This window comes from Bubalus kerabau, chromosome 15 (genome assembly GCF_029407905.1).
Source record: "Bubalus kerabau isolate K-KA32 ecotype Philippines breed swamp buffalo chromosome 15, PCC_UOA_SB_1v2, whole genome shotgun sequence".
In the NCBI taxonomy this organism is placed as follows: Eukaryota; Metazoa; Chordata; class Mammalia; order Artiodactyla; family Bovidae; genus Bubalus; species Bubalus kerabau.
This window is the reverse complement of record NC_073638.1, coordinates 80,329,884-80,474,062: the sequence shown is the minus strand read 5'-3', so window position 1 is coordinate 80,474,062 and position 144,179 is coordinate 80,329,884. Positions and strand designations below refer to the sequence as shown.

The 144,179-nt window shown below is 37.5% G+C and overlaps 5 protein-coding genes and 8 pseudogenes across 5 annotated transcripts; 2 read left to right on the top strand and 11 right to left on the bottom strand.

Moving 5' to 3' along the window:
* Window positions 1-3,027: 3,027 nt before the first annotated feature.
* LOC129629028 (olfactory receptor 5I1-like) lies at window positions 3,028-3,974 on the bottom strand (annotated as a pseudogene).
* Window positions 3,975-18,864: 14,890 nt separating this feature from the next.
* On the bottom strand, window positions 18,865-19,807 carry LOC129628491 (olfactory receptor 10AG1-like; annotated as a pseudogene).
* Window positions 19,808-32,698: 12,891 nt separating this feature from the next.
* Window positions 32,699-33,648, bottom strand: LOC129628493 (olfactory receptor 10AG1-like; annotated as a pseudogene).
* A 7,612-nt stretch (window positions 33,649-41,260) lies between these two features.
* On the bottom strand, window positions 41,261-42,172 carry LOC129628492 (olfactory receptor 10AG1-like; annotated as a pseudogene).
* Window positions 42,173-54,169: 11,997 nt separating this feature from the next.
* Window positions 54,170-55,137, bottom strand: LOC129627920 (olfactory receptor 10AG1-like). Its single transcript, XM_055547362.1, is given in 2 exon segments — window positions 54,170-54,408; window positions 54,411-55,137. Coding segments are annotated over 2 exon segments (948 nt in total). The 5' UTR covers window positions 55,120-55,137.
* Window positions 55,138-66,806: 11,669 nt separating this feature from the next.
* On the bottom strand, window positions 66,807-75,518 carry LOC129628490 (olfactory receptor 10AG1-like). The gene is made up of 2 exons (XM_055547924.1): window positions 75,509-75,518; window positions 66,807-67,723 (listed from the first exon to the last, which is right to left on the bottom strand). The coding sequence occupies exon 2, from the start codon at window positions 67,698-67,700 to the stop codon at window positions 66,807-66,809; it is 894 nt and encodes a 297-aa protein (XP_055403899.1). The 5' UTR covers window positions 67,701-67,723; window positions 75,509-75,518.
* Window positions 75,519-80,561: 5,043 nt separating this feature from the next.
* On the top strand, window positions 80,562-81,602 carry LOC129627919 (olfactory receptor 5T1-like). Its single transcript, XM_055547360.1, has one exon. It carries the CDS (start codon window positions 80,598-80,600, stop codon window positions 81,600-81,602), a length of 1,005 nt encoding a protein of 334 aa, XP_055403335.1. The 5' UTR covers window positions 80,562-80,597.
* Window positions 81,603-91,044: 9,442 nt separating this feature from the next.
* LOC129627918 (olfactory receptor 5T2-like) lies at window positions 91,045-92,357 on the top strand (annotated as a pseudogene).
* Window positions 92,358-100,970: 8,613 nt separating this feature from the next.
* LOC129628489 (olfactory receptor 10AG1-like) lies at window positions 100,971-101,936 on the bottom strand. Its single transcript, XM_055547923.1, has one exon. It carries the CDS (start codon window positions 101,934-101,936, stop codon window positions 100,971-100,973), a length of 966 nt encoding a protein of 321 aa, XP_055403898.1.
* Window positions 101,937-114,436: 12,500 nt separating this feature from the next.
* On the bottom strand, window positions 114,437-115,416 carry LOC129627917 (olfactory receptor 5F1-like; annotated as a pseudogene).
* A 1,408-nt stretch (window positions 115,417-116,824) lies between these two features.
* LOC129627916 (olfactory receptor 5F1-like) lies at window positions 116,825-117,578 on the bottom strand (annotated as a pseudogene).
* Window positions 117,579-121,020: 3,442 nt separating this feature from the next.
* On the bottom strand, window positions 121,021-121,965 carry LOC129628488 (olfactory receptor 5F1-like). The gene has a single exon (XM_055547922.1). It carries the CDS (start codon window positions 121,963-121,965, stop codon window positions 121,021-121,023), a length of 945 nt encoding a protein of 314 aa, XP_055403897.1.
* Window positions 121,966-129,215: 7,250 nt separating this feature from the next.
* LOC129627915 (olfactory receptor 10AG1-like) lies at window positions 129,216-130,116 on the bottom strand (annotated as a pseudogene).
* Window positions 130,117-144,179: the final 14,063 nt, after the last annotated feature.

Sequence of the window (144,179 nt, the reverse complement as noted above, 5' to 3'; positions counted from 1 at the left end):
GTGCCAAAGAAATAATCTCTTTGCTCATTGAAGGAAACATTTCTACAAACTTATGTAACACATATATTTTTATCTCTTGAGCTACCCTGTAGCTCAGCTGGTAAAGAATAAACCTGCAATACAGGAGACCCCAGTTCAATTCCTGTGCCAGGAAGATTCCCTGGAGAATGGGTAGGCTACCCACTCCAATATTCTTGTGCTTCCCTGGTGGCTCAGATGTTAAAGAATCTGCCTGCAATGTGGGAGACCTGGGTTTGATCCCTGGGTTGGGAATAAGCTCTTGGAGAAGAAAATAGCTACCCACTCCAGTATTCTAGTCTGGAGAATTCCATGGATTGTATAGTTCATGGGGTCACAAAGAGTCAGACATGACTGAGTGACTTTCACTTTCAATTGTTTCTGAAATATATAGACTCATCTCCATTGTGTTTGCATGCATTTATATGTGTGTCACATGTTTGCATGTGTGTGTCTTGGATAATATGTGAAAATTGGAATGTGAGTGATGTGTATATTTTTTAGACCTAAAGAATATGACATATTGTTCACATGAAGTTCAATTTTTCACAGGTTGTTATTTGTAAGATGGAACCTCAACTACTTCTGAAATAAAGCAACAAGAACCTTCAAACTAATGTTTATACTTGGTTGTTGTTGTTTAGTCACTAAGTCATGTTTGGGACTTTAGCGACCCCCTGGACTGTAGACCACCAGGCTCCTCTGTCCATGGGATGCTGTATGGTTCAATATCATCTGACCATGGTCAACATGAAGAGTAACAGAATACAGCCCAGTTATTTAACCTGTGCCATTTTGAGATAGTGTTTATATAGCAAACAAAAGCTGAAGCAGTATGAATAGAATATAAGCAGGGGGGGAAGTATTTTGTTGATTATTAATTATTCCTGTTACATAATTTTATGAAGTGATGTGTACATGTTTTGTATTATTATGTAATGCTATGCATTATTATGTAATATAGATGTTAGATTTATAGATGAAGTGAAGAAAATATTTGCAAAACATTTTTGCAACAAAGAATTTGTAGCTAGAGTATACAAAAATGTTTATAAATAATAAAAACACAACCCAATTAAAAATAGGGACATGATTTGAACAGATACCTCACCAATAGATATATAAATGGCAATTAAATAATGATATAATAAATAATGATGATGAAAATAATAATAAACAGCAAAAACATAAGTTATAGAAATATATTTTGCAATTATATGTGTCCTTTTATGTCCAGGCTTCAAGTGAATGTTCTCTGTGGTGCTTCCCAATGTCACGTCAGTTGACCGGCCATTGAAGACACAGGTTATACACTCAGTAGCTCATTGTGTTTCTGAGATATCAGAGAAGGATGTTCCATACTTTCAGTAATACTTACACACATAAACATAAAAGATATGGAGGAAAACAAATACTTGGCTTGTAATTAACCTTTAGTGTGCAAGATGCCACTTAGAAAAAGTTTTCAAATTAATTTGAATTAGATTGGGTAGAGAAGGTTCTTGACTTGTTATTGGACAACACTTGAGAAAAGGTATTTGATTTTGTATTATTGCTTTCCTAGCATCCCTGCCTCACACCATCTTGTTGCACTATATGTATTTTAATCGATTAAAGAAATATGTGTATTTAAGATCTATCAAGTGGTTAAAATGATTCAAGCATGATTCTCAGCATTTAGTCCAACATGCAACAGTCACTGATGTAGGTACTATACTCTCCTCATTTTACAGGAGAGACAATTGAGACAGAAAAATTAAGTAACTTGATCAAAGTGCAATTAACTAGTTGGGTACAAGAGCTAGCACAGAAACCAAAGGAATCTGGCTTCCTCCCTAATCCAGTAATTTCATAAATGAAATCTTAATGAGATATTCTACACATGAAAATAAACACAGACACAATGTCTGAGGTTCTTTCTATATCTTTTAAGACAACCTAATACAATCTGTTCTAGAATTAACTCCCAGCTCCTTATGGTTGGGAGTGACAGACTTTATTTTCTTGAGCTCCAAAATCACTGAAGATGGTGACTGCAGCCATGAAATTAAAAGACGCTTGCTCCTTGGAAGAAAAGGTATGACAAACATAGCATATTAAAAAGCAGAGACATCACTTTGTCAACAAAGTTCTGTCTAGTCAAAGCTGTGGTTTTTCCAGCAGTCATGTGTGGATGTGAGAGTTGGGCTATAAAGAAAGCTGAGTGCCAAAGAATTGATGCTTGAACTGTCGTGTTGGAGAAGACTCTTGAGAGTCCTTTGGCCTGCAAGAATATCAAACCAGTCAATAAAAAAGGAATATTCATTGGAAGGACTGATGCTGAAGCTGAAGCTCCAATACTTTGGTCACCTGACATGGAGAACTGACTCATTGGAAAAGACCCTGCAGCTGGGAAAGATTGAAGGCGAGAGGAGAAGGAGATGACAGAGGATGACATGGTTGGATGGCATCACCAACTTGATGGACATGGGTTTGAAGAAGCTCCGGGAGTGGTGATGGACAGGGAAGCCTGGCGTGCTGCAGTCCATGGGGTTGCAAAGAGTCAGACATGAGTGAGTGACTGAACTGAACTGAATAGTTGGAAAACTATTCAACTATTACTTTGCAGCAATTTTGAAACTTTTAAATGTTTCCTTTATCTTGGGGCTATGAAATGTGTTTGGCTCTTTGAAAACAAGTGTTTGATAAAATGTTTGTGTGAGAAATTGTGTATACGCTGGCAAGGTTGTTGCAGGCTCTTAGCTACAGTTTGTCCCAGGCATTGAAAGGGTAAAGAACCTGCTTGTCAATGCAGGATAAGCAAGAGATACAGGTTCCATCCCTGCATGGGAAAGATTCCCTGGAGGAGGAAATGGCAACCCACTCCAGTATTCTTTTCGGGATAATTCCAAGGACAGAAGAGCCTGGCGGGCTATAGTCCATGGGGTCGCAAAGAGCTGGACACGACTGAGCATACATCCAAATAGAGTTTGTAATCAGGGATTTAGATGAATCCTGGAGCCTTATATCTCAGGAGGAATTTATCTTTGGTTTTAAGACTTTTTTAGCAGTGTATTTTACGTCTTTGTTTCTCAAACTATAAATCAAGGGATTCAGCACTGGAATGATGATGGTGTAGAACACTGAGATGATTTGATCAGTGTTGGGAGAATACAGGTAGCTGGGTCGTGAGTAAATGAAGAGCAGAGTTCCCTGGTAGATGGCCACGGATGTCAGGTGAGAAGCACACATAGAGAAGGTCTTATTCCTCCCGCTGGAAGAATGGATCTTTAAGACTGAGAGGAGAATGTAAAAGTAGGAGATGATGATGACAATGAAGCAGATAATTTCCACTGAGCTGCCATATGTGGAGAGAAGCCACTCATTAAGTGATGTGTCTGTGCAAGATAACTTAAGCAAGGGAGGGAGGTCACAGAAAAAATGATTAATGACATTTTTATCACAGTATTTCAGAATAAATGCAAAGGATGTGTGTGCACCAGGGAACTCATATTGCCTCCAAAGTATGACAAGACGATCAACCATATGCAGATGCCCCGAGACATCACAGCCGTGTACAGTAAAGGGTTACAGATGGCGACATAGCGGTCATACGCCATGGCAGCCAAGATAATGGATTTGGTATCTGCGAAAGTACAGAAGAAATAGAACTGCAGGGCACAGCCATGATAGGAAATGGACTTGTTCTGAGAGAGGAAGTTGACAAGCATTTTGGGAATGATGACTGAAGAATAGCAAAGGTCTACAAAGGATAGGTTACTAAGGAAAAAGTACATGGGGGTTTGAAGGTGCAGATCAACCCTGATTAACATCATCAACCTGATGTTCCCCATTAAAATCATAGAGTACAAAGTCAGAAACAGGAGAAATAGGACAATCTGCAGTTCAGGGCGAGTTGGAAATGCTAACAGAATAAACTCAGTCACCAAGGTATAGTTTCCATCTAAAAAGTCCATATTCTGTGTTGTTTTCTTCTTACGAGAATTCTAACATCCTAAGATCCTATGTTGATGGAAAGAGAAAAAAAATAGATATAATTATAAGGTTATTTTATTGCTTCAACAAACAAGCAATCAAGTCAAGAGTCCCAGACCAAATCTCCTTCCAAATATAAATTCTGAGAAACATGTTTCAGAATTTAGTAGCTTTATATCATGGTTGATAATTTTATTTGTTTGATTAATAGGTAGTTCTTCCACTGGACAGACATGTGCAGAAAAATCTCATATTTCTTACTTTTTTTAATTCTCAAGTATAGTACTATAGCTAGTACAGAGGATTAAATGAATAATGAAGTAATAAATGAAATGATGATAAGAGGAAAAATACATCTGTTATTAAAAAAATGTTAACTTGAGTACATGTTGTAACGATAACTCTAGAACAATGTAGTCCTTCTGCCCAGTATTTGATAGTAGTGTGTTGTACTCTTGACTGTAAATAGAATGGTGCAATGAGCTATACTTCATCTATTTAAAGAATAATAATGAAAGCAAAAGTGATTTTAGTGAAATGAAAGCAAATGTCAGTAAACATCAGCTAACAGTGTGTTTTAGACAGGGATGAGTTTAAGGCAATTCCTTAAATCCTGTCAAGATACTAAGTCAAGGAAATTAAAATAATTAACTGCTTTTTTCTTTGTCATTCTTTATCATTCTTGGCTTCTAGTAAGTACAGCATAAATATTAGATGACTGAGTGAAGTGGGCAAAAAATTAGTAAGTTAACTTTTCATCTTTAAAAATCACTCTATGTAGCCTCCTCACTAATTATATTTGTGAGCAAACACAAATAGCTGCCTTTAATTTTTATCCTAGTATAATTCAGGATGTTGAGTCTAAGAATTTTGTCAGTTTCTGTTTCTGTAATCTCAGAATTTTTCTGGAAGTAAGGAGAATTTGAACCTGACTTTGAAATATAAGATGTTTTATTGTAACCTTGAGGGATGACTTGGAAATCTATAAAACAAGCAAGTGAAACCTCCAGTGGGCTTTGTTACTACTGCCACAGCCTGCTAGAACAAATGGTTGGGGTCATTCTCTCACTTATATAAAATTATTGAGACCACTACAGGGCTAAGAACTACATTGTTGTAATATCATCTACTCACTAAAAGTGTGCTATAAGATAGGCACAGAAAAATCTAAGAGAATTAGAAGGGTTAGGATGCTGTCTTATGTTATTACCTCAAAGAGTGAGAATGAGATGCAGTACCTTGTTAGGACAGTAGTTAATTTATTCTTATTTTGCCTGTTTTCAAAGTAATCAGAGTGTTCAGAAATGATAAGACCTACATTTAGAGTTAATAAGCATTTGGTTAGTATCTCATATTAGCCACATGGACTGTATGACCTTGCACGATTATGTGTGTGTGTGTGTGTGTGTGTATATATATATATATATATATATATATATATATATATATATCGAGAGAGAATCTGCTATACTTAATACATATATTATATGTATATTATTGTATATAACATTATATATATGTAAAATATTACTATAATAATGACAATAATATTTCACATGGTTTCTCTGCCAGGTTAAATTAGGAAAACTATCTATCTATACTTTCTTGCTGTCTCACTTTAGATAAACCGGCACATAATAGGTAAAGAGTGAAGATTAGTTTCAATTATTCCACTGCTCTCAGCTCAGCAGTAAATAATCCATTTGCCAATGCAGGAGATGTAGGTTCAATCCCTGATCTGGGAAGATCTTCTAGAGAAGGAAATGGGAACCCACTCCAGTATCCTTGCCTGGAGAATCTCATGGACAGAGAGGCCTGAAGGGCTACAGTCCATGGGGTCACAAAGAGTTGGACATGGCTTAACGACTAAACAACAACAGAAATAACCTCACTGCTCTTGCTTACCCCTAGCTAATAATTAGAACTATGTCACTAGATTTTTTAAATAATAGTTATCATTTATATAATGATTGTGATGTGAAATACAATATTCTAAAAACTTTACATATAATTTATTTAATTGTCACACAGAAATATACTAACAAAATTTCAGTTAGTTGCTATCATTGTTATCTTTCTCTTATAGTTGAGGGAGCTAAAGCACAGAGAGCTGGAGAGCTAAGACATGATGAAAATAGGATTGGCGCCCAGGCTCCCACCTCCAAAACTTCAGGACAGATTGGGTGTAAGATTCAAGACAGATTGGTAAGCTAGATTCTCATTATTGATTCCGTATGTTGCATGGGAATATTGAAGCTTAATGTTCCAAGTCACTCCGCAAGTAGTTGACAGGTATAATTCAAATTCAGGTATGTGTGAAGTCAAATCTCATGAGGATAACCATGAAGGTGGTTAGAGAATTAATACTGTGGCCTCCATGAGACAGGCTGTGGTGTGGACTTGCTGAAGGCAGGGCAGAATGACTCAATTATTTACTAAAAACAGACAATTACTCTTGGGGACTCACAGCAAGCATCCTTCGAATAGACTAAGAAGAGTTTCCCTGTGCCTCAAGCCTTAAAGAATCTGCTTTCAATGCAGGAGATTGCCTACAATTCAGGAGACCTGGGCTTGATCCCTGGTCGAGAAGATTCCTTGGTGAAAGAAATGGCAACCCATTCTAGTATTCTTACCTGGGAAATCCGATGGACAGAGGAGCCTGGAGGGGCTAAAGTCCATGAAGTTGCAAAGAGTCGACAGGACTTAGTAACTAAATCACCTCTACCACCACCACCACCATCCATGTAGAGAAACGTGAATGTAGAGAAGCATGAGGGGAAAAGTTGGAGATGAGAGTGAATCTTGGATTCTTGCTTTCAATGGGAATGACGAAAAAGATTCAATCAAACTGAAGTGATTCACTAAATTTTTCATAAGTATATAGCAAAACAATGTTAGGACAGAAAATAAATTAATTGAAACTATCAGGTAGCCAATCATGTTCCAGCTTATTTCTGTTAACAACAAAGTTTATTTAAACAAGGTGAGTGTCTCAGATCCCTGTAGAAACTATAGAAGAATGACACAGGGAGATCTATTTGTGGGTAATATGCTAATACATATGACTTTGTAACTATTTTGACACATGTCAGTGGTCTCAGATCCATAAAAGTCTATTTTTGCATCACTAAAGCCAGTCTGGTAAACACAGAAGCTACTTACCAAAGAAGGAGACATTTTCCTATTACCCAGATGAATAATTTCACCAATAGGACCAAGGACTTTTATATACACTCTAAAGTCATTAAGGACCTAATAACTGAAGACTCCAAACATGTTCATTTCCAAGAGATTCCTAGGGAATAATTAGTAGGTTATTGTGAATTATTATTTTGAAACAACTGCATAATTAGAATAGCAATTCTGTTAGTGTTAGTTTGAAGAGGCAATTTTTACTCTCAGTAATATTGTGGGTTTTCTTTTCTGACACTTGAAATCCCACTAGAGTCCTGCACTCTAATATTGTAGTGGAAAGTGAAGTTGCTCAGTCATGTCCGACTCTTTGCGACCCTGTGGACTGTAGCCTACCAAGCTTCTCCGTCCATGGGATTCTCCAGGCAAGAATACTGGAGTAGGTTACCATTTCCTTCTCCAGGAGATCTTCCAGACCCAGGGATCGAACCCAGGTATCCCACACTGGAGGCAGACGCTTTAACCTCTGAGGCACCAGGGAAGCCCTAGAGGTTCTTTAAATAGTTCATATATTTTAAAATGTAGCTCTCATTTAAATTATTTCAAAAACCACATGGAAGTTCCTAAAAATGTTACTTGATATCCTCAGCACTGAAATGTAATATTTTTTGTTTCACTGAAGGGTGAGTCCAGTGGAGGCTACTATAGAACCTCTTATCAGTAGGTGCTTTCTGAAAAGATGAAAGGACTTTATTTTTAAAAATTATCTATCGACCTATCTATTTACTTTTGGCTGTGCAGGGTCTTCCTTGCTGTGGATGGCCTTTCTGCAGTTGCAGAGTGTGGGGGTACTTTCTGTTGCAGACCATGGGCTCTAGAACTTGGGCTCTAATATCACAGGCTCAACAGTTGCAGTGCATGGCTTAGATGGCCTGTGGCTTGTGTTTATCTTTCTAGACCAGGGATTGACCCCATGTCCTCTGCAGGGGCAGGTGGACTCTTAACCACTGGACCACCAGGAAAGTCCCAGAGGATTTTTAAATGAGAGTCTTATGCCTGAGAGCATCAAAAGGAGGCAAAACCATCCCAGTTAGTAAATACAGTTTTCCATCATCAACTTGATTGTTCTTATGTGCATTTTGTATGACACTTTCACTAAAACAATGATATTTCAGCTGCTTTCAGAAAAACTTGCAGAACTTTTGGTAATTACACTCTACTAGAGCACCCAAACTGGAAATTTGCGTGGCTACAAACACAGAGCTATCTTCCCTTCATAGCATTTGCCAAATATTAAATTGCTTGGAGTGGGGGGTTAAAGATATATCAAAAACCTCTGAAATACAAGAGTAGACAATTCTATATTACTTTGCACTGAAGAGACTAAGAAAGCTCAAGTACTTATGTGAAAGTCCTAGATCGCCACACCCTAGTAAGAGGGGTGAACTGGAGATACAGTGCATGTTGTCAAAACCAAAAGAATCAATTTTCTATTGAATGGAGCTTATCACTCTTAATTGCATCAGAAAAATAATTGAAGCTTCCTTGATTTGAGAAATCCTGTAGAACATCTTTGTAGTCTGTATGGCATGCAATAAACAAATTACTAAGCATGATAACAGGAAAGATTTTATGCCCATACAAGAGGGAAAATGCCAAAAGCAGATACATATTGAATCAAAATTGGAGTTGGCAAGCAAGAATTTTAAAATAATTCTAAAAACATCCTAAAGAAAATTGTCAAAAAAAAAATTGAAAATGCCAAAGTTGGGAGACATTCCTCAAATGATTGGAAACCTTAGAAAACAAAATAGAATTTAAAAATACATCTAAATTGGCAACTTGTTGTATGGATTTATTGATATATTGAATTTTTAAAAGCAAAGAATTGGATGAAAAGTGACAAGGTCAAAAGGGTTTGTATTAAGGATCTTTGATTTGAACTTGCAACTAATGTGGTAAAGGAGGTCATCAGGAAAATCTATGCTACTTCCACTCAAATACTTAAATGCTCACCATGAACCAGCCTTAAGAAAGCAGACTTTCCTAGCAAATGCTCTTTCACATTGGTACTGCTTGAGAGGAATGAACTTAAAAAGTGTTTTCCATTTACCATAGAGCCTAGAGTTCTTACATCTTTCAGACAATAGATGGCACCAGAGACAACTATCTAATCTAATTAGTATGCCTCTGAGTCAGTTCTGAAAAAGAAACTTTCAGTGTTCTTAAAGATTTTTGTGTAATTGAGATTTCCAATTATGTTAGTACTCTGTTTCTCACTGTGTATTTTTTTTTTTTTAGAAATTTAAATTTTCTTTTAAGAAATTCTCCCATTACTCAGTAAATTGATCACACTCCTCTCTGTGCAGGAAAGAGTGACTCTCAAGTTCCGGTAAACCATGATCAAAAAAAATGTCCTGATTCTTCTCATCCTTGGTATCAACATCCAGATATTCTTGTTGTTGTTTAGTCTCTAAGTCATGTCCAATTCTTTGCAACCCATGGACTCTAACCCACCAGACTCCTCTTTCCATAGAATACTCCAGGCAAGAATACCAGAGTGGGTTGCCATTTCCTCCTCCAGGGGATCTTGCTGACCCAGTGATCAAACCTGGGTCTCCTGCACTGTAGGTGAAGTCTTTATCACTGGACCACTGGGGAAGCCCGGATATCCCAATCAGATCAGATCAGATCAGTCACTCAGTCATGTCCAGCTCTTTGCGACCCCATGAATCGCAGCACGCCAGGCCTCCTTCTCCATCACCAACTCCCAGAGTTCACTGAGACTCATGTCCATCGAGTCAGCGATGCCATCCAGCCATCTCATCCTCTGTTGTCCCCTTCTCCTCCTGCCCCCAATCCCTCCCAGCATCAGAGTCTTTTCCAATGAGTCAACTCTTAGCATGAGGTGGCCAAAGTACTGGAGTTTCAGCTTTAGCATCATTCTTTTCAAAGAAATCCCAGGGCTGATCTCCTTCAGAATGGACTGGTTGGATCTCCTTGCAGTCCAAGGGACTCTCAAGAGTCTTCTCCAACACCACAGTTCAAAAGCATCAACTCTTCAGCACTCAGCGTTCTTCACAGTCCAACTCTCACATCCATACATGACCACAGGAAAAACCATAGCCTTGACTAGACGAACCTTTGTTGGCAAAGTAATGTCTCTGCTTTTGAATATGCTATCTAGGTTGGTCATAACATTCCTTCCAAGGAGTAAGCATCTTTTAATTTCATGGCTGCAGTCACCATCTGTAGTGATTTTGGAGCCCAGAAAAATAAAGTCTGACACGGTTTCCACTGTTTCCCCATCTATTTCCCATGAAGTGGTGGGACCGGATGCCATGATCTTCATTTTCCGAATGTTGAGCTTTAAGCCAACTTTTCACTCTCCACTTTCACTTTCATCAAGAGGCTTTGAGTTCCTCTTCACTTTCTGCCATAAGTGTGGTGTCATCTGCATATCTGAGGTGATTGATATTTCTCCCAGCAATCTTGATTCCAGCTTGTGTTTCTTCCAGTCCAGCGTTTCTCATGATGTACTCTGCATATAAGTTAAATAAACACGGTGACAATATACAGCCTTGACGAACTTCTTCTCCTATTTGGAACCAGTCTGTTGTTCCATGTCCAGTATGGTAGGTCAGTAAAATACAATTGAATTAAAGTTGAACTCATGTTCTAGAATAAGCATCAAATTATTGCTTATAGTCTCACATATAGGGCTTTTCATGGGAAGCTGTGAGGCAAGTAGATCTCAATAGCCATCAGTCAGAATTTCAAATATTTATGTAGAGGTGTGTCAGACCGTAAAGCATCTGCTCGCGATGCGGAAGACCTGGGTTTGATTCCTGGGTTGGGAAGATCCCCTGGAGAAGGAAATGGCAACCTGCTCCAGTACTCTTGCCTAGAAAATTCCATGGATGGAGAAGCCTGGTGGGCTACAGTTCATGGGGTCGCAAAGAGTCAGACACGACTGAGTGACTTCACTCACTTAATCAGGTTCAAGAATGTATACTGTCCAGATGGTCTCAACATCAAGTTTCTCTCTCAAGACTGCTTGTATGGTCTTTGTTTTTTTTTTTTTTTTTTTTTTTTTTTAATTTTATTTTATTTTTAAACTTTACATAACTGTATTAGTTTTGCCAAATATCAAAATGAATCCACCACAGGTATACATGTGTTCCCCATCCTGAACCCTCTTCCCTCCTCCCTCCCCATTCCATCCCTCTGGGTCGTCCCAGTTGTGTGGTCTTTGAAAATATCTCTCACTGAAGGGATGACAGACAGAATGTACATTCTATAGACAAGGGAGAGGGTGAGGAGTACCCAGTTCCAGTTTGCCAATCAACCAGATGTTGCCTTCTCCAGAGGACCTCCTCCCATGGTCCTAAATGAATCTGTCAAATGAATCCCTTTATGTGCATGAGTCCTAAATTGCTTCAGTTGTGTCTGACTCTTTATGACCCTCTGGACTGCAGCTCACCAGACTGCTCTCTCTATGGGATTCTCTAGGCAAGAACACTGGGGTGGATTGCCATACACTCCCCCAGGGTATCTTCCTGACCCAGGGACTGGACTTGCATCTCCTGCAGCTCAGCAGGCAGACTCTTTACTGCTGAGCCACTGGGGAAGCCTGACTTTGTTTATACACCATGTCATATCCACATTTCCAGAAAGAGTTGAATGCAGTTAATATCTTGAAAAAATTGTATGAGATGGCCGAGCTACTGAGATACCCTATGAGTAGTCAAGTAAAGGTGGCTTGTGTCCCTTTAGAGGTGAAAGCAAACTTCCTCTGAGAGGCAGTTGAAATAGGCACTGAACAGAGCATATTAGCTAAATCTACGGCTGTAAAATACTTAATACTTGCTGGTGGAATGAAGTCAGTAATGTCATTGTTATTGCCTGTGGAGCCTTCACAGCTGGGGCTATGGCATTAAGGATGTGATCATATGGTGTCATTCATTATTTCCATTTTATGGACTGGCCAAACTGGGTTGTAAAATGGAGGACTATTGGGGGTTAATCACCCCTCTTCCTGAATCAACTTGAACTGGAGAAAGGGGATGGATGAAGGTCAAAGACAAAGCAAGGCCACAAACCAAGGGCCCCAGGGCATTGCGCGGCTCCTTGGTGCTGGTGGGGGGATGGGTGGCTGGGGGTTGGAGTCCTTCATCCCTGTTCCCTGCAGCTTGTACCCCAGGACTGGGAACACGCTGCCTCTGGACCAGCCTGTACTCTCTGAGCCCAGACAGCCTGACCAGAGGCAAAGCAAAGGTCCTCCTGCCTTTCTAGGGAGGCCAGGGCTGCTGGGGGCTCCATCATCTCTGACTGCAGGAGGGTCCAACTTACGGCCATTCTCTCCCAGGTGAACCCCAGCCTGAAGCTGGGGCTGTGCAAGGCCAGCCCTCAGGAAGGGGCTTACACTGCAAGCTGCCAGGGTCATCCTGGAGAGTCTGTTCCCCAGGGATGGGCTGCAGCGGCCTGTGTGGCTACAGAAGGATGGGGAAGACCAGAAGGTGCTTTCTGCCCCTAATTACTAAAAAAAAAAAAAAAAAATTCCCTTCTCCTTCAAATAGATTTTGTTTAATGAGTTTAAGTCTTAGATGACTTCATTTTATTTTACACTGGGCCATTTCAACTTTTCTAAGTGTGTGCTTTAAAAGCTGTCCATAGTCAGATATCAAATATGGAGTTAGACTCCTTGTTACATGTCTCTTTTCATGAATCGTAGCATACATCTGCAGCTGACCAGCCCTATCAGATTAATTCCTGCCAGTAAAATTTTTGGATAATGGCCTTCTTTCATTTTGCGATCTGTCAATGAATATTGTTGTTGTTTAATCCCTAAGTCGTGTCCGACTCTTCTGCAACTTCATGGAGTATAGCCCGCCAGGCTCCTCTCTCCATGGGATTCATCAGGCAAGAATACTGGAGAGGATGGCCATTTCCTTCTCCAGGGGAGCTTCCCCACCCAAGGATTGAACCCTTATATCCTGCTTGGCAGGTGGATTCTTTACCACTGAGCCTCCAAGGAAGCCTGTCAGTGAATATAAATATATACAGATACATATGCATTGCATATATACTTTATGTATTTACATATAAATATATAAAACTCTTATAACTCAGTAGTAAATCAACAGCACAAGTACAATGTTAGAAAACAATTTGAGCAGATAATTCATCAAAGAAGATATAGAGATGACAAGTTACACCATGAAAAACTCAGTGTGAAATTACTGAGTTTGATTAGGGAAATCAAAATTAAAAAATGAAATATCAGTAGACATGTTCAAATTGAAAGAAAAATCTAATGAAAACAAATTAACAACAACAACAAAAAACAATGCACAGATAATGCTGGTGAGGATTTAGAACATGTAAACATCTGTGCATTTGTCGTAGGAATGCAAAATTGAGACAGCTTCTCTGAAGGTTTGTGGTTCATTATAAAATTAATTACACACTTACAATTATTATAAAATTATAATAATACAAAATAATACAAAATATAAAATAATATAAAATATAAAATTATACATTATAAAATTAATTACACACTTACATTTATCCGGAAGTCTCACTTTATATAGAAATGAAAACTTGTATTTACACAGAAATCAGTTGCCAAACATTCAGGGCAACTATAACAGTGACATTCTGGAAACAGCCCATGTGTTCTTCATCCAACAAATGGGCGAACAAACTCTGGTACATTACATAGTGTGAGACACTGCTAAGAAATATAAATAAACAAACCATATTGATGCAGTCAGCAATATGCTAAATGCTTTATGCAAAGTGAAAATTCAGACTTAAAAGGCTTTATGATTCCATTTGTATGACATTCTGAAGAAGGCAGATGTACAGAGGACTGGTCAGCTGGTGGTAAATTGGTAGGGTATTAACTGCTGCTGCTGCTGCTAAGTCGTTTCAGTAGTGTCCGACTCTGTGTGACCCCAGAGACAGCAGCCCACCATGCTCCACTGTCCCTGGGGTTCTCCAGACAAGAATACTGGAGTAGCTTGCCATTTCCTTCTCCAATGCATGAAAGTGAAAAGTGAGAGTGAAGTCGCTCAGGTTGTCTACTTGAAAGTTACAGAGTCATGTCTGACTCCTAGCAACCCCATGGACTGCAGTCTACCAGGCTCCTCCGTCCATGGGATTTTCCAGGCAAGAGTACTGGAGTGGGGTGCCATTGCCTTCCCCAGGATATTAACTAGAGAGACAAAGAATGAGAACTTTGGAAAGTTATTAAGCTGCTCTGTATTTTGATCATGTTTTTGGTTACATAACTTTGTGGATTTGTCAGACTTCTCAAAAAGTTTACAACAAAAAAATACATTTTCATTTGCATGCAAATTTAAAATGTTATAGAATATATTTTAAAATGCTATCAATTAATGAAAACATCACTACGGTATTATACATGTCCATTCCCCTGATCCAGTCTAAAGAGGACCTTTTATCCTCATTTACCAATCAATCAACTTTGACAACTACACTGCCAGGGTCAGCCTGTGGGTTGAGAAATAATCTCAGTTAGATGCTGGCAGGAGGTCTTTGTCATTCCTGAGTCACTTGTTTGTCACAGACAATCTCATACATCTAGTCGACACAGTTTGCAAACAGAAACACACAGATCATTATTTACAGACAGTAAATAATGTGAGAACAAAACACGTTTGTTATGTCACAGTTGTTCCAATGATACATGCACAATATTGTTAAAATTGTGCTATATTTCAAATACAAAAAAGTGATCCTTTCTAGACTAGAGGACAACCCATCTTCCTTATAGGCTATTTATAAATATTTAATTAATTTAATTTTAATGATAAAATTTTATTCATAGGAACTTATTCTCATGATCGTGTGAACATTCAAAGGAAAGGTAGATTGAAACATAACTATAGGTCAGTACCAATATAGGTATTATTAATCAGAAGCAGAATATATTAAGAAAAGGTGGCAAGAATACACAGAAGAACTGAATACAAAAGATCTTCATGACCTAGATAACTACGATAGTGTGATCACTCACTCAGAGCCAGACATCCTGGAATGCGAAGTCAAATGGGCTTTAGAAAACATCACTACAAACAAAGCTAGTGGAGGTCATGGAATTCTGGTTGAGCTATTTCAAATTCTAAAAGATGATGCTGTGAAAGCACAGCACTCAATATGCCAGCAAATTTGGAAAACTCAGCAGTGGCCACAGGACTGGAAAAGGTCAGTTTTCATTCCAATCCCAAAGAAAGATAATGGCAAAGAATGTTTAAGCTACCAGATAATTGCATTCATCTCACATGCTAGCAAAGTAATGCTCAAAATTCTCCAAGCCAGGATTCAGCAGTATATGAGCTATAAGCTTCCAGATGTTCAAGCTGGATTTAGAAAAGGCAAAGGACAGTCTTATGGACTCTGTGGGAGAGGGAGAGGGTGGGAAGATTTGGGAGAATGGCATTGAAACATGTAAAATATCATGTATGAAATGAGTTGCCAGTCCAGGTTCGATGCACGATACTGGATGCTTGGGGCTGGTGCACTGGGACGACCCAGAGGGATGGAATGGGGAGGGAGGAGGGAGGAGGGTTCAGGATGGGGAACACATGTAAACCTGTGGCGGATTCATTTTGATATTTGGCAAATCTAATACAGTTATGTAAAGTTTAAAAATAAAATAAAATTAAAAAAAAAATAAAAAAAAAAAAGAAAAGGCAAAGGAACCAGAGATCAAATTGCCAATGTCCATTGGATCATGGAAAAAACCAAGAGGGTTCCAGAAAGAATCTACTTCTGCTTTATTGACTATGCCAAAGCCTTTGACTGTGGGGATCACAACAAACTGGAAAATTCTTAAAGAGATGGGAACACCAGACAACCTTATCTGCCTCCTGAGAAATCTGTATGCAGGACAAGAAGCCACAGTTAGAACTGGACATGGAACAACAGACTGGTTCCAAATCAGGAAAGGAGTGTGTCAAGGCTGTATATTATTCCCCTCCTTGTTTAACTTATATGCAGAGTGAAATGAAGTGAAGTGAGAGTCGCTCAGTCCTGTTTGACTCTTTGTGAAACCATGGAAAGTTATAGTCTATGGAATTCTCCAGGCCAGGATACTGGAGTAGGTAGCTTTTCCCTTCTCCTGGGGATCGTCTCAACCCAGGGATGGAAGCCAGGTCTCCTTCATGGCAGGTGGATTGTTTACCAGCTGAGCCACAAGGGAAGCCCGAGTACATCAGGTGGAATGCCAGGCTGGATGAAGCACAAGCTGGAATCAAGATTGCTGGGAGAAATATCAATAACCTCAGATATGCAGATGACACCACTCTTATGGCAGAAAGTGAAGAAGAACTAAAGAGCCTCTTGAAGAAAGTGAAAGAGGAGAGTGGAAAAGTTGGCTTAAAACTCAACATTTAGAAAACTAAGATCATGGCATCTGGTCCCAACACTTCATGGCAAATAGATGGGGAAACAATGGAAACAGTTATAGACTTTATTTTTTGGGGTTCCAAAATCGCCGCAGATGGTGACTGTAGCCATGAAATTAAAAGGCACTTGCTCCTTGGAAAAAAAAGTTATGACCAACCTAGCCAGCATATTAAAAAGCAGAGACATTACTTTGCTGACAAAGCTCTGTCTAGTCAAAGCTACGGTTTTTCCAGTAGTCATGTATGGATGTCAGAATTAGACCATAAAGAAAGCTGAGCACCAAAGAATTGATGCTATTGACTGGTGTTGGAGAAGACTCTTGAGAGTCCCTTGAACTGCAAGGAGATCCAACCAGTCCATCCTAAAGGAGATCAGTCCTGCGTGAACATTGGAAGGACTGATGCTGAAGCTGAAACTCCAATATTTTGGGCACCTCATGAGAAGAGTTGACTTATTGGAAAAGACCCTGATGCTGGGAAAGACTGAAAACAGGAGAAGGGAATGACAGAGGATGAGATGGTTGGATGGCATCACAGACTCGATGGACATGAGCTTGGGTAAACTCCGGGAGTTGGTGATGGACAGGGAGGCCTGGCGTGCTGCGATTCATGGGGTCTCAAAGAGTCAGACACGACTGAGCGACTGAACTGAACTGAAGTGAATCATAAGCTGTGGAAATAGTTTTCCACACTCTGATTTTACCATTATTTCAAATAATGATGACAGAGTCATATTCTTTGTAAGCCAAATTCCAAATAAAATCTGCAAAGTCTGCATGTTCAACAATGCTTTTTAATGTTAAAATCATATAAAAGTAGCAACAAACTGGATGACAAAATAAAACTTTTTAACATAGTAGATATTTGTGCAAAAAATGCTCTAAAATATCTAGCTATAGGATATTTTGATTATGAAATCCACACCTACAGAAGCATGCAATTATTTTCTTTAAAATAAGACCTCTTTTACTACTCTCCCTTTGACACCATGAGTATATTAAATTCTTGCAAAGTATTAATGAGATGTGTCTGTAGTCACAGCTGATTATATTCACAGAAGTTCATACATCAGATGAAGGTGTGTTGAATACATACATAGCAGAGGAAAGCACTCCTTAAACATCGAAGTGCTCAATCATAACACATACATTAAAATATCAAAACTTGCACTTCAGGGAAACATTTTCTACCACAAAAGAGCTTCTGCACCAGCTAAAAAGTCACTAAAGATGTACTATCTATCACCACCAAACACTGTGAAACATGAATGTGTATTTTCTCCTTTAAATCATATTTAAGCCTGTGCAATAAAACACTTTTTTTTTTTTAATTTAACACAGCAATACTTCTGGTGGGATGGTATAGCTAGCCATGTGCTTTTAAATAAGCTTCATACTTATTTTAATTTTGTTCTTTAAAAGAATGAAAGGAAAAAATAATAGCTAAATGACTTGCTCTATGTCTGGTAGAGAAGATTAAAAACCAGTGATCGAACTTCTGGGACAGCAGTGTTCCATGATTTTGTAAAACGTTCTTTACTAAGTAACACATGTATATGCAATTACAAAAAAATGATACTGATGAAACTTTGCAGGAAAGGAATGGAGACACAGACGTAGGGAATGGACTTACACAGTGTGGGTGGGAGAGAGTGAGATGAATGGAAAAAAAGAATCAACATATTTACACAGTCAGATGGATAGCTGGTGGGAAGTTGCTGTGTAGCACAGGGAGCCCAGCCGCAGGTGATGACCTGGAGGAATGGGGTGAGGGAGGGGAGGGAGGCTGGGATGGGAGAGGATATAGGGATAATCATGGCTGCTCTGTGTGGTGTTGAAAAAGACTCCTGAGAGTCCCTTGGACTGCAAGAAGATCCAACCAGCCATCCTAAAGGAAATCAGTCCTGAATATTCATTGGAAGGATAGATGCTGAAGCTGAAACTCCAAACTTTGGCCACCTGATGTGAAGAACTGACTCATTTGAAAAGACCCTGTTGCTGGGAAAGATTGAAGGCAGGAGGAGAAGGGGATGACAGAGGATGAGATGGTTGGATAGCATCACCGACTCAATGGGCATGAGTTTGAGTAAACTCTGGGAGTTGGTGATGGACAGGAAGGCCTGTCATGCTGCAGTCCATGGGGTCGCAAAGAGTTGGACACAACTGCAAGACTGAACTGAACTGAATTGAAAAATACAGTATAAAAAGAAGAGGTTAACTTCTAAACTGGGAAATGTAGAGATCTTTAAAAATTTCTCTGATCATCCTGTGGCCAGTATTTAAAGCATTTTTAAATAAACTCATCACACTACTTTTTTCTGTAATGATTTTCTCGGTGCTGCAATCACATTCTTGTTCTGAAGGCTGTATATCATGGGATTGAACATAAGAGTCACTATGATATAGAAGAGAGAGAGCAGTCTGTCAGTTCCTGCAGAATGTCTGGATTTGGGCCTTAGGTATGCAATGGCAGCAGATCCAAAGAATAAAAGCACAACTAACAGGTGAGACAAATACGTGGAGAAGGCTTTGGCTCGCCCTCTGGCTGTTGGCAACCTCAGAATAGTGGAAATGATTTTGTTGTTAGAGGCAAGGATCAACATAAAATGTACAGCAACAAACAACAGAGCTACTGCATAGACTGACAGTTCCTGCACAGAAGTGTGTCCACAGGCCAGTTTCAGAATGGGGGGTATGTCACAGAAGAAGTGGTTAATCTGGTTCCAACAACAGAAATGCAGAGTGAAGATCCAACACGTTTGCCCTATCTGCACTGGGATTCCACTGACCCAGGAGCCCACAGTCAGCTGAAGGCACGTCTTTAGGATTATGACAAGGGGATAGTGCAGAGGGTCACAGATGGCCACACAGCAGTCATAAGCCATCACTGCCAGGAGGAAGCACTCAGTGGCCTCCAGCATAAGGAAGAAGCACATTTGGGTGGCACAGTCCAGCACAGAAATGCTTCTGTCCTGAGTCCAAAGGTTGACCAGAATCCAAGGGAGAATGACGGGCACATAACAGATTTCCAGGAAGGAAAAATTTGCCAGGAAAAAATACATGGGTTTTTGCAGTCAAGCCAAGTTATTATTATTAAGAGACTATTTCCAATTAAAATAATAAAGTAAGTGATGGTGAACACCCCAAATAATATCCCTTGGAGGTTTGGAAGATCAGAAAACCCGGTAGTGCAAATTGTATCACTGTGGACACATTGTCCTCTGCTTCCATCTCTTCATATTTCATCTGTGTGAGTGATTCAACCAGAGGTACTGTCATTTCATTTTTAGACTCTTTTTTTGAGTGTGTATAAACTAGATTATATGTCTTCTTACTTTTCATTTCCCTATAAAAACCAAACTTATAATTCCAGGTGCTCTAAAAGTACAGAGAAGTATACTTTTATTTATCATTAAACCTATATGAAAGAAAAAAACTTCAGTCTATGTTTTCTCTACCATATATTATTTTATTGCTTTGATTCTGAAGACATGTGATTGCAATTTTTCTATTCATCTGAACACTTAAAAATTCAAATTGAAAATTATGTTCAATTGTAACAATGATTTCATGTTTTCAACGGACATGCTATTTTCACCTCTCTATTCTGTTTTCCTATTATCAATTCAAAATTAATTTAATTGTTCCTGTACATATTTTGTAAACCACTTAAAATTATTTTGGGGATAAAGATAGTTAATTTTTAAAATGATGATCATCCAGTGGTATTTCCAAATTTTGTTTGTCTTTGACATTATGCATATTTAGCTCTTTTACTATAAAACCAAATTAATGAGCTGACCATTGAGTATTATGGGATACTATTTATTTTTTAAAAGGGTGTATTTCAATGTAATGTCTATGAAAGCAACAGTCATAGTTTTTTTTTTTTTTTTGTATATATAATTTCTGTTTTTATTCATGTTTTTATTTTAGTTTGGCCACATGGCATGTAGGATCCTAGTTCCAAGACTTGGGATCAAATTTGGACCCTTGCAGTGGATTCAGGGAGGCTCAACCACTGGACTAAAAGGGAAGTTCCAGTAGTCATAATTTTTAATTCAGATTTTCCAACTTGGAGAAAAGAATTATTAAGCTGATCTTTCTGTCCAGAAACACCCAAGAGATAAGAAGTAGGTATCTCTGGCACTTATGTTCCAGCTAGGAGTTCTAACTAGAATGCTCACCCCTCACACACTTACTGCATGAAAGAAACATCAGCCACAATTCATCTCTGATCTTCCTAAATTACTCACATCCTTGATAATTGCTGTTGTTCTGCTGGCCCCATTTAATCCATTCATTCTTTTTTTTTTTTTTTTTCATTTTTGTATATTCTTTTTATGTGAATGAGAATATGTTGAATTAAGGTTGCCCATCTTTGTTAAGTACTTGTCCTTTACTATAGCTAGATTTTAAGATTCTTATGATATTCCAGATGTTCAAGCTGGTTTTAGAAAAGGCAGAGGAACCAGAGATCCATATGCAAACATCCGCTGGATCATCGAAAAAGCAAGGGAGTTCCAGAAAAACATCTATTTCTGCTTTATTGACTATGCCAAAGCCTTTGACTGTGAGGATCACAATAAACTGTGGAAAATTCTGAAGGAGATGGGAATATCAGACCACCGGACCTGCCTCTTGAGAAACCTATATGCAGGTCAGGAAGCAACAGTTACAACAGACTGGAACAACAGACTGGTTCCAAATAGGAAAAAGAGTATGTCAAGGCTGCATATTGTCACCCTGCTTATTTAACTTTTATGCAGAGTACATCATGAGAACTCTGGGCTGGAAGAAGCACAAGCTGGAATCAAGATTGCTGGGAGAAATATCAATAACCTCAGATATACAGGTGACACCACCCTTATGGCAGAAAGTGAAGAGGAACTAAAAAGCCTCTTGATAAAAGTGAAAAAGGAGTGAAAAAGTTGGCTTAAAGCTCAACATTCAGAAAACGAAGATCATGGCATCCGGTCCCATCACTTCATGGGAAATAGATGGGGAAATATTGGAAACAGTGTCAGACTTTATTTTTCTGGGCTCCAAAATCACTGCAGATGGTGACTGCAGCCCTGAAATTAAAAGATGCTTACTCCTTGGAAGGAAAGTTATGACCAACCTAGATAGCATATTCAAAATCAGAGACATTACTTTGCCAACGAAGGTTTGTTTAGTCAAGGCTATGGTTTTTCCAGTAGTCATGTATGAATGTCAGAGTTGGACTGTGAAGAAAGCTGAGCGCTGAAGAATTGATGTTTTTGAACTGTGGTGTTGAAGAAGACTGTTGAGAGCCCTTGGACTGCAAGGAGATCCAACCAGTCCATTCTAAAGGAGATCAGCCCTGGGTATTCTTTGGAAGGAATGATGCTAAAGCTGAAACTCCAGTACTTTGGCCACCTCATGTGAAGAGTTGACTCATTGGAAAAGACTGTGATGCTGGGAGGGACTGGGGGCAGGAGGAGAAGGGGACAACAGAGGATGAGATGGCTGGATGGCATCACTGACTCGATGGACGTGAGTCTGAGTGAACTCTGGGTGTTGGTGATGGACAGGGAGGCCTGGCGTGCTGCAATTCATGGGGTCGCAAAGAGTCGGACACGACTGAGCGACTGAACTGAACTGAGCTGAACTGATGATATTCTGTACATCTTTTTATGGAAGATATAGGTATATTTTCTCACAAAAGTAATTTCTTAATTGAATAAATTAAAATGAATCAACTTGATTGTTTCTTTATAATAGTCCCCAAGATGTAAGTGAGGATTTCTACCCAAAATTCAGAACAAGCTCCTGTACCCTCCTGTTTTATTTACTTATTTAATTCAGTGTAGACTGTAGTACTTGTATACTGATTAAAATTGCTTGTTGAAAGAATCATCTATCTTTTTAGACCAGTACAGTTCAAGTGTACCTTCTGTAGAGTGTGTGTGTGTCTAGAAATTATATCATTTTCACCCACTCTTGTAGAAGTTACAAATTATATCATTGTTTTCAGTATTACATACATAACTTCCATGGTATGTGTTAACTAATTTGAAAGTTCACAGAGATTAAGCCACTGCAAAGAAGAGACACACCTATATCCACATTCTAACAGTTTTAAGTGAGGACGAGGGTCAACATTTCAGCTACAGAAGTGTAGACACACACCTGGGGTAGCAGGAACAGTCCATCCAACACTTGAGCACCCTGGGGAATTCCTTTCCCCAGGAAAAGGAAAGCTGAACAGAATCTATTTTATCAGCTACAGTATTTCAGACTACTTATATATATTTTTATTTTACATATAATATATATTAAGGATCAGAAGGTATTTATACTTAACTCATTATTATAGAATTTTCCCAATGAAAATGTGATTTTAAGAAATATAAAAATGCTTTAACTGTGTCTTTAGAATGATCAGAAATGGGGGTCTGATAGGTGACATTATTAAGATACGATTTTATGTGTATAAGACTATGAAACAGTGCCTATTTTTTTCACTACCTTATCCTGACACCTTTATCCATGTTTATTCACCTATTTAATTCAATGTAGAGTGTAATACTTGGATACTGATTAAAATTGCTTGTTGAATGAGCTATCAACCTTTTCAGTCCTGTATGTATCATGCCCTACATTTGATGAGTTAACCTCTGCCTTCAGAAACTACCATCAGTTTTTTGTTTTTTTTTTTTAATTTTATTGAATCTTCTTTTGATATAAGGTCTTCTCTCATTTTTTGGACTTCTATCTAAAGTATTCCTTTCTGTTCAAGTAGGATAGTATATTTGAATATCCCTAGGTCAAGAAGATTTCCTGGAGAAGGGAATGGCTACCTGCTCCAGTATTCTTGCCTGGAGAATTCCATAAACAGAGTAGCCTGGTGGGTTATGGTCCATGGGGTTGTAAAGAGTCGGATATAACTGAGCGACTAACACTTTCAGTTTTTCACACAGGGTAGTACATTTGAAAATCATACTGAAACTCAGGTTCAAAAAATAGACAGAAGAAGTAAAAAAACAGAACTTGCAATTAAAAATATAGTGTTCTTAATTTACTGAAACCTTTTTTTTATTCTTAACTTTGCTTTTCTTTGTCAAATGGAGCAAGATTTTATGAATCTTAAGTGGAATTATCAATGTAAAATCATATTTAAAGTAAGAAATATTAAAGTTATTCAAATCCTACCAAAGTTACTCTTAGTTTTATAAACTCAATCTCATCAAAATTTTTCTTCTCAAATCTTGCAATGTTGCTGCTGGTTTCCAGCTTCTGGAAACCTTTAGATAGTACTACTACTACATTCAGAAAGAAAAGCCATAAAATTGTTCAGGTTATGTAGCCACTTTTGTTTTTATCCAAATAACTCATGTTTGCTTTTCTGGTCTTTCCACTGTGTGATGATTATAATAAGCATGTACATCATCTATCATTAAAATGTACATGCTGCTATTGAAGACAGGTTTGTAAAATCAAATTGAAGATAGAAAAGTCTAAAATTGGTGATTCCAGAAGCCTATAATTCCTTGTGCACTGCAGTCCATGGGTTCACAAAGAGTCGGTCAAAACTCAACGACTGAACTGAACTGAACTGAATTCCTTATTTGAAGTTTCTAAAGATTTAAATAAAAACATACCTAAATCTCTTTTGTATTGTCAGATTCAGTTACCATAAAAGTTATTTTTAACAAACAGTATTTGATGTTAATAGGGTGCAAAATCCTTTTAATAAAGTTCATTTGCTATCTTATTCCTTAGTTATCATACATTAACTTTAATGAGATATCCCCAGGTTTAATACATGCAAACTTCTTAAATACATACTTAATACATACTAATCACTTAATAAAGGTTAGCATTTTAATGATTATGATAGTGATGCTGCTGCTGCTGCTGCTTCTGCTAAGTCACTTCAGTCATGTCTGACTCTGCGTGGCCCCAGAGACTGGTAAACTTTGATATGGTGGCCCACTATATTATAAAGTACTTTTGTAATTTTTTTTTTGATAATATAACGATGTGGGTCAGAGAAGTAAAAAGGCTATCTGAATCAGGGTTTTAAAATTAAACAACAATAATAACAAAAGTTTCCTTGCTAAATTTTCTGAAATTAATGTTTTTTGCCTGATGTTACATATAAATAGGCACATTTAAAACTAAATTCGACATTGGACAAAAATGAGTCATGCTTACCTGTTTAGATTGAAGTTAAATACAATGCTTACCTTTATTAATTGAGCTATTGAGTTAAAAGCTGATAGAACTGTGAAAGGTTTGTTTTTTTTTTTTGGTAGTTAGGTAATTCTTGACACCAAGTATTTGATACCAGGCCTAACTGCCCTCTAAAATATCTTCTATCTTCATAACAAATAGTGCTTTTTAAATAGGAATTATTCTTACACTAGGGATCAGCTTCTTCCCCAGGTCACTATCTAATTGAACTAAACCTTTCTGCATGCCACTCAAGAAGTTTGGTACAACAAGCAAAACCATACCTGTCTATACCACGCCTTCTCTAAATTCTCTCTCTTCCTGTATTTTGTAATTACTAAGAAATATAAGCATTGTAAAACAATAATTTATGATGATATATTATTTTTATAAAATAAAGATGGTCTAAAAGATGTAAATATACACTGTCTTACATGGAATTTTGTTTCTCTCCCGTTAAGTGTTCTGCAGTAAGAAATCCAGGACTGTTGGGGCAGCTGTGTCATCTTCAATACAGATCTTCTACCTCTCCATCCGCATGAGCCGGGTAGTCCTCACCGCCTCCCAGACTACAAGGGATACAGAGGAATGCTCATTCACTCCTTTTCAGATGTACAAACCGGAAACAGAATACTGAATTTCCAGGCATGACCCCTCATATCAATATTAGTTACAACATCACGCTAAACTGGAAGAGAGGACGCAAATATTTCTAGCTGTGCTAACGTGTGTCCAGCCAAGACTCCCATTTATATCAACTGCCCTCAGTTGTCACAAACTATAACTCCAAGAAGTTACTATATTGTCTCCCCAGCCAAGGATGCCCTCAAGTTAATTGTGGCAACTCTCAGTACAGAGACTATAAGGTAATAGTATTTTCTGTGCCACACCCTACAAACAAACACACACAGACACAAAATCCAAGATACAATGGAGAAAAATATGAGATTTAACTATAGGAAGTAGGAATAGATTTATACTTTTATGAAGATTAATAGTTAAAGGCTAGTTTATAAATTTTATGCCTATGCGTTGAAAACTGTTCAAGTGTTATATATGTACACACTAATTTTGAATTATACCATTTTGTGATTTGTTTTATTTTAATTCTAACAATTGAAATACATTCAGAGCATAATCTCAGTTTTGTTTTCATTTGCATTTTGATAATGACTAATGGCAGTTACTATCCTTTATGTGATTATTTGACTTCTGCTATCCGCTTTAGTAAAATATTTATTTAAGAGTTTTGTACATTTAGTGGACATTTAGATTACTTCCATGTCCTGGCTATTGTAAATAACAGTCCAATGAACATTGGGGTGCATATGTCTTTTTGAATTATGGTTTTCTTGGTGTATATGCCCAGTAGTGGAATTCTTGGGTCAATGGCAGGTCTATATTAGTTTCTTAAGGAACCTCCATACTGGTCTGCACAGTGGCTGTATCAATTTAAGTTCCCACCAACAGTACAAGAGGGTTCCCTTTTCTCTATACCCTCTCTAGCATTTCTGGTTTGTGTATTTTTTTATGATGGCCAGAGAACTAGTGGGAACCTTTTTTAAAGCACAGGGGGCTCAACTCAATGCTCTGTGGTGACCTAGATGACGGAATGTCAGGAGTCGGAGGGAGGGGACCTATGTATACATATAGCTAATTCACTTCATTATACAATAGAAACTAGCACAATATTAAATAGCAATGATACACCAACAAACAAAAAAAAAATCTCCTACATTTGATGTTAGATTGCTTCTTCCTGTTGGCTTTGAGAATTATTTGCATAATCTTTCTATATATTTATTATTTGATATATGCAACTTTCAAATGTTTTCCCTTTTAGCTTGTATTTTCTATTTGGGCTTCCCTAATAGTTCAGTTGGTAAAGAATCCGCCTGCAACGCAGGATACCTCAGTTCCATTCCTGGGTCAGGAAGACTGCTGGAGAAGGGATAGGCTACCCACTTCAATATTCTTTGGTTACTCTTGTGGCTCAGCTGGTAAAGAATCCCCCTGAAGTGTGGGAGACCTGGGTTAAATCCCTGGGTTGGGAAGATCCCCTGGAGAAGGGAAAGGCTACCCACTCCAGTATTCTGGCCTGGAGAATCTCATGGACTGTATAGTCCACGGGGTCACAAAGAGTAGGAAACAATGGAGTGACTTTGACTTTCACTTTATATTTGTGAAGGCAATTGGGACAACTTACTCTTTCTTTAGAGACCTTTTATAAACATTTTGCTGATTTATCTTGATAAAATTTTAGATGTAGGAGCTTATTAAGACTATGAAAATTCACAACAAAAATAGATTGAAAATAAGTACAGATCAGTACAGATACAGGCATTATTAATAATATCTCTTGAAATCATTTTTATCTTTGGGCTACTATTTCAAGTAATGATGAAGGAGTCATAGTTGTTGTGAACCAAGTTATAAGAAAATGTGCAAAGCCTGCAGGTTTAACAATGCTTTTACATGTTAGAATTATACAACAACAAAATAGATTACAAAATGAAATCTTATTTAAAATGTAAGATATTTGTCAAAAAACTGCTTTCAAATCATCAAATATCTAGCTGTGGAATATCATAATTATGAAAGCCACACTCACAGAAACATACAATACTTTTCTTTGAAATATCAATAGGTCATTCCAGGGCCTTTCTTACTACTCTTCCAATTGACTTGTGAATATATTAAATTCTTGCAAGATACTTATGAAATGTGTCTATATTCACAGGTGTCTATGTCCACAGAAGTTCAGACATCATATGAAGTTGGGTTAAATGCATGCACAGAAAAGGAAAACACACTTCCCTTGGAACATCCAAAATGTCAATCATAACACACACATTAATGGTGCCAAAATCTGATATTCAGTTCATTTCAGTCACTCACTTGTGTCTGCTCTTTGTGACCCTATGAACCACAGCATGCCAGGCCTGCCTGTCCATCACCAACTCCTGGAGTTTACCTAAACTCATGTCCATTGAGTCGGTGATGCCATCCAACCATCTCATCCCTGTTGTCCCCTTCTCCTCCTGCCCTCAATCTTTCCCAGCATCAGCGTCTTTTCCAATGATTCAGCTCTTCACATCAGGTGGCCAAAGTATTGAAGTTTCAGCTTCAACATCAGTCCTTCCGATGAACACCTAGGACTGATCTTTAGGATGGACTGCTTGGATCTCCTTGCAGTCCAAGGGACTCTCAAGAGTCTTCTCCAACATCACAGTTCAAAAGCATCAATTCTGTGCTCAGCTTTCTTTATAGTCCAACTCTCACATCCATACATGACCACTGGAAAAACCATAGCCCTGACTAGATGGACCTTTGAAGACAAAGTAATGTCTCTGCTTTTTAACATGCTGTCTAGGTTGGTCATAACTTTCCTTCCAAGGAGTAAGCCAGCGTCTTTTAATTTCATGGCTGCAATCACCATCTGCAATGATTTTGGAGCCCCCCAAAATAAAGTCTGGCACTGTTTCCACTGTTTCCCCATCTATTTCCCATGAAGTGATGGGACCAGATGCCATGATCTTCGTTTTATGAATGTTGAGCTTTAAGCCAACTTTTTCACTCTCCTCTTTCACTTTCATCAAGAGGCTTTTTAGTTCCTCTTCACTTTCTGCCATAAGGGTGGTGTCATCTGCATATCTGAGGTTATTCATATTACTCCCGGCAATCTTGATTCCAGCTTGTGTTTCATCCTGCCCAGCGTTTCTCATGATGTATTCTGCATATAAGTTAAATAAGCAGGGTGACAATATACAGCCTTGACACACTCCTTTTCCTATTTGGAACCAGTCTGTTGTTCCATGTCCAGTTCTAACTGTTGCTTCCTGACCTGCATACAGATTTCTCAAGAAGCAGGTCAGGTGGTCTGGTATTCCCATCTCTTTCAGAATTTTCCCGTTTATTATTCAGCTGTTAAAAAGAGTGAAATGATTCCATTTGCAAGAACATGGATGGACCTACAGATTGTCATACTGACTGTGGTCAGACATAGAAAGAGAAATATCATATTATATCATTTACTTGCAGAATCTAAAAAAAAAAAAAAAGTGACATGTACACACTGCTGTATTTAAAATTGATGTCCGAGAAGGAGTTGCCTATTGCACAGGGAGTGCTGTTCAATGTTATATAACAATGTAAATGTGGAATTGTTTGAAACAGAAAAGGTACATGTATATGTATAATTGAATCACTTATTTTACACATGAAATGTGAACTTAGGGGACAGCACTATTTCCATGGTGCTGTGACTCCTGCTTTCCTAAATTTTAGAAAAAAAACTACTATTGTTTTCTCCATCTAGATCGTTATCTTTGTCATCTCTATTATAATCATCATCCTAGAGTACATTACGGACTATATATTAAAGTATATAAACATACTAAACATTTAACTAGAAGGTATATATACATATAGACACTATGATAAAATGCATAAGTAACTAAACCTAGTACATCATATTTACAACCTAGATGGTAAAATAAGCAAATGGATGAGAAGTGAAACATAACTAGCTTCAACACAGAAGCTAACATTGCCTTATACACATGTGTACAATTATAACTAAAACAACAAAAGAGCATAATTGTCAAAAGAACTTCCAGAGGACGTATTCTCTAAATGAGTTGCTGATTATGCTTATGTGTGTGTGTGTGCTCAGTCGTATGTGACTCTGTGTGACCGACTAGACTGTAGACGGTCTGTGTCTAGACTGACTACCAAGCTCCTCTGTTCATGGAATTTTATAAGCAAGAAGACTGGAGTGAGTTGCTATTTCCTGTTCCAGGGGAACTTCCTAACTCAGGGATCAAACTCGTGTCTCTTGCATCTCCTGCACTGGCAGGCAGATTCTTTACTACCGTGCCATCTGAATGGAATTGGGAGGATACCTGTTAATGATTCTATTGACAGATGCTCATTTTCCTGGTGAATATCAGTTCAAAGGTTTAAAAATTATATCACTTAGAGTATGTTAAAAATATAGAGGATTAGGCAAGGCACACTAATGTAAATGCAATTGTGGAAGCTTTGTGTAATTCTGAAAATAAATTCTAACATTTTCTTACCATTAAAAGCACATATATTTCCCCATCCCCGTGGCGGATTCATGTTGATGTATGGCAAAACCAATACAATATTGTAAAGTAGTTAGTCTCCAATTAAAATAAATAAATTTATAATAAAAAATAAGCAAATGCAAAAAAAGAAAAGAAAAAATAAAGTACTTATTATCAAAAAAGGATATATATTTTATTTATTTATTTTAAATTTTATTTTATTTTTAAACTGTACATAATTGTATTAGTTTTGTCAAATATCAAAATGAATCCACCACAGGTATACATGTGTTCCTCACCCTGAACCCTCCTCCCTCCTCCCTCCCCATACCATCCCTCTGGGTCGTCCCAGTGCACTAGCCCCAAGCATCCTGTATCGTGCATCGAACCTGGACTGGCAACTCGTTTCATACATGATATTTTACATGTTTCAATGCCATTCTCCCAAATCTTCCCACCCTCTCCCTCTTCCACAGAGTCCATAAGACTGTTCTATACATCAGTGTCTCTTTTGCTGTCTCGTACACAGGGTTATTGTTACCATCTTTCTAAATTCCATATATATGCATTAGTATACTGTATTGGTGTTTTTCTTTCTGGCTTACTTCACTCTGTATAATAGGCTCCAGTTTCATCCACCTCATTAGAACTAGTTCAAATGTATTCTTTTTAATGGCTGAGTAATACTCCATTGTGTATATGTACCATAGATTCTTATGAATTAGCATAGGGGTAGTTTGGAAGACAGTGATGAAAAAGATGAAATAATTCAAAGCAGATTATTTTTGGGCCAAAATCGCTACATCAGAACAGATCAATCACTCAGTCATGTCCAACTTTTTGCGACTCCATGAATTGCAGCACGCCAGGCCTCCCTGTCCATCACCAACTCCCGGAGATCACTCAGACTCACGTCCATTGAATCAGTGATGCCATCCAGCTATCTCATCCTCTGTCGTCCCCTTCTCCTCCTGCCCCCAATGCCTCCCAGCATCAGAGTCTTTTCCGATGAGTCAACTCTTCACATGAGGTGGCCAAAGTACTGGAGTTTCAGCTTTAGCATCATTCCTTCCAAAGAACACCCAGGGCTGATCTACTTCAGAATGGAATGCTTGGATCTCCTTGCAGTCCAAGGGACTCTCAAGAGTCTTCTCCAACACCACAGTTCAAAAGCATCAATTCTTCATCATTCAGCCTTCTTCACAGTCCAACTCTCACATCCATACATGACCACAGGAAAAACCATAGCCTTGACTAGACAAACCTTTGTCGGCAAAGGAATGTCTCTGCTTTTGAATATGCTATGTAGGTTGGTCATAACTTTCCTTCCAAGGAGTAAGCGTCTTTTAATTTCATGGCTGCAGTCACCATCTGCAGTGATTTTGGAGCCCCCCAAAATAAAGTCTGACACTGTTTCCACTGTTCCCCCATCTATTTCCCATGAAGTGGTGGGACCAGATGCCATGATCTTTGTTTTCTGAACGTTGAGCTTTAAGCCAACTTTTTCACTCTCCACTTTCAATTTCATCAAGAGGCTTTTGAGTTCCTCTTCACTTTCTGCCATAAGGGTGGTGTCATCTGCATATCTGAGGTTATTCATATTTCTCCCGGCAATCTTGATTTCAGCTTGTGTTTCTTCCAGTCCAGCGTTTCTCATGATGTACTCTGCATAGAAGTTAAATAAACAGGGTGACAATATACAGCCTTGATGTACTCCTTTTCAGAATATAGAAATATGTACAAAGTAAAAATGTTGGGACAAACAGGGAGATTCTTCTATAATGTGCAGTTAGGAAAAGTACTCAGTACATGAAAATTTTTCTTTTAGTATGATGATTGAAGTAATTCCTCATGAGGGTATAGTGGGATAAATAGACATACTCCTAGTGTCTGTTGATTCTTTGAAGTCTCTAGATTTTTTTTTTTCTTATCTGAATATCTTTATTTTTTTCTTTTTTAAAAATTTTTAAATTTATTTATTTAAATTTGAGGTTAATTACTTTACAATATTGTATTGGTTTTGCCATACATCAATATGAAATGAAGTCTCTAGATTTTTCCAGGGCTCTGACATAGGGCATGGTAATATGCATTCACTCATTCAGTTGTTCAATTCCTCCTTCAAATAGTCATTATTTAACTGCTGCTGGTCAGTTTCCATGCAATTGAAGCAAAAAGAGCCAACAATAAGAATGGAAAAATATAAGGAATCTTCCATGTTTTAAGGTATATTTAAGCCAAAAGTCTTAACAACTTGAATTCTGTTTTGTTTTTTTCATAAAGTATGTAATGAACATTACTCTTTATTCACAATAGAGGATTATTTAAGTATGAAATATTTAAGATCCTTTCACAAGTTAGCCCACCAGGATCCTCGGTCTGTGGAGATTCTCCAGGCAAGAACACTGGAGTGGGTAGCCTTTCCCTACTCCAGGGGATCTTCCCAATCCAGGGATCAAACCCAGGTCTCCTGCATTGCAGGCAGATTCTTTACCGTCTAAGCCACCAGGGAAGCCCAATAAATATTTAAGCATAGTCAACAGTGGATTATTTTAAACTATCTAAAGTATCTTATAAGCTAGAAAGGGTTAAGTTTTTAAGGGGAAATTATAGATATTTAAAACCTTTCTCTGATAACTGTGTGGCAAACAGTTAAAACATTTATAATTATACTCATCACACTATACTATTATTGTTTTCAGTCACTCAGTGCAGTCCAGCTCTTTGTAACCCCATGGACTGCAGCACGCCAGGCTTCCCTGTCCTTCACCATCTCCTAGAGTTTGCTCAAGCTGTTGTCCATTGAGTCAGTGATGCCATTCAACCATCTTGTCCTCTGTGGTCCCTGTCTCCTCCTGCCTTCAATCTATATTTTAAGTAACAATTGTCTCAATGCTGCAATCACATGCTTGTTCTCAAGGCTGTATATCATGGGATTTAACACCAGAGTCACTATGGGGTAGAACAAGGAGAGCAGTCTGTCAGTTCCTGCAGAGTGACTGGATTTGGGCCTGAAGTAGGCAATGGCAGCAGATATAAAAATAAAAGCACAACCAACAGGTGAGACAAACATGTGGAGAAGGCTTTGGCTCTTCTGGCTGTTGGCAACCTCAGAATAGTGGAAATGATTTTACTGTAAGAGGGAAGTATTAACATAAAAGGCACTGCAGCAACCAGCAGAACTCCTGCATAGACTGACAGTTCCTGCACAGAAGTGTCTCCACAGCCCAGCTTCAGAATGGGGGATACGTAACAGAAGAAGTGGTTAATCTGGTTCGAATGACAGAAACGCAGAGTGAAGATCCAACACGTTTGCCCTATCTGCACTGGGATTCCAGTGACCCAGGAGCCCACAGCCAGCTGGAGGCACGTCTTTGGGGTCATGACCAGGGGATAATGCAGAGGGTCACAGATGGCCACACAGCGGTCATAGGCCATCACCGCCAGGAGGAAATACTCAGTGGTTCCGAAGATAAGGAAGAAGCACATTTGGGCAGCACAGGCCAACATAGAAATGCTTCTGTTTTGAGTTCAAAGGTTCACCAGAATCCTAGGGAAAGTGACGGGCATGTAACAAATTTCCAAGGAGGAAAAATTTGCCAAGAAAAAATACATGGGTTTCTGCAGAGCTGGGTCAAGCCAAGTTATTATTATTAAGAGACTCTTTTCAGTTAAGATAATGATGTAAATTATGGAGAACACTCCAAAGAGTAACCCTTGGAGGTTTGGAAGGTCAGAAAACCCCAGGAGAACAAATTGTATAACTGTGGATACATTGTCTTCTGCTTCCATCTCTTTATATTTCATCTGTGGGAATGATTCAATCCGAAATACCATTATTTCACTTTTTGACTTTTGTTTCCTTATGTATAAACAGGATTCTATGTCCTCTTATTTTTCAAATTCCCTAAAGAAACAAAACCTATTACTAATAAGACCTGTGAAAGTGTAGTGAAATATATTCTTCATTAATATGAAATATATTTTTAAGAAAATATATTTCTAATTTTCTTGAAGAGATCTCTAGTCTTTCCCATTCTATTGTTTTCTTCTATTTCTTTGCATTGATCACTGAGGAAGGCTTTCTTATCTCTCCTTGCTATTCTTTGGAACTCTGCATTCAAATGGGAATATCTTTCATTTTCTTCTTTGCTTTTCACTTCTCTTATTTTCACAGCTATTTGTGAGGTCTCCTCAGACAGCCATTTTGCTTTTTTGCATTTCTTTTTCTTGGAGATGGTCTTGATTCCTGTCTCCTGTACAATGTCATACACCTCCGTCCATAGTTCATCAGGCACTTTAATCAGATCTAGTCTCTTAAATCTATTTCTCACTTCCACTGTCTAGTCATAAGGGATTTGATTTAGGTCATACCTGAATGGTCTAGTGGTTTTCCCCACTTTCTTGATTTTAAGTCTGAATTTGGCAATAAGGAGCTCAGGATCTGAGCCACAGTCAGCTCCGGGCCTTGTTTTTGCTGACTGTATAGAGCTTCTCCATCTTTAGCTGCAAAGAATATAATCAATCTGATTTAGGTGTTGACCATCTGGTGATGTCCATGTGTAGAGTCTTCTCTTGTGTTGTTGGAAGAGGGTGTTTGCTATGACCAGTGCGTTCTCTTGGCAAAACTCTATTAGCCTTTGCCCTGCTTCATTCTGTACTCCAAGGCCAAATTTACCTGTTACTCCAGGTGTTTCTTGACTTCCTACTTTTGTATTCCAGTCCCCCATAATGAAAAGGACATCTTTTTTGGGGTGTTAGTTCTAGAAGGTCTTGTAGGTCTTCATAGAACCGTTCAACTTCAGCTTCTTCAGCATTATTGGTTGGGGCATAGACTTGGATTACCATGATATTGAATGGTTTGCCTTGGAAACGAACAGAGATCATTGTCATTTTTGAGATTGCATCCAAGTACTGGATTTTGGACTCTTGTTGACTATGATGGATACTCCATTTCTTCTAGATATTTAGTGGTTTGCTAATGTTTATATACTTTCAGTATGGAAATCCAATATATGAGGCAGATATTAATTGATTCTCTGTTTTGTTAAGTATGTTGGCTGTCACAGAATAATGACCCTCAAAGACACATTTTATAAGGAAGGCTGAGTGCCAAAGAATTGATGCTTTTAAACTGGGGTGTTGGAGAAGATTCTTGAGTCCCTGGGACTGCAAGGAGATCAAGCCAGTAAGTCCTAAAGGAAATCAATCCTCAATATTCATTGGAGGGACTGATGCTGAAGCTAAAGCTCCAATACTTTGGCCACCTGATGCGAAGAGCCAACTCTTTAGAAAAGACCCTGATGCTGGGAAAGATTGAAGGCAGGAGGACAAGGGGATGAAAGAGTTCAAGATGGTTGGATGGCATCACCAATTCTATGGACATGAGTTTGAACAAGCTCCAGGAGATGGTGAAGGACAGGGAAGCCTGGCATGCTGCAATCTGTGGACTTACAAAGAGTCAGACACAACCGAGCAACTGAATAGCAACAACTATATATATATATATATATATATATATATATATATATATATATATATATAACAACCTTGTGTGTGTGTGCTAAGTCACTTCAATTGTGTCTGGTTGTGCCACCCTATGGACTGTAGATAGCCAGGCTCCTCTATCCGTGGGATTTCCTGGCAAGAATACTGGAATGGGTTGCCATGCCCTTCTCCAAGATATCTTCCCAATTCAGGGATCAAACCCACGTCTCCTGAAGCTCCTGCACTTCAGTCAGATTCTTTACCACTGAGCCACTGGAGAAGGCCATATATGACAAACTTAATCATTCTAAATATAATTAGTTCAGTGAATCCACCTAGAAAAGTTCTCATCTGTGTTATTGCATGCATGTACACAAACTCTTTATCTGTGTATCTATCATCTATCTAAATGCTTTAAACACAAAATATAAATGCACATATATAAATATGTATATCTTTTGTGTGTAAAGCTTATTGTGGCAAAGCTCAATCATCTTCCTTTTTGAAATTTCAACATCATCTCTCTAAAACATTGTTTCATAATTTATATTTTTTCCAACTCTTCCCTCAGACCATATGTTCACTTTCTCTTTATCTTCCAATTCTATTATTCTATTTCCATATATGTTCTCTGTACTACTTATGATAGTGAAATAAGCTTACATGCTTTCATGTCACAGCTAAAGAAATAGTTTATCAATAAGGTTACATATACCAAAACACTATTCCAAAAAACAATTATACATATGATACCCATATAAATATAAATATACAGATACCTTTCAAAGAAGGAAAGAAAGAGAAGATGTCTGCCATTATTCCCTTCCAGCAAAGAATCCATAGCTATTAATACAATCCAGATGCACAATGAAGACATATTCACTTTTCACGTTCCCCGAATCAGTCTACTAATCTTGGAAAGACTTTGCACATATTATTGACCTTCCCATCCTTTGTTGTCAGTTGACTTCAGTACACAAAAGCAATATTATCCTAAAGTACACACACAGACAAGCATGCATACCTACATAAATGAATATCTGTTTTTGTGTTTCTAAATAATGAAATTGTGTGTGCTTAGTTTATCAGAATTATAAGTGACTTGTTCTGGGAATAGTACAATGCAAAGTAGTAACAAAAGATTATCTTGCTAATAAAGATATTTATAATTTACAAAACATTGGTAGTATTTGCACACATTCATTGTGTTTGAAAATCAAGTGATACGGATACAGATTTTTGGCAAGCTATTACCACTGAATGTGGTAACTAGTTTAGATATGGCTTGTTAGTTGCCAAGCCAAAGTGAAAATAAATTCTGACACTGTTCACTGACATTTTTAGCTTGTGAAACTTCAGTATCTACCCAAAAACTCATAATGCTCCAAGATATCACTCTTATTTGCCCTTCTCTATAAAAGGAGAGAGATCCAGTCGCATCTGCTCGATATATCAATATTTTTAAGTGTTGCCCCCTCCATTAGTTATCTCTTCTCTCTGAAAATGTTTTTTTTTTTTTTTTTTTTTTTAATTAGGCAGGAAGGAGAGAAAACAGAGAGGCTTTCTTAATTTCTGTCTCAATCTTTTCAACATATGATAGTTTCAGGATTTATCCAACATCTGCCTAGAAATTTTCCTGGAATTTTGTTGTTGCTGTTATTATAGTTCTCTTTCTTTTAACCTTCACTGTATTCAATTGCTTCCATTAGATTTTACTAGGTTATGATGGCTGTATTATCTGAGGAACTTGGTGGTTTACTGTTTACTTGGTTCTCAATAAGAGTTGGTTTTTCCTTCTTTACTTTATTATCAGAAATGGTCACACGTCATCTGGTTGTTTTCTCCCAAGGAAAAAGTGGTACTGCACCTCCCTATCCATCTGGAAATAGCCAGCTCCACATAAATGTGACAAAACTGACATTTATTTTTATGGGAATAAACTTTAAATACAACAGTTCAAGGTTCATCATATTTTTTTAACTTTGAGTGATGCTGTAAAGAGAAATACTGCATAGGAACCTGGAATGTCAGGTCCATGAATCAAGGCAAATTGGAAGTGGTCAAACAAGAGATGGCAAGAGTGAATGTTGACATTCTAGGACTCAGCGAACTAAAATGGACTGGAATGGGTGAATTTAACTCAGATGACCATTATATCTACTACTGTGGGCAGGAATCCCTCAGAAGAAATGGGGTGGCCATCATGGTCAACAAAAGAGTCCAAAATGCAGTACTTGGATGCAATGTCAAAACGACAGAATCATCTCTGTTCGTTTCCAAGACAAACAAATCAATATCACAGTAATCCAAGTCTGTGCCCCAACCAGTAATGCTGAAGAAGCTGAAGTTGAACGGTTCTATGAAGACCTACAAGACCTTTTATAATTAACACCCAAAAAAGATGTCTTTTTCATTATAGGGGACTGGAATGCAAAAGTAGGAAGTCAAGAAACACCTGGAGTAACAGGCAAATTTGGCCTTAGAATGCAGAATGAAGCAGGGCAAAGACTAATAGAGTTTTGCCAAGAAAATGTACTAGTCATAACAAACACCCTCTTCCAACAACACAAGAGAAGACTCTATATATGGACATCACCAGATGGTCAACACCTAAATCAGATTGATTATATTCTTTGCAGCCAAAGATGGAGAAGTTCTATACAGTCAGCAAAAACAAGGCCAGGAGCTGACTGGGGCTCAGATCATGAACTCTTTATTGCCAAATTCAGACTTAAATTAAAGAAAGTAGGGAAAACCACTAGACCATTCAGGTATGACCTAAATCAAATCCCTTATGACTATACAGTGGAAGTGAGAAATAGATTTAAGGGCCTAAATCTGATAGATAGAGTGCCTGATGAACTATGGAATGAGGTTCGTGACATTGTACAGGAGACAGGGATCAAGACCATCCCCATGGGAAAGAAATGCAAAAAAGCAAAATGGCTGTCTGGGGAGACCTTACAAATACTGTGAAAAGAAGAGAAGTGAAAAGCAAAGGAGAAAAGGAAAGATATAAGCATCTGAATGCAGAGTTCCAAAGAATAGCAAGAAGAGATAAGAAAGCCTTCTTCAGCCATCAATGCAAAGAAATAGAGGAAAACAGCAAAATGGGAAAGACTAGAGATCTCTTCAAGAAAATTAGAGATACCAAGGGAACATTTCATGCAAAGATGGGCTCGATAAAGGACAGAAATTACATGAACCTAAAAGAAGCAGAAGATATTAAGAAGAGGTGGCAAGAATACACAGAAGAACTGTACAAAAAAGATCTTCACGACCCAGATAATCATGATGGTGTGATCACTGACCTAGAGCCAGACATCCTGGAATGTGAAGTTAAGTGGGCCTTAGAAAGCATCACTACAAACAAAGCTAGTGGAGGTGATGGAATTCCAGTTGAGCTATTTCAAATCCTGAAAGATGATGCTGTGAAAGTCCTGCACTCAATATGCCAACAAATTTGGAAAACTCAGCATTGGCCACAGGACTGGAAAAAGTCAGTTTTCATTCCAATCCCAAAGAAAGGCAATGCCAAAGAATGTTCAAACTACTGCACAATTGCACTCATCTCACATGCTAGTAAAGTAATGCTCAAAATTCTCCAAGCCAGGCTTCAGCAATATGTGAACCATGAACTTCTTGATGTTCAAGCTGGTTTTAGAAAAGGCAGAGGAACCAGAGATCAAATTGCCAACATCCTCTGGATCACGGAAAAAGCAAGAGAGTTCCAGAAAAACATCTATTACTGGTTTATTGACTATGCCAAAGCCTTTGACTGTGAGGATCACAATAAACTGTGGAAAATGCTGAAGGAGATGGGAATACCAGACCACGGGACCTGCCTCTTGAGAAATTTGTATGCAGGGCAGAAAGCAACAGTTAGAACTGGACATGGAACAACAGGCTGGTTCCAAATAGGAAAAGGAATACGTCAAGGCTGTATATTGTCACCCTGCTTATTTAACTTCTATGCAGAGTACATCATGAGAAACGCTGGACTGGAAGAAACACAAGCTGGAATCAAGATTGCCAGGAGAAATATGAATAACCTCAGATATGCAGATGACACCACCCTTATGGCAGAAAGTGAAGAGGAACTCAAAAGCCTCTTGATGAAAGTGAAAGTGGAGAGTGAAAAAGTTGGCTTAAAGCTCAACGTTCAGAAAACGAAGATCATGGCATCTGGTCCCACCACTTCATGGGAAATAGATGGGGGAACAGTGGAAACAGTGTCAGACTTTACTTTTTGGGGCTCCAAAATCACTGCAGATGGTGACTGCAGCCATGAAATTAAAAGATGCTTACTTCTTGGAAGGAAAGTTATGACCAACCTACATAGCATATTCAAAAGCAGAGACATTCCTTTGCCAGAAGAGGTTCGTCTAGTCAAGGCTATGGTTTTTCCTGTGGTCATGTATGGATGTAAGAGTTGGACTGTGAAGAAGGCTGAATGATGAAGAATTGATGCTTTTGAACTGTGGTGTTGGAGAAGACTCTTCAGAGTCCCTTGGACTTCAAGAAGATCCAACCAGTCCATTTTGAAGATCAACCTGGGGATTTCTTTGGAAGGAATGATGCTAAAGCTGAAACTCCAGTACTTTGGCCACCTCATGTGAAGAGTTGACTCATTGGAAATGACTCTGATGCTGGGAGGGACTGGGGCAAGAGAAGAAGGGGACAACAGAGGATGAGGTGGCTGGATGGCATCACTGACTCAATGGACGTGAGTCTGAGTGAACTCTGAGAGTTGGTGATGGACAGGGAGGCCTGGTGTTCTGCGATACATGGAGTCGCAAAGAGTTGGACACAACTGAGCGAGTGAACTGAACTGAACTGAATGGTGACAGGTCATATTTCTGCAATGATCTGTTGCTTGTCTATATGAAGGATTATTATATACACATGGAATTTTGAAAAATATGTAACTACAGAAATAGCACACACAACTAATAATTGCGATTTTCCTTATCCAGAATAAATACAAATTTGTTTGTTATTTTGATTACCCAAATAGCACAAGTTTATGGTAATAAACTGCACAATTTCAATAAAACAAAGGGAAAAATAAAATGATTTACTCTGTGATTTCTATAATTAGCAACAATGATTATTTTTGTATTGACCGTTTGTAATATGTGTATGTTTGTAAGGTTTAAGGTGTACAGTACTTGTGCTTTTATAGAAGATACTTTTACAAAAATTTAAATCCTTTCCCTTTTCCCCTAACTTTCCTATCCCCACTATCATCTCTAGGAAAATATATTAAAAAACCATGGCTTATGAATATTCCCATCACTTTTTCCAAGCTCATCTTATTATATGTAAAGATTTCAATAATATCTTTTGTTTTATCAACTCAACAAATCATATTATGAATTTAATCTGATATACACATAAGGGATGCCTAATAATTACTAATACCATTGTACAACATCATTCATTAAACTACATTCCTAATGAGAGGTACTTTTCACTCTGCACTATCCTGTTACAATAATATTAATATTATAATAATCATTGTATTATTTCTCTGTAGAAAAATTGCTAACCCAAGCTATACATAATATTTTAATTAAAGTCCATTACTAACTTAGTTTAAAAAATTTCTGTGACAACTCTATGGAACTGGATAATATGCTTTCCAATAAGTGATATAACTGAGTCTGTATTACAACTGGGCGTATTATAGCAATTGTTGTCTAAAGTTCTTACTAAAAGAGAACATTTCACAACAAGGTTATAGAATTCCTAAGCAAATGTTGCTATTTGTTGACCCATACACAACTATATAACTCTAGACAAAAAGGTTTCTCAGTGTTACAAGTAATTTTTATTTTGGTAATAACTACCACTTTATAGGCAGATAAATTGAGTTTAAGATAAATATCTATTGAAAATTTATAACACATATATAAGAAATCAAGTTCTGAAATACAAGTCACTTTTTCAATGAACTAAGGTGTTTGCCTGGCCATTGTTTCAGTGCCATCATGACATCCTTGTTCCTTAGACTGTACATCATGGGGTTAAACACAGGCGTCACAATCATGTAGAAGAGGGAAAGCACTTTGTCAGTTCCTGCTGAGCCTTGGGTCTTAAATATGTGACGAGGCCTGATCCGAAGAACAATGCCACAACCATAAGATGAGAGGAGCAGGTGGAAAAGGCTTTGCCCTGACTTGTGGCTGATGGCAATTTAAGGACTGTGGAGATGATTTTGCCATAGGAAACAAGTATCAACAGAAATGGAACCAAAACAAACAGCGCAGCAACTGTGAAGACCAACATTTCATTCAGAAAAGTGTCCCTGCAGGCCAGCTTGAGTATGGGAGGGATGTCACAGAAGAAGTGGTGGATGAGTTTGGAACCACAAAAGGGCAGAGAGAAAATCTGGCCTGTCTGGCCTATTTGGATTGGGATTCCACTGATCCAGGAGCCGGCCACCAGCTGGATACACACCTTGTAGTTCATGACTAGGGGATATTGCAGAGGGCTACAAATGGCCGCGTAGCGGTCATAGGCCATCACGGCCAGAAGGAAGCACTCAGTGGCCCCAAGTGTAAGAATGAAGCACATTTGTGTGGCACAAGCAACTAGAGAAATCGTTCTTCTTTGTGTCCAAAGACTCGTGAGCATTCTGGGGAGCGTTAACAGACACGTAGCAGATTTCCAAAAGGGAAAAATTGCCAAGGAAAAAATACATGGGGGTCTGGAGACCAGGGTTCAGTATTGTTATCAGAAATATGATGCCATTTCCCATCAAGATAATTATACAGATGAGTAAGAACAGTCCAGATAAAAACCTCTGGAGATGAGGAACATCAGCAAAGTCCAGGAGAACAAACTCCATCAATTTAGTAAGATTACCTTCTGGTGCTTTTTCTTGGTGTTCCATCTGTGAGAAAGGGTAAATGTATTATGTGCTTTTTATTTTTACCATCAGGGATCAGTGCCTGTTTTATAGGTTGTATCAGGATATCCAGGTTGATTTTCATGATCAATGCAATTGTTTCTAATTTAAGAATTTTATTATTTCCGCTTTCCCCTTTCTCAGTTTATAATCCATGTGTTATCACCATACACTCTCCCTTGAAATATCTTTTAGGGCATTCTTTCCGAATATAGTCCAAAGTCAAAAAAGTTAGAGTGTTAGTCATTCAGTCGTGTCTGACTCTCTGATCTCATGGATTGTAGGCCACCAGGCTCCTCTGTCCATGGGATTTCCTAGGCAAGAATACTAGAGTGGGTTGTCATTCCCTTCTCCAGGGGATCTTCCCAACCCAGGGATCAAACCCAGGTTTCCTGCACTGCAGGCGGATTCTTTATCATCTGAGCCACCAGGGAAGCCCCAAATGCCCTGATCAGCACAGACATTGAACAAACTGATAGTTATTGAAGATAGACCCACAGTGTTGTTACATGATCTCAGTTTTAAATACTTACATTATTTTGTGGCCATGTTTCACAGTTTGTGGGATCTTAGTACACCAACCAGAGATTGAACCTCAGGCTCACAGCAGTGAAAGTACAGAGTCCTAATCATTGGACTGCTAGGGAATTCCCTCAAATATTTACATTTTTTGACAATTTTATTGTATTTCTCTATGACTTTACATACTTCAGTAGAACTATTAATATAACAGAAATTATCTGCCTTATATATTTTCAGCTACTTATTTCAACTCTTCATTTCCCTCCCATCACTTGATGATCTTGATCATACATGTTCTTATATATAATTCACATTTTTAGGCAGTTTACAAAAAATATGAGAGAATATTTTATTTTTTGTACATAGGGGAATAGAAGACATATATTTCAGTAAGATGCTACGTGGAGGCTATCAGAGGGTTTTATTCTGGAAAAGTTGTGTGGGAATAGATACAGAGAGAAACAATTAAGAAGGTCACTGTGGGAAAAGAGGGGTTGCCTGGAATGTATTCACCAGCTGTGTAAGATACTTCCTGTTATGCTTTACCCTGTGTACTGTGTGCATCTCTGATGTCTTTGTTGTTCCTCAAATAATAATAATAATAATAATAATAATTCAGATAAAAGTTTCTGAACTCACTTTTCTTGAGCTAGGATATTCAGATTTAGCAATGATGGATACATTGCTCATTTGCACATTGGTTTTGTGATTGCAAATCAGTGCCTATTGTTTAAATCATACTTAAGTTTGAATTCTACCTCCATTATTTATCATCTATTATATTAAGTAATTGTTTAAATTTTCTGTTTGCTTCCTTATTTGAGATAATTAAATATGATTTTATCGATAAAATTACCTATCACTTTTAATATGTTTATGTATAAGTCATGGTCCTATAATTATAATTATTAATATGGTATAATGTTCTTAAATCTTTAGGTGCCAGGGTTGTACCACATTCCCTAGAAAAATTGTTTTTGGTAGAGTTATTGAGTTACTCATTGATGATTACTTTTTTCCATTTTTTCCTTTCATCAGAGCCAGGAGTGGGATACGGTCTTACCTAAATAAGGAATAAGACTCTTCTAGTACAGAATCTAAGAGCACACACTCAGTTTCAGGGCTGATTCTGCATTGCCCCATTGTTAAAGTGACTGTCTCCTTAAATATTACACTCCAGGCATCACTTGACTCAACATGAGTCCCAGCCCTGCTTCTCATTTCCCCACCCTTTACGTTTCAAGTTTTTCCATGTAAGCATAGTCTAAATATAGTGTCATGGACAAAAAATACAATCCTGACAAGATAGCCTGCAATTGAATCATGGCTTCACTTGCCAGCTGTGTGACAGTGTGAATTGCTTAATCTCTCTGCACCATACTCACTTGGCTGCAAAACTGACTTAACAGTTGTACCAACAGTTAGGATTGCGACATGAATTAATTCATTGGATACAATAAAGCAATGTAAAGTTGTTTTGGCATTCATAGAAAGTCTATTTGAAAGCTAGCTATTATTGTTTTTATTAAAAGCTAAATTTTATTCTTCTAAATTTCACTCTCTGCTTTAACATTATGAAAAACTGCTCTCTAGTTTACCTTGGCTTGGTATCACATGGTTAATGTGGGAATGAAATAAGATATTAATGCAATCATCACAGTGTTATAAAAATCCCAGACTCTTAGATGTGAATTCTCCATGAATTTGCTGCCAATAATTTGATAATACTATCACCTCCACTCTGTAGAGCTAACAGGGAGAGCACCCGTGGCTTTGAAGCACACAGTGTTGCAGTTTGGCTCATCCCTTTCATATGCCACTTTTCTTTCCCACTGACATTCCATGATCTAGGATCTAAGGACTGAGACCTAGGAAAATAGTTATTGCATGATCTAGGAAAATAGTCCTAGTTTTCCTGCTTGGAAGCAATGTAGATCTTAGAAAATGCATGTTTACTTAATATATTCTTCATAATTTGATTCTGAAATTGAGTAAAGGAACAGACAGTTTTAATTTAAAATTGTCAATCTTAAAAGAGAGGGAAAATTAATATACAAAAGAATAGAATTGCAATCTTTATCATTTTTATGAACAGAAGCATTTAGTATTTTACTCATTACCTGAATAAAATTATTTCCAGTGCTATATAAAATATAATTTCTAATTGTACAGATGTGACATTTTGGTGATGAAATCTTGTATAACATGAAATAGGTAAGATTTGAGTTTGAATTTCATAAGAGTAAAACAAGGTATACTTCAAGTATATTTGTATATTTGATAAAAATTGGTAACTCAATCTTTGAAAATAATTTAAAAACATTGTTGAAACTGAAGCTATCTTTATTATTTTATAAATCCTGAATTCTATAATTTTTTTTCAAAATAACTGTTCTTTATTTTATGTATTAATTTATTTTAAATCTCATTATAATATCAAATTGAATAGACATATGTAACCATTTTTGTTGCAATATGTGGGCTCAAATGAAGTTTTCCTTAATATTATCTATACCTAGACTTAAGCTATTACATTTTTTGACATTTCAAAGTGACTTAATACCATTATTTATTATAATTATTTGATTATAAATTTTATTTAATAGAATAAGAAATATATAGAAGTTGCTTTAATGAACAAAAATATTTGCTACCATGTGTAAAATTAATAATTTACACATTAAAAACCTTTGTACATGATTAATTTTAAATTTAAAATAAGAATTACACCTTAATATCATTTTCATATTTACCTTTCTTACTTGAAATGTTGGTGATTTTTTTCACTAGAGAGGCAAGAGACCAATACAAAGAGGCCAGTGCAGGAGATGGAAGAGACACAGGTTTGATCCCTGGGTCATGAAATTCACGTGGAGTAGGAAATGACAACCCACTCCAGAATCCTTGCCTGGAGAATTCTATGGACAGAGGAGTCTGGTGGGCTACAGAGTTGGATATGACTGAACACACACACACACACACACACACACACACACACACACACACTATTATTTGGGTTGATCAAATAGACACAGATCCAATTCTTACCTTAACTGTTATGAATGCATTATGCAGAGCTTCTATATGATATGTTCCTTGATTCCTAGTTAGAGGACAGATCTGTGTAGTAGTTACAATACATATTCTGATGGCAAATATTTTTATGTGCAAAATTAGTGTGTTATTGATTTCTTAAGCAACCTGAGATTTAGCTGATGAATATATTAAACATACATCAAAATTCAAAAATTTAACCCAAGGTTAATCCTAGTAGGAGAAAATTTTTCCTCTCTTTTGCAGCCTACCACCAATCTTCCCCAAATTTACTTCACATCTTCAAGATGTGAATACTTACAGCCTCTAGTTGCAATAAAATGAGAATCTGGAATAAGTCTAGTTGAGATTATGGGAAAGATGCTAAGCAAAATGTTTGTGAGTTATATGTTTCAAATGTGGAGAAATTTCTCCAACATAAAGAGTGTTTAAAAATCTTGGCTCAGAGCCAGTTTCTCATGGCCCCCCAAATTGGATGTTGTTTCCTATTATTTAGTAAACAGTGATTTCTTCAGGTTTATGATTAGGAAGAGAAAATATTTACAAGAGAGGGAACACAGAGAGTAATGTGACAGTGGGAATGATTTGGAAGGTTAATTAAAAAGTATCAGGAGCCTTGTGGTAAAGATCATGAGTAGCGGGTGGTGGGACAGGCTTCTCATGGGGACCAGATGTGATAAAGGACAGAAAGGGAGTGAGAGGCCAGCCAGGCCTGAGCTCCTTCAAGGGCTCATCCAAGAAATAGAGTAAGCCAGAAAGAAAAACACCAATACAGTATACTAACGCATATATATGGAATTTAGAAAGATGATAACAATAACCCTGTGTACGAGACAGCAAAAGAGACACTGATGTATAGAACAGTCTTATGGACTCTGTGAGAGAGGGAGAGGGTGGGAAGATTTGGGAGAATGGCATTGAAACATGTAAAATATCATGTATGAAACGAGTTGCCAGTCCAGGTTTGATGCACATTACTGGATGCTTGGGGCTGGTGCACTGGGACGACCCAGAGGGATGGAATGGGGAGGGAGGAGGGAGGAGGGTTCAGGATGGGGAACACATGTATACCTGTGGCGGATTCATTTTGATATTTGGCAAAACTAATACAGTTATGTAAACTTTAAAAATAAAATAAAATTAAAAAAAAAAAAAAGAAATAGCTAGTGCTGGAAAGGAGTTATAAGACCTGTTGATCAGCAGAGTGCAGTATTATGCATGGACTTCCCAGGTGGCTCAGTGGTAAAGAATTTGCCTACCAAGGTAGGGGAGGCCAGGGGAGCCTGGCGGGCTATCGTCCATGGGGTCACAAAGAGTCTGACACAGCTGAGCAACTGAGCACAGCAGAGCACAGCACAGTATTATGCATAAATAAAGAAGCCTTCTGCTGGAATAGAACAGAAATTCCAGAAAAGGCTCAAATATACATGAAAATTTGTCATTGACTAAAAATAGCCTACCAAATTAGTACAGTGAGGACATTTAAAATAACTGTCTTCGGACAGCTGGGCACCCTTAGAGGGGAAAAAAAAAACAGTATATGTATTTTTGATAACTATCCCACAGCAGAATAAACTCCAAATAATACATTTTATAGTGAAATGATTAAAGTATTCTAAGAAATGGGTTTTATAATTTTGGAGTAAGGAAAGTTTAATTCATTAAAATTTAGAATGCAGGACACACATACACACACAAAACTCTGTAAAGATAAATGATTCTAGATGCTAAAAAGTGGCAAGCTCCATTAAGTATCAAATATAATTAATATAACGGAAAAAATTCTTACAACTGATTTCAAATAAAGTGATCTTGGCTCCTTCTTTAATACAGAGGAGAAGTCCAAAATATAAATTTAAAAAATAGGTAAAACAGATGAATTAACAATTCACAGAAGAAAATTATTCTTTCAACATACAGACAACAGCTCCATTTGTAAAAAAAAAAAATAAGTAAATTGTAATCTGAACAATGATACAGTATTAAAAAATCTGAGACATTTTCCTATGTGTTGTGTATGTGTGGAGAGGAATATCCAATCGACCAACAGCACAACTGTGCTCACCCTCTGAATTAATCAGTAAGCACGCACACATACTAAGATATGCAGTAACATTGCAACAGATTTGTGGCTTGAAAATGTGTGACTATTTTATGATTTAATGAGCCTTGATTTTGATATTGTCATCTATTCTTTTTTCTCCCATAGTTATATGTACCTTTAAAATATGTTCTATAATTTATTAAACATTTCTAGTGCCTGAAACTAGACTGGCTTGTTGTGACCCAGTGCCTCTTAACCACAAATGAAAGTTATTTTTTGTTGTTGTTGTTTTAGAGATTGGAAAATTAAACTTGGCTTTAAGTATGTCCTTTTATAAAGATGTTGATTTATTTTTCAAAGCAATTCAGTGGCATCACCAGTCTTGAATTGCATATTTGTTGCTTGATTACTTCTTTTTTTATAATAAAAGGTAATTCATTTTTCTGAATTAGTTTCAGAAAAAAATAGAAGCATAGCCAAAAATAAGAAATAGTATTATGCTTTTTTCCATGATAGAATGTGCTCATTAAATAAAATTTAAGAAATAGAGGGAATCATGTATATACATATGATAAATAATGTTCTGAATATGGCTTTTTAGCTTAACAAAAAGGATATGTACAGTATGATTATGATTTGGTTTGCTCAAAAATATGCTTAATCCATGTTGTATGGAATTACATTTTATTCATTTCTAGAACTCCTTGGTTTTCCTCTGTGTGAAATTATCATAATTACACACAATTCTAGTTTGATAAAGATTTGACATAATGAATGATGTGAAATGAGCATTCTCAGATGCGTCCCTTGGCACACATGTGCACACATTTCTTCTGGTACGTGGCTAAGGGTAAGCTTTTCTTGATGAAGGCAGGCTGTGTGGTAATATGGTGCACCATTCACACACCAGCATCGACGGAGAGCTTTCATTACTCCACACCTCTTACATACGTGATAGGGTGAGTATTTTTGTTTGTTTGATTTCGTCCTCATAATGAATGTGTCATAGATTTCATTTGGTTTTAATCTGGTTTTAATTTGCATTTACCGGTTGCTAATGAGTTATTTTCTTCTTTTTCTCTGGGCATTTAGATTATTATCTTTTGAAATGCATATTAAAGTCTGCTGTAAATTCTTCTCCTGAATTTTTGATGCTTTTGATTTAGTGCACTCCTTTAACAATAGTGTATTTAAACCTTTTATATTGAAAAACTTCACTCAGAATAGCAGCATTTCTTAGTCCAGGAAGTTCAACTGATTAATGTTTACATTATGACTAATAATTTTATCAAAAACACTTTTCTCGCACCAACGTCATGAAGTTGATAAACATTATCTTGGAAAAGACTCATTGTTATGCATTTTTACTTAAGTTTACAAAATATCTGAGATTACATTTTAAAATAAATTTTGTGAAGTGAGGGTCAAGGTCTTTTTTTTTTTTGTACCATTATATATATTTAAATTAATGTAATTTATTAAAAGACCATCTTTTCTACATTTTCTACTGTATGAACTTTTGTTTATTTAAGTGTGGCCATGTTCTATAGTCAGTCAGCAAGTATTTTCTAAAGCTTTCCATATGCAGTAATCTTTGCTAGCTGAAATCTTTTGGTTTTAAGTAAATTCTAACAATATAGAGGGAGATAAACTAGAATATACATTATGAATTTTGGATAAAAATATTGGGAGGCCAATTGCTACATAAAATATACTATATTGTTTTAGTACTTTGGCCACCTGATGCACAGAGCCAACTCAATGTAAAAGACCCTGATGTTAGTAAAGATGAAGGCAAAAAGGAGAAGGAGACAGCAGAGGATGAGATGGTTGGATATTAATAGTGTTGCTGACTCAATGGACATGAATCTGAGCAAACTCCAAGATGTAGTGGAGGACCGAGGAGCCTGGCATGCTACGGTCCATGAAAACACAAAGAGTTGGACATGAATTACCAACTGAACAACAACAACAAATCAAATAAGCAGTGAATTTTTCCTGACAGAGACTAGTCCATTAAATATGAGATCAGCAAAAAATTAATTTCTTATAAATAGAAACACTAGGGAGATAAACCTGATATCAGAAAGTCAAGCATAAAAGGGCAGGATCATGAGGACAATCAATTTATACTAATGCAGGAAGCAAAATTCCAAATAATGTCTGATTAAGACAACACCAGAACTAAGTAGGGAAAAAGATCACTAGCTCAAAGCAGTGGATAAGACGTTAAACATTAAGGCAGTAATTTTCTCAAGGCTAGCGTGACAGCCTTATTCCTCAGAGTATACATAATGGGATTAAACATCGGGGTAACATGGTTTAGAAAGAAGAGAGAAAAAGTCTTTCCTGTAAAAGTATTTGGAATCATGTCATAAATATGTAATGGTTCTGAGTCCACAAAATAAAGGCACAACCATGGGGCTTCCCAGGTGGCTCTAATGGTAAAGAACCTACCTGCCAATGCAGATGTAAGAGACGCAGGTTCGATCCCTGGGTAGGGAAGATCTCCTGGAGAAGGGCACAGCAACCCATTCCAGGGTTCTTGCCTGGAGAATCCCGTAGACAGAGGAGCCTGGTGGGCTACGGTCTACAAAGTTGCAGAGTCAGACAATACCGAAGAAACTTAGCGCACATGCGTGATGTGAGGTGAACAGGTGGAGAAAACTTTGGCTCATTCCACTGCTGATGGCAAACACAGGAAGGAGAAGTGGTTGCACTGTGGGAGCCAAGTGTCAGCTGGAAAGGGATCATGACAAACGTGCACGAAGGGTGCAACCATAGAGACCGACACCTCACTCAGAAAAACGTCACCACAGCCCAGCCTGTAGTGAGATCCAAAACAGGACAGGGGGAGAATCTGGCACGCTTGCCTCATCCTGACTGTAACACCACTGATTCAAGAGCCAAGAGTCATTGGTGGAATACAGAGCTCCCGGTTTATAACTAGAGGACGTGGTGAAAGCTACAGTTGGCCACATAGCAGTCATGGGCCATGACTGTCAAGACCAAGTACTCTATGTTGCCAAGAATAGAAATAAAAGATATCTTTGTAGTGCATGCAAAAAAAAAAAAAAAATATATATATATATATACATATATTTATTCTGATTTGAATGGATATTCTAGAAAGAGGGACAGATACATAACAGATTTCCAGGAAGGAAACGTTAACTGAGGAAAAAACACATGGGAATTTGAGAGCCTGGTCAGCTCTGATTATGGGAGTATTGATGTTGCTTCTCACCAGGATAATCACATAAAAAAGAAAATATTACAAAAAGAAATACTCAGAAATTGGGAATACAGAAGAATCCCCAAAGAACTAATGTTATCGCTGAAGTGAGATATGCTTCTGGGTTGTCTGTGTGTTTCATGTTTACTCTGCGAAAAGAGTGAAATCGTTCTTTTTTTCTATTTTTGTATAGCTATATATAAATATATATCTGTCACTGTTGTTCAGTCTTCCAGGCGTGTTCAACTCTTCACATCCCTATGGACTGCAGCACTCCAGGCCACCCTGTCTCTCACCGTCTCCTGGAGTTTGCCTAAGTTCATGTCCATTGCATCCGTGATGCCATCCAGCCATCTCATCTTCTGATGCCCTCTTCTTCTACCTTCAATCTTTCCCAGCATCACGGTCTTTTTTAATGAGTTGGCTGTTTGAATCAGGTGGCCAAAGTATTGGAACTTCAGCTTCAGCATAAGTCCTTCCAATGAATATTGAAATCTATATGTTTATATTATATAAAATATATAAGATACATATGCAAAAGTTCCCAAGTACACATATATCCATTTCATAATCTTAAATTTATCTCTATTTGTAATGATTATTAAACCTTAGTCCTTTTTTTTAAAGAAATTATCAAAATTATATATTCTGATTCTGTTTAGTTCACAAAAAATGTGTTATTTCTTTTTTTTATTTTATTTTATTTTTTTAAATTTTATTTTATTTTTAAACTTTACATAATTGTATTAGTTTTGCCAAATATCAAAATGAATCCTCCACAGGTATACATGTGTTCCCCATCCTGAACCCTCCTCCCTCCTCCCTCCCCATTCCATCCCTCTGGGTCGTCCCAGTGCACCAGCCCCAAGTATCCAGTATCATGCATCGAACCTGGACTGGCAACTCGTTTCATACATGATATTTTACATGTTTCAAAAAACGTGTTATTTCAAATATCAAAGATTATTTGGCTGATATTAAAGTTACCCTGTTAACTACTACATAGTCTGTAAAATATTGGGAGGCAGTAAGAAAAAAGATATGCAGTAATTTTCTTCCATATGTATTTTTTATTTTCTGAATAAAATTTATGATTTTTGTGATGTGCACATTATTCTCTTCATAATAAATCCATACTCCAAAAAGTATAAATAAATAAGTCACGCATTATCTGAACTCCCTTCACTTTGAAGAAACCCATTCTCTCTTCTAATACACATCCAGATACTGCGGACATATATACACACCAACTAGAAAGATGCACATGTGAATGTTATATGAACATATGGATGCTATCTCCCTTTGTTTTACAAAAATATGGTTATATTTTATACACATATTTATGTACTTATTGCATGTCTGAAAAGCTTTGGATTTCTTCACTGGTGTGGCTCTAAAACATTGTCTTGAGAGGCTATGCAGCATCACATGGTAAACGGACGCCTGTGTCTACTATGTTCCAACTGAAAACAGTTTTCCTTTGCTTTGCTAGTGTTGTCTTTTGCAGTATTAAAAAAGCTTTTAACAAACATCTTGGACAAGCACAGGTAGCCGTCATTCTTGGCCAAATATTGTTATGGGGTTTCATTGATTTAGTTTTTAAAGTTATAAAGAAATCCTACTCCCTCCTCCCTCCCCATACCATCCTTCTAGGTTGTCCCAGTGCACCAGCCCCAAGCATCCAGTATTGTGCATCGAACCTGGACTGGCAACTCGTTTCATATATGATATTATACCAGGATGGGGAACACATGTATACTTGTGGAGGATTCATGTTGATATATGGCAAAACCAATACAATACTGTAAAGTTAAAAAATAAAATAAAATGAAAAAAATTTTAAAAAAAGAAATCCTACATTTTTTAAAAAAATTACTGTTCCTAAAAAATACAGAATTTATTCGAGGTGATTAGAATAAAAACACCATAATAAAAAGACTGCTTACATAGTGTATTTTTACACTAGATCTTTTGTAGATCTATTGTAACAAATTATCACACATTGGGTGGTTTAAGTAACAGAAGTTGACTTTCTCACATCTTTACAAGCCAGTGTCCCAAATCACAGTGCTGGCAGGGTTTCCCTCCACAGGCTCTGGAGGGATAGTCACGGCTCACCTCTTTCAGCTTCCGGTGGTCCCTGGCCTCCTTCACTTCGTGGCTGTGGCATGTGTCACTCCTGTTGCTTCCTGCATCTTCACGTGATATTCTTCTATGTGTCGCTGCATCTCTAGTTCACTTAATCTCTCTTCCCCCCCTTACAAGAACTAAGAACACTGATCATAGGATATAGTGCCCTTCCCTTGAATTAAGATTATCTTATTTGAAAGTCCTTAACTGAATTACATCTGCAAAGGCTTTTATTTTCCTAATAAGTTCAGGTTTTCAGGTTATAACCTGACATATTTAGAGGGATCAACATTCAACCCAATGCTGTTTATAGTTTAAATTCCCAATATTCCTAATACTAAGGAGATGCCACAAAAGCAAAACATGAAGCAACAAGCAGGAGGAAATGGTGTCACTAGAGAAGAATCAGCATTGAGGTAACAAAGGATCCTTTCAGGGTTTGTACTCTGAAAGGGATATGGACAGTTGCAAAACAGAGAAAGAAGGAAAAAAATGCCAGAAAATACTAAGATTCTGCTACTCCCACCAACTTGGATGTGGTTGTTGTTTTCTCATCGTCTAAATCCAATCCTAATTACAGAAAAGGACAGTGAATATGTCTGAAGGAATGGGAAGTTTCAAGCAAATTTCTTACAGGGCATGACCCTGATCATTAGTTATATAGTAGTTAACTATCATTTTTATTGCTCAGGAAATCTCTTAACTCACCCTTTCCTAATGAGAGGAAAGATGGGTCTTCAGAATAGATCATTGCCATGGAGATAATATATACTTTGATAACCCAGAAACCCTTAACTCTTTGACACTAAGGTCCTTTCACATAGTGTGAGATGGCAGAGATGATATTAAATATCATTTCGTAGGAACATAGAAATAATACAAATGACATTTTCTGATGTATTTACATGACAAACATAGAAACAAATTGCTTCTGTAATTTCAAGCCTTCGAGTCAAGTTGATAATTTACTTAGTAGTTTTCTCAGTGCTACGGTGATATCTTTGTTACTCAGTGTATATATAATGGGATTCAACGTTGGGATCAAAACTGTGTAGAAAAGAGAGATCAGCTTCCCAGTTTCTTCAGACTGATTTGGTTTGGGCTGTAAATAGGTGGTGGAGGCTGTGCCGTAGAATAAGACCACCACTGTGAGGTGAGACAAGCAAGTGGAGAAGGCTTTAGCCCTCCCCTGGCGGATCGCAGTTTCAGAATGTTGGAGATAATTTTGCCATAAGAGACAACAATCAACAGAAATGGAACCATGATGAACACGACTGCAACTACATAGACTGCTATCTCGTTCACAAATGTGTCCCCACAAGCAAGCTTGAACACTGCAGGGAGGTCACAGAAAAAATGATTAATCGTGGTAGACCCACAAAAGGGCAGAGAGAAAACCTGCCATGTTTGCCCGATTACGACAGGAACACCACTGACCCAGGAGGCAGTGACCAGCTGGACACAGACCTGGGGGCTCATGATCAGACCATAATGAAGAGGGTTACAAATGGCCACGTAGCGGTCATAGGCCATCACGGCCAGGAGGAGACACTCTAAACCTCCAAACAGAAGGACCAAACACATTTGTGTTGCACAGGCAAAGAAAGAAATGTGCCCTTTCTGGCTCAGGAGGTCCGTGAGCATTCTTGGGATCATGACAGTTACGTAACAGATTTCTAAAATGGAAAAGTGGTTGAGGAAAAAGTACATGGGGGTCTGCAGAGTAGGGTCAATTCTTGTTATCAGTACAATGACACTATTGCACATCAGGATGGTCAGATAGAGCACTAAAAATATCCCAAAAAGAATCCACTGGAAATTGGGACTATCGGAAAACCCCAAGAGGATAAATTCCATCATTGTAGTGATGTTAGATTTTTCTGTTCTTAATTTGTACTCCATCTGCAGATATGGTAAATTCAAGATGGTTAATTCATTAATGCTTTTGAGCAACATTTCCCTTCTGTTAACTGAATTAGATGCATGAACTTATTTACATAATCCCTTCAATTATTGCTGCCTTTGCCTTCCTCAGTTTCTAAGAAATGAGATTTGAAACCTCAGCAATGAACTGATGTGCAGTTAAAATCAATTAGAGAAATAAAATCTTCATTTTTTATACTTGGATGTAGTGATACCAGAGGGCTTCCCTGGTATCTCAGCAGTAAAAGAATTTGCCTGAAATGCAGGGGATACAGATGTGGGTTTGATCATGGGTAAGGGAGATCCTTGGAGGAGGGGATGGCAACCCACTCCAATATTCTTGCCTAGAGAATTCCATGGACTATGGCCCATGTGATCACAAAGAGTCAGACATGACAGAAGTGACTGAGCAGCAGAGGTAATGATACCAGAAACAATAAAATATATGCATTTTGATTTAGAGCTTATTGTGCAGCAATAGTATTCAATTATTTCACCCCTTTTAAGGGTGAAATCATATATGACACAGGCTTGTAATTGTTTTTCTTTAGGTTCATCAATTTCTTTTTCTATACTTATTGACTTACTCCATCTCCTTTCAATTCAAAGATTTTCACTTAAAACTTTTGCCTAATTCTTATTCAAAACATTTTAAGCCCTCCCATTTCTACTTTAATGAGAGTTGACTTTCTTAAACTTATTCCTTGTTACCGGGGGAACAAATATGTGTAATTGTATTGTTCTCGTCTGTATACCTCACCCATCAGTTATGCCACACATGGACAGCATTAGTTACATCATGGGTCCAATAACATTCCCTATTAATACCCATTGTACATTGCATTGCAAATACCAATTAATCTTTAACTCAGTCCATAAATATGGCCCATTCTTCATGATATTTGGGGTTTCCTCATAGCTCAGTTGGTAAATAATCTACCTGCAATGCAGGAGACCACGTTTTGATTCATGGGTCAGGAAGATCCACTGGAGAAGGGATATAGACTTCCCACTCCAGTATTCCCGGGCTTCTCTTGTGACTCAGCTGGTAAAGAATCTGCCTGCAAGGTGGGAGACCTAGGTTTGATCTTTGGGTTGGGAAGGTCACCTGGAGAAGGGAAAGGCTACCCACTCCAGTATTCTGGCCTGGAGAATTCTATGGACTCTATAGTCCATGGGTCACAAACAGTTGGACACGACTGAGTGACTTTCATTTTCATGATAATTCAATATAGTTTCTTCTTAACATATGTGATTCTCTGATCCATTGTCATCTGCTTCTCTTACAACTGAATAAAATATGCCCTATATAATTCTGCTGTAATTTTATCAAATAAATGTAACTTTATTTAAACCCTATGATTATTTATTTTAGAAATGCAAATGGCAAATGCATATGAGTGGGACTAACACACACACACGCACACACACACACACACACACAGGCCCGTTATCTTGCTTCATTTCAAGTTCATGTAATCACATATCAGGCAGTCAACACTTTGACAATTCTCATAACACTTCATTAATGTTTGTTCCCTAACTGTGTTTTTATATTTCATTAAATCTACTGTATCTGTTCCCATCTTCCAGCCCCACAAATATTGTTTTTGCATTAATACTTTGATAAATAAAATTGAGTCAACAAATATTCTCTCATATTTCTCTATTTCCACTAGAATTAGGTTTCAAAATTACCTTAAGTGAAAGTTTTATTATAAATACTGTTATTATTATTATTTCACTTATATCTACTTTTATTTTATCATTAAAAAAGTTAAGAAATGCATTGGTTAATTTAAGTTTTTAACTAATTTTCAGATAAAGATCTCAGAATTTCATATTTTTCTGTTTTATCCTTTGCATCTTAAACCTCAAATACAGAACTATTTTTAAATAAAACCATCTATCATCTTACATTCATGGATCTACACAAAGTTATCTATGAGAATATAGATGTTTTGGCCCTGTAAACTTTTATAATTCTTTTGAGTCAGGAAGTCACTGTCATTCTGGAGGATTCGTCAAAGATCAGCTGCTCTGAAATAGGAAGTAGTCATGCTTACCCCGGGGGACATATTCTCTGGAGTATCAGTTTAATTTCTAGAACACTGCTCCTGTTTGCTGATCATCTGGGTTTATGTTTTAAAACTACTTTTTCTGTAGATGACTTGTCTTCTGCAGCTCCTCCTTGGCGTAAGGTTCCCCTCTGTGGGGGTAGAAACTGAGCAGAGAAATGACACTTAATTTTCTCGCATCAATAGTACTTTCTGGAAAAAAATTAAAACTTTCAATGTATTGCATTTCAGACCATTAGTATTTGCTGTAAATTTGCCTTCCTTAATTTTATTCCCATAATTCATCCAGATATCATCTTTCACATCTTTAGAAAAATGTGTCACTTACTAATACACAAACGTGGTATGTTTGTTCTTTACAATCCATTGCAGGGAAGGTTAGATCCCTTTTCAGAAGTGGAACACTCTGTTCCTAGATTAACTTTGGTGGAAATTAAAGTATCTTGTATCTGCTGACAAAAATCTGGGTAGGTTTATTCATGATAGGAAAGCTAGTCGGTCATCAGCATAGGTATCTAGCAGATTCAAAGTGAAAGGCACGTTAAAAAAAAAACTAGAGCCTGTTATGCAGAGTGAAGTAAGTCAGAAAGAGAAAGACAAATATCATATAGTAGTGCCCGCACACACACATATATATATTTGCCCAAGAAAAATGATACAGAAAAACCTATATGCAAGGCAGGAATATAGACGCAGACATGGAGAACAGACTTGTGGAGACAGCGAGGGAAGGAGAGGGTGGGACAAACTGAGAGATTACCATTGAGACATAAACTGCCACATGTGAAACAGATAGCTAGTGGGAAGTTGCTATGTGCATAAAACACAGGGAGCTCAATCGGATGCTCTGTGATGACCTGAGGGGCGGGGGAGAGGGGGGAGGGAGGTTAAAGACAGACCGGATATATGTAGAGAAATGGCAATCCACTCCAGTACGCTTCCCTGGAAAATCCCATGGACGGAGAAGCCTGGTAGGCTACAGTCCATGGGGTCGCAAAAAGTCGGACACGACTGAGCGACTTCACTTTCACGCATTGGAGAAGGAAATGGCAACCCACTCCAGTGTTCTTGCCTGGAAAATCCCAGGGACGGGGGAGCCTGGTGGGCTGCTGTCTACGGGGTTGCACAGAGTCGGACACGACTGAAGTGACTTAGCAGCATGACTGATCTACTTTGTTGTATGGCAGCACCAACACAACACTGTAAAGCAATTACCCTCCAATTTTTAATATAAATTTATTTAATTGGAGGTTAATTACTTTACAATATTGTATTGGTTTTGCCATACATCAACATGAATCCACCACAGGTATATACGTGTTCCCCATCCTGAACCCCCCTCCCTCCTCCTTCCAAAATAAACATTTAGCACAATTATTTAAGACAGGAAAAAAAAAAAAAAAAAAACTCTCCTGTCAAAATGCTTTTTCTATTCAGCTGCTTCCAGGCAGGAATGTAGGTAAAATTGTCAGGAATGAGGTTACAAGGCCAATATCCACTTCCGCTCATAAGCACATTTTTTTATTTCTGTTTAGAGATTCTTTGACAATTTGAAAACACTATCAGTGTTTCTAAAATTGCATTTCATTTTTGTATTTTAAATTTCTTATCTTTATTACAGCATGTTCCTCATAAATTGGACCTATGTACTCTTTTTTAGGATTGACATGGTATCCATGTCTTTTAGTGTCATGTTTATTTACAAACGAGAATTGCACTCATTTGTTTCAACTAAGTTTTACTTACAGGATGGAGCAAATCGAATGTCCATCACCCATATGAGTAAACTGATCTAATCCCTAATTCTATCATTAGGATAGTGAATTGAATATTTATCTGTTCAATCTAATATCACCATCACCTGAAAACAAATCTACAGTTTGAGACAATGCCTCAAATGTGTCAGTGTAACAAAATAAAGAAACATCTTACAGTCATATTAGAGCACACCTTTGCAGTCAGTGATGAAGAAACCCTGGTTGTTTCCATGTAGGGGTCCCACTGTTCCTACTTCTTCTTTGTAGTTTCCTAATGGATCTTCAGCATGCAGAAACCTGAGACGCCAGACAGACAGAGCATAAGGAAACAAATACACTATTCAGAGCTTCTGTACATAATAAACACATCACTTCTACCCTTATGCCACTGTAGAAACTAATCACCTGGTCCAATGTAGTTCTGAGAAGGTTAGGGAATGATGTTCACTGTATGTCAATAAAACAGATGTAATTGAAGAGCATAAAGCCGGACTCTGCCACAGTCCTCAGTTTTGGTCACTAAAAAAAAGGGTGTTATAGCATGCTGCAACATGAATACCTTTAGACTGAAGACTTAACTTGACACATAATGGAATAAGTATTTATGGTACATATTTATGCATATTAATTTGTTTTATAGATATATTTGAGCCCAACAACACAATGTCATTATTATTTCCATTAGGCTTTGATGCTTAAATTAGCAATAGTATTGAGGCATAATCTGCATAACACAAACCAAGACCTTAAAAATTCAATCAAAGTGATTATTTGAGATATACTTGACTTATAGCATTATATTAACTTCTGCTGTTCAACATAAATATATTTTAAATGATCATCACAATGTCTAGTTAATATTCATCACCACCCAAAGTTATGCATTTTTTTTCTTGTGATGTGAAGTTTTTAAATTTGTTAGCAAGTTTCAAATATACAAAATTATTTAACTATAGTCACCATGCTCTATTATATTTTCTTGGGCACCAAAGTCAATGTGGATGGTGAGCAGCCATGAAATTAAAAGGCGTTCGTCCCTTGGAAGAAAAGCTATGACAAACCTAGACAGTGTATTAAAAAGCAGAGACGTCACTTTGCTGACAAAGCTATGGTTTTTCCAGTAGTCACGTATGAATATGAGAGAAAATAAAGAGGGCTGAGCGCCAAAGAGTTGATGCTTTCAAACTGTGGTGTTGGAGAAGACTTTTGAGGGTCCCTTGTACTGCAAGGAGATCAAACTGGTTAATCCTAAAGGAAATCAACCCTGAATATTCACTGGAAAGATTGATGCTAAAGCTGAATTCCAATAAACTGGTCACCTCACACAAAGAGTTGGCTCATTGGAAAGACCTGATGCTGGGAAAGATTGAGGGCAAAAGGAGAAGGGGGTGATGGAGGATGAGATGGCATCACTGACTCAATGAACATGAGTTTGAACAAGCTCCAGGAGATAGTGAAGGACAGGGAAGCCTGATGTGCTGCAGTTCATAGAGTTGCAGAGTTAGACACTACTTAGCCACTGAACAACACCACCACCATGCTGTGCACTGATTGGATTGCTATACATTTTAATACTGGTTTTATAAATATGACTAAATTTAAATTCACTGCCTTGATGTTTGTGCTTTATTTCTCTTATACATATATTTTGTTCATTGTTTTAATAGACTTTTAGTATTTATGTATCACCTAGACAGCATATTAAAAAGCAAAAACTTTGCCATCAAAGGTCCGTCTAGTCAAGGCTCAGAGAAGGCGATGGCACACCACTCTAGTACTCTTGCCTGGAAAATCCCATGGATGGAGGAGCCTGGTATGCTGCAGTCCATGGGGTCGCAAAGAGTCGGACACGACTGAGCAACTGTACTGAACTGAATCATTTTTTTATCCAATGTTCCGTATTAACTTTTAGTTGTAACTGTAAAGTTTGCAAAATAAATATCTGCCTAATATAGTCTATCATTTAATAAATTATATATTTTAATATGCAAAATGTTAAGATCATGAAAAGAAAATATTCCTATTTGTACAATCTTACCTTTTGTTTTGTATTATTGCCTTGCTGCTGCTGCTGCTAAGTCGCTTCAGTTGTGTCCGACTCTGTGCGACCCCATAGATGGCAGCCCACCAGGCTTCCCCATCCCTGGGACTCTCCAGGCAAGAACACTGGAGTGGGTTGCCATTTCCTTCTCCAATGCATGAAAGTGAAAAGTCAATAAAATAAAATTTAAATAAATAAATCTAATAGAAGAAAATATCACTTCACTTTCTTATAATTTTGCAAATCATTGTTACAAATGCATAGAAACATATATTCTTCAAGTAAATAAACTCCTAATACCAGAAAAAAAAAAAAAGAAAGTGAAAAGTCAAAGTGAAGTCGCTCAGTCGTGTCTGACTCTTAGCGACCCCATGGACTGCAGCCCACTAGGGGCCTCCGTCCATGGGATTTTCCAGGCAAGAGTACTGGAGTGGGGTGCCATTGCCTTCTCCGATTATTGCCTTATGCTTACTCTTTTTAAATTAATTTTTATTGGAATACTGTTGATTTACAATGTTATTTAGCTTCCACCATACAGCGAAGTGAATCAGTGATACATATACATTCTTTGACTCTTTTTAAGATTCTCTTCCCATATAGATTATTACAGAGTACTGAGTAGAGTTCCTGTGCTATACAGAAGGTTCTTACTAGCTATCTATTTAGACAGGTTAGCATGTATATTTCAATCCCAATCTGTCAGTTTACCCCTCCTCTTCCACCTTTCCCTCTTGGTAACCTTAAGTTTGTTTGCAATATGTGTGATTCTATTTCTGCTTTGTAAAGAGCTTTATTTGTACCAGTTTTATAGATCTCATATATACATGATATGATATGATATGATATGATACTTTTCTCTCTCTGTCACTTCACTCAGTTTAACAATCTCTAGGTCCATCCGTGTCACTGCAAATGGCATTATTTCTTTCTTATGACTGAGTATTATTCATATATAAATATATACATATATGTAGCACTTTTGTTCTTTAATTTATAAACACCATGATACTTCTTTTTTTAGTTTTCAATTTTTATTTATTATTTGATGGACATTTTAAAATATGAAAAATATTAATATTGGTCATCTTATTTTCTGTTTTATGATCTGTTCATTTTTTGTGTTGATCCAAATTATTTTAATCTGTATTATTTTCTTCTACTTGAAGAGCTTCCTTTTACATTCTCATATGGAAATATGCTTGTGATATATTTTTTTCCTTTAGTTTGTATATTGATGTTTATATTCTTAAAGTTCACTTTCTGTTTTGTGGGATAATTTTGTTAGAAAAATCATTCTAGTTTGATACTTGTTTTATCCAGTTCTTTAAAGATGTAATCTGTTCTTCAATCCTAAATAGTTTCCAAATTGAAATCTGCATCAAACAAATCTGTCCCATTGTTATGCTATGTATTTAACCCTGGCTACCTCTAGGTTTATCTTTTTTTTTTTTTTTTTTTTTTTAAGGTGTGTGTGTATGAAGGAGATATTTGTTGGGCTCTCTATCACATATCACTGAGGTCTTTATCAATCACTGTCTGAATTCTGCACTGTTATGAAAAGGCATGCTGTCCAGTAAAGTAAATCCTCTCACTTTACTGTTCTTCAGGAGTGCCTTGGCAATAATTGCTTGTCTTTATATACACAATTTAGAATCAGCCAAGTCACACACACACTCCCCATACACCACCTCACCCACCCATACACCAAAGGAATTTTATCCTAATTTATGGAATTTCTGTATCACTGAATTGAATTATATCAGGGAAAATTGACATCTTTTAAATATTGAGTTTTCCAGTACATAAAAATGTTATAGCAATCCATTTAGTTCCTTATCTGAAATTTCTCTCAAATTATTTTCTAGTTTACTAAATAAACTTCCTGAAGGTTTTTCATTTCCATTACTTTTAAAATTTTCATATCTCTGTTCCTATTTAAATACTATTTTCAATGTCTACTTATTTTTTGCTTTTCAGTGTGGAAATAAGGGCTTCCTAGGTGGTGCTAGTGGTAAAGAACCTGCCTTCCAATGCAGGAGACAGAGGAGATGTGGGTTTGATCCTTAGATCAGGAGGATTCCTTGGAGGAAGGCATGACAACCAACCCCAGTATTCTTGCCTGTAGAATTCCATGGACCAAGGAGCCAGGCAGGCTACAGTCCATAGGGTTGCAGAGAGTCGAACACGACTGAAGTGACTTAGCATGCATGCACATATGAAAATAAGTTGATTTGTGTTTGTTGGTTCTGTATCCAGTGCACATGTTGAATTCATTTATTATGTCTAATAACTTCATTGTAGATTATTAAATATTTTCCACATATTCATATATAACATCTTCCAACAATTAGGTTAATAAAACCCTGGTGGCTCAGATGGTAAAGAATCTGCCTGAAATATGGGAGAACCAGGCTTGATCCCTGGGTTGGGAAGATCCCCTGGAGAAGTAAATGGCTACCCACTCCAGTATTCTTGCCTGGAGAATTCCATAGACAGAGGAGCCTGGAAAGATACAGTCCACTGGGTCACAAAGAGTCAGACATGACTGAGTGACTAACACTTTACAATGTTCACATATACATTTTATTCTTTCTCTCTCTCTTTTTTCACTGTATAGGCTAGTATCTCTAGTAAAATGTTGGGGGGAAAAAAAAAAACTGTAAGAGAGAAAAATCCATTTCCTTGGTTCAAATTGCAGAAAGACATGTTTCAATATTTTTTAATTTAATTGTGTTTGTTAGCCCTATTGTTGAGATTTAAAAAAATTACTTTAGTGTCATCCTTTCCTGAAAGCATTCTTTAACTTCTTATTTCCCAAACTTAAGTTAAACACCATTCTAATATTACAAGTTCAATGTGGATCATTTTACTGTATGATTTATTTTATGATTTTATTCTAAATTACTTTATTATTTATCTAGTAACATTTTATTCCCCTAGAGTATGAAATTTAAGTGAAAACTGGATTTTTCTTCTCTGTAATGCATCATTGTAACTACACGATATAGTTATGGGAAGCTTTTTTAGACATGAAAACCAAATCAGTCACCATATGAATTCTCTTTATTGATGACAGTCAATACTATATGGAAGAGAACAACCATGCAGCTGATCCCTGCCTCAATACTGGACAATGTACGGGATACAATCAAATGATATTATTCTAAATCGTATATTTTGGACATAATTTGCTGTGCAGTAACAGAATATTGAAACAGAGGACTTTAAAATGGCTACAAAACCAACTTTTAAATTTTACTTCCTTCTTTCCTTTCAATGGGTAATATGTAATACCCACAGTAATCATCTGTGACTGTCATCTGCACATTATCTCCTCTGAAATGATTGATGTAATTTTGGTGTGCTTTTTAGATGTCTTTTTGGATGACATGATACCTACTCAAAGAAGAGAACTAGCTGATGGATGAATTATGGTCTTATGAAAAACAATTTAAACACATAGTATAATAAGAAAAAGACAGATTTAAAAGAAAATATAAAAGAAAAAACCTTTCTCAGATTGCATCATTTCCCAGTCATTTCGACTGAAAATAATCCAGTGTACTGTCTGTAGTTCAACTCTTTCCATTTGAAGAAATACAAGATCTTTTTTAATAGTTTTTTTTTTTTTTTTTTTTTGCTTAATATAATGATTCTGTCTTATCAAGTATCATCCTTTACAACCAGGAAAACTTGGGAAAATAATATACTTGCCAGGGTCCAGCCCCGGTGAATCCAGGGATTTCGAAGGGGAGATGGCTTTGGCGATCAGGATACAATAGAATTAAAGATATAAAGAATGGTTAAATAAGGATAGCTCAGTGAGAAAATTCAGTGGAGAAAAGAGGCTGAATACCTTGGTTTACGTGGAAAGCTAATAAAATTCCAAAATAAGGAATTTGCGTCACCTATGTAGGCCGCAGGCACCTTCCCGTTCTCCCGAAGGAGAGAAGACACTAAGGCCTCCTCGGTCAGATCATAGAAGCCCAGGCATAGTTAGTAGGCTTGACGAGCGTCCACGTTCCAGATAAGAATTCAGCCAGAAGGTGACAGAAAGAACAACATGGGGAGACCAAGTTTTGGTGAACAAGGCCCACACTTAATTTTCCAAAGTAGTTTTTATACCTTAAGTTGTGCATAGAGGATAATGGGGGAAGGGGTAGAGTCATGCAAGGACAGCAGTCCTTGATCCTAATCGAAGCCAGGTTTTCTTCCTGCAAACTTATCATATGCAAAAGTTTAGGTGATTTACATCATCTTCTGGCCAGGGGGCCTGTCAACTCTTTAAGATTCTTTCTTCTGAAAACTTATTTTTCTCTAAAGGTGATTATTCTAAAGTAAGGCACCACCCTCCAAAAGCATTAGATAAAGTTGCATTCCTATAGGGCAAAGGTGTGGTGGGCTATAACAAGAAAAGAATTAACTCAAGGGTCCAAGGTTACAAACATTAAAGCTACTACTTACATTCCTATACACCAATTATATTAATCAATACACTGCCAGGGACATAGTAGGTAAGGGATATGGAAACTTAGCAGCAAACATTGGCCCAACAAGTGAAAAACCCTTCACCAATACAATTTCTAATCAACCTTTTAACTGCTCAAAGGAATCTGTATTTAGACAGTTTAGAACATCTCATGCCTCTCACAGTTGGGAGGCTCTGAACAATCACATGTGGCCATAAGAACCTATTCAGGCAGGCTAGAGGACTTCCAAAGGAGTTTGTAGGTTGAAACACTCTTGTCATGCCCAGGAACTTTATTAACTGGAGCTGTAAGTTAACTCTTTTTTCACAGAGAGGTGGTGGGGGACAGCCCCCGTAAAGTCAGAGGTGTAGGTGAGAGCACAAAGCAGAAAGTAGGCAGACTCTGGTTTTGGGGGTAGATGCTCAAGAATTTCCAGGGGGACTCCTGAGGCTCCATCCCGCCTTTGTGTATGCCGAGCCTCCTTCCTCATGACCTTTGCCATGGCGGAGTTCCTCACGCTGGCTCCCAGCATATACATGTTTACTTATTTTTATTTTAATTTCAATTATATACTTCACCAAAATAATAAAAAAAAAGAGTTCTTACAGAATGGATAACACTATATGGACACAAAATGACTGAATCCTGTACATCTTATATCTCCAAACAGCAAACATGAATTAATATTTTTTGCATTAGTAAAAATTAAGATAACAAATAATCAAGATGCTAGTAGCATGATTTGGCTACATAAAAAAAAACATATCTACAAAGAAGAATTCAGAGAGAAGCAGAGGGTAAAAATTTAGTGCCACACTACAAAATTCAAGGGTCATTATGCAGAGTTTTGTTTTTAATCTTACAGAAGGGTCAAATTGAAGTCGTTGAAAGGTAAAATGTCTAAAGTTAAAAACACATAGCTATTTAACAGCTGTTCTCCAAAGTTTTGCCATCTGTACTATCTACAAACATCATGAAAAGAAAAAAAAAAGTGTATGATAGTTATATGAACAGGAAAGTACAAAAATATCTATGGTTTTAGGGGAAAAGGTAGATAAGTGATACTACATTTTCTCATAATATTGCAAATCACCAGTAAATTTGTGGACTGAATATAAGATTGCCTAAATACATAGTTTCTTATCAGCAAGACACCATAATATAATCCTGATATTAGAAAATCCAGCATAAAACAAGACTAGGAATGAATAAACATAATAAATCTATTAATCATGTGGAAAAAGCAAACTATGATTATACAATGACAAAATTAAATAGGAAAACAGAAAATGAATTTAAATCAAGCCTCTAATGCTTTACATTAAGGTATAAGTTTTCTTAATGCTGTCAAGACATCCTTATTTCTCAGAGTGTATATCAGGGGGTTAAACATTGGGGTGATAACAGTATAGAAAAGTGAGAGAAATTTGTCTGTTCTGGAAGAATTTTTGGATTTAGGTCGTAAATATGTAACGATTGCAGATCCAAAGAATAAAGTCACAACCATGACATGAGATGAGCAGGTGGAGAAAGCCTTTGCTCTTCCCGTTGCCGATGGCAACTTCAGGATGGTGGAGGTGATTCTACCGTAGGAGCCAAGTATCAGCGGAAAAGGGACCATGACAAACAGCACAGCAACTGTAAAGACCAGCATCTCGTTCAGAAACGTGTCCCCACAGGCCAGCTTCAGTACCGGGGGGATGTCACAGAAGTAGTGATTGATTTGGTGGGACCTACAAAAGGACAGAGAGAAAATCTGGCTTGCCTGCCCTATCTCAATCGGAATGCCAGTGACCCAGCAGGCAGCCACCAGCTGGACACAGACCTTGTGGTTCATGACCAGAGGATAGTGCAGGGGGCTACAAATGGCCACGTAGCGGTCATAGGCCATCACTGTGAGAAGCAGGCACTCTATGTTTCCAAATATAAGAACAAAACTCATCTGTGTTGCACAAGCAAACAAAGAAATATGTCTTTTCTGAGTCCAGAGGTTTATGAGCATTCTAGGAAGAGTGGCAGACACATAACAGATTTCCAAGAAGGAAAAATTACCAAGGAAAAAGTACATGGGGGTCTGGAGAGTCTGGTCTGTCCCGGTTATGAGAATAATGATGCCATTTCCCATCAGAGTTATCACATAGGTAAACAGAAACATCACAAAAAGAAACATTTGGAGATTGGGAATGTCAGAAAATCCCAAAAGAACAAATCCCATCGTTGAAGTGAGATTCACATTCACTAGATATTTTTGAGGTTCCATCTGTGAAAATAGCACAGTTAGACATTTATCATTTTTGTTTCGTAATTTCTATAAATTAAAGGGATTTAGGGGAATCATTAATAGTACATAAGATTTCTATTCTCTATTAATGCCTAGTATTTTATATCCTGGACTCAACATAACTGAAGTTTAATGGGGAATATGTATGCTAAATTCTAAATATAAAAGCATAAGTTACAGTTCAAGGTTTAACTTTAAATAAAAGTGATATCTTTAAGAATTATGCACTTTCATTTTGAATCTGTTTGTGTGCAGAGCAAAATCTATGCGTTTTACTTTTATTAAAAAAGCAAAATTCTGAAGCAGAAATATTTGCATCCCACTTTCTCAGTGGTAGGGCATCACCAAATTCTGTAATGCATTTTTCAGGAATTTCCCAACTCTTCTATTAGAACTTTTTCAAGAATAAAGCATGCCTTTCTTTCCATATTCTGCAATGATAGCTCTTACTTCTTGTGTGTGCACTTTATCTGAGACCATTCTGACTGGCTTTATCTACTAAAATAAGCACATAGCCATCAGGCATTATAAAGCAGGAACATTTATTTATATTTTACAAGGATGCGGCTTATGTCTGACAGTGTTCTTGACTTATCAGCTATTTAATTAATAATGACAAACTTGAAGGAATTACATTGATGATATGATTTTTGAAACTCTGCCTGGTAAATCTATTCTAAAATCTCTTTGATGTACCAGAGGTCGCTTTCATTTAAAAATTATCATGCTAATAATAATAATAATTATATATATATATATATATAAAAGATGCAGCACATGAAAATTAAAACTGAAAACTATAAATTATTTAAAATATGGCTAATACACAGTTGTCAAAAATATCAAAAGCAGAGAATATATATTTTAGCTAGGAGGTAGGTAAGCAAGTATGGTTTAGTGAGTAATTAGTGAGACCTACAGACACTCAAATTTCTTCTATATTGAGATATACTTGGAAAATATAAGAACTTTTTTTCTTTTTTTTTAATTTTTATTTTATTTTTTAACTATACAATATTGTATTGGTTTTGCCATATATCAAAATGAATCCGCCACAGGTATACAATGGACTATTACTCAGCCATTAAAAAGAATACATTTGAATCAGTTCTAATATAAGAATTTTAAAAGAAAGGTGATTAGTAAGCTATAGCTTTAAATAGTAAGTAGGAAATTGGAAAACACAAATGATTTTAACTGTGCTACTCTTGTGTTAGTAAGCTACTTGCAATAGCATAGTATTGAATTGTGTTAATGTTATGGCATATTGATATTATAGATGAAGAAACGAGGGCTCAAAAGTTTGCATGATTAAACTAAGAAAAAAAAAAAAAAAGATGTTCTCTTAGACTTCCAGGATTCATGAGCATTGTGAGAAGGGTAACATTTCCACAGCTATTTCCAAAAGGGAAGAACTGTCAGGGAAAGAATACATAGAAATGTAGGGGTCAAGACCTACTTTTGTTATTAGAATTATGGTTCTATTGCCCATCAAAACAATGATATACCTAGCTAAAAACAACCCAAATAGAAGCCACTGGAGATGATGAACATCAGCAAAGACCCAGAGAAGAAATTCCCTCAATTTAGTTAGATTTTATCCTGGTATATTTATTTTGGCTTTTTTGTTTTCCATTGTTGTTCTTTTTTTGTTGTCTTCTCTTTTTTGTGTTTCCTCTGTAGAGAAAGGCTTAGCATTTGCTTTCACTACTTCATCCCCAACATTTCTTGTTCTTCAGTGCTAAATAAATTATAATTTCTAATTGTACAAGTCCAGCATTTTGATAGTTAAATTTTCAACATATACCATGAACAAGATTCATGGTAAGATGAAATTTTTTGCATGTTATTCTCAACAGTGAGCCATTTAGAAAAAAACAACGACTCTGTGTACTGTCTCTAAATCATCTACACTATACATCTTTCTTGTAAATGTTTAAGTGTTTATTAAGGGAAATAGATATTAATGCTCAAATACTGCTATTTTTGAACTCAAGTCTCCATTACTTGGAAAAATTCAAATTATTAAGAAGATGTATGATGATATTCCATATCAGTTTGTTATTGGTCGTATTACCATCTCTACCCTATCTACTTCAGTTAGGTCTGTATATTTAATATTAATTAGCAGGTTAAATCATGTAAGTAATATAAAATCAGTATTGAACTCAAAATTATTTCATTATATTAATTTAAGAGCATTTATTTTTTCTTAAAATAGATGTTCCTTGAATTCCCCAGAACTTGCAATTTTATGAACTAGATTGTTTTATATTCCTTTCAGTTCAGTCGCTCAGTCGTGTCTGACTCTTTGCGATTCAGTGAACTGCAGCACACCAGGCTTCCCTGTTCATCATCAATTTCTGGAGCTTGCTAAAATTCATGTCCATTGAGTCAGTGATGCCATCCAACCACCTCATCCTCCGTGTTCCCCTTCTCCTCCTGCCTTCAGTCTTTCCCAGCATCAGGGTCTTTTCTAATAAGTCAGTTCTTCACATCTGGTGGCCCAAGTATAGGAGCTTCAGCTTCAGCATCAGTCTTTGTTTTATATTAAATATCTTCTTAAAGTATCATCTTTGGCGGATGGATGTTGATATATGGCAAAACCAATACAATATTGTAAAGTCAAAAAATAAAATTAAATTAAAAAAAATCATCAGGATTCTAATTAATTTAAAAATGCCCATTAAAATATATTGGCTCAAAACGAAGTTATCTCCCCATGTTATATAAAATATATCAGTTATTCAAGTCTTTAGCATTTCAAATACTTTAATATTATTATTAAATATTTTTAACTATAAACTATATTTGATCTAGTCAGAAATACATGGAAGTTCCTTTAACATATCACTCTTGCTATTATATATTAAGTATTACATTTTAAAATAAAAGTTATAAACTAAAGCTTACAAGAATATAAAATAGTTCATATTTACCATTCTTATATAATATTATGCTGATTTTATCTCACCGTAGAGGATATAAATAATTATATTAGTTTATGAGAAATCACAATTTAATCAGACATTCAACTTACCTTTAAAATATTCCATTCTTTCCAAAATAAAGGGCTCTTTAATAGTTTCTCTACCCCATGAGATCTCTTTGACCAGTCATGTTACATTTCCAATTAAAAGCATCATTTGGCACCCTATGATTTCTTTTATTTTTCCCAGGTAGTTCTCACTCCACCCAGAGTACTTTCTCTTCAGCCTCTCCATGGACTAGAGTGCACAGCATACTTGATAAAAGTTAATTAATTAATTAATTTCATTTCTGTTTATAAAATGCTTATGAATATCCAAGGTTTCAGCACCATTTGGTTCAAAGGTTATTTTCTTTCTATTAAATAATTTGTGTAGAAAAAAAAAATGAATAAGGTGCTGAGCAGTATAACTGGAGACCATCTAAAACTGACACACACCGAATTCAAATGCTGTCATGAACACTCTACTGTGAGCCTCTTTCTGTTAACACTGAGCTTGCAGCACAGTTTCCTGAGCATGTTTTTCTTATACCCTCCTATATTATATTCTTAATTGTTATTTAGGGTCCTGCACATGTAATTGCCCAGATGATAAATACTATTTTAATCTTTTTTTAATATAAATTTATTATTTTAATTGGAGGTTAATTACTTTACAATATTGTATTGGTTTTGCCATACATCAACAGGAATCCGCCACGGGTATACACGTGTTTCCCATGCTGAACCCCTCTCCCTCCTCCATCCCAGTACCATCCCTCTGGGTCATCTCAATGCCCTTATATGTTATTGATTCTTCCCTAGGCACCAGGGAGAACTAAGAGATAGATAGATGCTGTATTATTATTCCTAGAATTAAAAAAAAAAATTAGAACCACGGATAACAGAGGTTTTATTTTCTCAGTTTCACATTTCTAGTGTGAATGCAGTTGTAAGGGAAAATAATACAAAACTTTGTATAGGATAAAATAACTTGAATTCTCCAACTGAGATAGTATAGAAAAGATACAACCTGTGTCTTCTGGGCTTCAGTCTGGGGAAAAAAAAAATTATTCCCAACACCTAGATTGTTTCAAAAATGTTGATTTGTACCCAGTCATGTTACTTATTAGTAAACAGTGGCTTCTAAGGGTTTATAACTACAAACATAAAATATTTCCCTGAGACCGAGCTCTGATAGTAGTGGTATAACAGAGTGACTATGAAGGTAATAACAGAGTATCAGGGATCATGTGGAAGACATCACGGAAGGTGCCTGAGGAGTGCGTGATGTGAGAAACCAGCCAGGTCTGAGCTACTGCAGGTGCATAACCAAAAAGCAACTGTGCTGGAAGGAGTTCTAAAGTCTCATAATTAGCACAGTATAGGATTATGCATGGATAGAGGAAATTTCTGATGCCATAGAAAATAAAATTCAGAAAAAAGACACAAATTTATCGTCCAATACCAAAATACCATAACATATTTGCAAAATATAGACTTTTAAATTAATTTTATTGGAACAGCATGGTAGCTTTAAAATAGGAAAGCTTTACATAATGCATAGGTTTAAATAGTATAGAAAATGAGTGAAATAATGAAAGCATTCTAAATTAAAATTTGTTATAATCTTGAAGCAAGAAAACTTTGACTTTGGTCAAAATTAAAATTCAGGACACAAAACATGAAAAAAAAAAATACTACATAAAAGTAGGTAATTCTACTTGATGGAAATGAGCATGCACCAAAAATAAAGTTAAACTAGTATGGGTAAAGTTTTGGAAAAAATATGTCATATCTCAGATAGATTTTTATTTTCCATTACAAAAAGATATTTTTTAGTTATCAAGGACACGTCTAAAGTGAAATTAGAAAATGATACAAATAGTTTAAGGAACACTTCACAGAAAACAGAGGGAAACGATTGTTTAAAAATGGGAAGATACTCAACTTGTTAATGAACAAGGAATAAAATGTAACTGTACAGAGATTTAGTTGTTAAAAATAATCTGATATTTTTCTATGTAGTTTTCTGGGAAAACACATTAATAGACTAATTATACTGAGAAAAACTGATAGAAATTAAAATTTATCTTATAATAAAAATAGCATACCAAATTGGCAAAATAAGAGCATTAAAAAAAAAATCTGCTATTGGACTACTACTGAGAGAATTTTGAGAAAGAAATATGGATTTTTATTAATACATTATAATAGAATGGGAAAATCTTCTAAGGGTTTACACATTTACATATTTCGAAAGTGAAATAACAAAAGAGTTATAGTACATGTTTCTATATTGTTAAAGCAAAAAAAGTTTTTTCTCAATTGACTCAGAATTAGAATGCAGAACCCCAAAGCCAAAAAATCTACACAAAAATAAATAATTCTACTTTGTACAACCTTACACTAAAAGTAAAATTAAAATGTTTTGATAAAGATGACAAAACATAATATCTCACCTAAAGTGCTATTTGCTTTTATTAATAACCTCCACTTAAATATCAGGAAGTCAAAATAAAACAAAAGTAGGAAAATGAACCAAATAGTTAAGTAGCAGTTCACAGAAAAGGGAGGAAAATCATCATTTAGAAATAGGGATGAAATCTCAATTGCATTCAAGATAAGGGAATGAAAAATGTATATTGTGTAGGTTTAGTACATAAAACAGTCTAAGACATTTCCCCAATAAATGTCTTGGGAAAATATACGTTTTACACTCCTGAGAATGCCAATGCCCAAACCTGTGGAGAAGAACTGGGCACCTTCAATTACTATTTGAATCAATAAACATGAGTAAGTATGATTTTATGTCCTTCTGCATTTTTCAGCATTGTTTGTAAAAGATGATCATTCACCCAATTGTGAATGATCAAGTGGACTGTCTCTCTTTGACTTAATGAGCCTTCATTTTGATGTTGTCATTGACTTTTTACTTTTTCCATAGCTATCTGTTTCCTTCAAAATAGGAGTTTTGTAATTTTTTTATCCAAATTTGTCTAGTGTTTTCAGCAGGAAGAATGTCTTGCTGTGACCCTATATGTCACAACCAGAAATGAAAGTTACTTCTTCATCGTTTAAATGTTCCTAATTATATTCAACTTGATTTTACTACATAAAATATTGTTTTTGTGTACTTTATAATCCCTCCTTCAATAATCTTATTCATTTATTAATATATCTCCTCTATAAACTGCCAGTGAACTTTATCTCTTTACCCCTTTACCCCTTCATAGTTAGCAGTTTAAAATTTAAATATCTACAGTAATCTTTATTTAATGATAATGAAGTCTATTGTAGGTACTTTCACATTATTTCATTATGTAAACATTTACAAAATTTTGAGAGTAGTAGCAAGTTATATTCTCAAGTAGAGGAAATTGGATTTCAGAGTAATTAAATTATCAACCCAATGGCATAGCTATTAAACATCAGAGCTTGTTCCATGTCCTATATCATTAGATGTCATTCCAATTCTGTGCATATTTTTCTTCCACTGAGAGATCATTTTACACCCGAGGCCAGAGTGCATTCACATAATCATTTAACTTTGTTTTTCATTGCTCCAGAATCAAACTTTTTTCTTTTATTTTCATCACTAAGAAGAGGGAAAAAAAAATCTTGTTACTTTTCTATCCCAGAAGAGAATTAGTGTTTTTTGTCCCTGAGATATCCCTAAAGATTTCAAGAGCCAGAGAATCTGGTATAAGAGTTCAAATGCTCAATACTCATAGCATCTTTTAACTGACCATGCAGTTCATTTTCACAGGTAATATGAAAGGATTTTCATTGACGACAAAATATTTTAGAAGCGATAACCTTAAATCTCACACTAGATTCTATGCCTTAATATTTAACTCTTAGATAAATTTTTATAGTTAATTCAGAACTGAATTAAGGATTGAGTGAGGAAATTTATGAGAACATAGTAGGGGAAATAAGAAAGACTCCCTGAATTTTTAGCCCAATGTAGCTATAAATTAGAAAATTGTTTTAATTTCCTAGATGGAAGACAGCAGTCAGAGTAAGGGTATAAATAAATGGCTATATTTAAACTTTAGGAAAATTATTAAATGGAAAGAAAATTATTTATTAACCAGCCATTGGGTATATGTCTTTTGAAGATCATTATTTTTTCTCACGGAGGGATATAAATTAATTTTAAATTTATTTCACTAGTTAGCTGATTGATCTAGAAGCTATAGCAAGATTTTTCCTTCATTTTGTTTTCATAGTCTACTTAAGCTTGATTTTAAAAAAGATTCAGGCACATAAGAATGTTAATTTGTATTCCTAGGGGCATAGCAATTCCAGAATTGTGGCATGTTACAATTAGCTTGTGATATGTTGATGGTAATAGCATGGGGTCTGGCAACAGAGAAATTTGTACTTCAGCCTTGGTGCCTCTAGTAATTCACTGTGTGAGCTCACTCAGTTCATAGGCCTAGCTGGTCATTCAATTTTCTATTGGATAAAAAAATTCTCATTTATTTGGTTGTAGGTTGCTATGTAGATTGCATATATACCATCTCCAACCTCTTGTAGCCACTTTATGGTTTGTGGTAGCTGTTAACACAGCTTTGTTTTTCTCAAACTCAGTGTTTATAATATTATTCATTGCATGAGTGTCTATTATTGTGTGTGTTTCCCACCTGTTTGAGAATTGAGGAGCTCATTTGATTTAGTTTTTCAGAATGATGATACTTTGTCAAAAATCTGGGACCCATCTTCCTAGACTCTTTCTCTCAAAGTGAAATCAGCTAGATGCAAAAACATTTAGTTCTAATTTCCTTAATTAGTGGACAGAATCGCCTGTTTGAAGAGCATCCTGGATGAAGTAAATGACCCCATTTTTTTTGTCTGTGTGTGCTAAGTCATGTCTGACTCTTTGCCACCCCATGGGCTGGCCCACTAGGCTCCTCTGTCCATGGAATTTTCCAGGCAAGAGTACTGTATTAGATTACCATTTCCCTCTCCAGGGTATTTTCGTGATCCAGGGTCAAACCCACATCTCCTGCATTGGCAGATGGATTCTTTACCACTGGCACCACCTTGGAAACACATTTTGTCTATCATTCCTAATTTCTCTACAATGAAATAGGTAATTGCTCTAATGAAGCATGATTAAGTATAACATATGCCTTCATTCATAATCCACCTTTTGTACCTATGGCTGATTCATGTTGAAGTTTGATAGAAAAAAACAAAATTTGCAAAGCAATTATCCTTCAATTAAAGAATAAATAAATTTAAAAAGGAAAAGAAAGAAATGGAGAATAGGAAAAAAAATAGATCAGAGATATAAAGGTTTATGAGAAAGTTGTAAAGGACAAAATTATCGGGATATTTAAGTAAACATACTATTATTTTATTGATATGCCCCACATCAGAATGCAATGAAAGAGAATTTTTAAGATGACTGATAGGATTAAATACTGGACTCAGTTAGTTTAATTTCATGAGAATGATATTTTTAATTTATATTAAGTGTCATGTAACACATAAGCTTAACTAAAAGAAGAGCTACTTAAGATTTTGGTTTGGAGTCCATTTATTATCCAATGCTTTGACAAAAATTTGATTTCCTAGTTCCCTATTTATTTATAACTTCCCCATCAAGTTAAGAAAAATTTGAAACAAATTATAGTCATATTTAATATGTATGCATCCTTCACATATCATTGATACTTTAATAAAACATTTTAATGCATCTCATAAATAAGAAATTTGTTGTCATACCATGTTCATATAGTTAAACAAAATATGCACCAAAATTTTGATCAATTTTATTCTTTTATTTGAAGGCTCAAGTTACTTTAGCTAAATCACATTAGGGGCTAAATCTGAGATTAATATTAAGGTTCTAGAGTTAAATACAATATTTTTTTTATCTTCCACAACTGTGCTGCCTCAAACACATCAGTTAAATAAAAATTAGAATCAAAATAAAGCTAAAGTTTCCCTTGTGAAGGTTAGTGAACATGTATTATTAAGAATTTCTTTATTAGACAATCTTGATGTATTTTTCAAAATTTGCCTGCATATTTTAATTATCTTTACTGTATTTCTTATCTGTCTAATTCCTATTTTGAAACTGATTCTTGTCAATCAATATTTTTGTGTGTAATATATGGATTCTGGAAAGAGAAAGATTGATAATAAAGAATTTTAAAAACGACTATATTGTCGATCCTTAAATAATACATTTAGTACACTTAATACCTTTAATGTTAATAAACTTGATGGTTTTATAAGATATTTTATTAATATAACCATTTAAACTAAACTGGAATTTTTATAATACATTTGTGTGTATATATGTGCTTTCAAGAGTAATATGTGAGTTCTTTGAATTAACAAAGAGATAAACAGTTGATTTAGTTATATATTATATTTGTACCATATATATTTCTCTAAGGATTAAGGTAAGATTTTCCTTTTTTATTTGACAACTCCATAGTTGAAAAATTATTTATTATATGAATTAAGAAAAATTTTCACGTGAATGGTGGAACTATCTGGGAAAATGAAGACATGGAACTTTGTTTTCCTTCTAAAAGTGATTTTAAGCTAATTTGCTCATTCTCTATTTGATGTATGCATGTCTCGTTATAACAAAGACATAGTGCATTTCATGTTAGTAATATGAGCTATTGGTAGGTCACTGAATTCAGCTCATTCCCACCCACAGCAGATTTTTCATTCATCTGTATAGCACACTGAAGAAAAACAAGAGTCATGATGCTGAAATCTTGGTCCTAAATACAGTAAATGAAATATCGAATGGCTTCAATACTGGAGACTTTAGGAACAGATACTGATGACCTTTTAACATTTTGCTTGTTTGTTATGGACTTTGCTTTCTTCTTACTCCACTGAATAAGCAACAGTCTGACATCATAGGGAAATATGAGCCATAATAAAACACTACATTGTGGTTTATATAGTCATGTGCTTCTTTTAGCAGTGAGTTATTATGTGTCATCAGGAGATATTTACAATTAGTGCTGTTTATATCCAAGGGTTCTACTTCCCTGGATTCAATCAACTGTAGATCCAAAGTATCGTGAAAATAATGATTTGCAGAGTTCAAAAAGTAAAACAAATTTGCAGCACATCAACAACTATTTTAAAAGCATTTAAATTGTATTTACAACCTTTTAGACAACATGCACATTATATTAGGTTTTATAAGTAATCTATAGATGGGTTCAAGTACGTGAGAAGAGGTGTGTTGCTTATATTGTAAATTGCCGGGGTCCAGCCTCGGTGGATCCAGGGAATTCGAAGCGGGGACAGCGTTGGTGAGGATCAGGAAACAATTGCTTAATTAAATGTTAATTAAAGATATAAAGAGTGGTTAAATAAGGATAGCTCAGTGAGGAAATTCAGTGGAGAAAAGAGGCTGAATAATTCAGCCAGAAGGTGAGAGAAAGAACGACATGGGGAGACCAAGTTTCGGTGAACAAGGCCTGCACTTTATTTTCCAAAATAGTTTTTATACCTTAGGTTATGCATAGAGGATAATGGAGGAAGGGATAGAGTCATGCAGTAAGCCAGGCTTTCTTCCTGCAAACTTAATCATATGCAAAAGTTTAGGTGATTTGCATCATCTTCTGGCCCTGAGGCCTGTTAACATTTTAAGATCCTTTCTTCAGAAAACTTACTTTTGTCTAAAGGTGATTAGTCAGGCGCCACCCTCCAAAAGCATTAGATAAAGTTGCATTCCTATAGGGCAAAGGTGTGGTGGGCTATAACAAGAAAAAGAATTAACTCAAGGGTACAAGGTTACAAACATTAAAGCTACTACTTACATTCCTATGCACCAATTATATTAATCAATACACTGCCAGGGACACAGCAGCTAAGGGATATGGAAACGTATCAGCAAACATTGGCCCAACAAGTGAAAAACCCTTCACCAATACAATTTCTAATCAATCTTTTAACTGCTCAAAGGAATCTGTATTCAGACAGTTTAGAACATCTCATACCTCTCACGGTTATGAACTAAAACACTCTTGTCACGCCCAGGAACTTTATTAACTGGAGCTGTAAGTTAACTCTTTTTCAGAGAGAGGTGGTGGGGGACAGCCCCCCTGTAAAGTCAGAGGTGTAGGTGAGAGCACAAAGCAGTAAAGTAGGCAGACTCTGGTTTTGGGGGTAGATGCTTGAGAATTTCCAGGGGGACTCCTGAAGCTCGATCCCGCCTTTGCATATGCCGAGCCTCCTTCCTCATGACCTTTGCCACGGCAGAGTTCCTCACGCTGGCTCCCGGCAGTAAATATCTTCTCATTTTATATAAAGAACTTGTGCATCTTTCATTTTGGTATGGGGGAGGGGAATTCTGGAACTATGTGCTCCACACCTAGGGATGACTGTATCTTATAGTAATTATAGAAAATTCAGGTACCAGAATGCCTAAGTGGATAAGGCATTGGACTTAAGATCCAATGGATTTATATCCTTGTGGGTTCGAACCTCATTTCTGGTACAAGTGGATCTGCTTGGGCTTCCCTGGTGATTCAGACTATAAAGAACCTGCCTGCAATGCAGGAAATCCAGGTTCGACCACTGGGTCAGGAAGATTCCCTGAAGGGAATGGCTACTACACACTCCAGTTTTCTTGCCTAAACAGAGGAGCCTGGTGGGCTGCAGTCCATGGGGTTGCAAAGAGTTGGACATGACTAAGTGATATTACAATGATAATAATAATAATCCTATTTCCTAGTAATCTGGGGACGTGATACAGTTAAATAATTTTCACGTTGGTTTTTAATTTTTTTAATTTATTTTAATTGGAGGTTAATTACTTTACAATATTGTATTGATTTTGCCATACATCAACATGAATCCGCCATGGGTGTACACGTGTTCCCAATCCTGAATGCCCCTTCCACCTCCCTCCCCATATCATCCCTATGGGTCATCCCAGTGTACCAGCCCCAAGCATCCTGTATCCTGCATCAAACCTGGACCGGCGATTCATTTCTTATATGATATTATACATGTTTCAATGCCATTCTCCCAAATCATCCCCCCAATCCCTCTCCCACAGAGTTCAAAAGACTGTTCTATACATCTGTGTCTCTTTTGCTGTCTCGCATACAGGGTTATCATTATCATCTTTCTAAATTCCATATATATGTGTTAGTATACTGTATTGGTGTTTTTCTTTCTGGCTTACTTCACTCTGTATAATCGGCTCCTTGGTTGGTTTTTAACATTTGAATTTAACACTATCTTTTGATGTAAAGCATAAAGCATCTGTCTACAAAGCGGGAGACCTGGGTTCAATCCCTGGGTGGGGAAGATTCCCTGGAGAAGGAAATGGCAACCCACTCCAGTATTCTTGCTTAGAAAATCCCATGGATGGAGGAGCTTGGTGCAGGCTACCATCCATGGGGTCGCAAAGAGTCGCGCACGACTGAGCGACTACTTCACTTCACTTCACTTCTGATGTAAATGTATTTGCTCACATTTTACAAATTGTAAACTTCATGCATACTGTAGAAAATCTGGGATTAGCACTCAGATGTGTATTTTCTACTATAATAATTTTGGAATTAAAAACTCCTATATTCATTTGTTATTGTGGATTTTAAGATGATATAATATGAAAGTGAGCAGTCATGAATTTAACAGAAAATAAATTAGAAGTTAAAACATGTAAACCGGCACTATTTTTAACATGAAAATTTAATCAACAGCAGTTAATTTATTTTTACAGAGTAATGTATCCACTTGGACTCAACTTTTAATCACTGGACTGTTCCCTCACTGAAAAGGATTTCTCAGAAACAGACGTGAGGATATAATTGGTGGACTCTATTTTTGCCATATATTGCTTTTGGAACTTAAAAATGAAGACTGAGATGTCAGGGTCACCATCAGACTTAGATTTATACAGGACTCAGATGAAAAACAGCACTGAGGTCACCATGTTTATACTGATGGGCTTTACAGATGATTCTGAGGTGCAAATCTTTCTATTTTTACTCTTTCTAGCAATCTATCTTTTTACAATGATAGGAAATTTGGGGTTGGTTTTCTTGGTCATTATGGATTCCCGGCTCCACAACCCCATGTACTGTTTTCTGACAGCATTATCATTCTTGGATGCCTGCTATTCTTCTGTTATCACCCCCAAAATGCTGATCAATTTCCTATCAGAGAATAAAACCATTTCCTTTCTTGGATGTGCCACACAGATGTTTCTCTTTCTTACTTGTGGGACCACAGAATGCTTCATCTTGGCCGCAATGGCTTATGATCGCTATGTAGCCATCTACAATCCTCTCCTGTATTTAGTTACAATGTCACCCAGAGTCTATGTGCCACTTATAATTTCCTGCTATGTTGTTGGTGTCTTGCATGCTACTTTACACACAGTGGCTACTTTCACCCTCTCCTTCTGTGCATCCAATGAAATCAGACATGTGTTCTGTGACATCCCTCCCCTCCTCGCTATTTCTTCCTCTGACACTCGCATGAACCAGCTTCTAGTTTTCTATTTTGCAGGCTCTATTGAGATATCCACCATATTAATTGTTCTGATCTCCTATGGTTTCATCCTGTTGGCCATTCTGAGGATGCGTTCTGCTGAAGGGAGAAGGAAAGTCTTTTCTACATGTGGCTCTCACCTAACTGGAGTGTCCATTTTTCATGGTACGGTTCTCTTTATGTACGTGAGACCCAGTTCCAGCTATGCCTTGGATCATGACATGATCGTGTCTGTATTTTACACCATCATAATTCCCATGCTGAATCCCATCATCTATAGTTTGAGGAACAAAGATGTCAAAGAGGCGATGAAGAAAGTGTTTGGGAAAAATTGGTTTATCAACAAAGTATATTTTTCACACTAAACATTAAATTGAAATAAATTATGACTGATGTTTATTGTTTTCAAATAAAAAAGTTGTAATTAAAATATTTTCTACTTCTTTATTTGTGTCTACCTGTTATTCTTAGATGTTTAAAATAAAGATTATAGTCAACCCACCACATATGCAGTTTTTGCACATGCAGGAAACTGTGACATCTATATACATCTATCTCCACATAACATGGGTATGTAATATGTATTTTATTATCATATTCAGATGAAGACTTACATATATATATATATGTATGTATCTACAGATAAACACATGTATACACAAACACACATATATATGCATGTATACATACTGGATGTTTTTCAGGAACTCTCTTGCTTTTTTGATGATCCATCGGATGTTGGCAATTTGATTTCTGGTTCCTCTGCCTTTTCTAAAACCAGCTTGAACATCTGGAAGTTAACGGTTCACATATTGCCAAAGCCTGGCTTAGAGAAGTTTCAGCATTACTTTACTAGTGTGTGAGATGAATGCAATTGTGCGGTAGTTTGAGCATGCTTTGGCATTGCCTTTCTTTGGAATTGGAATGAAAACTGACCTTTTCCAGTCCTGTGGCCACTGCTGAGTTTTCCAAATTTGCTGGCATATTGAGTGAAGCACTTTCACAGCATCATCTTTCAGGATTTGAAATAGCTCAACTGGAATTCCATCACCTCCACTAACTTTGTTCGTAGTGATGCTTCCTAAGGTCCACTTGACTTCATGTTCCAGGATGTCTGGCTCTAGGTCAGTGATCACACCATCATGATTATCTGGGTCGTGAAAATTTTTTTTGTACAGTTCTTCTGTGTATTCTTGCCACCTCTTCTTAAAATCTTCTGCTTCTGTTAGGTCTATACCATTTCTGTCCTTTATCGAGCCCATCTTTGCATGAAATGTTCCCTTGGTATCTCTAATTTTCTAGAAGAGATCGCTGCTGCTGCTGCTGCTGCTGCTAAGTTGCTTCAGTCATGTCCGACTCTGTGAGACCCCATAGATGGCAGCCCACCAGGCTCCCCCGTCCCTGGGATTCTTCAGGCAAGAACACTGGAGTGGGTTGCCATTTCCCTCTCCAATGCATGAAAATGAAAGTCAAGTCGCTTAGTCGTGTCCAACTCTTAGTTACCCCATGGACTGCAGCCCACTAGGCTCCTCCATCCATGGGATTCTCCAGGCAAGAGTACTGGAGTGGGGTGCCATTGCCTTCTCCAAAGAGATCGCTAGTCTTTCCCATTCTATTGTTTTCCTCTATTTCTTTGCATTGATTTCTGAGGAAGGCTTTCTTATCTCTCTTTGCTATTCTTTGGAACTCTGCATTCAAATGGGTATAACTTTCCTTTTCTCCTTTGCTTTTCGCTTCTCTTCTTTTCACAATAAAACATCTATTTCTGCTTTATTGACTATGCCAAAGCCTTTTACTGTGTGAATCACAATAGACTGGAAAATCCTGAAATAGATGGGAATACCAGACCCCCTGACCTGCCTCTTAAGAAACCTGTATGCAGGTCAGGAAGCAACAGTTAGAACTGGACATGGAACAACAGACTGGTTCCAAATAGGAAAAGGAGTGTGTCAAGGCTGTATATTGTCACCCTGCTTATTTAACTTATATGCAGAGTACATCATAAGAAACATTGGGCTGGAAGAAGCACAAGCTGGAATCAAGTTTGCTAGGAAAAATATCAATAACCTCAGATATGCAGATGACACCACCCTTATGGCAGAAAGTGAAGAAGAACTAAAGAGCCTCTTGATGAAAGTGAAAGAGGAGAGTGAAAAAGTTGGCTTAATCAACATTCAGAAAACTGAGATCATGGCATCCGGTCCCATCACATGGGTAATAGATGGGGAAATAGTGGATACAGTGGCTGACTTTATTTTTCTGGGCTCCAAATTCACTGTGGATGGCGAATGCAGCTATGAAATTAAAACACGCTTACTCCTTGGAAGGAAAGTTATGACCAACCTAGACAGCATATTGAAAAACAGGGACATTACTTTGTCAACAAAGGACTGTCTAGTCAAGGCTATGGGTTTTCCTGTGGTCATGTATGGATGTGAGAGTTGGACTATAAAGAAAACTGAGTGCAGAAGAATTGATGCTTTTGAACTGTGGTGTTGGAGAAGACTCTTGAGAGTCCCTTGGACTGAAAGGAGATCCAACCAGTCCATCCTAAAGGACACCAGTCCTGCATGTTCATTGTAAGGACTGATGTTGAAGCTGAAATTCCAATACTTTGGCCACTTGATGCGAAGAGCTGACTCGTTGGAAAAGACCCTGATTCTGGGAATGATTGAGGGCAGGAGGAGAAGGGGATGACAGAGGATGAGATGGCTAGATGCCATCACTGACTCGATGGATATGAGTTTGGGTAGGCTCCAGGAGTTGGTGATGGACAGGGAGGCCTGGAGTACTGTGATTCATGGGGTTGCAAAGAGTCAGACACGACTGAGCAACTGAACTGAACTGAACTGAATTGCAAATGGTGTTGAACATTTCTTTTTAATGTACTAAGTTGTCATCTGTGTATTTTTTGTGATAAACTATCTGCACTTTATGTCCATGTTTTACTGTTAATCTTTCATTTTCATATTGTTAAGATTTAGTATTCTTTTAAGCTATTATCCATATTCAGCATCATTATTTTGAAAAAGGGCTATCCTTCTTCTATGTATTTTTCTTAACAGCTTTGTCAAAAATCTGTTGACTATATTGTGTAAATTTACTTCAAAAAGTCTATTTTGTTGCAGACTTAGGTGTCTATCCTCTCACCAGTGCCACAATATCTTGGTTATTTTAGGTTTGTGTTAAATCTTGAAATTATGTGAGGCCTCCAACACTTTCAAAAATGTTTGAATACCTTAGCTCCTTTACATTTTCCTAAAAATTATATTTTATTACCTTGTCTTTTCTGTAAAAATGCTTGTTTAATCTTAAGTAGGACTTCACTGAATACAGAGATCTTTTGCCATTCTATTTTATATAGAGCCTTTGTTCACAGTTGGACTGTTTACAAAATTCCTTCCTTCTTTCTTCCTTCCTTTCCTCTTTTCTTCCCTCCTTTTTTTTTCCTTCCTGTTTCTTTTCATTCTTTGCTTTGCTTTTCTCTTCTTTTTTCTCTCTTTGGTTTAGTACTCAGACTCTATCACCAGCACTTCCTAATCACTGATTTAGAATCTCTGGATGTAGACTGGAAGCATGTATGTATTGTTTTAGAATTGTTTGAAAACAGTTTAAATGCATTTCTAGGTACTAATTTATGGAGTGGTATATGGCACATTCCAAAATACAAGTCAGAGATATTACTTTGCCAACAAAGGTCCGTCTAGTCAAGGCTATGGTTTTTCCTGTGGTCATGTATGGATGTAAGAGTTGGACTGTGAAGAAGGCTGAGCGCCAAAGAATAGATGCTTTTGAACTGTGGTGTTGGAGAAGGCTCTTGAGAGTCCCTTGGACTGCAAGGAGATCCAACCAGACCATTCTGAAGGAGATCAGTCCTGGGATTTCTTTGGAAGGAATGATGCTGAAACTGAAACTCCAGTACTTTGGCCACCTCATGCGAAGAGTTGACTCATTGGAAAAAACCCTGATGCTGGGAGGGATTGGGGGCAGGAGGAGAAGGGGATGACAGAGGATGAGATGGATGGATGGCATCACTGACTCGATGGATGTGAGTTTGAGTGAACTCCGGGAGTTGGTGATGGACAGGGAGGCCTGGTGTGCTGTGATTTATGGGGTCGCAAAGAGGCGGACATAACTGAGCGACTGAACTGAACTGAACTGATGCAACTGAAAAAGCTTGGAATTTATCTGCCAAATCTCTAATTTAAAAGGTTCTACCACATAGAATATTAAAATTACCTGTATACTGTACCATGTCTCCTGTCAAACTATCTATTCATATATTTATATCATACCTCTTCCATTAAACTACTCACTAAATTTAATATATTTAAACTATTTATTTAAACAATTTGTCTCATAATACTGAGAAATCTAGCACTTTTAAGTAACTATAATAATCATCACTAAATGATTATGAATTCTCTCATAGCTTATGCTTTCACATAATTTCATTATGTGTATGTATAAAGAATTTTGAGAGAAGTAATACTACATAGTTCTGGGAGATAACAGGTCATATTTCCTGGTACATAGGTATTTAGTGTCAGAATGAGGACTATGTCCTGTATCAGATTTAATTTCCAATTCTATGAATATCCTTTTTCCACTAAGAGATCATTTTATTCAGAGGCCTACTGCACTTATTCAATTTTATTTATAATAAGAGTTCATTGCTCCAGAGCCAGCTACTCATTTACTATGGGGAAAAAAATGAAATCAGGTTGTTACTTTCTTTCCCAGAAGAGAATTAGTGTATTTATTCCTTGGAGCTTCCCTGTAGATTTCAAGAAGAGCTCGGCAATCTGGTGTAAGACTCCTAATGCCTAATATTCGTATATACCTAAATTGAGCAATTAATTTCCACAGGTAAGAGGAAAGGTTTTTCATCACTTATAAAAACATTTTAGAAGCTTTAAGAGCTCCAGGGAACATGGTAGAGAACTAGAACCCACTCTTACTATACTTAAGTATATAGAACTATAGATTAGAAAATTAATTTCTTCAATGGAAGATAACAGAAAGAGGATGGTAGAAATAAAATGTTGATGTAAACAAGAAAATATATTAAAGGGAGAGATAGTTAAGAATCAGTCAGCAACAGGGTAAGTGCCATTTGGTGATTAATATGTTTTTCTCATGGAGGGATATAAATAAATTTGAAATCTATCTTACTAGTCAGTTGATTGCTCTAGAAGGTACTTCTGTTTTTTGTTTTGTTTTGCTTTAATATCCTGATCCATAAATGTATAAATGAATTCAAATACATGAAGATATTATTTGGCATTATTTCTGGGGTATGTCGTTTCCAGAACTATGACATATCACAAAGAGTCTGCAATATGGTCAAGGGGAAATAGCTTAACATGCGGGAACAGAAAATCCTGAATTTGAATCCTGACTCTGCTAGTAACTTATTATGTAAACTTGGTTAACTTATGTGTCTAGCTAGTCCTTAGGTTTCTCATGTATAAAATGCTGGATTATTTAACTACAGCTTGCTATGTAGATTACTTAAGACAAAGTACACAAATATTCTAATACCTAGTAGCCACTTGATAACACATGGTAACCACTATCACGTCTTTCCTTCTTTTCAAGACTGGTGTTTGTAGTATTTTTTTTTCACAGATATTAAGTTCTGCATGTTTTCTTACTGTATGAGAGTTGAGGAGATTATTTGATTTTGGTTTTCCAGAATGTGGATATATTGTTAAAAATTTGTTTTCTAGGCTCTATCTCTTAAAGTAATATTGCTGGATATAATCAGTTCTAATTTCCTTAAATATTAGTTGATAGAAGTGCCTGTGCTGGAGCACCTTGGATGCAAGAGATAAAGTCCTTACATTTTATGGCATATGATAATACAGTCATATTTATAATACAGTTACTGGAAGCATTGTTACATTAAAAAATACTTATAATGATCAGCCAATACACAGGTTTCTCCATTTAAATGAGAGAAGCATTCTGTAAAGTCAAGTGATTCCTCTAAAGTAAAATTGTAAAATAGAAAACTAACAGGTTATTGATTTTATATTTAGTTCAGTGCAGTTCAGTAGCTCAGTCGTGTCTGACTCTTTGCAACTCCATGAATCGCAGCATACCAGGCCTCCCTGTTCATCACCAACTCCCGGAGTTCACTCAAACTCATGTCCATCGAGTCAGTGATGCCATCCAGCCATCTCACCCTCTGTTGTCCCCTTTTCCTCCTGCCCGCAATCCCTCCCAGCATCAGAGTCTTTTCCAATGAGTCAACTCTTTGCATGAGGTGGCCAAAGTACTGGAGTTTCAGCTTTATCATTATTCATCCAAAGAACACCCAGGGCTGATCTCTTTATTTATTTATTTTTTAATATAAATTTATTTATTTTAATTGGAGGTTAGTTACTTTAGAATGGACTGGTTGGATCTCCTTGCAGTCCAAGGGACTCTCAAGAGTCTTCTCCAACACCACAATTAAAAAGCATCAATTCTTCGGTGCTCAGCTTTCTTCACAGTCCAACTCTCACATCCATACATGACCACAGGAAAAACCATAGCCTTGACTAGATGGACCTTTGTTGGCAAAGTAATGTCTCTGTTTTCAATATGCTGTCACAGGTTGGTCATAACTTTCTTTCCAAGGAGTAAGCGTCTTTTAATTTCATGGCTGCAGTCACCATCTGCAGTGATTTTGGAGCCCCAAAAAATAAAGTCTGACACTGTTTCCACTGTTTCTCCATCTATTTCCCATGAAGTGATGGGACCAGATGCCATGATCTTCGTTTTCTGCATGTTGAGCTTTAAGGAAACTTTTTCACTCTCCACTTTCACTTTCATCAAGAGGCTTTTTAGTTCCTCTACACTTTGTGCCATAAGGGTGGTGTCATCTGCATATCTGAGGTTATTGATATTTCTCCCAGCAATCTTGATTCCAGCATGCCTATGTAAAGATGGACTTGTATCTATATATGTTTTATGCATTCATGACATACGCAAATAATCTTTAATTTTTAAAATATTTTTAGGCTACATAGTTCTACACATTTTTTCAAATTGCTGCAAGTCTCCAAATTTTTTTTTCAACATATTTATTGAAAAACACCCATGTTTAAGTGTATCTACATAGTTTAACTCATGTTGGTCAAGGGTTGGTAGAGGAGCTATTGGTACATTTTTCAAATTTTGCTTGCATAATCTTTTTTGCTTTATACTGTGTGTTTTCTTATTTGTCTAATTCCTGTTTTGTATCTAGCACTCTCTGGTAAACACTTTTGTACACTATATTTCCTTACTTGAAAGAGGGAAAAGAGAGAGAGAAGAGTGAGAGAAAGAAATAGATGAGGGTTAAAGAAAATGAGAAAAATTTAAAACATAAATATATTTTTGTGATAATTTATATATTAATCTATTTCATATTATTATTGTGGTTTTATGTTATTTTATTAATATATCTTTCAAACTTAACTAGTTTATTCTAATACTTTCATGTATTATGCTATTGTCGGGGCTTCCCAGGTAGCAGTAGTGGTAAAGAACCCACCTACCAATACTGGAGACATAAGAGCTGTGGGTTCCTGCAGTGATCAGGATAGAACAGCCTGGGTCAAGAAGATTCCCTGAAGGAGGGCATGGTGGCATACTCCAGTATTTTTGCCTGGAAAATCCACAGACAGTGGAGCCAGGCAGACTATGGCCCATAGGGTTGCAAAGTTGGACAAGACTGAAATGATTTAGCACATACATTATGCCATTATTATTACTTGTTATGTGTGTTAGAAGGAAGTTTCTGGGAAAGCAAAGACATAGAACTTTTGTTTTTTTTTTGTTTTTTCTTTTTCTTCTAATAATCATTTACTTCTCCTCTTGATATAAGGAAGTCTAAAAGGAGTTTGTCAAGGTTGTATATTATCACCCTGTTTATTTAACTTATGTGCAGGGTACATCATGAGAAACGCTGGACTGGAAGAAACACAAACTGGAATCAAGATTGCCAGGAGAAATATCAATAACCTCAGATATGCAGATGACACCACACTTATGGCAGAAAGTGAAGAGGAACTAAAAAGCCTCTTGATGAAAGAGGAGAGTGAAAAAGTTGCCTTAAAGCTCAACATTCAGAAAACGGAGATCATAGCATCCGGTCCCATCACTTCATGGGAAATAGATGGGAAAACAGTGTCAGACTTTATTTTTCTGGGCTCCAAAATCACTACAGATGATGACTGCAGCCATGAAATTAAAAGACGCTTACTCCTTGGAAGGAAAGTTATGACCAACCTAGACAGCATATTCAACAGCAGAGACATTACTTTGCCAACAAAGGTTCGTCTAGTCAAGGCTATGGTTTTTCCTGTGGTCATATATGGATGCGAGAGTTGGACTGTGAAGAAAGCTGAGCGCCGAAGAATTGATGCTTTTGAACTGTGGTGTTGGAGAAGATTCTTGAGAGTCCCTTGCACTGCAAGGAGATCCAACCAGTCCATTCTGAAGGAGACCAGCCCTGGGATTTCTTTGGAAGGAATGATGCTAAAGCTGAAACTCCAGTACTTTGGCCACCTCATGCGAAGAGTTGACTCATTGGAAAAGACTCTGATGCTGGGAGGGATTGGGGGCAAGAGGAGAAGGGGATGACAGAGGATGAGATGGCTGGATGGCATCATTGACTTGATGGATGTGAATCTCAGTGAACTCCGGGAGTTGGTGATGGACAGGAAGGCCTGGCATGTTGCGATTCATAGGGTCGCAAAGAGTCGGACATGACTGAGCTACTGATCTGATCTGATCTGAAACAAAACAAAAATATAATGTTTCATGTTAAGAATATAAATCATTTGTAAGTCATTGAATTCAACCCAGTCCTTTGCACTACAGATTTTGCACACCCTTAATGCATATTGGTCTATGGAACGCCGAGGAAGAACAAAAGTTAACAGGCTGAAATCTTGCTCCTATAATATAGATGCAATACTTAATTATGTTTCAAAAATGGAAGCTGTAGGACCAGATACTGGTGATTCATTAACATTTTGATTATGTATTATACATTTTCCTTGTTTTCATATTCCTTTGAATAAGCAACACTGCCAGCATAGGGAAATATAGCAGTGATAAAACACTACATTGGGATTTAATCAGGATATTATGTTTTTAGCAATGCATTATAGAAGGAACTTTATTATATATCATCAGGTGACATTTAGTTTATAGTATTTGTAGAAATTCCATGTGCAACTATAATATATGGAATGAACGTCCCATAGTTTATTTTTGCTACAAATGTGTCTCAAACACACATGCAAGGACTTTGCAGAGATAGAATGTATGTATAGGAAAATTTTAGTTGGTAGTCAAGAAAACATTAGCAGTATAATAAATTGTGGGGGAGAAAATGAACAAACTGAATGTTATGTTTTTCAAAGAATGAAAGCTGAAATGCAAAACCACAAACCAACAACTTGATGTTTTTTTGGCATACTGCATTTAACTGCAGAATAATGTATTCTGTTCTGTTCACCACTGTTCCTCCAGCAGTACTAGTTAAACAGGGAAAGTAGTCAGAAAAGAGCACATAAAATGATTTGGCTTGGAAAAGCTGCATCATGAGCTAGTTGTAAAGTAAGTCTAACTTATCCCATTTAGTCATCTGGGCATTCTTTAAAGCTTAATAATTTCCACATTGGTTTTTATCATTTAAATTCAACACAATTTTATGATGTGTGTTTGCTCCCATTTTATAAGTTGCAAAATTAAAGGAAGGTATAATCACTGATGAAATCTAGGATTAGCACTCAGATGTGTACTTTCCATTATTTGTTAATTTAAAACTTCCTATATTTATTTGCATTTGTGATTTTTAAAATGATGTAATGCTAAAACAGTAAGCAGTAAGTTTAACAGAAAATAAACTAAAATGGCAAAATTTTTAATGGAACAAATTTAACCAACAATAATTTATTTATTTATTTTTACAGGGTGATGCATCCACTCAAACTCAGCGTTTAATCCCTGCTTATTCCCTCATTGCAAATAATTTTAGGATTCAATATACCCTTATAAGAAGAAAATAGGAGGGTATAATTGCATGGACTCTATATTCACTATATACTGCCTTTAGAACAGAAAAATAAAAACTGAAATGTCAGGGTCACGATCAGATTTAGATTTATACAGGGTTCAGGTAAGAAATGTGACTGAAATCACCATGTTTATATTGATGGGGTTTACAGATGATTTTGAGGTTCAAGTTTTTCTATTTTTACTATTTCTAGCAATCTATCTTTTTACACTAATGGGGAATTTGGGGTTGGTTTTCTTGGTCATTGTGGATTCCAGGCTCCACAATCCTATGTACCATTTTCTGAGTGTGCTATCATCCTTGGATGCTTGCTGTTCTTCAGTCGTCACTCCAAAAATGATAGTCAATTTCCTGGTGGAAAATAAAACTATTTCATATCTTGAGTGTGTAACACAGACACTTCTTTTAGTTACTTTTGGGACCACAGAATGCTTTCTTCTGGCTGCAATGGCATATGATCGCTACGTGGCCATCTACGACCCCCTCCTGTATTCAGTCAGCGTGGCACCCAGAGTCTACGTGCCACTCATCATTGCTTCCTATGTTGGTGGCATCGTGCATGCTTCTGTACACACAGTGGCTACTTTCAGCCTCTCCTTCTGTGCCTCCAATGAAATCAGACATGTGTTCTGTGACATCCCTCCCCTCCTCGCTATTTCTTGCTCTGACACTCACACAAACCAGCTTCTGCTCTTCTACCTTGTGGGCTCCATTGAGATAGTCACTGTCCTGATTGTCCTGATCTCCTATGGTTTCATTCTGTTGGCCATTCTGAGGATGCATTCTGCTGAAGGGAGAAGGAAAGTGTTTTCTACATGTGGCTGTCACCTAACTGCAGTGTCCATTTACCATGGGACCATCCTCTTCATGTACATGAGACCAAGTTCCAGCTATGCTTTAGACCATGACATGATTGTGTCAATATTTTATAGCATTATCATTCCCATGATAAATCCTGTCATTTACAGTTTAAGGAACAAAGATGTCAAAGAGGCAATCAAAAGAGTGTTTGGGAAAAAATCAGTTTCTTCATACAGTACATTTTCACACTAAACACTGAGTTGAAGAAACTAAGACTTATGTTATTGTCTCCATATAAAAGTCAAGATACAAGTTTTTTATTTTTAAGTTTATGCCTTTTATTTCTTCTTGGATATTTCATAAATAAAGATTATGGTCAACAGCCAACTGTGTAGTTTTTGCAGATGTGGATAATGATCATCCTTTGGTTTCTTAATGAGTTTATAAATATATGCACACCCCAATATACACATATATACCAACATGTATACATATACATGCTGATAACTGGTGATATACTTTTGCCAAGGCTGCCATAACAAACTACATAACACTGTGTGGCTGAACAACACAAATGTATTTTCTCACTGTCCTGGATGCTTTGTGTTTGAAATCAAGGTGTATCCAGGGTTGTTTTCTTCTGAGGCCTCTCTCATCAACATACACAATCATATTGAATTAAGGTCCCACCCTATAATTTCCCCCTCAAAGATCCTATTTCTAAATTCAGTGACAGACTGAGGTAAGAAGTTTAGGACTTCAACAGGCAAATATTGGATTTACTTATACTGCTACTGCTAAGTCACCTCAGTCGTGTCCAACTCTATGCGATCCCATAGACGGCAGCCCATCAGGCTCCCCCGTCCCTGGGATTCTCCATTCAAGAACACTGGAGTGGGTTGCCATTTCCTTCTCCAATGTAGGAAAGTGAAAGTGAAGTCACTCAGTCGTGTCCAACTTTTAGCGACCCATGGACTACAGCTGACCAGGCTCCTCCATCCATGGGATTTTCCAGGCAAGAGCACTGGAGTGGGGTGCCATTTTACTTATACCCACACATATACACACAGAAGCATGTATAAACCATTATTTTCTCACAAAATACAGAGTCTTGGTGTTAGTATTTATCAATAATGTTCATGAACTAAAGAATAAAAAAAAAAGCACAACTCAAGAATAACATACCAGTACCTGCTAAATATTTCCCTTATCCCACTAAGCTGCAGAACATCTATATGGGTTTCTCTCCATTCCTGGTCCTGACTCAGCTTTGGCTCAGTTTCCCCTTGACACCCCTACCTTCTACTAATAAAGGATTCAAATTCCCAACTTGAGTGCTATATACATGACTTCAAATTTTCTGTGTCTGCCCTTATCTCCTATACCTACAGATATGAGTTTGCTAAAAACACAACCAATATCAGCTGGCCTTGTATAGTACATACTGTTTAATGAGAGGAAATTGACTGCGGAAAATAAAAAAAAAAAAGGGACCTAAAAATTAAAACAGTAAATCTATATGACCAAGAGAAGTGGTGTTACTGCTCTGATCTTCCCATTGGAGATGACCATACAGACAATGTAGATAACCCAGCATTGCCTGAGGGAAGTGTTATGGCCTCTTCTGAGGCTGCCATCGTCTGCTTCACTGCAGATGCTCATCAGGACCCACCCTAACTGCCTCTCTTGGCTTCTAGACCTGTATACATGAGTCCCAGAAGGCCCCCAAAGGTGAGACCCAAGTGGAGTGACCCATGAACTGTGACCCATGTGTAGGTATGCCATACTCTGTCAATACTAACTGAGTCTCTGATTTTTACAGATAGTCATATGGGGAACATGTTTGGTTATTAAGAGTGAGGAATAACGGTGGAAGGAACGTAATGTTAGATTAGGCCAAACATTGGTATGGACCAACTTAGCAGAGATTTTATTTTAGGCCACAGTTTTGGGAGTTAAAAAGGACTGTAACAGATTTGATTGGTGAGTTGGCTAAAACATGGAGAAAAAGGTGCCAACAGTGAGATATATGGTAATGGTCAATCTGCTTTGTTTGATGTAGGGAAAGTGACTCACAGTCTTAGGGAGGGGTTGGAATATTAAAGTGGATTTGTCACTTAAGATCTATTAATTCACACTTGGACTGTGCAAAAGGCATCCTTTTCACCAACAAAATGAGAAATATATTTGTGAAGGGAGCTCTAGCTCTTGAAGATCTCCATATGTGGTCTTCTCTAAGACCATATCTTACAAAGGGAACTACAGCCACTAAATTGAAAAATGCTGTGATATTTATTGGATTTCAGGGTGGCAGGTGCCAACTGGCAACAATCAATCACCAAAGGTACAGTGGTCCTAGTTACTGTAACGGAGAGCAGCATCAGAATAGTATGATTCACGTAGACCTATGGTATTGGCTAGGTGATCATGGTTTCCCTAGAAGTAAAATAAATGCTTATTAAATTCTTACTCAATCTCTGTAAGGAGAAAAGATTTAATTCAAGGGAACCAAAATCTAGCTAAAATTATTAAAATAGATAGTCATGGCTCTTCATTAATTCCCAGAATTGAGCCATTTTACAGCCCCAGGAACCATTCACTGAAGGGGAGTCTGGGTCCTCTAAAGAAGGACTTGGTACAATAGCCAGAATTTTTATTTTTAATATTTATCCCACCATCCCCAAAGGGACTCAAAGATTTTGTCAAGGTAAATGCACTGGGGAAAAGGAAATAATCATAATTTTCTGTAACTACTGGACACTTTATTTTGGGTGGTCCACAATCACTGCAGATGGTGACTGCAGCCATGAAATTAAAAGATGCTTGTGCCTTGGAAGAAAAGATATGACAAACCTAGACAGCATGTTAAAAAGCAAAGACATTACTTTGCCAACAAAGGTCCATCTAGTCAAGGCTGTGGTTTTTCCAGTAGTCCTGTATGGGTATGAGAATTGGACTATAAAGAAAGCTGAGCACCAAAGAATTGATGCTTTTGAACTGTGGTGTTGGAGAAGACTCTTGAGAGTCCCTTGGATTACAAAGAGATCCAACCAGTCCATCCTAAAGGAGATCAGTCCTGAATATTCATTGGAAGAACTGATACTGAATCTGAAACTCCAATACTTTGACCACCTGATGAGAAGAACTGACTCATTTGAAAAGACCTTGATGCTGGGAAAGATTGAAGGTGGGAGGAGAAGGGGTTGACAGAGGATGAGATGGTGGATAGCATGACTGCCTCAATGGAAATGAGTTTGAGTAAATTCCAGGAATTGGTCATGGACAGGGAAGCCTGGCGTGCTGCAGTCCATGAGGTAGCAAAGAGTCGGACATGACTGAGGGACTGAACTGAACTGAAGCTCTCCATCTCTCTGTCATAATTTAGTTTGTAGAGCTCTTCATCATCTTTCTCTTCCAAAGAACATAACATTGGTCCTAACACTGATGGAATGATGCTGACTGGACCGAGGGAACAAGAAGCAGCAAATGCTCTGGCTTGTTGGTAAAGTACTTTCCTATCACTGGGTAAGAAATAAACATGACTAAATTTCAAGGGTCTTCTGACTCAGTGGAATTTCTAGGGGGCCAGTGAAGTGGAGCATGCTGGGATGGCTCTTCTCAGATGAATAGTCATTGCTGCATCTCTTGTCTCCTAGAGCAAAGAAAGAAGGATCAGATATACCGGGCCTTTTTAGATTTGGGAGGCAACATATTCCTTTTTTAAGTATGTTCCTGCGGCCCATTTCCCAAGTAACCCAAAAAGCTGCTAGTTTTGAATGAAGCCTAGAACAACAGAAGGCTCTGCAATAGGTCCAAGCTATTATCTAAGCCTCTCTATCACTTGGTCCATGTGTTTCAGCAGATCCAACAGTGTTTGAAGTGTCCATGGCAGATAGTAATGCTGCTTGAAGCCTTTGACAGGTCCCCAAAAGAATTATAGCTCAAGCCTTTAGGATTTTTGAGTAAGACTCTTTCATTCTCTTCAAAGTACTCTTCTTTTTAATATTGAGCTCTTGACTTGCTACAGGGCATTAATAGAAACTAAACACTTGATCATTACCTAGCAAATTACCGTAAGACCTATGATACCTTTTATGAACTAGTGTTATATAATTATAATACTAAAATGCTTGTTTTAAAGACACATATGTATTGAAAATAAAATAGAAACATCATATGTGATGTTTATTCTTGTATTTACCATATTTTTTTTAGTTTATTTCTGATATGAAATTACCAACAGTTCATGTTACTACAGGCTAAATATTTGTTTGACATTGCTGATAGATCAAGACTGATAGTAACAATTCCACTTTGTTTTCTTTTACTGAAAGTTTCTACTTTTAATTCCAATCTTTTTAAAATTTCTTTTCAACATTTTGCTAATGTGTTAAAGTGAAAGCCTCTCAGTCATATCTGACTCTTTGGGACCCTATGGACCATATAGTCAATGGAATTATCCAGGACAGAATAATGGAATGGGTAGCCATTCTCTTCTTCAGGGGATCTTCCCAACCCAGGGATCAAACTCAGATCTCCTGATTTTAGGTGGATTCTTTTCCAGCTGAGCCACAAGGGAAGCCCAAGAATACTGAAGTGGGTAGCCTGTCCCTTTTCCAGTGGATCTTCCTAACCCAGAAATTGAACCGGCATCTTCTGTATTGCAGGTGGATTTTTTTACCAGGTGAGCTACCTGGGGAGCCCTAATGCATGAAGTGTAATAAACAGTGAATATTGAAAACTTATAATTAGGCATATTTTGCACATGTGTACACCAGTGAAACCACCATCCCAACCAAGATAAGGAATATGTCTGTCATATGCAGAAATTTTCTCATGCTCCCTCCCTTCACCACTCCCCACCACTCACAAAATATTATTTGCATTTAATTCCATTGTGCCCATAGAACATATGAACATAATCTGACTTGTTTGTTTGTTTGGGTTTTTTTTTTTTGTTAGTTTAGTTTTATAGTTTTTGGTCTTTTTTGTTTGTTTGTTTGTTTGTTTTTCCTTAAAAAAGTAAAGATACATGTACCATTGTGTTGAGAACTGTAGACTTAAAAAAATTAGGTTGTGAAATTTTTATCCTCACTCCCAATATCTAACAGTGTGTGTACCTTATTCCTCTGTAGTAATACTGAAGGTCATTCAAATTTTGATCTGCAGTACTCAGCAGAGAGACTTTTATTTTAGACCAAAGATATTAACTTTGTGAAGTAAATTTTCAGACATGAAAATACTTAGAAAAATTTACCATATATGAGTATTCCAAAACAACAATTAAAATGCACATTTTAGTGTAGAAAGAGATTGAGAAATTTTTAACATCAATGAATAATATACTCTTGAAAGAACATGTACAGAATGTTGGGTAATTGATAAAAAAAAAAAAAAAAAAAAAAAAAAAAAAAAAACCTTAAAGTAGCAGATTGCAGTTCTGTTGAAATTGATTCCATCTTTATATCATTTATACATGAGCTGTAGCTTCTGTCTATGTGCTCTTTAATTGTCCAGGAGTCTAGACTGAGCTTTTTAACACAGTGATGAAAAGATTTCCATTGTTAGAGAGCACAAATTCGAATATTAAAGTGCTATTCATATTTACTGAAAGATGATGGTGTGAAAGTGCTGCACTCAGTATGCCAGCAAATTTGGAAAACTCAGCAGTGGCCACAGGACTGGAAAAGGTCAGTTTTCATTCCAATCCCAAAGAAAGGCAATGCCAAAGAATGCTCAAACTACCGCACAATTGCATTCATCACACGCTAGTAAAGCAATGCTCAAAATTCTCCAAGCCAGGCTTCAGCAATATGTGAACCGTGAACTTCCTGATGTTTAAGCTGGTTTTAGAAAAGGCAGAGGAACCAGAGATCAAATTGCCAACATCTGCTGGATCATAGAAAAAGCAAGAGAGTTCCAGAAAAACATCTATTTCTGCTTTATTGACTATGTCAAAGCCTTTGACTGTGTGGATCACAATAAATTGTGGAAAATTCTTCAAGAGATGGGAATACTAGACCACTTGATCTGCCTCTTGAGAAATTTGTATTCAGGTCAGGAAGCAACAGTTAGAACTGGAAATGGAACAACAGACTGGTTCCAAATAGGAAAAGGAGTTCGTCAAAGCTGTATATTGTCACCCTGTTTATTTAACTTATATGCAGAGTACATCATGAGAAACGCTGGACTGGAAGAAACACAAGCTGGAATCAAGATTGCCGGGAGAAATATCAACAACCTCAGATATGCAGATGACACCACCCTTTTGGCAGAAAGTGAAGAGGAACTCAAAAGCCTTTTGATGAAAGTGAAAGTGGAGAGTGAAAAAGTTGGCTTAAAGCTCAACATTCAGAAAACTAAGATCATGGCATCCGGTCCCATCACTTCATGGGAAATAGATGGGGAAACAGTGGAAACAGTGTCAGACTTTATTTTTCTGGGCTCCAAAATCACTGCAGATGGTGACTGCAGCCATGAAATTAAAAGACACGTACTTCTTGGAAGGAAAGTTATGACCAACCTAGATAGCATATTCAAAAGCAGAGACATTCCTTTGCCAACAAAAGTTCATCTAGTCAAGGCTATGGTTTTTCCTGTGGTCATGTATGGAAGTAAGAATTGGACTGTGAAGAAGGCTGAGTGCTGAAAAATTGATGCTTTTGAACTGTGGTGTAGGAGAAGACTCTTGAGAGTCCCTTGGACTGCAAGGAGATCCAACCAGTCCATTCTGAAGGAGATCAGCCCTGAGATTTCTTTGGAATGAATGATGCTAAAGCTGAAACTCCAGTACTTTGGCCACCTGATGCGAAGAGTTGACTCACTGGAAAAGACTCTGATGCTGGGACGGATTGGGGACAGGAGGAGAAGGGGACGACAGAGGATGAGATGGCTGGATGGCATCACTGACTCGATGGATGTGAGTCTCAGTGAACTCTGGGAGTTGGTGATGGACAGGGAGGCCTGGCGTGCTGCGATTCATGGGGTCGCAAAGAGTCAGACACGACTGAGCGACTGATCTGATCTGATCTGATTCATATATACTAAAGTTTCCTTGCCAAAGGTAATTGTATAGCTACACAAAGGGTCAGTCTAGGAAGGAATGACAAAAAAACATGGATACAAGAATAAATGATTTATTGGGGGTCCTTACCATATAGATGTAATGTGTTTTATTAATGATTCCATATTTGTCTATTATATTTATGCACAATATTTATTAAAACTTTTCTCAATATTAACATTCATTTTCTTTTTTTTTTTTTGCTTAGAAAAATAGTGCTGCAATAAACATTACACTACACATTATTGTTTTTATAAGTACTTCTCATAAGTATACCCTTACATATTTAGGCTTTTTTTTTTTTCCTATGAGGAAATCACTTAGTAATGATTCTATAGCACCTGAGGCAGTTTTATTTATTTAATAGAGAATATAAAAGTAGAGTATCAGTTCAGTTCAGTTCAGTTGCTCGGTAGTGTCCAACTCTTTGCAACCCCATGAATCACAGCATGCCAGGCTTCCCTGTCCATCGCCATCTCCGGTAGTTTACCCACACTCATGTCCATCGAGTCAGTGAAGGCATCCAGCCATCTCATCCTCTGTCATCCCTTTCTCCTCCTGCCCTCAATCCCTCCCAGCACCAGGGTCTTTTCCAATGAGTCAACTCTTCGCATCAGGTGGCCAAAGTATTGGAGTTTCAGCTTCAGCATCAGTCCTTCCAATGAACACCCAGGACTGATCTCCTTTAGGATGGACTGGTTGGATCTCCTTGCAGTCCAAAGGACTCTCAAGAGTATTCTCCAACACCACAGTTCAAAAGCACCAATTCTTCAGTGCTCAGCTTTCTTTACAGTCCAACTCTCACTTCCATACATGACCACTGGAAAAACCATAGCCTTGACTAGATGGACCTTTTTTGGCAAAGGAATGTCTTTGCTTTTGAATATGCTATCTAGGTTGGCCATAACTTTCCTTCCAAGGAGTAAGCATCTTTGAATTTCATGGCTGCAGTCACCATCTGCAGTGATTTTGGAGCCCAGAAAAATAAAGTCTGACACTGTTTCCACTGTTTCCCTATCTATTTCCCATGAAGTGATGGAGTATCAGATCAGATCAGATCAGTCACTCAGTAGTGTCTGACTCTTTGCGACCCCATGAATCACAACATGCCAAGCCTTCCTGTCCATCACCAACCCCCAGAGTTCACTGAGACTCACATCCATTTAGTCAGTGATGCCATCCAGCCATCTCGTCCTCTGTCGTCCCCTTCTCCTCCTGCCCCGAATCCCTCCTAGCATCAGGGTCTTTTCCAGTGAATCAACTCTTTGCACGAGGTGGCCAAAGTACTGGAGTTTCAGCTTTAGCATCATTCCTTCCAAAGAAATCCCAGATGGAGTATAGAAAGGCATAAAAAAGGGAAATTGACATACTTTCAATTATAGCACATCCTGAATATCACACCTTCTTGTTTATTTAGACACCTCTACATATTAGTTTTGGAGAAGGAAATGGCAACCCATTCCAGTGTTCTTGCCTGGAGAATCCCAGGGATGGGGGAGCCTGGTGGGCTGCTGTGTCTGGGGTCACACAGAGTTGGACACGACTGAAGTGATGCAGCAGCAGCAGCACATATTAGTTTACAGCAAGGAGAAAACTGATCTTTAAAAGTAAAACATTGCTAAGTAAATGAACACAATTGCCAAAAACCTGAGGACATAACTCTCTACTAAAAGGAAATTACAATATGAGCTGTATTTAAAAATTTAGGACAGTATTGAACAGTAAATTTCAATCAAGTCTGTGAACAAATTGCATACATAAATGCAGCATAATTTCTGTATTATTTCAAATGTCTCATAATACTGATAATTAGGGAAGAAATTTTCTCATTGCCTTTCTAACGTCTTTGTTCCGCAGACTATATATGATAGGATTGAACATTGGAGTCAAAATGGTGTAGAAAAGAGATATCAGTTTGTCTATTCCTTCATGCTGGTTTGATTTAGGCTTTAAGTAGGTGACAGTGGCTGATCCGTAGAATAAAATTACAACGGTGATGTGGGAAGAGCAAGTGGAGAAAGCTTTGGTCCGTCCTGTGTTTGCTGGCAACTTCAGGATGGTGGAGATAATTCTGATGTAGAATCCAAATATCAGCAAAAAGGGAACAGTGACAAACAATATACCAAATATATAGACCACCATCTCATTCACAAAGATGTCTCCACAAGCCAGTTTTAATAATGGTGGAATGTCACAGAAGAAATGACTGATTGTGTTGGAGCCACAGAAAGGCAGAGAGAAAATCTGGCATGTTTGGCCTATCTGGACTGGAACAGCACTGATCCAGGAGGCAACCACCAGCCTGATGCGGACCTTGGGGCACATGACCAAGGGATAGTGCAGAGGGTCACAGATGGCCACACAGCGGTCATAGGCCATCACGGCCAGGAGGAAGCACTCAGTGGTTCCAAGGATAAGGAAGAAGCACATTTGTGTAGCACAAGTAAAAAAAGAAATGGTTCCTTTTTGGGTCCAAAGGTCCATGAGCATCCTGGGAAGAGTGATGGATACATAACAGATTTCTAGGAAGGAAAAATTGCCGAGGAAAAAATACATGGGCGTCTGAAGAGTGGCATCTACTCTGGTTATTAGAATTATGACACCATTCCCCAACAGGATAATCACATAGATGACTAAGAATATCCCAAAAAGAAACCATTGAAATTGGGGAATATCAGTGAAGCCCAAGAGGACAAATTCCATCATGATAGTGAGATTTGTTTCTGTAATTTTCAAATGATCTTCTCTCTTTAAATTTACATTTCTTGACTGCATTTTCTTTTTGTACAATTGGACTAGGACATGGGCTTTAGTTTTAATCAGTTCTCAGTTACTGTCTCACACACTTGTGTTCTGTGATTTGGGGAGGTTTAATTTGAAATCAGGAGCTATAAACTCATCTGCAGGAAAAAAATTTTAAATGATTTATAATGTTACATCTACATTCTAATAAAATCTATATATCTCATCATTTTAATTTAAATTATGGCATGAGAATGGAGAAAGCAGATAAACTACTTCTTACAGTCAAAACATCAATTAATTGTTTAAATTCCATGATTTTTATTCCCAATCAATCTCATCTATAATATAATATCTGGTCTAAAACATCTAACACAATGTTCTATTGACTATTTATATATCCTTTTTACCCTTAACATTATATCTAATAACTCATTTTATAAAGATATGGCATAAAGATCTGCCCTAATTTACTGCTCCATAAATGCTTCTGAAATTAGAAGTGGTTATTTTCTAAGGAGTGAGAAAGTTAAAACTGTAAGAATGTAAGAGACAAAGCTTTTATATTCAAGATCATAAGGTTCCACCGATTAGAATTACAAATTACTGAATCAAAATACATCTCATTGCTTAAAAACACAACTTTTTGACATTTAACTATTTTTAACCCTAGTAATTTTTGTGCAGAAGGAAATAGCAACCCACTCCACTATTCTCGCCTGGAGAATCCCAGGGATGGAGGAGCCTGGTGGGCTGTCATGTATGGGGTCGCACAGAGTCAAACAAGACTGAAGCATCTTAGGAGCAGCAGCAGCAGTAATTTAAGATATTTAAATACTCTACTGCCAAAATTAGTACATCATGAGAAACGCTGGGCTGGAAGAGCTACAAGCTGGAATCAAGATTGCCAGGAGAAATATCAATAACCTCAAATATGCAGATGATACCACCCTTCTGGCAGAAAGTGAAGAGGAACTAAAAAGCCTCTTGATGAAAGTGAAAGAGGAGAGTCAAAAAGTTGGCTTAAAGCTCAACATTCAGAAAACTAAGATCATGGCATCCAGTCCCATCACTTCATGGGAAATAGATGGGGAAACAGTGTCAGACTTTATTTTTTGGGGCTCCAAAATCACTGCAGATGGTGACTGCAGCCATGAAATTAAAAGACACTTACTCCTTGGAAGAAAAGTTATGACCAACCGAGATAGCATATTCAAAAGCAGAGACATTACTTTGCCAACAAAGGTCCGTCTAGTCAAGGCTATGGTTTCTCCAGTGGTCATGTATGGATGTGAGAGTTGGACTGTGAAGAAAGCTGAGCGCCGAAGAATTGATGCTTTTGAACTGTGGTGTTGGAGAAGACTCTTGAGAGTCCCTTGTACTGCAGGGAGATCCAACCAGTCCATTCTGAAGATCAGCCCTGGGTGTTCTTTGGAAGGAATAATGCTAAAGCTGAAATTCTAGTCCTTTGGCCACCTCATGAGAAGAGTTGACTCATTGGAAAAGAATCTGATGCTGGGAGGGTTTGGGGGCAGGAGGAAAAGGGGACAACAGAGGATGAGATGGCTAGATGGCATCACCGACTCAATGGACGTGAGTCTGAGTGAATTCCGGGAGTTGGTGATGGACAGGAAGGCCTGGCATGTTGCGATTCATGGGGTCGTAAAGAGTCGGACATGACTGAGCAACTGAACTGAACTGAAGGAAAAGAAAGATCAGTACATATAAAAGTTTCACAAATGTGGTCAGATATTGTGTCCAATTCCTTCCCTCTTTGTGGTCTGATTTGATTGGGTAACATAAACAATAATAAAAATCAACCAAAAGGTTAAGTTAAATATTCTTTTTCAGGAAATTATAATTTGGATGTGAAAAATGCTTCATATATTCCCTTATAGAGGGAAGTGCTCAGATGTTCAGTCGTGTCCAACTCTTTGCGATCCTGTAGCCTGGCAGGCTCCTCTGTTCATGGTATTCTCCAGGCAAGAATACTGGAGTGGGTTGTCATACCCTCATCCAAAGGATCTTCCTGACCCAGGGATCCAACCCGTGTCTCTTATGTCTCCTGCATTGGCAGGCAAATTCTTTACCACTAGTGCCACTCAGGACGCTCTATAGAAGGAAATTCACTAATAAGATGTGATTCTTTCTCATTGAAATTATTTTAGTTGTAATGGCAACATTTTCTTCATTGTCAGTTTAGCAAAATATGTTTGATTAATTTGAATGCAATATAGCATTCTTTGATTTCAGTTTTCTTAATAGATTATTTCTAGAAATGAATAATATTAATGTTAGTATTATGTTAGCAATGGACACATTAGAAGCATATATTTCAAATGCTTCAAACACATTATTTAACTTTTTAATGCAGAAAGTAATAAATCTAACTTAAATAAGGATATCTTAAAGAATAAATAGGTGTTCAACCCATATATACTCATGATTTTAGTTGTTTGGAATGTGTGTTAGTCGTTCAGTCATGTCAGACTCTTTGTGATACCATGAAGGATAGCTTACCTACTCTGTGAAATTTTCCAGGGAAAAATACTGAAATGGGTAGTTATTCCCTTTTCCAGGGGATCTTCCCAATCCAGGGATCAAATCTGGTTCTCCCGCATTGCAGATAGATTCTGTACTATCTGAGCCACAAGGGAAAGCCCATAGTTGTTTGATATTATTTATTAAATCTTGATCCTAAAATTTAGAAACTATCTTGAATTAAAATAGAATATTAATACATAGTAGTTTATATTTACCTTTTTCAAATTTTTCTGGTTACTTTATTCCTCTTGATGAATTTTTAAAATATATTTTAAAATGTTACACTGTTTAAGATCTGTAAGATTTTTAAACAGGAACTTAACTTGCTTTTATAAAGCAAGGCTCTTTATAGAGGAAATCCTCACTTCCTCAAGGGAATATTTCTTTTCCCTCTATACATCTAAATTGCTAGTTAAATGCTCCTGTTGCCAATTAAGTTGGTGTGTTTTTGCAAACAATTCTTCCATGGCAGACCAGACTTTCCTTCAGGCCTTCCACAGAATATAATTTCATGCCTTCTCCATTTACTAAATGCAGTCAGCAGGTAAAGATGTCCTAGAAGAAGCAACACTTTGAATGGTCCAACAGTACTTGCAGGAAAATGTTCAAATTCTTTATCAACTGATTTCTTACCTGTGTTATTTTATTCTCTATAATTCCTCTGAATAGTCTTTTTTCGAAAACAATGCATAGTTATCATCTGAACATGCTCTACTTATTCTCTCACCTTTAAGCGAAACTAAGATTATTTTATTCAAAGTATGATTATCTCTCAGACACCCTGGGAATCCCTGAATATACAGCTCATTAATGAAATCTATAAACAAAGATTAAGAACAACTATATTATTTGAAGTTTTTTTTTAAGGTGGATCATTTTTAAAGTCTTATTAAATTTGTTTCAATATTGCTTCTGTTTCATGTTTTTTGGTTTTTTGACCAGGGATGGACCCTGCGTCCCCTGCACTTGAAGGTGAAGTCTTAACCACTGGACTGCCAGGGAAGTCCCAAGAACAACCATTATTTATAAAATTTTCTAAATTAAACACTCCTCTTTCTTGTTGAAATATTTAGTAATTTACATTTCTCAGTTTCAACCCACATGCATATATTTTGTGGAGAGAAGCACTTCAAGTGTGAATCTAATATTTACAGACTAAGTTTTGCTATTGTTCCTGTAACAGAGTCATTTTCCAGGCCTGGATTTCTGCTCATCTACACTGTATTAGGAGACTATTTCTTCGAATTTCGAGCCTCAGTGTTTTTCCTTAGTCAGGAGGTTATACTCCCTTGCAATTATTTTACCACACTTCTATTGGGGATGTTGCTGTTGCTGCTGCTAAGTCGCTTCAGTCATGTCCGACTCTGTGCGACCCCAGAGATGACAGCCCATCAGGCTCCCCCGTCCCTGTGATTCTCCAGGCAAGAACACTGGAGTGGGTTGACATTTCCTTCTCCAATGCATGAAAGTGGAAAGTGAAAGTGAAGTCGCTCAGTCGTGTCCGACTCTTAGCTACCCCATGGACTGCAGCCTACCAGGCTCCTCCGTCCATGGGATTTTCCAGGCAAGAGTACTGGAGTGGGTGCCATTGCCTTCTCCAAATGGGGATGTTAGGTAATTTCAAATAGTACCTAACACTGACCTCTATAGGCTGGATCCCACTTTCACTGCCAAAAATGTAGAAATAGACTCTAAGTAAAAGAATAAAGTCTACGTTTTCTGAGTCTAAATCATATGCCCCGCCCAACTCCACAGGTTTTAGGGCAAACACTTACCACATAGCATACGGCAGCAGGAACCTTATGACCGTGTTATACACGGGATTTTGACTGGAAACGTGTGCCTGAAACCACGCTATTCCTGGGAAAAGGATCCCTACATGCCCAGTGTGCACACACTGAGAACTTGAGAATCATACCAGGCTCTGACACGAGCTCCCTGCAGCCAGAAAAGAGAAGATGCGTCTTCCATCCCGCCCACCTCGCCCCCTGTTCACACACACACAACTCTCATCACTGGGAGGAATTCCTAAAAAATCTCCTTCCTGAAGCTGGAAAATATTCTTATTACCAACAAAAGCTGGATGGTTTGGGAGAATGGCATTGAAACATGTGTATCATCACATGTGAGACGGATCACCAGTCCAGGTTGATGCATGAGACAGGGTGCTCAGGGCTGGTGCACTGGGATGACCCTGAGGGATGGGATGGGGACGGAGGTGGGAGGGAGGTTCAGAATGGGGACACATGCACACCCATGGAGGATTCATGTCAATGTATGGCAAAGCCAATACAATATTGTAAAGTAATTACCCTCCAAAAATAAAATAATCAATAAACAAAATGTAATCCACACACACACACACACACACAAAAGCTGTATTTGTTTATGGAAGTTTATGGATGAAGCAAGGAAACAAGATAGTACAAGCAAATGTCTAATTCATTTTTTTCCTATTTTACTGCTGCTTAACAAATGCTTTCCTATTTCAAAAGTGTTCTTTGAGAGCTGTGTTTGCTTCTGATTTTGACAGATTTGAGTTATACTCAGAACACACTCTAGGGGGCGCCAGTGCTAAAGACCCCACCTGCCAGTGCAGGAGACACGAGACACAGGGTTCAATCACTGGGTTGGGAAGATGCCCTGGAGGGGGGCATGGAAACCCACTCCAGTTTTCTTGCCAGAGAAATCTCGGACGTAGGAACCTGGAGAGCTATAATCCATAGTGTCGCAAATAATCCAACGTGACTGAAGCAATTTAGCACGTGCACACACACACACACACACACACACACCCCCCATGCTGAACATACTTGCACGATGACCTCTTTAATATCTAATACTTAATACTTAATAAATATCTAATATTTAATACGTTTTTCTTATACCTTGCTTCCCTGGTGGCTCAGACGGTAAAGCGTCTGTCTGCAACGTGGGAGACCCGGGCTCAATCCCTGGGTCGAGAAGATCCCCTGGAGGAGGAAATGGCAACCCACTCCAGTACTCTTGCCTGGAAAATTCCACGGACTGAGGAGCCTGGTGGGCTACAGTCCATGAGATCTCAAAGATTCGGACACGACTAAGCGACTTCACTTTCTTTCTTTCTTCTTTATACCTTATCTCATTTTTTTCTTCTCTCCATTTTTGCACATTCAAAAATATTTATTAACAATTTATTATATGGAAATTATCTCACTTTTTCATTTCTTTTACTTTCAATCACTTTTAATCTGTTTATTCAAAATGCAGTTCAATGTGGCAGGTATTGAACATATAGCTTTTTAAAATCTTAATGTTTACCTTTCACTTGGACTGCTTAGTCCGTATTTGTTTAACATTTTTTTTTTTTTTACTATAAATTCCTATTGGTTTCCATTTATTCTTTTGTTTTGCTGCTCTTCTGCCAATTTTGGAATTAATTGTTTTATATTTTACATTTGATATATTGCTCTGACTTTTTATTATTATTTCAATGATTGCTTCAGGGTTTACAATTTAAAATGTGCAAGATATCTATGTTTGCCTACAGTTAAAATTGTTCCACTTTGATCTTTGTTTACAACTTTCCACATTGCACTTCATGTCTCACATCAAGCACGTCACACCTGACATTTCACAAACATCATAATCTTGTAACAGTGTTCTGCCAGTTCCTCAGATTGCATTCTTTGTGTTATTGATGTCATATATTATACTTGTATCTATATTATAATCCCAAATACCTGTCAATATTTTAGCTTTAAGTCGTCATTTGTCTAACAGATCAGGACTCCTATTGCACCTCCCTGAAATCCTCTGTCTAGCTCCTCTGTGAAGTACCCAGATAATAGTTTTTCATACATATTTCCTGGGTTTTTCATATGCTGAAGAAGTCAAGTGTTAGTTGTTCGGTCATGTCCTACTCTTTGGGACTGTAGCCCACGAGGCTCCTCTGTCCATGGGATTTTCCAGGCAAGAACACTAGAGTGACTTTCCATTCCCTTTTCCAGGGAATCTTCCTGACCCAAGGATCAAACCCAGGTCTCCTGCTTTACAGTAAGATTCTTTACCATCTGAGCCACCAGGGAAGTCCTTAAATGCTAGTGACCACTACCAAGTGCAGGAAATTAACTGCTTGATTTCCAGACCTACTGACACCTAATGATTGATAACGTTAGCTGCTCTGCTACCTCAGAATCAACCAAATACATAATTGTACATGAGCTGATCATGTACACTGGGACCCCTCCCTCATCTGGTCTTTAAACATGTTTTGTTAAAAACGCTTGTCGGAGTTTCAAATGCTTTTGGAGTGTGAGACACCTGTTCTTGCATGGCCCTGAAGTCAAGCTTTCTCTGCTCCAAACTGGGATGTTTCAGCTGTGTTTGGCTTCACTGTGCATCAGGGACACAACCTTGCATTCTGTAACCGTCTCACGATGGTGTGCTAGATTTTATTCTTACTCATTCTAAAGGGGCTCACTGTAATACATATATTCGTGATTTCCAACAAATTTGAAAATTATTCTCTCACTATAATTAGTGCTTTACACTTGACCTTCGGTTATTCATAGTTTAGACAATTTTAGACAATCCGCCTGTTCCTAAGGCTGTGACTTTTTTATATCATTTTTTAAATACTCTTTATGGGTTTTATTTTTTCCAGAATTTGAATTCAAGTTCACTGACACTTTTTTGACCATGTCCAAATTACTGTAAATCTAATCCTATTAATTTTTTTTTTACTTATGTTTCATTTCGTTTCTTTTTACCTTTCACTCTAGAATTTCAGTGCATTTTTTACAGGTTTTATGTATTTATTGAAACTCTCTGTGTGTGAAAGTGAAAGTCATGCAGTCGTGTCTGACTCTTTGTTACCCCATGGACTGCAGGATGCCAGGCTCCTCTGTCTATGGAACTCTCCAGGCCAGAACACTGGAGAGGGTAGCCATTCCCTTCACCAGGGAATCTTCCCAAGACAGGGATCAAACTCAGGTTTCCCTTTGCTGGATGATTCTTTACCATCTGAACCACCAGGGAAGCCCTGAAACTCTGTATTTAACTCAAATTTTGTTTAGCTATATTTTATTTCAAGTCCTTGGCTATCCTATTAAGAGATTATGGGAGGCATTGCTAAATCCATCACTTGAGACATTTTGTAGTCATTTTCAATTGATTCTTTTTTTTTTTTTTTTTCCTGGACAGTAGGTTAGTCTTCCTGAGCTTTTCATATTCTAGGTAGTTTAAATAGCCTATGGTGCATGGGATGAAAACCAAGCGTCCTAGCCACAAGACCACCAGGGGCTAGAATTAAAGCATCTCTGACTCTTGCCTCTAGCTGAAAGCAAGAATGTTTCAATAAGAGAAAAACTGTAAAAACAGGTACAAATTTTACTATTAGAGTATAGCTCAATGCATGGGAGATCACACAGGAAAACAGTTTGTTTATCCAACTCAGAAGCAGAGCAGAGATGCACCCCCAGAAAGAAAGGGTATGGGCATCGTCTCTAATGAGGAGGAGTGCAGAACATGAGAAACTAGGCAGAGATACACACCCGGAGAGGAATGGGGGCTGTCCTGAGTGAGGAGGAGTGCACTGTGGAGGTGTTTAAATCACATATATAGGACCATCCTTCCGGGGCTCTGTTTACCTTTGGCCGATTGTCTTGTTTCTTCCTTCAACCTGACTGGTCCCTGGATCCTCCTCAAGAGGAGTGCACATTTTTTTTCTAAGATGGATCCCACCACAGAGGTGCCCACTTATTACAGGGTGGGGCCCCTTCCCTTTTCAACCCCTAAGAACTTCCTGCACATGTGCAGACAGGGAGGTCTTCCTTGACCTCAGGAGTGGGCACCTACCTGTCTCTTGGCTTTAGCAGGGCTGTTTTTACCACTGGCTTTGTCCTTGGAGTATCGGGGTGAGAACAAAGGCTCAATTCTACTCCACTTGATAGCACCAGGTGTCTGGCCCAGAGGCCCACTGTCGCCCACCTCACAGATATACCCAGAGTTGACTGTTCTGGTTGGGAGGCAACTCCTATGACTCTGAGCTATGCTTTATCTCTAGTATCTCCATTCCTTCTGCAACCATATGGTAGTCATTTCTTAGAAGCCTCCTGCAACCTTCTCTGGGATATGCATATCCCATTGTTCTCCCAGAGACTCTCAGGAAAATTTAATACAGGTCTATGGGTCGGTCCCCAGGCCCAGACACCAACACACCTCCCTTATGTTTTATGCCTCGAGACAGATCTTAGGATCTTTTGTTGAGTTCTGATCTCTGCCCTGTCAGTTCAGTGATACATCTGTGCTATTCTTTCAGTTCTATTTATCCATACTTTGATCAGGAAATTGTCTCTAGGCATAAAACCAGCATGGTCATGAGATTAACACTGTGAATTTCCTTGCATGTTGGACAGACTCAAGGTGGGTTCTGTGGTCCCTACCTCCTGATAGCCATACTGAGTGACTTCACTTTCTTTATTTTACCACAGAAGTCCTGGTAAGAAACTAACAAGACACCATCAACAGTCTGGGAAAAGTCAGATTTTCCACAATCTGGGAAAAGTCAAATGGAGACTCCATGTGTCCTACCACGTCCCAGAAGCCTTCTTGTTGACATCCACCTTGGCTGAGCAGTGCATGCACCACCAAGAAGGACCCTGAGTCAGAATGATCAGCCAAAGACAATCGGGAAATCAATTCCATCAACATAAAACCCTAGATTGTGAGTCACGAGGCAGAGTGGTCCTCCCAGGATCCCTCACCATCCTGGCCTCTGCCTGGGCATTCCTTCCCAATAAAGTCTCTTGCTTTGTCAGCAAGTGTGTCTCCTTGGACAATTCATTTCTGAGTCTTAGACGAGAGTCCCCTTTTGAGCTCTGGAAGGGGTTCCCCTTCCTGCAACTTTCCTGCTTCTTCCTCCTGACTTGACCACAGAAACCCAAGGCCATAAAGTCAGCAAAGCAAGAATTATCAAAGGAGGAGAATTTTGACCAGGACCAGAGGACCAAAATAAATGGCTGAAGAAAATGTCATGGAAATAGCTGGCCTCGAGAGAACAATCAACCATATGTGACAATTATTGTTCGGTCACAGTCATGTCTCTTTGCAACCCCATGGACTGCAGCACATCAGGCATCCCTGTCCTTCACTGTTTCCCTGAGTTTACCCAAACTCATGACAATTGAGTGATGCCGTCCAACCATCTCATCCTCTGTCACCCCTCCTCTCCTGCCCTCAATCTCCCCCAGCATCAAGGCCTTTTACAATGTGTCGGCTCTTCACATCAGGTTGAGTATTGGAGCTTCAGCTTTAGCATAAGTCCTTCCAGTGAATATTCAGGGTCAGCTGCTTTCTGAATAAAGTCGTTTTCCTTGCCTCAACACCTTGTCTCTCAGATTCATCCATTGGCCTATCGTGTGGAGAGCAGAGCAAACTCGGACTCGGTAACAAGAGGACATCTCCTAGAATTCCACTCCTCCCTATTTTGGCTGCAAAACCACAAAATGACACCAGAAGCTGTGGAAGTCATTAGTGGAAAATATCAGAGCCACCTGTCCCTGAATGATTGTTTACAATGAAGCTTCACCTTAAATTAGGATGTGTGTGTGTGTGTGTGTGTGTTTATCACTCAGTAGCATCCAACTCTTTGCAAATACTCTGCTTTAGAACACTCAGATCTTAAAAATGCAGGAGTTTCCTATCTTTATCAGAGTTTAACCAAGTTAGCACAGATGCACTGCTTTTTTTCTGCTCTCCTTCTGCATAAATTATCTAAGAACATTCTTCACACTCATCTCCCACATTCCACATAGCCATTGCACTAACATGTGAATGCACTCACCTGGGCACAGGTGTCTGAGTCCACAGTTTAAAGATGGTTCACCCAAACTATTTATTGCAGCTATTTAAATAAGAACCAAGAGAAAGTGTTTATCTCTTTTTTTCTGTAGTTGTATTTTATTTTTTAGACTGGGAATTGTTTTCCATATCATCTTCCTCACTATTGACTGGAGAAAATTTAAAGTCAGACATGAGGGAGATAGAGGATAATAAAACAATGTATAAAAAGTATGTATGCATTTTTCATCTTTCTATTTTCCTTTACCCATGAGTTAATGACTGACACACACAGTGCAACCATGACTAATAAATTGTGTTTTTACATCTTATTTGTTTTATAACAAAGGGAAACATGATAATACAATTTCAGGAGATTTAACGCTTTGAGCCCAATTCACAAATTCAGAGTTTTAGACATAGCAATGTGTCTACAGAATGGCTAGTATCACAAAGTTTAAAGAGAACGCTAACATAAGTACACATCAATTTCCCATCCACGGCAGTAAATTATATCTCAGGTTAGCAAAAAATGACCACATTTCTGTTTTCTGGTGCCGTACTTTCCATTTGACATACATCCCACATAGCTTCAATAAAGCTATTTGTTTTAAAATTATTTCTATAAAGCTACAGATTGAAAATAAAGCTATCTAATTGCAATAAGTTATATATTTGCAACCTACTCTGGTATTCTTGCCTGAAGAATCCCTTGGATAGAGGACCCTGGTGGGCTACAGTGCGTGGGTGTCAAAGAATCAGATGCAACTTCAACCTAGATAGCATATTCAAAAGCAGAGACATTGCTTTGCCAACAAAGGTCTGTCTAGTCAAGGCTATGGTTTTTCCAGTAGTCATGTATGGATGTGAGAGTTGGACTGTGAAGAAAGCTGAGTGCCGAAGAATTGATGCTTTTGAACTGTGGTGCTGGGGAAGACTCTTGAGAGTCCCTTGGACTGCAAGGAGATCCAATCAGTCCATTCTAAAGGAGATCAGTCCTGGGTGTTCCTTGGAAGGTATGATGCCGAAGCTGAAACTCCAGTACTTTGGCCACCTCATGCAAAGAGTTGACTCATTGGAAAAGACTCTGATGCTGGGAGGGATTGGGCGCAGGAGGAGAAGGGGACAACAGAGGATGAGATGGCTGGATGGCATCACCGACTCGATGAACATGAGTCTGAGTGAACTCCTGGAGTTGGTGATGGACAGGGAGGCCTGGCGTGCTGTGATTCATGGGGTTGCAAGGAGTCGGACAAGACTGAGCAACTGAACTGAAGCAACTAACACTACCACCACTACTACATATTTGCAGTAAAGTTATGTGCACATTAATCTGTACAGTTTACATATTTTCACATAAATTCAGCTACTTTATATTGGAGTTTTTATTCTTCTACACTTAGCCATTTGAATTTTACCTTCTTGACAGTATACTGTTTATTTTCCTTTGAAACGTGATTAGCTGAGTATGTGTGCATGTGTCTTTGTGTTTATGTACTAATATCATCTGCAACAGAGTAATTGAGAGAAGGGTAGGGAACTTTTGAGAAGAAAACAAAGAATAGAAGAAAAACTATCATAAATTTGTGTGTTCAAGTCAGACAGCAGTTTTTTAAATAACACTCTTTTACACCAATTCATATTTTTTTTCTTTAACAGATATGTGTGTTTTTCCAGGGATAAAGGAAATGATAGTTGGCATGTTTACTGTTGCTATTAAAAGGATAATCCTGTATTTAGACTTAAGCAACTCTGCAGGAAATAATTCCAGAAATAAAACTGGAATCTATTTTAAAGTTTAAAAAGTTTTATATATGTTGTATATAACACTCTCTCACAAACTATAAATAGTGAAAAACACATGCATCAGGAAAAAATAAATTGACAGTTGCAAATACTCTACATGGCTAGTTTCATGTGATATTGTCGATTATTGACTCTAAACACTGAATTGCTTATTTTTATAACCCAAATTTCTTTACAAGTTACCCCTATTTCTGAGAACCCAAAAGAAATATAGAATGATTAGACGACACTTCCATAGTTTTATATATAACTTTGGTAACTTTGCTTATATCTAATTGGATACATGTATGTGAATATGAATGGATTTGATTAATTAGAAAATATTCTAATGAAAAACTAACTTGAGTCTAGCTTTTCAAATTTCAATGTACTCTATTTAATGCAGAAAATTCACCAAAAAATCCCAGGAGTGAGGGGACTATTTTCCTAGTAATTACATTCCATAAAGCCTTCTTTACTTCCTTATTCCTGAGGCTGTAGATCAAAGGATTCAACATGGGGATGACCACTGTGTAGAACACAGAAGCCACTTTGTCCTGAGTCAAGGAGTAGCTGGAGGAAGGTCTGAGATAAGTGTAGATGGAGGTGGAATAGAACAGGAGGATGGCTGTCAGGTGAGATGCACATGTGGAGAATGCTTTGTGCCTCCCCTCCCCTGAATGCATACGGAAGATGGAGAAGAGAATGTAGCAGTAGGAGGCGAGGGTCACCAGCAGAGTTCCAACCATATTCACACCAGCAAATGTGGAAAAGATGCTTTCATGCAGGTGTGTCAGAACAGGCGAGCTTAAAAAGTGGGGCGCTGTCACAGAAGAAGTGATGGATGATATTGGAACTGCAGAATGGCAAGCTGCTTACATAACTGGTGTTCACCACAGAGTTCAACAGTCCTGCTGTAAAAGCCCCTGCTGCCATTTTCAGGCAGACCGTCCTGGACATGATCAAGGAGTAAAGGAGAGGGCTGCATATGGCCACATAGCGGTCATAGGCCATTAACCCAAAAAGGATGCATTCAGTTGTGGCAAAAAGGATAAAGAAGTATATCTGCAGAAAGCAGCCAGCAAAGGAGATGGACTTTTTCTCTGATAACAGATCTACCAGCATCTTTGGGGTGACGGTGGATGAATAACAAACATCTACAAAGGACAGGTTAGCCAGGAAGAAGTACATGGGTGTATGAAGTCGGGAATCAGCTCTAATTAAGAGGATCATCCCAACATTCCCCACAACTGTCACTGTGTAAACCACAGAAAAAAAGAAAGAGGACAAGCTGCTGCTCCCAAGTGTCTGCTAAGCCCAACAGGATGAACTCCGTCAGCAGAGTGTAATTTTTTCTGGCCATTTGTCACAGGTATAGTATGCTTAAATTTGCATTAGGCCCAAAGTTTACAGGAAATAGTACAAATATGGATGAGTTTTAGTGGTTGGCATATAGAATACATAACGCCTAGGATAATAGAGCATAGTAAATACTGAAACTGACATAATAGTTAAGTTAGTAGAAAAAATGAATAACTGTTGGAATTTATTAAGCAGTTGCATCACATTTGGGTTGAGGGATTAAAAAATGACTGGTCAAGGTCCACATATTTCATTTCAAATTATTTTTTTCTTTTTGAAAATCCAGTATCTATGTTGTATTCTTTCTTTTCTAGCCCACATACAAAATATAGAATATAGACATGTCCTTGCTGAAGTCTATCCCATATCTTCTGAACAGACACTTAATTTTAACTCAAATACATTTTTTTTTCTTCTCCTCAAGATCATTCTGTATGTTCTTCAACTCAATAATTCATTCATCACCACCTGGAAATTGCTTTTGTGTTCTCCAAGCAGCAAAAGCAGCCCATTTCAAATAACCAAAATTTGGGCATGTATTATATTGTTTAGAAGAGGAGGGCAAGGCAACCCACTCCAGTATGCCTGCCTGGAGAATTCCATGGACAGAGGAGCCTGGTGGGCTACAGTCCATGGGGTCACAAAGAGTCAGACATGACTGAGTGACTAAGCACAGCACAGCATATTGTTAAGAATGATTTTGTAGTAAACCAATAACCATTCTCATCACAAACCACACTATCAAATGAATGCCATATAGTAGCAGACACTATACCTTTCCACGGCAATGAATGGCAGTACCAAGTCCCTATTGCATTCTTCCCAGTACTATCTTATTTAGTCAAGTATTTTCTTTTTTGTCAAAATCCCTAATAAATCAGTTGAGGCACAAAAAATAAAAAGAAGACAGTTTTCATGTTTTAAATGAAATGAAAATCAGTGAAAATTTGAATTAGCTCTTTGTAAAAATTTGAGACAGCTTCTGAGTATATACACATTGCTGCCTCTTTATTTTGTTCTCCTTAAACAGAGTTGGGTGCACTTGGGGACTGGTTTATAGATTTGGTTGTGAAATCAATCCTCTAAAGGCAGAAGCTGCAGTCTCAAAAGTAATTAAAATGTGATCACACCCCGAGAGATGAATCAAACACTAGTGCGATCTTCATCATAACCCAGTTCCTGATCTCTGTCTTTTTAAAGTTTTTGCTTTATTTAAAAATGGTTATTTAATTGCCTCTTTCTTTGTAGTGTTAGCAGCTTAGTCCAAATGGGTATATAACCTACTACCATACTACTGTCCTTCCCTGTGTGGGTTTGTGTGTATCCCTCACCTTAGCAGAGTAATTTTAACTTTTATTCCACATTTGTTCTTGAGTGAAAATAATCAGAAGGGGAAAATAACTACTAACCTAATGCCTACATGAGTATTTATTGACTGAGATGAACAACATGGACCACAGATGGTTGAGATGGATTACAACTTTATGAGAGAGAATGTGGGAGTAGGAGGTGAGGGTCACCAGCAGAGTTCTGACCATATTCACACCAGCAAATATGGAAAAGATGCTTTCATGCAGGTGTGTGTCAGAACAGGAGAGCTTAAAAAGTGTGTGGGAGGGTGCTGTCACAGAAGAAGTGATGAATGATATTGGAACTGCAGAATGGTAAGCTGCTTACATAACTGGTGTTTACCATGGAGTTCAACAGTCCTGCTGTAAAAGCCCCTGCTGCCATTTCTATGCAGAACATCCTGGACATGACCAAGGAATAAAGGAGAGGGCTGCTTATGGTCACATAACAGTTATAGGCCATTAACCCAAAAAAGATGCATTTGGTGTGGCAAAGGCTATAAAGAAGTACATCTGCAAAAAACAGCCAATAAAAGAGATTGTCTTCTTCCTGGAGAATAAATCTACCAGCATTGTCGGAGTGATGGTGGAGGAATAACAAACACCCACAAAGGACAGGTTAGCCAGAAAGAAATACATGAGTGTTTGAAGTTTTGAATCAGTCCTGATTAAGAGGATCATCCCAACATTCCCCACAACTGTAAACATGTAAATCACCAAGAAAAGGCAAAAGGGGGATAACCTGTAGCTCCAATGTATCTGCTAATCCCAACAGGATGAACTCTGTGAGTGAAGTGCAACTTTTTCTGCCCATTGATTACAGATACAGTATGCTTAAACTTAAACTGGGTGTGCATATTTCCCATTGCACAATTTACCAGAAATAGAAATATTGATAAAGTAAAACATATAGGGAAAAGAAACCTGGGACAACAGAGCACGGTAAACAGAGTCAGAGGAGAATTAGTAAACAAATGAATAAGCATTGGATTTCATTAAGTAATTGGCTCTATTAATTCTGAACTAAGGGATCCACTAATGACTCATCTAAATACAGATGAGAGGGTAACAGGCAGGAAGGCCAGGGGTCTCCAAATGGAGGAAATAGCCTGCAAGTGTCAGACATTTTTATCTCTCTTAAACGGCAGGAGGAAACAAACTAGCAATATTTTTTTCCTTCTCTATACAAATTTAAAGAGAGGTTTCTCTTAAAATACTGTGTTGCCATAATGACACCTGGTTTCGCCTGAAGTTAGCTATTCTTGAGCCTAGAGAAAACCAATGCCTTTTTCTTATGGAAATGTTTGTCTTAAGCTATGCTAATGTACTACGCCTTTACCCCAAACTCTGTCTCCAAGTCGGTTCCGCCTCTTGGCCCAAAACCTACTTGACAACCAGTATGTTATACTCAGATATTGTTCCCCTAATCTATGTAAATGAAACTATTTGTATGGTGGTCTGCCCTTCTTTAAGATTCAAGTTAATTATTTTATGGCCCAAGATAAACCATTTGGTGCCAAGATTATCCCAAAATGCATCTTATGGGCGAGGGGCCTGGTGCTATTCTAAATTATAAGACATTCCTTTCTTTCATTAACAGACTGCTAGTGACTATATAACATCCAGCTGAAGACTAGCAAGGGGGTACTCTTTCTGCCCCCTTCTGATGCCTATGTCAGAAGCTTTCTCTATCTCCTTTATACTTTAATAAAACTTTATTACACAAAAGCTCTGAGCGATCAAGCCTCGTCTCTGGCCCCGGATTGAATTCTTCTCCTCCGGGGGCCAAGAATCCCGGTGTATTCGCATGATTCAACAACAACCTTTCACAGATACATCACCTAAGGTTCTTTTTCGAATGCAGCATCTAAGTTCTATTCTTTCCCCTCTAGTCCATATCCAAATGCAAAGTACAGAATTATTCTTGCTGAAGTTTTTTTCCATTCTCTGAGCAGGTATTTGGATTTAACCGAAATCATTTTTTTTTTTTTTTTTTCTCAAGTCTGCTTTCTATATTCTTTAACTCCAAAATTTATGTATGGTCACTTGGAAATCATTTGTGTGTTCTCCAGGAAGCAAAAAATAGCCCAATTAGATAACTGATATTTTGACATCTATCATATTCTTAATGATGATATTGTAGTATATTAAGGCACACAAATAAATGTTCTCATTTCAAAGTGCATTATCAGATTAATGCCATGTGGTAGCACACACTATAACTATTTATGGTGGTGAATGACAGAGTCTGCACCAAGTACTTAACAGCATTTTTCTCAGTACTAACTTGTCTAGTCTATTATTTCTGTTTCTACTAGTATCCCTAATAACTCAGGTGAGGCATAAAAAAAAAACATAAAAAATGCAATTTTCGTGTTTTAAGTGAAATGTAAAGCAATACATTTTGAATTACCACTTTGTAAACATTTGAGACACATTCTGAGTATATGCATATTGCTATCCTTTTATTTTGTTCTCCTCAAAGAGGGTTAGGTAACCTTGGGGACTGGATTATAGGTTTTAATTGTGTAATGAATCCTCTAAAGGCAGAAACTGCAGTCTCAGAAGTATTTAAATATGATCACGTGCAAATAGATGTGATTAAACACTATATGGAACTTTCTGATTTCTCTGCTATTTCAAAGTTATTTATTTGCCAAATTAAAAAAAAAAAAAGATCTATGTAATTTTCTCTTTCCTTGAAGTTTAAGCTTATTCCAATGGTTACATAATCCTCTACCAAATTATGATTCTTCCCTCTGTGTGTGTGTGTGTGTGTGTGTGTGTGTGTGTATCCCTACACTTGTCTGGCTGAATTTAACCTTCAGTTTAGCTCTGTTCTTGAAAGTGAATGTGTTAGTCACTCAGTTGTGTCTGACTCTTCGGGACCCCCTGGTCTGTAGCCTGCTGAACCCCCTTGTCCATGGAATTCTCCAGGCAAGAATACTGGAACTGGTTGCCATTTCCTTCTCCAGGGACCTTCCCAACCCAGGGATTGAACCCAGGTCTCCTGCACTGCAGGAAAATTCTTTAACAACTGAGCCAACATGGAAGCTCTGTTTTTAAGTGAAATAAATTAGAAGGAGACACTAACTTCTAACTACATGCCTACATGAGTGTTCATCAGACCCAGCTGGACTATATGGACAGCAGAGGGCACTGAATGGTATGACAGGTCATGGGATCTGCTTTGTTATATCCCAGATGACTTGCATATCGTAACTTCTATCAGGAGCAATTTCAGCAGCAAGGACAAGGGAAGAGCCACAGGGAATATCCCTCCAAAAGTTCTAAGTGTGGTTAGCATCTTAGCAAGCCCTGAATCCCACTCAATTTCCTCCAGAATTCTACTATGCCACTCCATTCCACCTATATATTATTGCTTACCTTTAATATAATATACAGATTAACTGTAATGAATTTCATTGGTGACTGGTAGAATGCTTCCATAATCAGGAAATCCCTGAGACTGTTTTAAAGGATATGGGTCTATTTTATCCTTCAAAGATCAATCTACCTACTTTGAACTATACGTTGATTACACTCTGCTCTAGTTGACTGACCGTGCAGGTGGCTTTGTGTATAATATGTGCATCAGTCTGGGAGAGTAAATGTGAGAGAACAGGAAACTTTTGAGAAGAAAAGATGGGAACAGAAGAAAAGCTGTTGCAATTGGTGCTTTCTAACCAGACAGCAGTTTTCTAAACAAAATACATTTAAACAAATTCCTATATATTCTTTAATGAATAAGTATGTGTTTATGGGGATAAAGGAAATGAAAGTCCACATGTTTACTATAGCAGTTAAATGATATTACTGATTTTTGATTTAAGCATTACCGCCGTAATTCAATAAAGTGGAAATCTACACTGAAAACATTTTCGCACATGTGATATATACAATCCTTTACAAATCACAAATGTTGAAAAAATACATTAAAAAAGCTGACAATTACAAGTATAATACACAACTAGATTCATGTAACATTGCAAAAATTATCTCTACTTAACCCTTTATTTCCATAACCAAGACAGAATTATGAATAAATCACATTTTAGAAATCTATAGGAAAACATACAATGATCAGAAAAAAGTTTCATGATCTTACATAAGTTTGATAAGTTATATCTAACAGGACTCGTGTCCATGAAAATTACCAGAACGTGATTATACAGATTAAGTTGTAATGAAAATAAGCTTGATCCACTTTCTGAAAATTAAATTATATATTCTATTTAGTTCAGAAAATTAATCAATCACAGAAATGAAGGAATCCTTTTCCTAGTAACTACATTCCGTAAAGCCTTCTTCACTTCCCTGTTCCGGAGACTGTAGATCAGAGGATTCAACATGGGGATCACCACAGTGTAGAACACGGAAGCTACTTTGTCCTGAGTCAGGGAGTAGCTGGAAGTAGGTCTCAGATAAGTGTAGATGGAGGTGGAATAGAACAGGATGATGGCTGTCAGGTGAGACGCACATGTGGAGAACACTTTGCGCCTCCCCTCCCCTGCATGCATACGGAAGATGGAGCAGAGAATGTAGCAGTAGGAGGTGAGGATCACCAGCAGACTTCCAGCGATATTCACACCAGCAAAAATGGACAAGATGCTTTCATACAGGTGTGTGTCAGAACAGGAGAGCTTAAAAAGTGGGGGGCTATCACAGAAGAAGTGATGAATGACAATGGAACTGCAGAAATGAAAGCTGCTGATACAACTTGTGAGAACCATGGAGTTCAACAGTCCTGCTGTAAAAGCCCCTGCTGCCATTTTTAGGCAGACTGTCCTGGACATGATCAAGGAGTAAAGGAGAGGGTTGCATATGGCCACATAGCGGTCATGGGCCATTAACCCAAAAAGGATGCATTCAGTTGTGGCCAAGGCTATAAAGAAATACATCTGCAGAAAGCACCCAGCAAAGGAGATGGACTTCTTCTCTGATAATAGATCTACCAGCATCTTTGGGGTGATGGTGGGTGAATAACAAACATCCACAAAGGACAGGTTAGCCAGGAAGAAATACATGGGTGTGTGAAGTCGGGAATCAGCTCTGACTAAGAGAATCATTCCAAAATTTCCCACAACTGTAAGTGTATAAATCACAGAAAAAAGGCAAAACAGGGTAATCTGTAACTCCAGTGAGTCTGCTAAACCCAACAGGATGAACTCAGTGAGCAAAGTATAATTTTTTCTGGCCATTTATTACAGAAAATGTATGCTGAAACTTGAATTCACTCTAAATATTTTCCTCTCAAAAGTTTACAGGAAGTAGTAGGTCTGATAAAATTAATCACACATGAAAAAAAATCTAGGATAACAGAGCATAATATATAGAACAAGTGAAGCAAGAGGAAAATTAGTGGACAAATGAATAAGCATCATGCGTAGTCGCTCAGTCATGTCTCTTTGTGACACCATGGACTGTAGCCCACCAGGCTCCTCTGTCCATGGGATTTTTGCAAGCAAGAATACTGGAGTGGGTTGCCATTTCCTTCTCCAAGAATAAACATTGGCAATTATTAAGCAATTCTCCGTGTTAAAATACACCTGGGTTGAAGGATTCTCAAATTATTGGGCCAAGTACACATATTTCACTTCAGTTTCTGCAAATGCAATATATATATTCTGTACTTTGTCTTCTAGCCTATATCCAAAATGCAAAGTACCAAACTATTCTAGCTGAAGTCTCTCCCATGGTCTGAACAGGTATGTGAGTTTAACTTAATGCAATTTTTTCTCCTCAGGACCACTTTGCATATTCTGCAACTCTAAAATCTATGTAAAGTAATTAGCCTCCAATTAAAAATAAAATAAAATAAAATAAAATCTATGCATCAATACTTGAAAATTGCTTCTGTATTCCCCATGCAGTAAAAAAATTCCATTTCAAATACTCATCATTTTGACATTTACCATATTCATAAACATGATTTTGTCATGTTTTAAATTAAACCAAATGACTCTTTCAATACAAAGCACACTATCAAATTAATGCCATGAATTAGTATTAGCACACACTGTACCTGTCCACATTAATCAATGGCAGCACCAAGTACTTAGCAGCATCCTTCCCATTACTAACTTTTCTAGTTTATTGTTTTCTTTTTTTATTAGAAAGCCAAATAACTCAGTTGAGGCACAAAAATGAAAAGGAGATTTTCATTTTCTAAATAAAATGAAAAGCAGGGAAAATTTGAATTACCTTTTTGTAAAAATCTGAGACACGTTCTGAACATATACACACAGCTACCTTTTATTTTTTTTTATTTTTATATTTTTTGAGGAGGGTTGGGTAACCATGAGGACGGTATTACAGGTTTTGGTTGTGGCATCAGTCCTCTAAAGGCATAAACTCTAATCTCAGAGGCAGTTAAAATAAGATCACATGCAGCTAGATACAGTCAAATGAGATATGGATCCTGCATTCTTATGTGATTATTGATTTCTCTGTTACCTTAATGTTTCCCCAATGTTTATAAGATATTAATTTTAATTGGATGTTTAATTGCTTCTTTGTAGATTTAGCATATTCCAAAAGGGTGCATTTCCCACTACCAAGTTATTATTTTTCCTTTACTGTTTGAGTTTGTGTGTGTTCATGTATGTGTTCACCCCTCTCCTTGTCTCAGTGAGTTTAACCTTTATTCCAGCTCAGTAATTGAGTGAAATAAATAAGAAAATGACACTCACTTCAACTCTTTTAAAAAACCCCTTTAAATGCTCTACTCTGATTAAATAAGACAATATATTTAAATAAAATGTATTTTTAAGATTCTGTAATTACATTTGTTGGTTGAAATTGTCTGTGATTCTGATCTTACAAAGAATTTAAACTACAAATATTCCATACCAAAAACACATATCACAAAGAGAAATGAATCACACTATGTGTACATATGAAGAGAGAGTCTATTTGGATAGAGAAATAATAAATCATGGCAACATATTCTTTGTTCAATCTCCAAGGTAATAGAACTAAAAATCAAAATAAATAAATAGGATCTAATGAAACATATAAGTTTTTGCCAGCATAAGAAACCATAAGCAAAATGAAAAGACAACCTAGGACTGGGTAAAAACTTTTGCAAACCATGCAAATGACAAGGGCTTAATTTCCAAAATATACAAACAGCCCATATAACTCAATCACAATAACACAGCAAAGTAGCAAACAATCCAAGAAAAAATTGACAGAAAACCAGATTACACATTTCTACAAAGAAAACATACAGATAGCCAACAGGCACATGAAAATATGCTCAAACAACAATAGTCATTAGTGAAAGGTAAATCAAAGCTACAATGAGGTATCACCTCACACCAATCAAATAGCATCATTTAAAAAAAAATCTACAAATAATAAATGCTAGAGATCTTATGGAGACAAGGGGATCCTAATACATTGCTGGTGGGAATGCAAACTGGTGCAGCCACTGTGGAAAACTTATTGAGGTTCCTTAAAAATTGAAAATATAATTTCCATATGATCCAGCAATCACAATCCTGGATATATATCTGAATAAAACTATAATTTTAAAAGATATATGCTCCCTTATGTTCCTAGTAGTACTATTTACAATAGCTAAGTCATAAAAGCAATCTTAATGTCTGTTGACAGATGAATGGATAAAAATAATGGTACATATATACAATGGAATACTAGCCATAAAAGAGAATAAAATAATACCATTCACAGCAACATGAATTGACCTAGAGATTATCATATTAAATGAAGCAAGTCATAAAGAGAAAGACAAATATTCAAATATGGTATGATATCATTTATATGTGGAATCTAAAAAAATGACACAAATGAATTTATTTACAAAACAAAGAGACTCACAAACATAGAAAACAAATTTATAGTTACCTAAGGAGAAAAAGGGTAGGGGGGACAAATTTGGAGTTTAGGATTAGCAGATACAAACTATTATTTGCAAAATAGATGACAAGCAAGGTCCTAGTATGTATGTGTGTGTGTGCACGCGTGTGTGTGCACACGTGCATGTGTATATACACACAAGGAGCTATATTTAATATCCTATGTTGTTGTTCAGTCACACAGATGTGACCGACTCTGCAACCCATGGACTGCAGCATGCCAGGCTTCCCCATCCTTTACTATCTCCCAGAGTTTGTTTAAACTCATGTCTGTTGAGTCTGTGATGCCATTCAACCATCTCATCCTTTCTTGCCCCCTTCTTCTCCTAAACTCAATCATTCCCAGCATCAGGGTTTTTTCCAATGAGTTTCGTCTCATTAGGTGGCCAAAGTATTGTAGCTTCAGCTTCATCATCAGTTCTTCTAATGAATATTCAGCATTGACTTCCTTTAGAATTGACTGGTTTGCTCTCTTTGCAGGCCAAAGGCCTCTCAAGAGTCTTCTTGAGCACAACAATTAGAAGGTATCAATTCTTCAGCACCTAGCCTTCTTTATGGTCCAACTCTCACATCCATACATGACTGCTGGAAAAACCATAGCTTTGATTATATGTACCTTTGTCAGCAGAGTGATGTCTTTGCTTTTTAATACTTTGTCTAGGTTTGTCATTATATCTACTACTGTGGGCAGGAATCCCTCAGAAGAAATGGAGTAGCAATCATGGTCAACAAAAGAGTCCAAAATGCAGTACTTGGATGCAATCTCGAAAACGACAGAATGATCTCTGTTCATTTCCAAGGCAAACCATTCAATATCAGAGTAATCCAAGTCTATGCCCCAAACAGTAACACTGAAGAAGCTGAGGTTGAATGGTTCTAAGAAGACCTACAAGACCTTTTAGAACTAACACCCAAAAAAGATGTCCTTTTCATTATAGGGGACTGGAATGCAAAAGTAGGAAGTCAAGAAACAGCTGGAGTAACAGGCAAATTTGGCCTTGGAATACGGAATGAAGCAGGGCAAAGACTAATAGAGTTTTGCCAAGAAAATGCACTGGTCACAACAAACACCCTATTCCAACAACACAAAAGAAGACTCTATACATGGACATCACCAGATGGTCAACACCAAAATCAGATTGATTATCTTCTTTGCAGCCAAAGATGGAGAAGCTCTATACAGTCCGCAAAAACAAGACCAGGAGCTGACTGTGGCTCAGATCATGAACTCCTTATTGCCAAATTCAGACTGAAATTGAAGACAGTAGGGAAAACCACTACACCATTCAGGTAAGACCTAAATCAAATCCCTTATGATTATACAGTGGAAATGAGAAATAGATTTAAGGGCCTAGATCTGATAGATAGAGTGCCTGATGAACTATGGAATGAGGTCTGAGACATTGTACAGGAGACAGGGTTCAAGATCATCCCCATAGAAAAGAAATGCAAAAAAGCAAACTGGCTGTTTGGGAAAGCCTTACAAATAGCTGTGAAAAGAAGAGAAGGAAAAAGCAAAGGAGAAAAGGAAAGATATAAGCATCTGAATGCAGAGTTCCAAAGAATAGCAAGAAGAGATAAGAAAGCCTTCTTCAGCGATCAATGCAAAGAAATAGAGGAAAACAACAGAATGGGAAAGACTAGAGATCTCTTCAAGAAAATTAGAGATACCAAGGGAACATTTCATGCAAAGATGGGCTCGATAAAGGACAGAAATGGTAAGGACCTAACAGAAGCAGAAGATATTAAGAAGAGATAGCAAGAATACACAGAAGAATTGTACAAAAAAGACCTTCACGACCCAGATAATCACTATGGTGTGATCACTGACCTAGAGCCAGACATCCTGGAATGTGAAGTTAAGTGGGCCTTAGAAAGCATCACTATGAACAAAGCTAGTGGAGGTGATGGAATTCCAGTTAAGTTATTTCAAATCCTGAAAGATGATGCTGTGAAAGTGCTGCACTCAATATGCCAGCAAATTTGGAAAACTCAGCAGTGGCCACAGGGCTGGAAAAGGTCAGTTTTCATTCCAATCCCAAAGAAAGGCAATGCCAAAGAATGTTCAAACTACCGCACAATTGCACTCATCTCACACGCTAATGAAGTAATGCTCAAAATTCTCCAAGCCAGGCTTCAGCAATATGTGAACCATGAACTTCCTGATGTTCAAGCTGGTTTTAGAAAAGGCAGAGTAACCAGAGATCAAATTTCCAACATCCACTGGATCATGGCAAAAGCAAGAGAGTTCCAGAAAAACATCTATTTCTGCTTTATTGACTATGCCAAAGCCTTTGACTGTGTGGATCACAATAAACTGTGGAAAATTCTGAAAGAGATGGGAATACCAGACCACCTGATCTGCCTCTTGAGAAATTTGTATGCAGGTCAGGAAGCAACAGTTAGAATTGGACATGGAACAACAGACTGGCTCCAAATAGGAAAAGGAGTTCGTCAAGGCTGTATATTGTCACCCTGCTTATTTAACTTCTATGCAGAGTACATCATGAGAAACGCTGGACTGGAAGAAACACAAGCTGGAATCAAGATTGCCAGGAGAAATATCAATAACCTCAGATATGCAGATGACACCACCTTTATGGCAGAAAGTGAAGAGGAACTCAAAAGCCTCTTGATGAAAATAAAAGTGGAGAGTGAAAAAGTTGGCTTAAAGCCAACATTCAGAAAACGAAAATCATGGCATCTTGTCCCATCACTTCATGGGAAATAGATGGGGAAACAGTGGAAACTGTGTCAGACTTTATTTTTTTGGGGCTCCAAAATCACTGCAAATGATGACTGCAGCCATGAAATTAAAAGATGCTTACTCCTTGGAAGAAAAGTTTTGACCAACCTAGATACCATATTAAAAACAGAGATATTACTTTGCCAACAAAGGTTCATTTTGTCAAGGCTATGGTTTTTCCTGTGGTCATGTATGGATGTGAGATTTGGACTGTGAAGAAGGCTGAGCGCCGAAGAATTGATGCTTTTAAACTGTGGTGTTGGAGAAGACTCTTGAGAGTCCCTTGCACTGCAAGGAGATCCAACCAGTCCATTCTGAAGGAGATCAGCCCTGGGATTTCTTTGGAGGGAATGATGCTAAAGCTGAAACTCCAGTACTTTGGCCACCTCATGCAAAGAGTTGACTCATTGGAAAAGACTCTGATGCTGGGAGGGATTGGGGGTAGAGGAGAAGGGGACCACAGAGGATGAGATGGCTGGATGGCATCACTGACTCGATGGATGTGAGTCTCAGTGCACTCCGGGTGTTGGTGATGGACAGGGAGGCCTGGTGTGTTGCCATTCATGGGGTCACAAAGAGTCGGACACGACTGAGGGACTGAACTGACCTGAACTGAAATAGGTTTGTCATAGCTTTCTTTACAAGGAGCAAGCATCTTTTAATTTCATGGCTTCAGTCACCAGCCTCAGTGAGGAAAATAAGGATATCTCAAAGCAAATAATAATAAACAGAATGTTAAAAGGCATGTTCAGAGCAAGTCACCCAGTTAAAAGTAAGATTTTTGAGCCTGAATAAGTGGTCAAAACCAGGGAATCAAATTTGGAAAGGCTTTCTTTTCGTGTTATGTTGAAGGAAATCTTTACTGGAATGATCTTGTATCCAAGAGGTCAACGAGCCAGCCATGGCTGGAAAATCTCTCTTTTCTACCTTTATCAATCAGAATAATGGTTCTCCTAGAAAACTATATTCTTCTCATGCAGGTAGTATGTTCTGACATGAAAGTTATATTCAGAAACCAGTATCTGAAGATGCCCTACCAGCATATATGGAAAATTTGGAAAACCTTTCTCAGTCCAGGTTCGATGCACGATACTGGATGCTTGGGGCTGGTGCACTGGGACGACCCAGAGGGATGGAATGGGGAGGGAGGAGGGAGGAGGGTTCAGGATGGGGAACACATGTATACCTGTGGCGGATTCATTTTGATATTTGGCAAATCTAATACAGTTATGTAAAGTTTAAAAATAAAATAAAATTAAAAAAAAAAAAAAAAAAAAAAAAAAAAAGAAATAAATGCAACAAATGATCTGTGCTTCTTTCTATTGTTCTGTACAGTCAGCAGAGGTACAACTGCCAGTGAGTTAACATTTTATGTCTTGAATATGATGTCATAATTTTTGCTCAGACACACATCTTTTAATGAGACTGTCAATACCAGGCCTGCTATATCATGCTTTTAGTTTTTTAATCTAATAAAGTTAATTTGATGCCTATTAGTTTTCAGGCTATATGCTGGGATTAGAGAAAGAAAGCTGAATAATTTCATTGGAAAGAGAAACATAGGCAATATTCTGTAAATTAAAAAGCAACAACAGTAACAAGACCCATTAATAAATGTTATGTGTTATATCAGAGATATCAATATCCTGAATAGAGTTTGGGATTAATTTTCTGTTTAAAATAACATCATACTTTATGTAATATAAACATAATAGATCATTTATCTAAAATATTATGTCACAGCTAATGATAAAGTAACAGAAATTATTGAGTGGAGACTGTAATGAATAAGAAACAAATTTTATGAATTAATATTTTTAAATCACAGTACAATCAATTTCAGTAAGAATTCTCTCAAAGCCACCATAACATCCTTGTTTCTCACACAATATATCACTGGGTTAAATGTTGATGTGACAATGGTGTAAAAAAGAGAGAGGAAGTTGTCCATTCCTATAGAATGACTGGACTCTGGTCTTAAATATGTAGTGAGTCCTGATCCAAAGAATAAAGCCACAACCATGAGATGGGAAGAACTAGTGGAGAGGCCTTGGCTTGCCCAGTGGCTGAAGGCAGCTTCAAGATGGTCACGATTATTCTCACGTAAGATCCAAGAATTAACATAAACGGAATAGTGACAACTAGAATAGCAATTACATAAAACAATATCTCAGTCATAAAAGTGTCCCAAGGGCAAGCTTAAGCACTGGATGCACATCACAGAAGTGATTAGACTGGTTAGAGCCACAGAAGGGTAGAGAAAAGATCTGGTGGGTTAACACTATGCACTGGAACTCCACTGACCCAACAGCCAGCAGCCAGTTGGACACACAGCCTACTGTTCACGAGGAGAGGGTACAGCAGTGGGTTGCAAATGACGACATAGCTGTCATAAGCCATTGAAGTCAGAAGAAGGCACTCAGTGGCTCCAAACACCAGAAAGAAATATATTTGAGCAGCATAGGCTAGAAAGGCTATATTTCTAGTTTGTCTACTAAGATCTGTTAATAACCTGGGACAATGACTGATACATAACATATTTCCAAGGAAGAAAAATTCCCTAGGAAAAAATATATGTGAGTCTGGAAGGAAGGATCCATCTTGTTTATTATGATAATGAGACTATTTCCCATCAGAATAATCATATACATGATCAAAAACACCTCAAAAAGAAATCCCTGTAGGTCAGGAATAACAGAAAAGCCAAGCAAGATGAATTCCATCAATGTAGTCTGGTTCCACTCTGGTGGATTTTACCCTCTGAATTCCATCTGTGAATAAAATGCTTAAAGTCGCTCAGATGCACAGTGTCCAGCAGAAAAACTGGACAAAATAATTTGATGATTTCAAATTAATTCACATGATAGCTACCCTTTTTTTTTTTTTTTTTTGGTATTTTTGTTAATAAATCAAATGCAGCATCCTAAAATACCACAATGTAAAATAGAATATAATCTTAGACTCTTTCTTTTGGCTCACAATAAAGATTATGGGTTTATGAGTAACAGTAAATAGAAAATAACAAAAGCAAAAAAAAAAATGTTGTGTAGCCTATTTTCAGGATAAGAATTGCTGTAGGAAATGGGGGGCATTTTCTTCTGAAAAATGCTTCTCTTTCCTGATCAATTTGGTTTCTGTTAGCTTTTTATTTGTATTTTTCTGCCTTGAGTGTCTTAATTTTCAATTTTTATATGTTTTTTTTTCATGTTTTCTTTGATGTTTCTCTTGTGAGCTGCATCTCAGATAATCAAAGGGCAGTGTGATCACTAAGACTCCACTGCCAGGCCCCGTTCAGCACCACCCTCTCCCACCACCACCATTCTCCAGACCACTCTGTAAGAAAGAGACTCAAACTTTCATCAGAAAAATAAGAAATATGTTCTTGCCATCATCATGCAAATTCCATGTGATATACCACAGAAGTCTATAGTACAAATAAAACATCATAGCAAGTCATATGTTCACTTGAAGTTTAGAATATGAAATAAATAAGAATTTGATGTAACATGTCTTCAACCTCATTATGGCTGGCCCCCAACAAACTTAGCAACTCTACTTATATTTTACATGTTGGGCCTTGAAAGGTAATTAGATAATTTTGAGGTCTTTTGGTTCAGTTCAGTTCAGTTCAGTCGCTCAGTCGTCTCCGACTCTTCGTGACCCCATGAATCACAGCACGCCAGGTCTCCCTATCCAGCACCAACTACTGGAGTCTACCCAAACCTGTGTCATTGAGTCGGTGATGCCATCCAACCATCTCATCCTCTGTCGTCCGCTTCTCCTCCCACTTTCAATCTTTCCTGGCATCAGGGTCTTTTCAAATGCGTCAGCTCTTTGCATCAGGTGGCCAAAGTATTGGAGCTTCAGCTTCAACATCAGTCCTTCCAATGAACACCCAGGACTGCTCTCCCTTAGGATGGAATGGTTGGATCTCCTTGAAGTCCAAGGAACTCTCAAGAGTCTTCTCCAACACCACAGTTCAAAAGCATCAATTCTTCTGTGCTCAGCTTTCTTTATAGTCCAACTCTCACATCCATACATGACCACTGGAAAAATCATAGCCTTGACTAGACAGACCTTTGTTGGTAAAGTAATGTCTCTGCTTTTTGATATGCTGTCTAGGTTGGTCATAACTTTCCTTCCAAGGAGTAAGTGTCTTTTAATATCTGCAGTACTTTAAATCAGATGACTGTTCTCTTTACACAACTCACTAACAAATTAATGCCATATACCTGTCCACAGTAGTAAATGACAGAGACAGCACCACACACTTAATAGCATCTGTCTTAGTACTAACTTTTCTAGTCTATTGTTTCCTTTTGTATTATAATAACTATTAACTCAGCAGAGGCACAAAAATAGGAAATTTGTCACTTCAAATAAAATGATAAGCAGAGAAAATTTGAATTATATCTTTGTAAAAATTTGAGACAACTTTTGAATACATGCTCACTGCTGCCTTTTTATACTGTTTTTTCTTAAAGAGAGCAGGGTAACCATGGGGACTAGATAATAGGATTTAATTATAGAATCAATCCTCTAAAGTGGAAACTCAATTATCAGAAGTAATTACATATGATCACATGCAGGTAGATAAAATAAAACTCTATGTGGAATTTGACTCATGATGTAGTTACAGATCTCTTTGTTACTTTAATGTTTCTTGCCAAAGTTTAAAAATTATTAATTTTGATTGGTTATTTAATATACTTTTTCTCTGTAGTTTTAGCTTATTCCAAAATGGTGCACATCCCCAATCAAGTTATTATACTTTACCTTCAGTTGAGTTCAGTTCAGTGACTCAGTCGTATCCTACTCTTTGCGACCCCATGAATCACAGCACGCCAGGCCTCCCTGTCCATCACCAACTTCTGGAGTTCACTCAGACTCACGTCCATCGAGTCAGTGACGCCATCCAGCCATCTCATCCTCTGTCGTCCCCTTCTCCTCCTGCCCCCAATCCCTCCCACCATCAGAGTCTTTTCCAATGAGTCACATCTTCTCATGAGGTGGCCAAAGTACTGGAGCTTCAGCTTTAGCGTCATTCCCTCCAAGGAACACCCAGGGCTGATCTCCTTCAGAATGGACTGGTTGGATCTCCTTGCAGTCCAAGGGACTCTCAAGAATCTTCTCCAACACCACAGTTCAAAAGCATCTATTCTTTGGTGCTCAGCCTTCTTCACAGTCCAATTCTCACATCCATACATGGCCACTGGAAAAACTATAGCCTTGACTAGACAGACCTTTGTTGGCAAAGTAATGTCTCTGCTTTTCAACCTTAGTGCAAGGAATTTATCGCATTCTTGTGTTAATCCTGCTCATTTCTTGAGTGAAATAAATGAGAAGGGGACACTAACTACATCCACTGATTGAAAAACTCTACCTGAGCAAGTAGGGTAATGATATGAAAATATAAACTTTTTCATGGTTTCAGATTGCATTTGTTTTTTCTTTTCTTTTTTAAAATTTATTGAGTTTTTTAAATTGAAGGATAATTGCTTTACATTTGGTTTCTGCCAAATGTCAACATGAATCAGCCGCAGGTGTACAAGGAAACTTATATTATCATATGTAAAATAGATAGCCAATGGGAATTACTATATGCCTCAGAGCACATATGCATTTATTTTTTTGAAATTGTCTGTGATTCTTAACTTACATGGGGATTAACTACAGGTTTTTGATATCAAATATACAAGTCACAGGTGAACTAAATTACATTAGGTGTCCATATGAAAGGAGAGAATATTTACAGAAATAAATAAATTATAGGAACATTTTCTTTTTTTTTTTTTTTTTTTTTTTTTTTTTTTTAATTTTATTTTATTTTTAAACTTTACATAACTGTATTAGATTTGCCAAATATCAAAATGAATCCGCCACAGGTATACATGTGTTCCCCATCCTGAACCCTCCTCCCTCCTCCCTCCCCATTCCATCCCTCTGGGTCGTCCCAGTGCACCAGCCCCAAGCATCCAGTATCGTGCATCGAACCTGGACTGGCAACTCATTTCATACATGATATTTACATGTTTCAATGCCATTCTCCCAAATCTTCCCACCCTCTCCCTCTCCCACAGAGTCCATAAGACTGTTCTATACATCAGTGTCTCTTTTGCTGTCTCGTACACAGGGTTATTGTTACCATCTTTCTAAATTCCATATATATGCGTTAGTATACTGTATTGGTGTTTTTCTTTCTGGCTTACTTCACTCTGTATAATAGGCTCCAGTTTCATCCACCTCATTAGAACTGATTCAAATGTATTCTTTTTAATGGCTGAATAATACTCCATTGTGTATATGTACCACAGCTTTCTTATCCATTCATCTGCTGATGGACATCTAGGTTGCTTCCATGTCCTGGCTATTATAAACAGTGCTGCGATGAACATTGGGGTACTCGTGTCTCTTTCCCTTCTGGTTTTCTCAGTGTGTATGCCCAGCAGTGGGATTGCTGGATCATAAGGCATGTCTATTTCCAGTTTTTTAAGGAATCTCCACACTGTTCTCCATAGTGGCTGCACTAGTTTGCATTCCCACCAACAGTGTAAGAGGGTTCCCTTTTCTCCACACCCTCTCCAGCATTTATTACTTGTAGACTTTAGGATCGCAGCCATTCTGACTGGTGTGAAATGGTACCTCATAGTGGTTTTGATTTGCATTTCTCTGATAATGAGTGATGTTGAGCATCTTTTCATGTGTTTGTTAGCCATCTTTATGTCTTCTTTGGAGAAATGTCTATTTAGTTCTTTGGCCCATTTTTTGATTGGGTCATTTATTTTTCTGGAGTTGAGCTGTAGGAGTTGCTTGTATATTCTCGAGATTAGTTGTTTGTCAGTTGCTTCATTTGCTATTATCTTCTCCCATTCTGAAGGCTGTCTTTTCACCTTGCTAATAGTTTCCTTTGATGTGCAGAAGCTTTTAAGGTTAATTAGGTCCCATTTGTTTATTTTTGCTTTTATTTCCAATATTCTGGGAGGTGGGTCATAGAGGATCCTGCTGTGATGTATGTCAGAGAGTGTTTTGCCTATGTTCTCCTCTAGGAGTTTTATAGTTTCTGGTCTTACGTTTAGATCTTTAATCCATTTTGAGTTTATTTTTGTGTATGGTGTTAGAAAGTGTTCTAGTTTCATTCTTTTACAAGTGGTTGACCAGAGTTCCCAGCACCACTTGTTAAAGAGATTGTCTTTAATCCATTGTATATTCTTGCCTCCTTTGTCGAAGATAAGGTGTCCATATGTGCGTGGATTTATCTCTGGGCTTTCTATTTTGTTCCATTGATCTATATTTCTGTCTTTGTGCCAGTACCATACTGTCTTGATAACTGTGGCTTTGTAGTAGAGCCTGAAGTCAGGTAGGTTGATTCCTCCAGTTCCATTCTTCTTTCTCAAGATCGCTTTGGCTATTCGAGGTTTTTTGTTTTTCCATACAAATTGTGAAATTATTTGTTCTAGCTCTGTGAAGAATGCTGTTGGTAGCTTGATAGGGATTGCATTGAATCTATAGATTGCTTTGGGTAGTATACTCATTTTCACTACATTGATTCTTCCAATCCATGAACATGGTATATTTCTCCATCTGTTAGTGTCCTCTTTGATTTCTTTCACCAGTGTTTTATAGTTTTCTATATATAGGTCTTTAGATTCTTTAGGTAGATATATTCCTAAGTATTTTATTCTTTCCGTTGCAATGGTGAATGGAATTGTTTCCTTAATTTCTCTTTCTGTTTTCTCATTATTAGTGTATAGGAATGCAAGGGATTTCTGTGTGTTGATTTTATATCCTGCAACTTTACTATAGTCATTGATTAGTTCTAGTAATTTTCTGGTGGAGTCTTTAGGGTTTTCTATGTAGAGGATCATGTCATCTGCAAACAGTGAGAGCTTTACTTCTTCTTTTCCAATTTGGATTCCTTTTATTTCTTTTTCTGCTCTGATTGCTGTGGCCAAAACTTCCAAAACTATGTTGAATAGTAATGGTGAAAGTGGGCACCCTTGTCTTGTTCCTGACTTTAGAGGAAATGCTTTCAATTTTTCACCATTGAGGATAATGTTTGCTGTGGGTTTGTCATATATAGCTTTGATTATGTTGAGGTAGGTTCCTTCTATTCCTGCTTTCTGGAGAGTTTTGATCATAAATGGATGTTGAATTTTGTCAAAGGCTTTCTCTGCATCTATTGAGATAATCATATGGTTTTTATTTTTCAATTTGTTAATGTGGTGTATTACATTGATTGATTTGCGGATATTGAAGAATCCTTGCATCCCTGGGATAAAGCCCACTTGGTCATGGTGTATGATCTTTTTAATGTGTTGTTGGATTCTGATTGCTAGAATTTTGTTAAGGATTTTTGCATCTATGTTCATCAGTGATATTGGCCTGTAGTTTTCTTTTTTTGTGGGATCTTTGTCAGGTTTTGGGATTAGGGTGATGGTGGCCTCATAGAATGAGTTTGGAAGTTTACCATCCTCTGCAATTTTCTGGAAGAGTTTGAGCAGGATAGGTGTTAGCTCTTCTCTAAATTTTTGGTAGAATTCAGCAGTGAAGCCGTCTGGACCTGGGCTTTTGTTTGCTGGAAGATTTTTGATTACAGTTTCAATTTCCGTGCTTGTGATGGGTCTGTTAAGATTTTCTATTTCTTCCTGATCGAGTTTTGGAAAGTTGTACTTTTCTAAGAATTTGTCCATTTCTTCCACGTTGTCCATTTTATTGGCATATAATTGTTGATAGTAGTCTCTTATGATCCTTTGTATTTCTGTGTTGTCTGTTGTGATCTCTCCATTTTCATTTCTAATTTTATTGATTTGATTTTTCTCCCTTTGTTTCTTGATGAGTCTGGCTAATGGTTTGTCAATTTTATTTATCCTTTCAAAGAACCAGCTTTTGGTTTTGTTGATTTTTGCTATGGTCTCTTTTGTTTCTTTTGCATTTATTTCTGCTCTAATTTTTAAGATTTCTTTCCTTCTACTAACCCTGGGGTTCTTCATTTCTTCCTTTTCTAGTTGCTTTAGGTGTAGAGTTAGGTTATTTATTTGACTTTTTTCTTGTTTCTTGAGGTGTGCCTGTATTGCTATGAACTTTCCCCTTAGGACTGCTTTTACCGTGTCCCACAGGTTTTGGGTTGTTGTGTTTTCATTTTCATTCGTTTCTATGCAAATTTTGATTTCTTTTTTGATTTCTTCTGTGATTTGTTGGTTATTCAGCAGCGTGTTGTTCAGCCTCCATATGTTGGATTTTTTAATAGTTTTTCTCCTGTAATTGAGATCTAATCTTACTGCATTGTGGTCAGAAAAGATGCTTGGAATGATTTCTATTTTTTTGAATTTACCAAGGCTAGCTTTATGGCCCAGGATGTGATCTATCCTGGAGAAGGTTCCATGTGCACTTGAGAAGAAGGTGAAATTCATTGTTTTGGGATGAAATGTCCTATAGATATCAATTAGGTCTAACTGGTCTATTGTATCGTTTAAAGTTTGTGTTTCCTTGTTAATTTTCTGTTTAGTTGATCTATCCATAGGTGTGAGTGGGGTATTAAAGTCTCCCACTATTATTGTGTTATTGTTAATTTCTTCTTTTATACTTGTTAGCATTTGTCTTACATACTGCGGTGCTCCTGTGTTGGGTGCATATATATTTATAATTGTTATATCTTCTTCTTGGATTGATCCTTTGATCATTATGTAGTGACCATCTTTGTCTCTTTTCACAGTCTTTGTTTTAAAGTCTATTTTATCTGATATGAGTATTGCTACTCCTGCTTTCTTTTGGTCCCTATTCGCATGGAAAATCTTTTTCCAGCCCTTCACTTTCAGTCTGTATGTGTCCCCTGTTTTGAGGTGGGTCTCTTGTAGACAACATATGCAGGGGTCTTGTTTTTGTATCCATTCAGCCAGTCTTTGTCTTTTGGTTGGGGCATTCAACCCATTTACGTTTAAGGTAATTACTGATAAGTATGACCCCGTTGCCATTTACTTTATTGTTTTGGGTTCGAATTTATACACAATTTTTGTGTTTCCTGTCTAGAGAATATCCTTTAGTATTTGTTGGAGAGCTGGTTTGGTGGTGCAGAATTCTCTCAGCTTTTGCTTGTCTGAAAAGCTTTTGATTTCTCCTTCATACTTGAATGAGATCCTTGCTGGGTACAATAATCTGGGCTGTAGATTATTTTCTTTCATCATTTTAAGTATGTCTTGCCATTCCCTCCTGGCTTGAAGAGTTTCTATTGAAAGATCAGCTGTTATCCTTATGGGAATTCCCTTGTGTGTTATTTGTTGTTTTTCCCTTGCTGCTTTTAATATTTGTTCTTTGTGTTTGATCTTTGTTAATTTGATTACTATGTGTCTTGGGGTGTTTCGCCTTGGGTTTATCCTATTTGGGACTCTCTGGGTTTCTTGGACTTGGGTGATTATTTCCTTCCCCATTTTAGGGAAGTTTTCAACTATTATCTCCTCAAGTATTTTCTCATGGTCTTTCTTTTTGTCTTCTTCTTCTGGGACCCCTATGATTCGAATGTTGTAGCGTTTAATATTGTCCTGGAGGTCTCTGAGATTGTCCTCATTTCTTTTAATTCGTTTTTCTTTTATCCTCTCTGATTCATTTATTTCTACCATTCTATCTTCTAATTCACTAATCCTATCTTCTGCCTCTGTTATTCTACTATTTGTTGCCTCCAGAGTGTTTTTAATTTCACTTATTGCATTATTCATTATATATTGACTCTTTTTTATTTCTTCTAAGTCCTTGTTAAACCTTTCTTGCATCTTCTCAATCCTTGCCTCCAGGCTATTTATCTGTGATTCCATTTTAATTTCAAGATTTTGGATCAATTTCACTATCATTATTCGGAATTCTTTATCAGGTAGATTCCCTATCTCTTCCTCTTTGGTTTGGTTTGGTGGGCATTTATCCTGTTCCTTTATCTGCTGGCTATTCCTCTGTCTCTTCATCTTGTTTAAATTGCTGAGTTTGGGGTGTCCTTTCTGTATTCTGGCAGTTTGTGGAGTTCTCTTTATTGTGGCGTTTCCTCGCTGTGTGTGGGTTTGTACAGGTGGCTTGTCAAGGTTTCCTGGTTAGGGAAGCTTGTGTCGATGTTCTGGTGGATGGAGCTGTATTTCTTCTCTCTGGAGTGTAATGAAATGTCCAGTAATGAGTTATGAGATGTCTATGGTTTTGGGGTGACTTTGGGCAGCCTGTATCTTGAAGCTCAGGGCTGTGTTCCTTTGTTGCTGGAGAATTTGCTTGTTATGTCTTTCCCTGGAACTTGTTGGCCCTTGTGTGGTGCTTGGTTTCAGTGTCGGTATGGAGGCGTTTGATGAGCTCCTGTCAATTAATGTTCCTTGGAGTCAGGAGTTCCCTGGAGTCAGGGATTGGACTTAAGCCTCCTACTTCCAGTTATCGGTCTTAATTTTACAGTAGTTTCAAAACTTCTCCTTCTATACAGCACCACTGATAAAACATCTACGTTAAAGATGAATAGTTTCTCTACTGTGAGGGTCACTCAGAGAGGTTCACAGCGTTACATGGAGAAGAGAAGAGGGAGGAGGGAGTTAGAGGTGACCCAAATGAGATGAGGTGGAATCAATAGTGGAGAGAGTGGGCTAGCCAGTAGTCACTTCCTTATGTGCACTCCACAACTGGACCACTCAGAGATGTTCACGGAGTTATACAGGGAAGAGAAGAAGGAGGCAGGAGACAGAGGTGGCCAGAAGGATAAAAGGGGGAAATGAAAAGGCGGGAGACAGATCCAGCCAGTAATCAGTTCCTTAAGTGTTCTCCACCGTCTGGAACACACAGAAATTCACAGAGTTGGGTAGAGTAGAGAGGGGTTAGGGAGGAGATACAGGTGACCTGGTGGAGAAAATGGAGAGTCCAAAGGGAGAGAGAGCAGTCAAGCCAGTAATCTCGTACACTAGTGAAAAATGGGTCCTGAAGATTGGGTTCTTAAAGGTACAAAATTGGTAACAAATACATAAAAACAAAAATTAGAAATTAGAGTAGAGTTTGGAATTTCAAAAATGCGATGTTAATGAAAAGGAGAAGGAAAAGAAAGAGAGAAAAAACGAACAAAGAAAAACAAACAAGGTCGTGAAAGTAATAAAGAAACTACAGGTACAAAATTGATAACTAATACCAAACAGCAAAAATTAGAAATCCAGAGTAGAGTTTGGAATTTCAAAAATACAACGTTAAAAAAAAAAAAAAAAAAAAAAAAAAAAAAAAAAAAAGAAGAAGAAGAAGAAGAAAAATAAAGAGAGAAAACAAACAAACCAACAAAAACAATGTCGCAAAAATTATAAAGAAAATACAGGTACAAAATTGATATCAAATACCAAAAAGCATAAATTAAAAATCTTGAGTAGAGTTTGGAATTGCAGATATACGATGTTATATAAAAGAAGAAGAGAAAGAAACAGAGGAAAAAAAAAAAAAAAGTCACAGCAATTATGAAAAAAACTATAGGTACAAAATTGATAACATATATCAAAAGGCTAAAATTAAAAATCTAGAGTAGAGTTTGGAATTTCAAAAATGCAATGTTAAAGAAAAGAAGAAAAAGAAAAAAGAAAAAAAAAAAAAAAAAAAAAAAAAAAAACCACGGTCAAAAAATTATAAAATATATATATGAAGTTTGCTGAAGAAGAAAAAAAAAAAAAATAGGGTCTTTTTTTTTTTTTTGCAAAGTAATAGTTATAAAAGTGAAAATTAAAGGACAATAGAGGACTTAAAAAATTTTTTTTTAATTAAAAAAAAAAAAGAAAGAAAGAAAGATTGATCGTAAAAATAGTAAAAATATATCTAGGTCTTTCTCTGGTTTTATTGTGAGTATTGTGGGTTCAGTTCATTTTTGGCAGTTCCTTAGTCCGACTTATATTTCTCAAGATCTATAGGCCCCTTCCTATGTAATCCGTAGTAACCACAGGGTTTTAATCTATGGCCTGTAGCTTCCAAGGCGTTTCCCTCTGTTAGAGCTTCTTCTGTTTGCTGGTCTCTTCAGTGTCTGGTTCCCGCCCTGACACAAAGGGGGCGGTGGAGGACCCTATTTTTTTTTTTTTTTTTTTTTTTTTTTTAATTTAGGCTCACTTGTTCAGCCGCGCTGTGGGGAGGGAGGGAGGGATGCTGCAAACAGATAACACTGGCGTGCGCTCGAAGTGCCTCGGCCACACTGGGTCTGCCCCCGCTCACAGCGCGTGTAACCTCCCTGCCCACACTGCTTGGGCTCTAGGTTGTTCCGCCGGGAACAATCAGAGGCCGGCCCTGGACTGAGCTCCCAGGTCCAAGCCGCTCAGGTTCAGGCACTCGGGTAGTCCTCAGAGGCGCAGACTCGGTTGGGCCTGCGTTGTGTGTTCTTCCCAGGTCGAGCAGCTCAGGCGATGAGGTGCTTGGCGGGCGCCAATGCTGCGACTTATCCCCTCCCCGCCACTCGGTTATCTGGGTGTAAAACCAGCGCACCTTCTCAGGCAGATGTTGACCGTCCAGACCCCCAAGAAGTTTTAGTTAGCAAAGAAGCCTGCTTACAGTTTTATAGATAGTGTCTCTCTGGGGCTGCGATTGCCCCCTTCCGGCTCTGGTTGCCTGTCACCGGAGGGGGAGGTCTGCAGCCGGCTATCTCTGTTCAGTCCTTTGTTCTGTGCGCGGGCCTGGCGGTGTCTTAGGTTAGGGCTGGCTTTTCGCGTGGTAGATATCCCACAGTCTGGTTTGCTAGCCCAAATTATTTCGCTCAGATAGGGCTCAGGACATTCGGCCCGATTCTTACTCTAAGGGACACAGCCCGTGCCGCACTTCCCTGCCCAGCCCCCGCTTGCTAATGCCGTGTGCAGGCGTCTGCGCTGCTTCTCCGCTGGGGGAGTTCCCGTAGGGCTCACAATCCGCGATTTTTAATTGTTTATTTTTTTTTTTCCCCTCCCTTTTATGTTGCCCTCTGTGCTTCCAAAGCTCGGCACAGATTCGGCAGTGAGAGGGTTTCCTGGTGTTTGGAAACTTCTCTCTTTTTAAGACTCCCTTCCCGGGACGGAACTCCGTCCCTCCCTCTTTTGTCTCTTTTTTTGTCTTTTATATTTTTTCCTACCTCCTTTCGAAGAGTTGGGCTGCTTTTCTGGGTGCCTGATGTCCTCTGCCGGCATTCGGAAGTTGTTTTGTGGAATTTACTCGATGTTTAAATGCTCTTTTGATGAATTTGTGGGGGAGAAAGTGTTCTCCCCGTCCTACTCCTCCGCCATCTTGGCTCCTCCTCCCAGGAACATTTTCTTTTGTCATTCTTTCAAAGCAATAGAAATAAAAGCAAAAATAAACCAATTGGACCTAATAAAACTTAAAAGCTTTTCCACAGGAAAGGAAAGTATGAACAAGATGAAAAGACAATCTTCCAACTGGGTCAAAATTTTTACAAACAATACAACCAACAAGCACTTAACTTTCAAAATATACAAACAGCTCATATAGCTCAATAACAATACCACCAACAAACAGCCCAATCCAAAAATGGACAGGTGGCCTAAATAGACATTTCAACAAGGAAGACTTACAGATGGCTAACAGGAACATGACAAAGTCTCAAATTTCTTAATTATTAGAGAAATGCAAATCAAGACTACAATTAACTGGCACCTCGTATAAGTCAGAATGGCCACAAAAAAGTCTAAGTAAGTAAGTGAAAGTCACTCATTCGTGTCCGACTCTTTGTGGTCACATGGACTATATAATCTATGGAATTCTCTAGGCCAGAATACTGGAGTGGGTAGCCGTTCCCTTCTCCAGGAGATCTTCTCAACCCAGGGAAAACACCCAGGTCTCCCATACTGCAGGTGGATTCTTTACCAACTGAGCAACAAGGGAAGCCCATTAAAAAGTCTACAAATAGTAAATGCTGGAGGTGTGTAGAAAAGAGAACCATCCTATATTGTAGGTGGGAATGCAAAGTGATATAGCTACTAGAGCAAAGAGTATGCAGGTTCCTTTATAAACTGAAAATAGAGTTGTCATATGATCCAGCAATTTACTTTTGGGCATATATGCAAACAAAATTATAGTTGGAAAAGATACATGCACCCTTATGTTCATAGTGGTACTTCACTTCTAAACAATCTGCCCTATAATTTATCTACTCATTAAAAGCTCTGAATTCCTTTGTTAATTATTAGTCTTTGTAAAACATTTTGTCCTCATTTGTAAAGAAATTTCATTCTAATATTCATATTTTTCATGTAAGCTTATTTTTACAAAGCATCATTGAACTTTTCCCTCTAGTATCTGAGGAAAACAGATCTCTTCACTTGCCAGTACTGACCTGGATTTTTGAGGAAGGATAAGGATATCCCAGGGGCTTCCCCAGTGACTCAGATGGTAAAGAGACTGCTGCAGTGCAGGAGACACCAGTTAGAGCCCTGGGTTGGAAAGACCCCCTGGAGTAGGAAATAGCTACCCAGTTCAGTATTCTTGCCTGGAGAATTCCACTGACAGAGGAGTCTGGTGGGATACAGTTCATGGGATTGCAGAGTCAGACATGACTGACTAACACTAGGAAGCATGTTGGAAAGCAAACAATAATACATAGTGAGTTAAAAGGCATATTCAGAGAGAAATACCCAGTTTAAAATTAGATTTAAATGGCCAAAACCAAGGAACAAGTTTGGGAAGGTTTTCTATGCATGTGACCCAGATGATAAAGAATCTGCAATATGGGAAACCTGGGTTTGATCCCTGGATTGGGAAGATACCCGGCAGAAAGGAAAGACTATTCACTCCAGTATTCTTGCCTGGAGAATTCCATGGAGAGAGGAGCCAGGTGGGCTACCATCCATGGGGTCGCAAAAAGCTGGACACAGCTGAAGGACTTTCACTCAATGGAACTCAATGGACTCTATGCATGTTATGATATAGAAGTGATCTTGTACCCAGGAGATCAATTAGTTGGCCATTGCAGAAAATCTCTCTTTGGCACCAACACTGACCTCCGAAATGGTTCTTTTCCTATAAAATAAGACAGTCTTTTCATACCCTTAAGCATGTAGTGTGTTCTGAGATGAATACTATATTCAGAAGCCAGTACCTGAGGGTGCCCTACCAGCGTATATGGAGGCATCCCCAGATCCTTCCCTCTCTAATTCTTGTAGAAACAGGGCTGTGTGTAGGAGCATCTACACTGATTCTCGTCCTATAGGACTCACAGCTTTCTATACACACTTAGAGTGATTGATGATCATACAGGCACCGCCCTTTTTCATCACTGTGGTCACATCTATACTGGCAGCTTTAGAGGCTATCTCCCAGCACTGTCTAGTTTCCTCACTCGAGAAACTGGTTTCCAGTGTTGTCTACATGAGAGGTGTTTTGCGGTGAAAAAAAAACAAACTTCCTAACCTGCCTTGCCACATTTCACAAGGAAAATCTGGAAAAAACTTTCTGAACTCAAATGCAACAAGTTATTATTACTTCTTCTCATCATTCTGTGAAATCATCAGAGGTATATCTACCCTAAGTTAACACTTTATGTCTTGAAAAATGATGTTGTTTTGATTTGCATTTCTCTGATAATGAGTGATGTTGAGCATCTTTTCATGTGTTTGTTAGCCATCTGTATGTCTTCTTTGGAGAAATGTCTATTTAGTTCTTTGGCCCATTTTTTTGATTGGGTCATTTATTTTTCTGGAGTTGAGCTGTAGGAGTTGCTTGTATATTTTTGAGATTAGTTGTTTGTCAGTTGCTTCATTTGCTATTATTTTTTCCTGTTCTGAAGGCTGCCTTTTCACCTTGCTAATAGTTTCCTTTGTTGTGCAGAAGCTTTTAA

Excerpts from the sequence above, each read along its gene's own strand:
- LOC129628490 (XM_055547924.1), bottom strand. The coding sequence starts at position 67,700 with ATGGGATTTGTTCTTTTGGGATTTTCTGACATTCCCAATCTCCAAATG.
- LOC129627919 (XM_055547360.1), top strand. The coding sequence starts at position 80,598 with ATGAAGACTGAGATGTCAGGGTCACCATCAGACTTAGATTTATACAGG.
- LOC129628489 (XM_055547923.1), bottom strand. The coding sequence starts at position 101,936 with ATGCAGTCAAGAAATGTAAATTTAAAGAGAGAAGATCATTTGAAAATT.
- LOC129628488 (XM_055547922.1), bottom strand. The coding sequence starts at position 121,965 with ATGGCCAGAAAAAATTATACTTTGCTCACTGAGTTCATCCTGTTGGGT.